A 144,179-nucleotide genomic window follows, 5' to 3' on the forward strand; every position below is an offset into this window, starting at 1 on the left:
CTCAATAAATTTTTTAAAAGAATTGAAATCATACAAAATATGTTCTCTAATCACAGTGAAATAAAATCAAAAACAGAAGAAAATTCACAAATACATGGAAAGTAAACAATACATTCCTGAATAATCAATGAGCTAAAGAAGACAAGGGAAATTAGAAAATACTTTGAGATACATATAAAACACAATGTACTAAACTTATGCGATGCAGCTAAATCAGGGCTTAGAGTAACATGTACAGCTGGTAATGTCTATGCGAAAAAAAAAGAATAAGCTCAAATCAATAACCTAAACTTCCACTTTAAGAAACTAGTAAAGAAGAGCAAACTAAACTCAAAATAAGCAGAAGAATGGGAATAAATGAAATACAAAATAGAAAATAAAGTGAATGAAACAAAAAGTGATTCTTTTAAAAAATCAACCAAATTGACAAAACTTTTGCTAGACTGGCAAAGAAAAAAGAGAAAAAACCCAAATTAGTAAAATTTAAGAAAGAAAGAGGGGCATCATTACTAACCTTACATAAATAAAACAAATTATAAGTTAATATTAAGAACAATCGTATGCCGCCAAAATAGATAACCTAGATTAAATGGGCAAATGCCTAGAAAGACAGAAACTACTGAAAATGCCTCTAGAAGAAATAGAAAATCAGAATAGACCTATAACAAATAAAGAAATTGAACAGATAATCAAAAAAAAAAAAAAAAAAACCACAAAGAAAGTCTGGGACCAGATTGCTTCATGAGTAAATTCTAGCAAATGCTTAAATAATTACTGCCAATTCTTCATAAACTCTTCAAATAAACAGGAGGAAATACTTCCCAATTCATCCTATGAGGCTAACATTATCCTGATAACAAAACCTGATGAGGCATCACAAGTAAACTACAGACCAATATCCCTTATGAATAAAAACACAAAAATCTTCAACAAATACTAGTAAACTGAATTCACTAACATATAAAAATGATTACACACCATGGATGTTAAAATTTTACTTATTCCAGGATTGCAAATGTATTTTAACATCTGAAAATTCACCTATTCGATACCATTTTAATAGAAAAAAGGGCAAAATCCACACATTCATCTCAATAGACGCAGCAAAAGCAGTTTATGAAACCTAACACCTTTTTGTGATTAAAACCACTCAAAAAACTAGGAATACAGGGGAATTTCCTCAAACTGCTAGAGTCATCTATGGAAAAATCTATATAGCTGACATCATACTTGATGTGAAAACCGAAAGGTTTCTTCCTAAGATCAGGAAGAAGATGAGATGTCTGCTCTCACTACTTCTATTTAACATTGTACTTAAGGTTCTAGCTAGGGCAATTAGACACAAAAAAGAAATAAAAAGCATCCAGATTGGAAATAAAGAAGTAAATTATTGCATATCTTGTATAAAGCAAATCCTCAGGAATCCACGTACTCATGCACAAAAACTATTAGAGCTAATAAACAAGTACAGCATGGTTGCTGAATATAAAATCAGCATACAAAATCAGTTTATTTCTATACACCAGCAATGAATAGTTCAAAAATGAAATGCAGAAAGCAATTCCATTTATAGTAGCATCAAGAAAAATAAAATATTTAGGGAAAATTTTAAGAAAAGAAGTGCAAGACTTGTACACTGAAAATCACAAAACATCATTGACAGCAATTTAAAAAAAAAACCTAAATAAATGAAAAGATATTCCATGTTCATGGAATGGAAGATGTACTATTGTTAGGATAGCAATACTCCCCAAATTGATCTACAGATCTGATACAATTCCTATCAAAATTACAGCTACCTTTTTTTTTGTGTGTGTGCAGAAATCAACAAGATCCTAAAATTCATATGGAATTGCATGAGGCCTAGGAAAGCAAAAAAGATCTTGAAACAGAACAAAGTAGGACTTACACTTTCCGATTTCAAAACTTACTACAAAGCTACAGTAATTAAGACCGTGTGGTACTCTTATATGTTAGGTGCCATCAAGTCAGCTCCAACTCACAGTGGCCTCATATGTAACAGAACGTAACATTGCCTGGTCCGTCCTACACCATCCTCATAACCTCTAAAATGGGCCTGAGCCTACTGTAGGAATCGGCATGTAGAAAAATGGGTAAACTCATATAACTATGGTCAGTTGATTTTTGACAAGGGTGCCGAGACAATTCAGTGGGAATGAGTAGTCTTTTCAACAAATGACGCTGGTATAACTGGATAGCCATAAGCAAAAGAAAGAATTTGGATCTCTACCTCACATTAAAATTATCTAAAAATGGATCAATGACCTAAATGAAGAGCTAAAACTATAAAACTCTTAGAGGGAGACATAGGTACAAATCTTTGTGACCTTGGATTACACAATTATTTTATTTTGTATGCACAAGCAACCAAAAGCACACAGAACCAAAGATAAAATAAACTGGATTTCATCAAAATTAAAATCCTTTGGACACTACTAATAACATAGGAAGACAATTTATAGAATGGGAGAAAATATTTACAAATCATATATCTGTAAAAGTCTAGTATCCAGAATAGATTAAAAAAAAAAAAACTCTCACAACAACAAAAAGATAAACAATCCAATTCAAAAATGGGCAAATGACTTGAATAGATATTTCTAAAAAAAAAAAAAGATATACAAATGGCCAATAAGTACATAAAGATGTTCAACATCATTAGACATTAAAACCAAAAAAACAAACCCAGTGCCACGGAGTTGATTTCGACTCATAGTGACCCTACAGGACAGAGTAGAACTGCCCCATATTTCCAAGGAGCGCTTGGCGGATTCAAACTGCCGACCTCTTGGTTAGCAGCCGTAGCACTTAACCACTACACCACCAGGGTTTCCCCATTAGACATTATAAAAATGAAAATCAAAACCACAATGAGATACCACTTCACACCCACTAGAATGGCCATAATCAAAAGAAGGGAAAACAAGTGTTGGCAAAGATGTAGAGAAATTGGAACCCTTATATGTTGCTGGTGGGAATGTAAAACGGTAAAGCAGCTGTGCAAATCAGTTTGGTGGATCTTTAAAAGTTAAACATAGAATTACCATATGAGCTAGCAGTTTCATTCCTAGGTATATACCCCAGAGACTTAAAAACATATACATTCAAACAAAAACTTGTACATAAATGTTTCTATCAGCATTATTCATAATAGCTAAAAAGTAGAAATAAGCCAAATGTCCAATAGCTGGTAAATGGATAGATAAATATGGTATATCCATACAATGAAATATTATTTAGCCATAAAAAGGAATGAAGTTCTGATACATGCTACAACATGGATGAACCTTAAATAACATTATCCTAAATTAAAGATACCAGAATAGGCAAATCCATAGAGACAGAAAGCAGATGTGTAATTGCTAGGGGCTGAGAAGGGAGGAATAGAAAGGGAATAATTAATTGGTATGGGGTTTCTTTTGGGAGTAATAAAAATGACACTGAAATTAGCAGGAGTGAGTGTACAACATCATACATGTTAAAATGGTGAATTTTATGTTATGTGAACTTTGCCTTAAAGAAAAAAATATAATAGAATTAAAAACAGAAAGAGAAGACTACTCATTACTAAAAAGCCAAATCAAACATGTGCAGGACAAACTTGAGAAACCTCCTTTAATACAAAGGAAAGGACAAACATTAAAATGATGAGAAGATGATGGATATGAAGATTAGAAAATGGAGACTCAACATATACAAAATTAGTGCATTTCAAGAAGAGATCAGAGCAAGTAGAGCAGAATCAATAATTACATAAATAGAAAACCTCTTTTCTGAGGTGAAAATAGACCTGAATACACAGATTGAGGGACTCACGTGTTCAATACAACATAAATGAAGAGACAATATTAGACATATCCAGAAAATCTTAAAACATTTAAATGATAATCAAAGAATTCTATAAACACCCAGGCTAGAGAAAAATAAATAACCAATAAAGGAACAAAACTTGGCCTGGCTTCAGACACCTCCATAGTAATAAGTGACAGACTACAATAACGCAAGTTGACAAAGTTTTTGGGGAAAAGGTTTTTATTCACGTGTGAAAAAAAAGACAGCAAAAATAATCTCAGATATATGAATTTAGAAAGCATATAACTACATAAAATACATACACACCCTAAATAATTTACTCAAATTCACACTGCATCCAACCGAGAGGTGAATCAAAACAAATTTATGGATGGAAGTCATGATATAAAAGAAGAGGAGGAGAGTATTGAAATAATTTAAATGCTGATTAAATCTAATTTTTTAAACCCCTGATGCCGTAGTGGTTAAGAGTTACAGCTTCTAACCAAAAGGTCATCAGTTTGAATCCCCCAGGTGCTTCTTGCAAACTGTATGGGGCAGTTCTACTCTGTCCTATAGGGTCACTGTGAGTCGGCATCAGCTTGATGGCAACAGGTTAATGGGTATATATATAATATTGTGTATGTGTACGCACATACATATACAAAACATTTGCCAAATATGTGCATGTAATATCAGACAATGCAAGAAAAGGGTATGAAAAGCACTGTGCTAAATAAAGGCATACTAGTTTATTTGCTTTCATATGCCATTTGTTTTTCTATTTTAATCTTTTTTTAATAATAGTTTTATTTTGTTGTTGTTGAGGATATACACAGCAAAACATACACCAATTCAACTGTTTCTACATGTACAATTCACTGACATTGATTACATTCTTCAAGTTGTGCAACCATTCTCACCCTCCTTTTCTAAGGTGTTCCTCCCCCATTAACATAAACTGCCCTGCAAGGTTAGTATCTAATCCTTCAAGTCAATATTGTCAGTTTGATCCTGTGTAGATAGTTCTTAATAGAGCATAATGCTCAAGACAGGCCTTTTCACTAGTTCAGTTAAACTACTGTTCAGTTTTAAGATTTGAAGGGATATATTTGATTTAAGGCTTAAAGATTATCTCAGGGTAAGTTTCAGGGGTTCACCCACCCTCCATGGCTCCAGAAAGTCTGGAGTCCATGAGAGTTTCAAATTCTATTTTGCATTTCCCCCCCTTTTGATCAGGATTCTTCTACAGAATCTCTGAGCAAAATGTTCAGTAATGGTAGCCGGGCACCATCCAGTTCTTCTGGTCTCATGGCAAAGGAGGCAGTTGTTCATAGAGGCAATTAGCCACGCATTCCATAGCCTCTCCTAGTCTTGACTCTCCTTTTTCCTCTGTTGCTCCAGGTGAATAGAGACAAATTGCTGTCCCTTGGATGGCCACTTGTAAGCTTTTAAGGCCCCAGGCACTACACAATGAACTAGGAGAACAAAAAAAAAAAAAAAAAAAAACCGGATTCCAACTCATAGTGACCCTATAGGAAAGAGGAGAACTGCCCCACAGGGTTTCCAAGGAGTGGCTGGTGGATTCGAACTGCCAGACTTTTGATTAGCAGCCAAGCTATTAACCACTGTGCCACCAAGACATAGAACAAAAGCACTAAACACATTATTAGGCCAATTCACTGGGATGTCCCATGAAACTATGACCCTAAATCTCCAAACCCATGAGGTATTCGGTTGTACATAAGCAGCCTCAGCAGCTACTTTTTTGTCATTGTTGTAAACATATCTATCACACAACTTTGCCAATTCAACTTTTTACAGGTGTACAACTCATTGACAGCAATTACAATAATCAGCTAGGCAACCCTACTCTTAATCTGTGTGGTTTCCCCATCACCATTAACCACCCTTTTCCCCACTAACAAACTTTGGCCTCTGCACATTTGCCTTTTCTTGTCTTTTTATATAAGTGAGGTCATATAATATTTGCTCTTTTGTGATTGGCTTATTTCGCTCAGCATAATGTCTTCAAGCTCCACCCATACTGTAGCATATATCGAGACTTCATTGCTCCTACTGGCTGTGTAATATTCCATTGTATGCATGAAATACATTCGTTTATCCATTCACCTGCTGATGGACGTTTAGGTTGTTTCCACCTTCTTACTATTGTGAATAGTACAGCAATGAACATTGGTGTCCAAGTCTCTTTTTGAGTCTTTGCTTCCAAGTCTTTTGGGTATATACCTAGGAGTGGAATTGCTGGGTCATATGGTAGTTCTATTTTCAGTTTTTTGAGGAAACACGACAGTGTTTTCCACAATGGTTGTACCATTTTATATTCCCACCAGCAATGGATAATAAGGGCTTCTAATTTCCCCACATCCTCACCAACATTTGCTATTTTCTGTTTTTTTTTTTTTATCTTAGCCATGCTAGTGGGAGTTGAAATGGTATCTCATTGAGGGTTCGATGTGCATTTTTCTGATGATTAATGACACCGAGCATCTTTTTATGTGTCTGGTGGCCATCCGAATGTCCTCTTTGGTGAAATGTCTATTCAAGTCCTTTGCCCATTTTATGATTGGGTTATTTGTCTTTTTATTTTATTCTTAATGCTGGTAAAGAGAGCTTCAAATATTTTTATTTTTAACATAACAGTAACTACTAATAGAACTAAAAACAGAATGTATACCTCTAAAATAACTACAGAAAAAGAAACTACAAAGAAAACACTAGTTTAACACAAAATAGACTATTAAAATAGACTCCAAGATGAGACAAAGTGATTTCAGTTTTGTGCTGTCTACAGGGACATTATGAAGATGGAACAGTTAAGCAAGAATCCTTATGTAATTATTAACATTCATATAAAACATAAACTGCTAGAAATATAAAAAGAAGTTGGAAAAAACACTACGGCAGTAGGAGGTTTTAACACACTTGTATTGATAGATCAAGTAGACAAAAATGAAATGGAGACATGGATAACCTTACCAAGTGCTCATTTAAAAAAAAAAAAACAGAAAAATCATGGCAGAGAGAATCTTAAACATTGTAAAAAGATACTGTACTGACTATATCCTTTGACCACAGTGAAAAACAATAAAAAATAATAAATAATGATGATAAATTTTTCCAGCTACTTGGCAATTTAAAAGAATAATTAAAACAAAACAAAGACACTTTAGATGGTCTAATTAAGACAAAATAAGAAAATAACAATACACAAAATAAGAATGAGAAAGATGTGGTCACAGATATGGAGAGATTACTCTGCAAAACCCTAGGGCAACCAATTTAAAATTTGAATAAAGTGGAAAATGCATTAGAAAAATATAAACTAGGAAAATGGACTTAAAAGAAGAACATTTGAAGGGAAACCACTATAAAAGAAATGACAAATTGTTAAAGTATTGCCTCTTTAGAAGATGCGGGGCTGTTTACTGGTGAGCTCCTACGGACTTCAGGGAATCAGTTTCCATACATTTGTAATAGAATACCAGCCATATGTTTGTTATAGAGTACCAGAGAAAATACTCATAAGCTCACAGGCCAGATTTTACAAGTGAGAACATTTGTCATCAACCATTTTTTAAAAACATAATGGACAAGATATTACTCAGAAGTTGAAATCTCTTTAGTGCCTCTCCCAAGCCCCATTCCCTTCCATCCACCTCCTTCTTCTGCATAAACAACCAAAACCATGTATGAGCTCTGGATCCTTACAGGTCCTGAGGGAAAGGTGGTATTTTTCATCAGTGGGGGAAGCATGGATGGTTGAGCAAATGGTGGAAGCGAAAATAGTCAGCCATTCAGCAAAAAAAAAAAAAAATAATAATAAAGCCAGGCCCCTATATCCCTCCATACACCAAAATCAATTTCAAGTGACTTAAGGAGATAAATAGAAAAGTACATCATCAACAGAACCAGAAGAAAAAGGAGATGAACATTTATCTGAACTTGTATGAGGAACATACACTGAAGACACTGAAAACTTGAACGAAATAAAAATTTAAAACTTCCAAAGTAGGAAACATAAATTCACAACATAGAATGGCAGAGGACCTGAAGAGGCAAGCCACAGAAGAAGGAATACAAATAATTAATAAACATAAAAACGATGACATCTCTCAGTTACCAAAGGCATGCAAATTAAGTCCCAACAATGAGGTGCTTACCCTACCCCTATAACTTGATACTTTGGCAAAAATCAGAAAAAGATAATGGTGTTCAGGAGACTGAGAGGAATCTGGCCCTCATATACTAATAATAACAATGTAAACTGATATGATAATTTTTACCCAGATTTTCTAAACCATGCCCATTTACCCAATGAGTCTGCATCTGAAAATATGTCTGAAGTAAACACAGGAAGTACACCAAATATCTGAACATCTTATTTCTAATAGGAAAAATTGGACAAGCTAAATATCTAACATTCAGATATTGACTAAATTATAACCTATCCATATGACAGAAGACTTTGCAGTCTCTAAAAGTAATTTACTAAGAGAATATTTAATAACAGAAAAATGTTAATGACAGATCGATAAACAGGAATAACATTACCATATATGGAAAAAAGGTGAGGAATGGGTGTCTCTGGGTAGCAGGATTGCATCTGCTTTTTATTTTCCATTTCAGCCTTTTCTGCATGGTCCATCATTTTTACAATTAACACACTATTACTTTTATAATCAGAAAAAATAACTAATATACAAACAATAAAACTCAATATTTAGAGCAGATGATGTCAAAATTGCTAAGGGAAAGTAATACAAAGTGGAAAGGAAAGAGGGCAAAGGGCAGAATCCATGGGAACAATTAGATATAACTAAGTCTGTATATATATATATATATAAACCCTGGTGGCATAGTGGTTAAATGCTATGGCTGCTAACCAAAATGTCAGCAGTTCAAATTCACCAGGCGCTCCTTGGAAACTCTATGGAGGCAGTTCTACTCTGTACTATAGGGTTGCTGTGAGTCAGAATCAACTCAACAGCAACAGGTTTGGTTTGGGTTTTGGTTTTGGTATATATGTATATAAAGCTAAAACAAACAAAAAAAACCAAACCTTTTGCCATTGAGTCAATTCCAACTCATAGCGACCCTTTAGGACAGAATAGAACCGCCCCATGGGGTTTCCAAGGAGTGGCTAGTGGATTCAAACTACTGACCTTCTGGTTAGTAGCTGAGCTCTTAACCACTGCACCACCAGGGCTCCATATATATATATACACACACACACATACATACATATATACAAAATATATGTATATATGTTATCAGACTTGGTTATATCTAGTTGTTCACATGGGTTCTCTATCCTTTGTCCTCTTACATAACCTGCAACTGAATTTTCTTCTTGTTCATCCACCAAAGCCTCCCTGGGTTTTCACAACTGGAACATAGAGGACACTACACTCTGGCCAGATCACCTTCTTTTCTTGAGTATAGATTTAGAGCCAAAACGGAAACATCAGGGATCATTCTTTCTCCCTTAAGGCCCAGAGGATGGTGCAGCCCGCACTGGTCTTCCTCTCCTCAGTTCTCAAACAGCGTTCTAGAAAACACACACGTGTGCACATACGCAGGCACACACACACAACCTCCCCAGTTACTTCTTTCCCACACTTACCCCTCCAACCTGGTTCCAAAAGAAAAAGAGTAAAGATCTGCTGTCTAGGGCTGGAGGAAACAGTCTCTTATATTCCTTGCATTCCTCCCACCAGAGGCTACAGTCTCCTCCCCATCCCAGGAATTCCTCGGAAAAATGGGAGTGAAAGCCTGCTTTTCCCCAGGGGGAAGACAGCAGAAAGGCATTCCTGTAGGAGGAAATGGCATTCAAGAAAGGTCTTCACGGACAAGGAAGAGGAAAATGGTTACAGAATCATGATTTCTTCAGTTGTATTTTTAGCTAGCAAATGAGGTGGATCAGGTGAAAATGTTTTCCTGAAACATTCCATATCGATTTCATTTTTGAAAATGCACGGCACCATGAGGGTCACATTTCTTTTTATGCATGTATTTCATCTTTGTTTTAAAATCTTTGGGGGTTCCTACTTTATTGAAGTCCTACTATATGGTAGGTGGAATTTAACCTACATATCATTTAACCATCATCACACCAGACTGACAATAATGGTGGTATTATTAACTTTTCACTTTATAGCTGAGGAAAATGAGAATGAGAAACAAGTCTCCCTGATTCTAAAACCATTATTTAAGCTGTATTCATTAGGATTTCTGAGGGAACTTAAAATGTCTTTTGGAGAGGTTTCAAACCTAAAAGTTATTAAGCATCAAGTGAAGAAGTTTAATGAGGAAGGAGAAAAACCGGTGGCAGCTCGGGAATCCTGGTTATCCGTTCTGGGCTTTGAAATGTAACTGATCTGACAAGACCATGTAAGGAAATACTTACACGTCCCCTTTGCTGATAGCAGAGAGCTTCCTCTCCTTAAATAAAAGGTTTCAGCCAGTGATGTAATTAAAAGAGAATCCCTGGGTGATGCACTCAGTAAAAGCGCTTAGCTGGTAACTGAAAGGCTGGATGTTTGAGTTCACCCCGAGGTGCCTGGAAAGAAAGGCCTGGTGATCTACATTTAAAAAATAAGCTACAGAAAACCCTATGAGGCACAGTTCTACTCTGACACACATGGAGTTGCCATGAGTCAGGATCGATTTGACAGCAACTGGTACTGGTTATAATGAAAAGACTTAAGAGGGGTAGCTGAGAAGTTATGTGACCTAGACTTCCTTGAAACCGATAGCAGAAATCTCAGCCTGAGAAGTCACTTCTCAAGAAATTCTTCCTTGAAAAAAAACCAAAAATCCATTTCTGTTGCTAGCCAGTTTCCCAAATATGGAGACCAAATGTTCTTTGTAATTGCACCAAGGCCTTTTTACCTGTGCAGTACTTAACCCCCATTTCCTGCTCAGGTCACAGACTCTGGGAAGACTCACAGCTTGAGAAGAAACCTGTCTCACTGATCTTTGACAACTCCGGGTCTATTACAATGCCTGATACACAGTAGGCTCTCAGTGAATTTTTCTTGAATGAACTTGATGGAATGACAGATTAATAGTACCCCCTAACATGAACATGGAGCCATGGTGGCACAGTAGTTAAGCACTTGGCTGCTAACCAAAATGTCGGCAGCTCAAATCCACCAGCCGCTCCTTGGAAACCCTACGGAGCAGTTCTACTCTGTCCTATAGGGTCTCTATGAGTTGGAATTGACTCAAAGGCAAAAGGTTGGGTAAAGTGCATAATGAGAGTAACTTCAAAGGGCACCCCAAAAATATGGCAAAGAATTTTGCCATCTTCTTTATAAGATTATGATGAGATTCAGCCCACTAAAGTGGTGTCTGAATCTTGACAACCTTCCCAAGCAATCCATATTCCAGACTGACAAATGTATTCCTCCATTGACTTAATTCTGGAGAAAAAAAAAAAAAATCTCAATAATACTAAAAAAAAAGGTAGGATCTCCAAGGAATTTATTAGAATTTTTCTTAAAATGGTCTGCATCCAGAAGGTGCCTAATCAAAATGTCTGAGCCTTAACTTTGTAAGGATTCCACCAGCATCTGTTCTTCTCAATTTGCTTTTTTTGTCCTGAAAGCCGAGAAACCTTGGTGGTGTAGCGGTTAAGAGCTGAGGCTGCTAACCAAAAGGTCTAGTAGTTCTAATCTACCAGGTGCTCCTTGGAAACCCTATGGGGCAGTTCTACTTTGTCCTATAGGGTCACTAAGAGTTGGAATCGTCTTGACGGCAACAGGTTTCCCCCCTGAAAACCAGGGAAAAGTTGGAGCAATTTCTTTGTCTTTGAGAAAGAAATATCCTCTTTTCTCTTGAATTAACTATCCTTCACAGGAGGCAGTTCAGAGCGGGTAATTAAATGCATGGGCCTTGGCCAAAGACAAAACGGGATTTAGACCAGCACGGCCACTTACTAGCTGTGATCTTGAGAAAGTTACTTCATATCTCTAACCTTCATTGTTTTCATCAGCAACGCAGGGATTATTAACCCTTACCTAACAGAGCTGTTGTGTGAATTATATGCCAAAACATATGGAATGTACTTAACATGGTAACATGGTGCCTGGTACTCAATGCATGGTAGTTATAATCACCATCATCTTCAGATAGAACCCATAGTAGAATACAAAAAAACCAAACCAAACCCAATGCCGTCCAGTCGCTTCCGACTCATAGCGACCCTACAGGATAGAGTAGAACTGCCCCATAGAGTTTCCAAGGGGCGCCTGGCGGATTTGAACTGCCAACCCTTTGGTTAGCAGCCGTAGCACTTAACCACTACGCTACCAGGGTTTCCAATAAGACCTGGTTAAAACTCAAAAGGGCATTGGTTGTTCAGTAGTACAATACTCACCTTCCATGTAAGAGACCCAGGTTCGACTCCCAGCTAATGCAACTCATGTGCAGCCACCATCTGTCTGTCAGTGGAGGCTGAGTGGTTTCAGTGGAGCTTCCAGACTAAGACGAACTAAAGAGAGAGGCCTGATTTCCAAAAACCAGCCGCTGAAAATCCTACTGATTACAACAGTCTGATCCACAACCAATCATGGGGCTGGCACAGGACTAGGCAGCCTTTTGTTCCTTTGTGCATGAAGTCACCACGGGTCAGGGGTGACTGAAAGACACCTGACAACAAAATTCAAGAACCACTGAAGAATCAGGGCAGTATAGGATAGTCTCTTAAGACGTGACCTGTGAAGTCCAATGGCCTGGGCTTGAAGCTAGGTTTGCCAAGTGTTAGTTGTGTGATTTGGGCAATTAACTGAATCTGAGCCTGTTTTCTCTTCCATACAATGAAACCAACAATATAAATTTCATCATTTTCTTCTGAGGATTAGATGTGTCACCTGTTGCCATCGAGTCAGTTCTTACTCATAGCGACCCTATAGGATAGAGTAGGACTGCCCCATAGGGTTTCCAAGGAGCCTATGGTGGATTCGAACTGCCGACCTTTTGGTTAGCAGCCAAGCTCTTATCCCCTGCACAACCAGGGATCCGAGATACATAAAATTCTTAGAACAATGCTCAGCAAAGTTTAGCACTTTTAATCCAGCACCTAAATGGACCTGAAACATAGGAGTTCCTTGAAAATTTAATGAATAAATGTGATTTTCACCTATAGTGAAATAATCTCTTGAATTCTAGAAACTAGTTGAAGAAATCTTTTATCTTTCATGTACTTTTCCCAAATTATAAACTTGAAACTATCTGGGGTGGTTTCAAAGGCTGAGGAGGAAACTGAAAGACACACAAAGCCTATGCTGTCATTCCATTTCTCATTTGGCATCACTAAGGATATTAATCATTCAATTTCTCTGCTTAATTCACTCTAATACATTGTTCCACATGAGCAAAATAACATTAACTTTGTTCTCCGATGTTATGGATTGAACTGTGTTCCCTCTCCCCTGTCAAAATATTTACATATATGTTGAATTCCTGGTCCTTGTACCAGTGAGTGGAGCCCTGGTAGTGCAGCAGTTAAGAGCTCAGCTGCTAACCAAAAGGTTGGCAGTTCAAAACCACCAGCTGCTCCTAGGAAACCCAATGGAGCAGTTCTACTCTCTCCTACAGGGTTGCTATGAGTTAGAATTGACTGATGGCAACAAGTGTGTGTGTGTGTGTGCGCGCGCATGCACGCGTGGCTGTGGATAGGATCCTGATTGGAAATAGGGTTTTTCTTGATATGTTAATGAGGCCATACCAGTATAGACTGGATCCTAGACCTAATCACTTCTGAGTTATAAAAAGGGCAGAATAGACATAGTCACACACGCACACACACATAGGCGATGACAAACGACATGTGAGGAACTGTCTACAAGTAAAGGAACACCAAGAATCGCTGACAGACATCAGAAGTTTAGGAAAGAAGCCCACAGAAGGAACTGACATGGCTGAGACCCTGATTTGGATTTCAGCCTCCAAAACTGTCAGAAAATAAATTTCTGTTCTTTAAAGTCCCCCACTTGTGGAATTTGTGTTACAGCAGCACTATGAAACTAAGTCATTGGATTTTTTTCCTCAGAATTCTCTGGTGCTGCCCCAGGCCTTCAGCCTTATATTCATGCTTCTCCCCTTTATCAGTGGAATCCTTATCAAGCCTTGTCCCTCCGCTGATAAACTGGGGAGATCATAAGTGTTTCACTGTAAAAAGTCTTCTACATATACAAACGCTACCTGTTTGCTATGGTATTGGTGACTCAGTAACTACGGAATTCTATAGTCCAACTGCACCTAAGGACATTTTCTGGTCTTAAAGATGTTTTGGAACCTAAACCAAAACCAATCACTTTGCTGTGGAATCGATTCCAACTCATAGCCACCCTATAGGATAGAGTAGGACTGCCACATACGGTTTCCAAGGACTAAAAGGTGGATTTGCCCTGCCAACCTTTCAGTTAGCAGCCAAGCTCTTAACCACTGCACCAACAGGGCTCCAAGGCATATAAAATTCTTGGAACAATGCTAATACATGTTAGCTCTTTTAATCCAGCACCTAAATAGGACCTGAAACATAGGAGTTCCTTGAAGACTTGATGAATAAATAAACGTGATTTTCACCTATAGTGAAATAATCTCTTGAATACTAGCAACTAGTTGAAGAAATCTTTTATCTTTTACGTACATTTCCCAAATTATAAACTTCTTTTTGTTTTAATTGTGCTTTAGGTGAGTTTACACCTCAAGTCAATTTCTCATACAAACATTTATATACATATTGCTACATGACACTAGATGCAATCCCCACAATGTGACAGCACGCTCCCCCTTTCCACCCCAGGTTTCCCATGTCCCTCCAACCAGCTCCTGTCCTTTCTTACCTTTTAGTCTTGCCTCCAGACAGGAGCTGCCCCTTTGGCTTCGTGTATTCGCTTAAACCAAGAAGCGCACTCTTCACGAGTATTGTTTTATAGTTGTCTAATCTTTGGCAATGGTTTTAGTTCTCGGTTAACAGTCTGGGGGCCATGGCTTCAGGGGTTCCTCCAGTCTCAGTGAGACCATTAAGCCTGGTCTTTTTAGATGAATTTGAATATTGCGCCACACTTTTCTCCTGCTCCATCAGGGACTCTGTTGCATTCCCTGTCGGGGTTGTCATTGGTGGTAGCTGGGCACCATCTAGTTCTTCTGGTCTCAGGCTGATGGAGTCTCTCTGGTTTATGTGGCCCTTTTGTCTCTTGGGCTAATATTTTCCTTATGTCTCTGGTGTTCTTCATTCTTCTTTGCTCCAAGTGGTTTGGGACCAATTGGTACATTTCAGATGGCCGCCCACAAACTTCTAAGACCCAGATGCCACGATGCAGAACATTTTAATAAACTTTGTTATGCAATTGACTTAGATGTCCCCTGAAACCATGGTTCCCAGACCCCCGCGCCTGCTACTCTGTCCCTTGAAGCATTTGGTTTAGTCCAGTTGTGCTGACTTCCCCCGTAGTGTGTTGTCCTTCCCTTCCAAGATGATTGCCTACTAGCTAGTGAATTCCCGTCTCCCTCTCTCCCCACCCTAGTAACCGTCAACAAATGTTTTCTTCTGTGTTTAAACCTTTTCTTGGGTTCTTATAATAGTGGTCCCATACATATTTGTCCTTTTGATACTAATTTCACTCAGCATGCCTTCCAGATTCATTCATGTTGTGAGATATTTCCCAGATTCATCATCGTTGCGTAGTATTCCATTATATGAACCATAATTTGTTTATCCATTCATCTGTTGATGGGCACCTACATTGTTTCCATTTTTTGCTATTGTGAACAGTGCTGCAATGCACATGGGTGTGCATATATCTATTTGTGAGACAGCTCTTATTTCTCCAGGATATATCCCAAGGACTAGGATTGCTGGATCATACGGCACTTCTATTTCTAGCTTTTGAAGGAAGTGCCAAATCAATTTCCAAAGTGGTTGTACCAAATTATAAACTTAAAGCTATCTAGGGTGGTTTGAAAGGCTGGAAAGGAAACTGAAAGACATACAAAGCCTATGCTCTTGTTCCATTTCTTATTCGGACGTCACTAAGCTTCTTAATGATTCAATTTCTCTGCTTAATTCACTCTAATACGTTGTTCCACATGACCAAAACAGAACTTTGTGTTTTGATGTTATGAATTGTGTCCTCTCCCCTGTGCCCTCCCCTCCAAAAAAAATATGTATGTGTTGAATTCCTAGTCTTTGTACCTGTGGATAGAGCCCTGGTGGCTTAGTGGTTATGAGCTAGGCGGCTAACCAAAAGGTCAGCAGTTCAAATTCACCAGCTGCTCCTTGGAAACCCTTTGGGGCAGTTCTACTCTGGCCTATATAGTCGCTGAGTCGGAATTGACTGAATGGCAACAGGTGTGTGTATGTGTAACTGTGGATAGGATCCTGTTTGGAAATAGGGTTTTTATTTGACATGTTAATGAGGCCACACCAATATAGGGTGGATCCTAAACCTAATCACTTCTGAGTTATAAAAACAGAATTCAAACACACACACACTCACACACAGAGGCACACAGACTCAAGGGATGACAAATAACACATGAGAAACTGCCTACAACCAAAGGAACACCAAGGATTGCTTACAGACACCAGAAACTGGAAGCCCACAGCTCAGGCCCTGATTTTAGCCTCCAGAACTCTGAGAAAATAAATTTCTGGTTCTTTAAAACCCCCCACTTGTGTATTTGTGTTACAGCAGCACTAGGAAACTAAGACATTGGATTTTTTTTGCCTCAGAATTCTCTGGTGCTGCCCCAGGCCTTCAACCTTATGTTCATGCTTCTCCCCTTTATTAGCAGAAACCTTATCAAGCCTTGCCCCTCTCCTGATGGGCTGATAGGAAAATTAACTTTTTTCACTCTAAAAAAAGTCTTCTATGCTATGTATTTGCTATGATATTGGTGGCTCAGTAACTATGGAATTCTATGGATGGAGAAAATAAATAAAACCAACTTTTCCTTTATTCTCATTTTTTTCATTCATTTATTCCTTTGACAAAGCAATTTTTGGTCAAAGGTGCCCTGTATTTTAATCAACATATAAGACTCAGCTTCTGAGTTACTGGGCAGATACAAAAATCTATACATTAATCTAATATTCTAGTATGAATGATTTTTTTTTTTTTCACCCTTAATGTGCTGATCCCTCAAATGCCTGGAATCAAACTGACAGCTTTCCTGGATGTTTTATATATTAAGTTTCCATAGGTAAATTTTAAGAGACCTGAATGTCACATTGATGGTTATGCCAAAAATTCTTCATAAAAATATTTTCTTAGGGTAGACTGCCTCTCTGTGGGTGCAGGGAGATTTAAAAAAAAAAAAAAAGTAATCAAATTAACTCAGTTTATAATTCAGAAGGCTGAATGCAACTTTGGCAATAAGTTTATAAGTACATGAACAAGATTATTCAATAATCCTTCTTTACTTACTTCTATTCTCAAGGCAGACATCTTAGATCTTATTAAAAGGAACATATTCTAACCCTAACCCTAACCTCATACAAAATGACAAGATTAAGCAATGAGAAGGTTCAGGTGGAATGAGGGCCTCTCTAGTGACCTAGAAGTAGCTTTCCAAAGTGAAATAATCCACTGACTTCTTCTCAAACTGATTTTGGGGAGGAGCATCCCTTTTTTAAAGTACATAACTACAGATAGACCAGATAAACCAACCTTGACTGCCTGGTGTCTGGACATTGACTCATTAGAAATTTAATGAATGCCTACTGTGTCCCAGACATCATGCTAGTTCTTAAGGCCACTAAGATGAATAACACACAGCTTGCTCTGGAGTTCAGTGTAGCAATAGAGCTGACATGGAATTGTGGCAGAAGGCTACAACACATGGGGTCCAGGGCTATAGTATGGAATGTACTAGGAAACAAGACATGGAACCTATTTTCACAGATCTATTTTTTTTTTTTTTTATGGTTTAAAAGGAAGACACCATTATTATGAAACTACACAACAAGTACTATATGGAAAAGTACAGGATGCTTGAAGAGCACATAACAGAGAGAGGCTGAGGTAGCACTACAGGAGATAAACGAAAGACATCAATAATTTTAATAAGACAACTTCTGGAACATGGGGAAAAAGATAATCATTATTAAGATACAGCAACGAATTAAACTCAGATACAAAGACCTGTTAGGCTCAAATTCTTTTGTAAGCAGTTTATTCTTTCAAACAATAAGTGACAATATGTCTCTGTGGGAGACTGCAGACTTAGCCAACTAGGTCAACAAGATCACTGGTAAATGCAGATTTGGGGCTGTTACCCATGGTCTGGCTTTTCCAAGTGATGACTAAGTTATCCACTTCAATTTACAATATACTCTAATGCCTCCACCAGATCCAGTCCACTTAGGATCCTTTAACGGCACACTTTAAGATACCTGTGGTAGGTATATGTGACAACAGAAGCAAAGTATGGAGTGACGAGGCCAGGAACCAAGGAATTGCCTCTAGAAGCTGGAAGAGGCATGAAATAAATGCTCCACCAAAGCCACCAGAAAGAACCAGCCCTGTTGACATTTTCATTTTAGCCCCTTAAGACTCATTTTGGAGTCTGACCTCCAGAACTCTAAGAGAATAAATTTCTGTTGTCCAAAGCCACTCGTTTATGTTAATCTGTTGTAGCAGCAACTGGAAACTAAATCCATTGTTGTCGAGTTGATTCCAACTCATAGTGACCCTATAGGACACAGCAGAGCTGCCCCATAGGGTTTTCAAGGCTGTAATCTTTAAGGAAGCAGACTGCCAAATCCTTCTCCTGTAGAGCAGCTGGTGGGTTTGAAACACCAACCTTTCAGTTAGCAGGTGAGCATTTAACTGCTACACCACCAGGGTCCCTTTGGAAACTAACACAGCACCCTATTACTCATGTAAACTAAAAAGTTGGTCATGAAATCGATTAGGTGGGCCACAAACAGCATTTCTGAAAAATAAAACAGAATAGAAGTTATCACTGTGCCTAGCAAGAAGAGTAAGTATTGTTTCATTAAAGTTATGTATACGTGGGTGGGGAAAAAGGGGGAGGACGGTGAGAGGGGTAGAGAAAGAGAGAATAAAAATATATGGAAAGTGTTTCCTACTATAGTAATGATCAAAAAAGTATGAAGGCCAAGGTGCCTGGAGGGTGAATAGATGCTGCGAGCCAGTCCACCATACCTACTACAACACCTCTGCTAAGGAAGGTGTCTTTTATTCCTAATCTGCTAATACTTTTAATTTTTGAATGGGCATTGAATTTTGTCAAATAATCTTTATGCATCCATTGAGATAATCATAAGGTCTTTTTCTTTTAATGGCAGATTTTTTCAACAATGTATCATCTTTGCATTTTTCTTTTTCTAAAAATATTTTTATAATTATCTTTCATGCCTATGACTCCCCAACTTTGCTAAAGTGTCTGTCACACACATTGCCTATAATTTCTAGCAGGTTCTCTATTGCCCAATTTGCCAAAGATACTGCTATATATCCTGACACACTCTGTAAGAACAAAAGGCCTATGTTTTGTGATCCTTTATTAAACTCACAAGAAGCCAAAATAACTGTATTTTATTTAGTTAAAAAAAAAAAAAAATCTAACCTTTTATAAACACCTTTTCAATTTAAGAACCAATAATCAAATAGGAACTTGTAATAGAGGAGTGAGTTCTAATGGAAAGCCATATTTTAATTTTTCTATGTATTTGTTAAGAATATAAATCTACTTCATCAATTTCACTTCCATAAAAAAACCTCTCCAGATTACAGTGCCCCACAATTTTCATCTGATTGTTTTATTTGTTTTTTAATACTAAAGAATGTCTATAGTACTTGAAAGCAGTCAAACTGACAAGTATTAGATTTCCCACTGGGCAGTGGTTTTAAGTCATATAATCAGGAAACTGCAACACAGCTTCTTCCAACGTACTGGTGTGGTTCCAAGGTTCTGGACATGCTGTTAATAAGACCTTTGACCCTGGAAACCTTGGAGTTTATGTGTCTTACATTTTTCCTGCTGCTTTTTAGGAGAAAAGAAATATAGTTTGGGGCACAGCAAAAAAAAAAGGGAACTTTTTACAAATCATCTCCACAAAAAAAAAAAAGGTACCTATCAATGTTCTGAATAATTTAATCAACGCAGATATACACACATGCATTCCCTACAGTCAATATTCTTCAACAGTTACTATGAAACAGTAGAAAGAAAAAACAGTTAATTATTAAAGTTTGCTAAAATCCAAACCCAACCTACTGCCATTGAGTCGATTCCAACTCATAGTGACCCTATAGGACAGAAGAGCACTGCCCTATAGGGTTTCCAAGACTGTAATCTTTTATGGAAGCCGGCTGCCACATCTTTCTCCCACAGGACGGCTGGTGGGTTCAAACTGCCAACCTGTTAGCAGCCAAGTGCTTAACCACTGTGCCACCAGGGCTCCTTAAGTTTACTAAAGGACTGACCACCTAAAATGAGACAAAATTTAGTGATATTTCTGACATGAGCAGTTGATAGCCCAGCCTATCCCTCCCTCCCATTCTCCATCCCATAGCTAGGAAAGGAGACCCAGGAACACAATTGATAGGCACTTCATTTATACAGCCAGAGGCACAGGCAACCCTGATGCCAATAGAGAGATGGACTCCCAATTGATCTTCAAATGGAACACATCCGTAACACTGGTCGTGTCTGGGTGTTGAGCCTACGGGTGATGGTTTTTCTCCTTCTGTTTTCTATAATGGGATGTATTGCTCTTATAATGAGGATAAAGTTCTAACCAAAAATTTATATATAGTTTTATTTTTAATACCCAACCACTGAAGAGGAGCTCCTAAGTGTCCTTCTCAGTTTTTCCTCTCTTCCTCTCCTAATGGTGGGTGGTGGGTTTCCATTTTCAAAGAAAGGCCAGGCAGGACTCTACCATTTAGGGGTTTGGGTCAGATTTACCAACAGTGGAAGTTGGTAAGAATGCTATTGGGGGGGCGGTTCCCATGACCTCCGTGAAGGCTAGAAACAGTAATATTGATCAGGTCCTTACTGTGTCTAGGAGTCCCCGGGTGGCACAAATGGTCAAATGCTCAACTACCAACCGAAAGGTTGGTGGTTTGAACGCATCCAGAGGTGCTTTGGAGGACAGGCTGGTGATCTGTTTCCAAAAGGTCTCAGCTATGAAAACCCTTTGGAGCGCAATTCTACCCTGCCAACGACTCGATGCAACTGGTTTACTGTGTCTACGGCAGTGTGCTGGGAACAGCAGGGAGAAATAAATAGTAGTAGATAGAAATGGCTCCTGTTTGTGAAGAGCCTAATACCAATACATAAACAAGTGCATACAGACCACCATTAAAAGACATAAAAATACTTTAACAAATACAAAGGTACCCATTGACATAGTGCAAACCAAAAAGTTAATGTGGAAGAGAACAGGAGTGTATTCGGAGCCAATTGGGGGTGATGACTCCCAGGTTTCCAGAAACAGTCACGGTAACATCTTCTCTACCTCTAATGCATTTTTTCCTCTAAGACATTACCAGAAATGACAATTCTGAAAACAAAGACATTTTCCTAGCTGGGAAAGTGACTAAAGCAATGCTGCCCAAGTTGGTTGGTTCCACGTTAATATTCCTATTTGAGATATCATTCAAGTTTCCTGGGGAAACTGACGTTTTCAGCACATGGTTTTAGGAAATTACGTACAATTCTGATTTACATGAAAGTTGGCTATTGTTGTTAGGTGTCATTGAGTTGGTTCGGAATCACAGCAACCCTGTGTACCACAGAATGAAACGTTGCCTTATCCTTCGCCATGCCCACAACCATTGTTATGCTTGGGCCGATTGTTGCAGCCACTGTGTCAATCCACCTTTTTGAGGGTCTTCCTCTTTTCTGCTGACCCTGTACTTTACTAAGCATGATGTCCCTCTCCAGGGACTGATCCCTCCTGACAGCATGTCCAATGTAAGAAGCGGTCTTGCCATCCTTGTTTCTAAGGAACACTCTGGTTGTACTTCTTCCAAGACAGATTTGTTCATTCTTTTGGCAGTCCATGGTATATCCAATATTCTTCACCAACACCACAATTCAAAGGCATCAACTCTTCTTAGGTCTTCCTTATTCATTGTTCAGTTTTCCCACCCCTGTGATGTGACTGAGAATACCACGGCTTGGGTCAGGCGCATGTTAGTTTTCAAGGTGATCTCTTTGCTTTTCAACACTTGCAGCAGGTTTGTCCAACGCAATGTGTCTTTTGATTTCTTTACTGCTGCTTCCATGGGTGTTGGTTGTGGATCCAAGTAAAATGAAATCCTTGACAATGCAGAAAGTTGGTCGTACTTAATAAAAAACCTCCATTTCCTATGAAATTATTGTGCCTTCTATTCTAACTAAAGGCAGGGGCTGATTGCAGACAAGAAGAGTTAGAGTTCTTAAATGTTATCCAAGTCTCTAATTACACAACACTGAAAGCAAAACAACCCCAAAATTCATGAAAGACAATTTTCTTTCTTATTAAAAACTGGATCTTTTCATTGCTTTAGAGGCAAATGATCAACATGCCACTTTTTAACTGCCTTCCATCTTTATAAAGCTTTATCATTTACTGTGTATGCTTTTGAGCTTATTGCTGGTGGCGGAATCTCAGATGGAAATTTTTCTGGAGGTATGTACAAGTGGGAACTAAAGAGATTACACAATCTGAGCATCGAAGGGAGCTAGCAGGGCTGTGAGTCAGAAGAAAATTGCTTTGGTACATTTGGCTTGTACTCGTCAATCATCTGTGGGACCAAAAGGCACAGGTACTCAAGACAACCACGAGGCTGGGAAGCAAGCTGAAAACTCAAACGTCATCAGTTCCGGTAAAGCTGGAGGGCCTCGGGCCACACAAACACCTCTCAGTGCTTTTCCTCCAAAACAGAGCTGAAATCCTAATACCAATCAGCCTCTGAAGATTCCTGGTGAAGTACAACTGGTAGAGATAGGTATCAAAAATCGTATAAAGATTCAATCTTAAGAATGTCTTATCCTACTGAAAGGGTGAAAAATTGTACGTATCTGCCTTTAGGTCATGATGAAGGAAAAGCAGCGTGATCAAACTTCTAGAAATGATTCTGCCTACCATTCTGGAATGTGTGTTTGAGTTACTGGGCCGGAGGTCATGATCCCAACTTAAACCTGAATTTTTGGACAAATTTTGGACAAATTGAAGGAAATTGTTCCTTCAATGCAGTGAGTTCTCTCTCATGAAATCTCTTCTCCGGCTCTTCCTGTGCCTCAAAAAATCATGCCACACTGAGGACCACCTACATAAGTTCACGTCTGTCTGTCTACAGTTCTCTAAGATGTCAAGGGAGAACCTGCCTTAGCCAGAGGCGTAAAAGATGATCCAATGCTTCTGAGGAGATATCTGGGGCTCTTCACTTAAGCATCTGAGTCTCTTCGTCCGCATCATAAAACTCCTCTTCCTCACTCTCGTTCTCTAACATGCTGTCTTTGTCTGTAGACTGAAACAGGAAAAGAGGAAAGGGCAGTAAAATGATGTCACCTTTCTAAAATGAAAATTACCATCTACCTATTCAATGGACAAATGTATTTCTATGACATCTATTCTCCTACGAATTAGCCCCTACAAGTACTCCGATAATGTTAATAAACCACACCTATTGTCTTTATTTCTCTTAAAGTGAGCAGCTATTGCATTCTACACCTTTGTTTTCCAGCAGTTTTACGCAGTTCTATTCAATCTGACCACAGCATTCTTGTTTTCAAAAGCTGTACCTTATTCAAGTGCTGGATATGAATGAATGGTTAAAAAAAAAACAACAACAAAAAAACCCCATCATACCTGTGGGGGATCCAAAGTCTGTAATGACAGAGCTTCCTCTCCCAACCTCCGATAGGAATACACCTGAAGGTCAGAGAAGGTCTCTAGCAATGGGCTATTAAGGGTTTCAGGCAATAATAAACTCAGGAGGCCTGAGGCTAGGCCGGTGGCTCCAAAGACAATGAAGGGTAAAGACCACTGCACGTATTTCTGTGGGGACAGGAGTAGGAAGAACGCAAACAAAAAGTCAGTGTTGGTTTCCCTAGCAGAGGTCATCAGCAGTCTCATGACTAAAAAACTAACATTATTTACTATCCCATTTAATCTTCCCACAAGCAGCCCTGGTGGCAGTGGTTAAGCGGCTAACGGAAAGGTCGGTGGTTTGAACCCACTAGCTGCTCCTAGGGAGAAAGATGTGGCAATCTGCTTTCATAAAGATTTACAGCCTTGGAAACCCTATGGGGCAGTTCTACTCTGTTCTACAGGGTTGCTATGAGTCAGAATCAACTTGACGGCAATGGGTTTTTTGGTTTTGGCAATCTTCCCACTGGAATTCACTACAGATCAATTCTCTTTCCTCACAGAGAACTGCCCTGGGAAATGACCCAATGACTCATCAGGCACAGAGAGATGGGAGTGAGTAAATGAAAAAGTAGCACTGGTACGTGAATTGGAAGCAGCAGACTGTCTTACGCACGCACGGGGTGGCTACTGTGGGAGATGGGGGCATGGGCTGTGTGTCGGCAGAGCAGGCCTACAGGGTCTGAGATCGCAAGAAACCTGGTGCTTAGCATCGATTCCACGTAATAACTTATAATACAGTGATTTGCATATGCTCATCACATAGGCGACACCCCCAAAATATTTGCTAATGACAAACTTTAAAGTTCTCAACCTGGAATCAGCCAAATAATCTCAATCCTACATACCCTCCCTCATTGATTCACTCAACACTATAGCTTAGAGGCACAGAGATTAAAGGAATAAAAACTCTGCGCAGAGACAGGGAAACTAGGGTACAAGAAATGGAACAACCAGAGCTTAATTAAAGAGAACGCTGACACCTTGTGAAAAATGTGATCAATGGCACTGAACAATTTGTGTAGAAATTGTCAAATGGGAACCTAATTTGCCATGTGAACTTATACCAAAAACAATAATATACTACTTATAAAAAAAAAAAGATACTCTGAGCAGAAGAAAAAAACCCACCACACACACAGAGCTTGTAAACTGCTTGAAATAAATATGGTAAGCAACCATACTATAAACAATTGCTTCAGAGATCAAAAAATATAATCTTAGGAATATCTTCTTTAAATACAATTAGATTCAACGCTAACACAGAGAACACTCCTTGTGGGATGTTGCTTTGGGGCCTTTCTGAGAACTGATTAACATTCCTGAGTCCAGCACAGATGCAGCTCTGCTTTAAGCCCTGGTATGGGCTTCCAGTGTCCACATGGGTGGGACCATGTTAATTCTGTGGGTGGGACCACTGCTAGTTTAGGACTGCCCTTCAGATAAATTCTTCCTGATTTTTCAGAACTGAAGAGAAAAAGGAGGAGGAGGAAGGGTGAGAGAAGAGAAGGCAGAGGGGAGAGGAAGAGAGAGAGGAGGGAAAAGGACCTTTCCGTTAGCAGCCGAGCACTGACCCACTGTGCCACCAGGGCTCCCTCCACAAGGCCACACTGGGTATTATATTGTTCCGGGATCGTCATCCAAAGTGGGATATCTTAGCAATAAACCCCTAATGTTGGACACACTCACAGAATGAAATATGGAATTGAATAAGACTCCTTATCCTGCATAAGAAGGAGTCTTAAATATGAAACACGGAGGGGATATATGCAGAAAAAGGAAGCGCACTGCAACTCAAAGCATGAAAAGGGTGTAGTGGCCTTTCAGAGACATCCCCGTACTATGCAGCTGGGTGAGTTAGAGCTGCTACAGAGTAGGTTCACAGGCCCCACAACAAGAGGAAATAGACCTGGGGAAGAGGGTCTAGTCACCCTGTGGGTAAATCTTGGCTGAGAAGCAGTTACAGATCAGACAATGGACTAACATGCCAAGGAACCCCATGGGGTCTTCCACAGAATCTGAGAATTTGAAGACTGGAAGGTTTTTAGGTCCATTTCCCTTCCTTTTAACTATGACATTTAGAAAATGTCCAAAAACATTAATAGTCCTACCACCAAGTATATTACTCCTCTGTTCTTTTCCAAGTGGTGTGTGTTTGGGAAAGTATTTACCTTTTTTCTGCTGCATTTTTCATATTTAATACAGAGGTAACAACAATGCCTACCTCATATAGTTGTTACGAAGATTACATGAGATAATATATACAGTGCTTAGCACAGAGCCCAGCACACAGCAGATCAATAAATACTTGACGATTGACTAACTTGTGAATGGTGACAGGAAGGAGGAAGCTGCTACTAGCAGGCCCTCCAAGGTCTACAGGCTTGAGCAAAAATCAGACCCATCAGGGGTAAAACCATCCTTGGAAAGAGTCCATCTGCCACTGGATTCTTAGTCTAAAAGGCACAAGGTTCTCATTGGTGCTGTAATCTTATATGGCATCTGTTCATTACCTCTTTCTACTCAAAGCACAAACATTTCCAAAGCAGAGAATCAAGAAAAACTAGGAGGTACAAACCAACCAGTGAGGGGACGAAGGGAGCAAGAATCCCACCAACTCGGGAGAACATGGAACAAGTTCCAAGCCCTACATTCCTGGAAGGCAAGAGTAGGAAAAAAAAAAAAAAAAAATCAGTAAGTTCCAGGGGGGCAGTTTAAAAAATCTGAAGAGTAACATATATCCCAAAGCAGAAGTTCAGATCCTACACAGCAGTGCTGTCTAACAGAACTTTCTGTGATGATAGTAATGTTCTCTAATTGCACTGTCCAATATGGTAGCCACTAGAGACATGTGGCCACTGAGCACTTCAACTGTGGCAGTGACACTGAGGAACTGAATTTTTAACTTAATTTAAATTTAAACAGCCACGTGAGACTGGAAGCTACCTTACTGGGCACAATGTTGCAGATTTAAACATCTGAATATTTTTTGCCAAGCATTTTTGTGGCTTTTTGCCTCTTAGGTTTCCTATCAGTTACTATAGCCATAGAGAGCCAGGGCTTTATGATCTAAGTCTGTCCAGTTAATTAAACTCAACTAATTGACTATGAAAAGGTCAGGGATATAAAAAGGAGTTGACTGAGCATGTATTCTCAGGAAACCAAGAACATTACCTTTCTGGGGAGTGTGGGTTTGAAAGAGGTGGGACAGAGTGGGAAAGAACAGTATCAGTCATGGAGTGACCTTGTTATCCGAGCCTGATTATCAATAACGCCCGTACTATGTCCCAGTTTGGACGAAACTATCCCAGTATGGACAAAATGGTCACCCTCGTTTTATAGCCAGTAACCAAAAGAAAGGTTGCAGGAGCAAGTAGGAAATGACCAGCCAGTCACAGACAATCTGATTTCGGTACTGGGAAAAATGATTTTAAATTAACAGGCAGAAAGAACCACTAGGTTTCTTGCAGGGGTAAAAGAAAAACAAGGATTCATTCAGAAGGATCCTTAAAAAGACTGAACAGGCTGACTGAGGGAATAAGGGCCTGGCCCACAGAGGTGGTTTTATAAAGCTAGCAGAACCCTCACCCTTCAAATTTGGGTTTTTTTGTTTATTGTCAGACTTATTCTAAGAGGGAAAATTCAGGATGGAATATACTCTTTCTGACTAAGCATGTTCTACTCACTAAAAACCACATTTAACATCTGATATTTACATCTAACATTCACGTATTACCACATGGAATTATCTTTTTAATAATTTTGCATACTTGTTCGTTCATCCTCCCTGCTAAAGTGTAGGCTCTGCAAGAATAGGGACCTTGTCCCCCTGTCTGTCATGTGCCTGACAAAGGACAGGTGATCACATCAATGAAATTCACAGAAATGAAAGCATCAGAGCACTATCTGGGTGATGGGCTACATTTAGCATAGAGTTTTTATACTTTACACACGGACATTCAGACAAAGCTACGTTTTCCTCAGCCAAGCAGGCAAGAGCAGTCTACAGAGACAGCTGCGTGCTTACAACTGATGGCTGAGTTGCTGTGGACTAGGCTCCAGATGAAATGAGAACCATACCGTGTCTTGAGGGAAGCATCTACAACAAAATGCAGTGTGGCACATACCTGATAACTGTAGGGTAAAGCTCGGAGGTGTAGATATAAACAATGTTAAAGGCAGCACTGATGGTCAGCTTTCCCAGCAAGGACAAGGAACGGCTGTTGACCACTGCAAACACACCTGTGCCTGAGGAGGCAAGTGCACACCTGTGATGTCTTCGGCTGAGAAAAATTCTTTCAGAGGGCACATTAAGTGTTGACTGAGTGGGAGTCATTAATGCTGATCTCAAACAACAAAGAGATAGTGTTACTGAACACACATTCAGAAGGTTTAGTAATTCCACACACTCACACACATATTTTCTCATTGTTTTGGTTATACCCATGAAATCTTGCATGTGATTAAGCTTGCACTCGCTCCAGGATGAAAGACCATCCTGAAAACTTCTGTATTGTAGCAAAGTAAGAAACTCTGGTAGTGGTTAGGAGCTACGACTGCTAACTAAAAGGTCGGCAGTTCAAATCCACCAGGCGCTCCTTGGAAACCCTATGGGGCAGTTCTACTCTGTCCTATAAGGTCGTTTGGAGTTGGAAACGACTCCACAGCGAAGGGTTTGGTTTTTATTTTTGGTAGCAAAGTTAGCTTAATGATATCCTAAGTGTTATCTACTATGGGCTGATACATTCCTTTCTTCCCAATCTTGTTTACTAATCAATGTAAATTGGTGGCACATGAGCGGAAAAAGCCAGATTGCTGTAAGAGGCAAAGGCAGGTCTAGAAAACTCCTACCTTTAATTTGCACTCCTTAGAAGATAAGGAACAACAAAACCAAACCAAGCCTTTGCTGTAGGGCTAATTCCAACTCAGGCCAACCCCATGGATTACAGACTAGAACTGCTTTTTGGAAGCAGATTGCCAGGCCTTTTTTCTATGGCACCACTGGGTAGAATCATCAACCTTTTAGTTAAAAAATAAATCTGTTGCTCAAGAGTTGATTCCAACTTATAGCGACCCTATAGGGCAGAGTAAAACTGCCCCCATAGGGCTTCCAAGGAGCAGCGGGTGGATCTGAACTGCCCACTTTTCAGTTAGCAGCCAAGCTCTCTCTCTTTTATTTTGGTGTATAACTTTTTTTTTTTTTATTGTACTTTAGATGAAGGTTTACAAAACAAACTAGTTTCTCATTAAACAGTTAGTACACAAACTGTTTTATGACACTGGTTAATGACATGTCAATACTCTCTCTTCTCGGCCTTGGGTTCCCTATTACCAGCTTTCAGTCCCCTCCTGCCTTCCAGTTCTTGCCCCTGGGCTGCTGTTCCCCTTTAATCTCATTTTGTTTTATGGGCCTATCTAACCTTTTGCTGAAGGGTGAACCTCAGGAGTGACTTCATTCCTGAGCTAAAAGGGTGTCTGGGGGCCGTACCCTCGGGGTTTCTCCAGTCTCTGTCAGGCCAGTAAGCCTGGTCTTTTTCTGTGAGTTAGAATTTTGTTCTACATTTTTCTCCATGTGTCTGGGACCCTCTATTGTGATCCCTGTCAGAGCAGTCAGTGGTGGTAGCCAGGCACCGTCTAGCTGTACTGGACTGAGCCTGGTGAAGGCTGTGGTAGATCTGGTATGTTAGTCCTTTGGACTAATCTTTCCCTTGCATGTTTGTTTTCTTAATTCTTCTTTGCTCCCGAAGAGGTGAGACCTGTGGGGTATCTTGGATGGCTGCTGCTCACAGGCTTTTAAGACCCCAGATGCTACTCACCAAAGTAGAATGTAGAACATTTTCTTTATAAAGGATGTTATGCAGCTAAGCTCTTAACCACATAGTTGAGCCCAAACCATCTGTGCCACCTAGGGACCTTAGATAAGGAATGTTGTTGTTAGATGCCATTGAGTCAATTCTGAACAGCTCCACGGGGTTTTCAAGGCTGTGACCTTTCAGGAGCAGACTGCCAAGCCTATCTTCTGAGGTGCTTCTGGGTGGGTTGGAACCACCAAACCTTTCACTGCACCATCTGTACCACTCAGGGACACCTACACAAGGAATAATCCCTTTAAATTACCACCAGCAGATATAAGACATCAATGTTCTTTAAAGAATGCGACTCTAAGCATAGAAGTAGCTTCAATTTTTCTTCCTGACTTCTCACTTGCGTAACTAAGGGTAAGTAATATCTGAGTTTCTTCATGTAATATTTTTGCATAAAGTGCAAAAATTATGTTTTATGTCAGTTCATTTCCTTATCAAAAATACTATTGATTATTCTGTGGTTCTTTCCTTTATTAACATTATCCTCTCCATGACCCTACAATTTAATTATTGTCTTTCAAACATGTTTAACCTTCCCCTTTCAGTAACTTATTTGCCTCTACCTTCAACATAATTTTGTCCTCCCAAGGAAAAAAAAAATCCCAGTGACTCTGTTGTAACTTCCCCCTTGACTATTGAACATCTCCAGTGAGTGACCACCACTACATTTTGTCCTCCCAAGGAAAAAAAAATCCCAGTGACTCTGTTGTAACTTCCCCCTTGACTATTAAACATCTCCAGTGAGTGACCACCACTACATTTTGTCCTCCCAAGGAAAAAAAAAATCCCAGTGACTCTGTTGTAACTTCCCCCTTGACTATTGAACATCTCCAGTGAGTGACCACCACTACATTTCCTTAAATGCACCTGCCCCATAACTGCTACAATCAGCTTCTGGTATCGCTCTCTCCGGAAACCCCTGCTCTTGAAGGTTAACAGTGATGTCCTAATGATCAAGTGTAACTGCTCCTCATTCTCCTTGGCATTTCTGCCAGATAGAACAGTCCTGTCCTCTTCTTTGGGACTCCACTGTGCATATAAACCACTCTTCCCCTGAATAACTCAAATGAAACATCCTCTCCTTCCTCTGACCTCCGCTGCCCTTATTTTCCAATCCATTCACCTAACCTGCTTCAGACACTCCGTCATAGTTACTTTTCTATCTTATCTGCCCAAAATATATTTTGAGTTCCTTTGGCCTAGGGCTATTATCTTGTTTGCATTCCTCACAGCACATCTCACTGTACTATGCACATTGGTGTTGACTAAATATTTGGATGGGCTATGACAGAAACTGAAAACCCTGGTGGGGTAGTAGTTAAGAGTTCGGCTGCTAACCAAAAGGTCGGCAGTTCGAATCCACCAGGTGCTCCTTGAAACCCCATGGCACAGTTCTACTCTGTCCTTTAGTGTAGCTATGAGTCAGAATCGACTCCACAGCAACAGGTTTGGTTTTTGGTTATGAAATAAACTAATTTAGTGGAAAAAAAAAATCTGTGTTCATGCTCTCTCAACCTCTAATGAGGGAGGCACACAATACACCTCATTCCAAAAAACAAGTGCCATCTTCCCTGCTCAACTGTGAAATAAATCTTCATCTATTTTAAGGACGGTGTCCTGAACACAGCAGCTGAGGCACTGCCCAACCTGACCACCTGGGGCTGCTCTCTCCTCTTCTGCCAGCCTATTTGGAACAAGATGCTAGCTCTTCTAAATCCTGACCGTATTTTTAAGCCATAAGGCGCTTCTGGGAAGAAAAAAAAAAGAGAGAATCACACCCTTCTGAATTTACCCTGAGATATGCGTCCAGGCTTTTGAGATTTAATAAGTTCTTCACTTAAACCAAAAATGAGGGCAAATTAAATTCATCAATTATTTTCCAGAACACTGAGTGAGTCAGGAAATTGTACTGGGTGGCAATGAAGCAAACAGAAATGTATACATTTGCTTAACTGCAAATGGTCTCTGGTACTGTTTTCAACCCAAGATGGCATCCTTCAGAACAGCTGAAGTGTGGAGGCATTCTACAAAATCTTCAACAGTATGTTAGGGGGCTGCCATCCTGGGATTCCACTGGTGCTTCACAGAAAGACGATGATCTAAATTTCCACAACAAGATCCAAGGCTAGGAGGAGTCTCATGTGAGGCTCAGGACACAGCCAGCTGTGGCACATCTGGGGATCCTGCCTCCAGCCACACGCTCAGGAAGTGTTCACATCAGTCTAACACCTCACTGGATGCTTGAAACTTCTCTCCTATATTCCTGTCAACTAAGTCTTCAGTTGCCCATGTCAATTTTAGGCAGCTATTTATTTATTTATTCTTAAGCTCTTTGGGATTCCTGCCTCTGAAGCTGCTGGACTTGGTCAACCTGAGCTAATGGTGTGGAAGGCTTGGCAGCCACTGGATTCCTATTATGGTTCTTTAATGACAAATGAAATCAGGTATTATTGGTTATTACCAATGAGCGTTCAAAGTGACTGTTTAGTAAAAGAATGATTTAAAAGGAAAAATTATCTGGGAAAAAAAAGACTCAAAATAGTTGTATCTTTCAAAGTAATGAATTTAAGAGGTTGGTTGTAAGTCTATTCCAATGATGCAGCTATTGAAGAACATCATTTTTGGAATGAGTTTTCGGGAAGGTTTCTCGGGTAACTTTGTGGGCTCCTAGGCTAAGTTGGGGTGTTCCCTTCACTTTTATTTTCTCGAAGAGTTTGTATAGAGTTGGTACTATTTCTTCCTTAAATATTTAATAGAATCTACCAGTGACTCCATCTGGGCTAGGAGTTCTCCGTGGGAATGTTTATAACTACAAATTAAATTTCTTTACATATTGTTATTCAGGTTACCTATTTCTTAAGTAAGCTTTGGAAGTCTATATCTTTCGAGGAATTTGTCCATTTCACGTAAGTTGTCAAGTTTATTGGCATAAAAACGTTCATATTTTTATTAATGTCTATAGGTTCTATAGTATGTGCCCTCTTTCATTTCTGATATTAGTAATTTACGTAATTTTTTTTTCTTCCTGATTAGATCGGCTAGGGGCCTATTGATTTTATTGATCTAAAATAATCTGCTGGTGATTTTACTGATATTCTCTGTACTGTTTTCATTTCATTGACTTCTGATCTTATAGTTATTATTTCCTTCCTTCTGCTTGCTTTGTACATTTGTCCTTATTTTTCTACTTCCTTAAAGTCGAAGGTTAGATCATGAACTTGAACTTTTTTTCTAATGTAAGTTTTAATGATATACATTTCCCTCTAAGTACTTTTGCTGCAGCTTACAAACTTCGATGTTACACTTTAATTCTCATTCAATTAAAAATATTTTCTATTTCCTTTGTGACTTCTTTGGCCCACTGGTTTTTAGAAGGATGTTGTTTAATAATCAAATACTTCAGCATTTTCCAGATACCTGTTATTGATTTCTAGCTTAATTCTGTTTTCGTCAAAGAACATATATGATTTCAATCCTTGTGAATTTATTGAAAATTATTTTATGGCCTATGATATCACCTATCTTGGTAAATATTCTATGTGCACTTCAAAAAGAATGTATATCCTGCTCTTGTTGGCTTGAGTGCTCCACAAATGTCCGTTATATCATGCTGGTTCTTCAAGACTTCATATCCTTAGTTATTTTCTGTCTGCTTTTTCTATCATCAAGAGAGATGTACTGAAACATCCAACTATAATTTTAGATTTGTCTATTTCTTCCTTCAGTTCTACCCGTTTCTGCTTCATGTAATTTGACGTTCTGTACTAGATGCATACACATTTAAGACTGTTATATCCTCTTGATGAATGGATCCATTTCTTATTATGTTTATAATTTTCCTTAAATTTGGAAAATACCTGGCTATTATTTTTGCAAATGTATTTTCTTTACCCACACCTTCTGACACTCCAATTACACATATGTTAGGTCACTTGATATTGTCCCACAACTCACTCATGCTTTGTTAATTCTTTATTCAATCTTTTTTCTCTCTGTTTCATTTTGGATAATTTTGGTATGTCTTCAAATTCATAGATCTTTTCTTCTGCAGTGTCTAATCTGCTGTTAATGTCATATATTTTCCCCCATATACTGAATGTTTCATCTCTACATGTCACGTTTGTGTCTTTTGTATTAGCTTCCATTTCTCTACTCATTATGATCTTGCTTTCCTCTACTTTCTCGGCCATATAAAATCATTTAAGATTAGGTGTTTTAACATTCTTGTCTACTAATTCTATCACTTATGGTGTCTCTGGTTTTGTTTCTATTGATATTTCTCTTGGTTGTGGGTCCTATTTTCCTGCTTTGTAATTTTTGAGTGAATGCTATATTGTGAATGTTACACTATTATATTCTGAATTTTACTGTATTCTTTTAAATATTATCGGTCTTTGTTTCAGGATGCAGTTAAGTTACTTGGAATCATTTCAGTCTCTTGAGGTTTCTTTTTCCATAATTTTTTTGAGGGGGTAAATTCAGAACAGTCTTTACTCTAGGGCTAATGTGACCAGAAGTTCTCTACTCAAAGCACAGAATCTGGCCAATGAGAATATTAAGTATTTATGGCCCTGTGTTCCAATAATTATTCTGCCTGCTCCTTTCCCTAGCTTCAGTAGTTTCCTTAGCTGCATGCACAGATCAGAAAGTAGCCAAAGACCTGGAGTTCCCTTCTGCAGATCCCTGGAGCTCTTCCTGGGTGCAGCTTACTCATCTCCAGTATTTTACCCAGCAATTTCTAGCCACCTTGGCCTCCCAAGCTTCCAATTCTATCTTCTCAATTCAGCAAGAATACCAGGCTTTGCCAGGCTCCCCCTCTCTGTACTGTGGCCTGAAAACTCTGAGCTGGGGTTCTTCTAGGGCTCACTTTGTTTCTCTCAGGACGATTGTTTTGTATAGACTGTTGTCCGATGTCTGAAAACAACACTGTTTATATTTGTCTGGTTTTGAACTTGTTTAAAGCAAGAGGACAGCTGGTCCCCATTACTATCATGGCCATAAATGAAAGTCTTCATAGTATTTTGTTGTCAATTCTCATATGGGGTCTATCTTAGTCATCTAGTGCTGCTATAACAGAAATATGACAAGTGGATAGCTTTAACAAAGAGAAATTTATTTTCTCACAGTGTAGGAGGCTGGAAGCCCGAATTCAGGGTGCCAGATCCAGGGGAAGGCTTTCTCTCTCTGTCAGCTCTGGGGGAAGCTCCTTGTCATCAATCTTCCCTGGTCGAGGAGCTTCTCAGCATAGGAACCCTGGGTACAAAGGACACACTACTCTCCTGGCTCTTGTTTCTTGGTGACATGAGGTCCCCCTGTCTCTCTGCTCACTCCTCTCTTTAATATCTCAAGGGAGACTGAGTTAAGACACAGCCTAGTCTTGTAAATTGAGTCCTGGCTCACTAACATAACTGCCACTAATCCTACCTCATTAACATCATAGAGATAGGATTTACAACACATAGGAAAACCACATCAGATGACAAAATGGTAGAAATCACACAATATTTGGAATCGCATACTAGCCAAGTTGACACATTTTTTTTTTTTTTGGGGGGGGACATAATTCAATCCATAACAGTATCTTCTTTTATCGTTATATTTAAATCACTCATTTCCCTCAGTAGACTGTAAGCTCTTTAAGGCCAGGAACTGGGTCTGGTTTATGAATAGTATTTCATATACAGCAGGCAGTAGAGAAGTCAAATGGATAAAGAATGGGCTAGTCAAGGTTGAGAAAAGAAATGAGGTATAAAGGTTCCAGTAAGACACTTCCTTCAACTATGAAACTTCCTTATGTAGTCATGTGCCCTGACTTCCTAGTATTCAGGTTCTGGCAGGACCACAACTCTTGTCAACAAGAACCCAGAGGCAGTCTGACAATCCAGATTCTTGGACCCTGGCCAATTCCCATCACACCTGCCCACTGAAAAATAAAAACCGGGCCTCATCAGGCAGCATGGATCTCCTAAGACTACAGCTTCACCATCTGCAATGAATACTTTGGTTCTAAGGGGCCCTGGTAGCACAAACGGTTAAGCACTCAGCTGCTAACCAAAAGGTTGGTGGTTTGAGCCCACCCAGCGGCTCTGTGGGAAAAAGAACTGGTGATATGCTTCCGTGAAGATTACAGCCAAGAAAACCCTATGGAGCATGCTTCTACTCTGTCACATGGGGTTTCTGTGAGCTAAAGTCAACTCAGTGGCACCCAAGAACAACAACACTTTTGTTCTAAAACTGTGGGACAGAAAAACTGCATTCCCAAAAAGGCACTGACTTTACAGTCAGAAAGAATGAAATCTGAATTCCAGGTATGCTACTTACTTGCTGTGTAAACTTAAAATGGGGATAATATCTAGTACTTTTTGCATATGAAGAGAATCTAGCATACAGTCAACATTTAATGGATGGTCACCAGTATTGTAAGCTTAATTATGATCCCCGAAGCAAGGACAGGCATCAGATGAAATTTATGATGACCAACCTGTGGAATAAATTACAGGCAGTCCCCAACTTATGACAGAGTTCCGTTCTGACAGCTCTTTTGCAAGTTGGTTCTGACATTAGTTGACTACCTCATTTTTTTTTTTTTTAGTTTTCATTATTATTGCCTTTTATTATCAGTACCTTTACAAATCTGATCTTTTATTTTTCTTTCAGGGTTGGCACGAGAATGGTAACATCTCTGTTATCATTAAACTGTTGTTCAATATATGTGCTGCAACAATGTATTAGTACATATTACTAACAATAAGAAGTACAAAAAAAGGAATATGGACAATTGTAAATGGGGTTCATCATTACTCAAATACATCGTAAGTTGGGGACTACCTGTAATAGCCGCCTGGTAACATTTTCCCTGGAGGAGAATACTTATTTGGAAGCCACCCAGCATGCAAATATGTACTGGGCAGGGCGCCTCTGCTGAATAATTACGAACCACAGGCTGAAGAATGGCAAGCGATCTATTTTCTAGCTCACTGGCTGTCTTTCCTAGAGGTATACTGTCATAGTTAAAGATACAGACAACTACAATCATATATAGATACTACAAATAGTTGGTGAATGGAGGGGCGCATGAATTGGCATAAAGGAGAGAATGAATCCTTGTTTAGTGGGAAAAGTGAGGGCAAATGAGCACAAAAAGCAGTGTGAAAATGAGTGGTCTCCAATGAACGCGAGATGCTAGTAAAACTTTTCAAACGTCTAGGTATTTCTCTTAACATGTATTTAGCAGTACTCTGACAACATGGGAAACCCTGGTGGCATAGTGGTTAAGTGCTACGGCTGCTAACCAAGAGGTCGGCAGTTTGAATCTGCCAGGTGTTCCTTGGAAACTCTATGGAGCAGTTCTACTCTGTCCGATAGGGTCGCCATGAGTTGGAAGCAACTCGACAGCAGTGGGTTTTAGTTTCTGACAACATGCAGTTTAGAGCTCAGAACTTTGAAAGCAAAAAAAAAAAAAAAAAAACTCAAGAGATTTAAAATATAGCCATTGAAATAGAGTAAATTTTAGAGATTCAAAAAAAAAAATCAAATTACACATATTTTAAAGGTCAAAGAAGATAAGGTTCAAGACTGGTTACAAGATGCTCCCACAAGTACAGAACCTGACCAACCAAACCTATTGCCACTGAGTCGATTCTGACTCATGGCGACCCTACAGGACAGAGAAGAACTACCCCATAGGGTGTCCAAGGAGTGGCTGGCGGATCTGAACTGCTGACCTTTTGATTAGCAGCCAAGGTCTTAATCACTGCATCACCAGGGCTCTGCAAGTACAGAGAGAATTACGCAAAACGGGGGCGGGGGGTGACCATCTGTTTTTTATCTCTATTAATGAATAAAATGAAAGGAAATGGATGCAACTGTAGTAGGAGAGGACCACAGTAATGGTTATTAAAAATAGAAATAATTTACTAAGGGTCATTATGGAACGTCTTCCCCTGGAAATCTTTAAAAATAGACTAGATGTCTATTCCAATAGTGAAAAACCAAATCCATTGCCATCAAGTCAATTCCAAATCATAGCGACCCTACAGGACAGAGCAGAGCTGCCCCATAGGGTTTCCAAGGAGTGGCTGGTGGATTTGAACTGCCGACCTTATGGTTAGCAGCTGAGCTCTTAACTGCTGTCTAAGAGACCATCATATTCCTCAGGCACATTCGTGGAGTGTGCAAAGTACTCGGTTATGCTGTTTCTCACCCAGTGTCCACCCAGGAGGAGCACCATCATAAAAGGGTTCACACTGTTCTCTTAAAACCGACTGGAAGGGAGGGGGGAGGTGACTGGTCTAGATGAGAGACCACAAATCTGCACTCACTTTCGGTTTTTACTTTGCTCTTTATAGTAAGAAATGATTTCAGGAAACAATCATGTGCAGTCTTAGAGGTGAGTTGGCTGGCACGTGCAAACGCGCAGAAGGGAGGAAAGACATAAACTGGCCTGGTTTACAGAGCCCTGCTGGTGCAATGGTTGAATTGGCTGCTAACCAAAAGGTCAGCAGTTCGGATCCACCAGCCGCTCCATGGAAACCCTCCAGGGCAGTTCTACTTTGTCCTATAGGTTCACTATGAGTCAGGATCAACTCAAAGGCATTGAGTTTTTTTTTTTTTTTAATGGAGATATGATAAGTTACAGGTGTGTTCACAGTAACACTGAAAAGTTTTTCTACACAAAGTGGTAAACAGAACCACGGATTGTTAGGTGTGGGAAACACCTGAATTCCTAAGAGGCCCATGAAGTACAAAATCTGCTGAACATAAAGCCACAGTGATTCGAAGCCTCTTATTGTCTTGCCCCAGACAAGAACTGGGCACTGAGCTCTTCCGGGCCATGACATGCCTCAGGTGTGCTGGCACAGAAACGAGGCTGAGAACCGGCAGCATCTACGCAGTTTCCACAGAGGAGCAGCAATCAGCTTAGACAAAGGTGCCAAAGGGACCTTTTCTGAAGCTGCATTTGCATAGCAAAGCTATAAATAAGTAAAAACAGCAAGCTTTTCTGAAGATGTTGTAGTCACACTTTATATAAGACTGAGAGAATACTGATTGTCACCAACAGTAAATATTCTTATTGTTGTTGATATTGGGGTGGTTTGGGGGTACTGAAGGAGATGCTGAGGGGTGCCAAGGCCACCATTTAGAACCAGTGATCTCTGATCCTGCAATTGGCTGGGAGGTATGATCTGAAGTCCTGGACAGAGCTGCATTCTGTGCAGAACTAACTGGTCCACATCATCAGCAATTAACAAGTCTACCCTCACTATACTGCATCCCAGCCACCCCAGATGGTAGCTTAATAGCCTGCAAGAATGAATAGTGCACCTCTAAGCACATTATTCACCCAGAGAATAGTTCAGGCAATGGAAAGAATCTGGCTCATTATACGCTGCACAATTGCTAAATAATATGCAATCATAGAAATGAAGCAGGGCATATGGTGATCTCTCTACTATATTGAGATTCATTGTGATAAAACTGCTGTTCAAAACTCTTGTAGAAATGTGAAAGGCATACCTTTCTTTTCTGGAAGGAACATTACAATGAGACAGGCCAGTCCTCCTAGGCACAGAAACGCCGCTAATGTCCGCTTCCGACCAAACCTGAGTAATCCAAAGAAATGACACATTTCTATTAGGAATCACATAAATTCATCTGCTTCCGTCTAAGTTGCCTTTTTAAATGTTCTTAGTCTCATTATATATCTTTTTTAAAAGAGTGGTTGACAAATGTGACTGACCAGGAGACTGACAAGGATATAAAATAACCATCCTAAGACAAAGGAAAACTGGCGTGATGGCAGGATAAAACGATGCGTGAGGGTAAGAATATCAAGAAATACTATCTATTTCCTTGAGTGTTTACTACATTTCAGGCTGTTTCAAATGCTTTCCATCTATTATCCTATTTAATCTACTAACAAACCTGTAAGGCACATACTGTTATATTCTTTATTTTCTAGAAAATGAAACTGAAGTATGGATTCTTCTAGTTCATTACATTTTCTGGTTGCCTGAAGCTTAAACAGCTACATTTCAAACACTATTAAAACAAGCCTCTCTCTCTTAAAAGTACAAGCAGAAAAAACTTTCCTGTTAATAGGTCAGAACTAAGTGGAATTTATTGTACACTTTACTAAGAGAAGTAATTTTCAAATAAGTGCTTTAGCTTTGAAGAAAGACATTAACATTTAATAAGCCACCCTTAACGGAAGGCCTGTTAGAAACTTCAATACTTTAATTTTTATAACAATTTTGCCGGATAGATTTTAAAATCCCTAGCTTATGGATGAGTACCCTTGAGACTTACCTGTATTTTCACGCAAATAACTAGAGACTTCTGTGTTTGTGTGTCAGCATGCCTTCCACCCTGCGAGTTATTTTTGTAAGCATGCTAACTTTTTTTTACAGCAACGTGTGGAAGAGGGTTGGCAAGGCAGCACTTGTGAGGGTGCCTCTGCGGTGGGGGGGTAGGGAGTGGCCGGCATATACAGGGCAAGTGTTATTTGTGTAAAAATAAGGTAGTCAGACTCATACAGGGGTAAGACCAGATATGAATTCAGGTCTCCCTGACTCCAAAGCCAGAGTTCCTTCTCACTGTTTTAAGTTTTAATCCCAACTCTGGTGGTGTCTTAGTTATCTAGTACTGCTATAACAGAAATACCACAGTGGATGGCTTTAACAAAGAGAAATTTATTCTCTCACAGTTTAGAGGCTAAAAGTACAAATTCAGGGTGTCAGCTCCAGGGAAAGCCTTTCTCTCTCTGTTAGCTCTGGAGGATGGTCCTTGTCATCAGTTATTCCCTGGTCAAGGAGCTTCTCAGTGCAGGGACCTCGGGCCCAAAGACATTTTATTCTCCGGGCTCTTGTTTCTTGGTGTAGAGGTTTCCCTCTTTCTCTGCCCACTTCTCTTTTATATCTCAAAAGAGACTGACTGAAAACAGAACCTAATCTTGTATATTGGGTCCTGTCTCATTAACATAACTGCCACTAATCCCATCGCATTAACATCATAGAGGTAGGATTTACAACACACAGGAAAACCACATCAGATGATAAAATGGTGAACAATCACACAATAATGGGAATCCTGGCCTAGCCAAGTTGACACACAAATTTTTGGGGAACACAATTCAATCCATAACAGGAAGTAACTGCTAGGAGACACTGAAGGTCTTGAGTCTCCTTTTCCACGTCATTTTGCTTAATTTGACAGTCACGATCAAATGTCTCTCAAATGTCAGGTACCATGCTAGGCAGGCACTAGTGATGCAAAGATATATTAAGATACCCACATTCACAGCGTCTTCATAACACTTGAAGTGACTGTCAGAAGCATGCACAGGAACTATAGCATTGGAAAGGAAGGGCATTTGGTACAAATTGGGATGTTGGGAGAAGATTTCTTAACATGAAGTCTGAGCCAGCTCTTGGGACATGACGAGAAAAGTTGCAGTCACTAACAGAGGGGTCAGCAGAGGCAACTGGGAATTCTCCCTGGTAGAAATGCCTTCAATTTAACAGAATCCAAACCAGCTCTTCAAAATGCTCTAAACTAAATATCCATGACAACAGCACCAAGTACCAATGCTAAACAAAGCTTGTCTTGGGTTAAAATGATGATTTCTGGAGAATGAGAAATGGTACAGTCCAATTGATTGCTAGCTCACATAGGCTGGGATTTTTAGCTGCCCTGGGAAGCTATCTGAGAAAAGTGAGGAAAGGGGCTCTGTAAAATAACTTTTTAAAAGTATTTTAAAACCATGCCCACTGACATCGAGTAGCAAAAGCAGGATATGTTCCTTCCCTTGACAAAATAAACTAGATCTTGGGAGGTAAGAAAAGTCTAAGTCCTCAGTCTTTTGTCTTCCTGTAAGAACTTCTAAATAATATTAACCAGGTTGATGGATTTCTAGCTGCATATAACTACTAATTCTATTACGACTAACAAATTACTTAAAAACCATTAAATGGTAATCTCTGCCAATACTTGATTAAATATATACACATATATATATATATATATAAAGTAATAAACATGAAACCCAAGAAATACTGAACTAAAAACTGAATTCCAACCGCAATTGGCCTTAAAGCAACTCTAATCAGCACGGAGCAACTAGCAGATACTCCATGCGGACACAGACAATAATATTTAGGTATGCATGTACTTAACAGTGAGCGGGTAAAAGAGACAGACAGAATTCTGTATGGTGCACTGTACAGTCATCTATACTTACCATTTTTGGTTAATCAAGTAGATGCAGATAGGGTAAGACGGAATCTCTATGAGGCCAGACAGGGCCAGGTTGGCATAAATATTTCCACCTAGATCACCTGCACTCAGAGTTAGGCCATAATACACCAAGCTGCACACAAACCTGTAATGAAAAGTCAAAGAACAAGAAGGACAACTGAAAAAACACATAAGAATTTGCCAGAGAAGATAGAAATACTGGTTTGATATAAGGTGATCTGTCTCAAGCAATAAGCTTGACTCTTCTACTAACCTTTTTATCTCAGTCTAAATTCCTACACTAGCGAAAAACAAAAAAATAAAAGGAGGCCTTGGAAATGCTTTGTGCAACGTCTATATGCAACATAAAGCAAATGGCGGACCAGCCCCTGAAAGAGCAAGGCCATTGTTTGAATGAGCTTTAGTAAAGCATTTCTGCATTTAATAGAAGACAATGACTCGCTTCTTAGTTTATTTAGCAATTTATGGAGCACCTGCCTTAGACAGTTGCTGTGATATTATCAGAACGATTCTAGAACAAAGCTCCCAAAGCAAGGCCAACAGAGGGTAGTGTTGAGAAGTACGCTGAGAGGGGACTGGGCCATCAGAGGGTCACCTGTAGGCCAGGAACAGCTGGCACTCCAACCCACTGACGATCCAGTCACTTGCAGGTCACATTCCCAACCCCATCCAGCCTTCAGCAGGTGCATGTGCTGTAGACATCCAGAACAGGAAACAAAAGACTAGGCTCATGGCAGAGGCAGGATCCCACAGGCTCAAGCCAAAGTGGCTTCCCTGAGAGGTAATGTCTAGGAGGTACAGAGGAGACCTGTAGGGGCCGAACGGGGAGAAGCCCACTGAAAAAGCCGTTCATTTGCTTAAGCATATCTTTCATAAAGCAAACACTCAGGGAGCAGCTCCTGTGAGGCCAGCTTCGGGACAGGCACTGGCCCTGGCGCTGGAGAAGGCAGGCACTGAACCTCTCCTGGAGTCTGGGAACTAAGCGGCTGTGGAGCTAAGTCAACGAGCCAACCTAGAGCTCCAAGTTGGGGCTTCCTCAGAGTGAAGAGAGCGATAGGAACGTCTGTGCCTAAACGGCATTATTAGAAACAAAACCCTGAAGCTCGGCATTACTAGTATATGAATACATTTTGGAAAACATAAACTCCCATACAGAGTAAACACCTGGACTTTATACGTTCACCAGTTTTTATGCTTTTGTAAATTCAGTTTGACAAGTTGTATATAAAGGGGAGGTTCTCAATTGCTTCCTTGTAGTTTTTTTCTTTGAAAAAGTCCAGAGTTGTAGCTATGATGGGATCAAACCAGAAAGGGAAACTTTTATTTCCATCTCTGACAAAATGGTAAAGTGGGCCAAATGCCTAGAAGATTAGAGATTCAAGTTCACCCAGAGGTGCTCTGGAAGAAAGACCTGGCGATTGATCTCCTTTAGAAAAGTCAGCCACTAAAAACCCTATGACGTACACTTCCGTGCTGCCACACACTTCCGTGCTGCCACACACTTCCGTGCTGCCACACACTTCCGTGCTGCCACACACTTCTACGCTGACACACACTTCCGTGCTGCCACACACTTCCGTGCTGCCACACACTTCCGTGCTGCCACACACTTCCGTGCTGCCACACACTTCCGTGCTGCCACACACTTCTATGCTGACACACACTTCCGTGCTGCCACACACTTCCGTGCTGCCACACACTTCCGTGCTGCCACACGTGGGCTCACCCCCGGTCGGCATCGGCAGCTGAGCAGGGCTGTGGTGATGTCTGGAGAGGGACACGGTGAGGAAAGAAGACACCCCAGGGGCTGCGCTGGTTAGTGGTTCACCCTTCTCTAGCAAACGCTTCAGAGGCAGCATACTGCCCATCACTTCTAATGGGGTGGAGCCATCACTTGTCTAAGGACAATGAGCAGTGCTGTAGCCAGGACATCGTGTGCACGGATGCAAGGTGACACTGAGTTATATGTGTGCCCTGTCCCTCGGCACCTTGCATGTAAGCAGCAGACTAAACAAATTTAAAACCACAGTTTTCTAACATATTTTTAAAATCTTTGCTTTTTAAGGTAGAGACTCTCCTCTTAACATAATGCTGTCTCCTAATGTGTTGTACATACTAGTACTAGTCTACTTTTTTTTTTTTTTACTCTACCTTTAAGGAGACCTGGCAGTGTAACCGGGCAACCCTGGTGGCGTAGCGGTTCGGTGCTATGGCTGCCAACCAAGAAGTCAGCAGTTTGAATCCGCCAGGCGCTCCTTGGAAACTCTATGGGGCAGTTCTACTCTGTCCTATAGGGTTGCTAGGGGTCGGAATTGACTCGAGGGCAGTGGGTTTGGCTTTTTTGGTTTTGGCGGTGTAACCGGAAACCCTGCTGTTACAGTGGTTAAGAGCTACGGTTGCTAACCAAAACGTCGGTAGTTTGAATCCACCAGGTGCTCCTTGGAAATCCTATGGGGGCAGTTCTACTCTGTCCTATAGGGTCGCTATGAGTTGGAGTCGACTCACGGCAAGGGGTTACACCACCAAACAAACAAGGAGCGGCTGGTGGATTCAAACCTTTTGTTTAGCAGCCAAACATTTAACCACTGGTGCCACCACCAGGCACTCCTTGGAAACCCCACAGGGCAGTTCTACTCTGTCCTATAGGGTCACCATGAGTCAGAATTGACTCAAAGGCAATGGGTTTGGTTTGGTTTTTTGGTGGTGTAACAGTTAAACACTGAGCTGCTACCCAAAAGGTTGGCAGTTCAAACACACCCAGCAGCTCCAAAGGAGAGGGACCTAGCGATCTGCTCCGGTAAAGATTAAAGCCTAGAAAACCCTATGAGGCAGTTCTACTCTGTCACATGTGGTCACTATAAGTTGAAAAGTGGTCACTATAGTTCAAATAAGTTGAAACAATAATAACAACTCTATTTAAAACAGATTTCCAGTGAATTAATTCCGGCCATGAAAATGCACATAGTTATTTAAGCCAAGTTGTGATAGTCTAAGTCAGGCAAGAATGCACAAAGTCAGTTCAGGACAAATAAAGGAGCTAAGTTACCAGCTGCTAAGGGAGAACCGGCAGAGCACGGGGCAAGGTGGCCCTATTCTGGGCCTCTACTCTGAAAATCTCCTTGGTGGCAGTTAGTCATTGGGACCCGTAATTACAGCCATTAAAGGCATTTCAATCCTCTTTATGTGCCCCCAACAAAATGTAAAATGCTTGCATAATACTTAACAGTACAGTTAAGGCGTGAAAGCACTATTTAAGGAGGCACGATTGTGGAAAACAACCGAAGGAACAGATGTTAAACACAGAGGTGTAATTTTATTCCCCAGTTAAGGCTTTTTCTTCAATGACAGATGCACAGGAAAGGTTTTAGGATTTTATAGCCTCTTCAAAAGGAATAGCGCAATGTGGAAGGACACTGTCTCCACCATCATTCTGAGCCCAGAGGGGAGGAAGTTTGTTTGAGAAGAGCTCCTTTGGTTGCCTGAGTGATAAGATAAACAGGAGCTATCTCCCCGGCTCTAAATCTAGTTTTGTTTGTTTTAATCCCATGAAGGCCAGAACCCCAAAGTTATTATGCCTAGAAAAAATGAAATAAAAAAGAGTAAATAATCTTCAACAAGCAGGTCTTTCTCCAAAGCAGAGGGTTTGACCGAATGTCCTCATGATATGCAAATGCAGAGTTTTATGGAGCCCTAAGCACCCGAAACCCTGGCGACATAGTAGTTAAGAGCTCAGCTGCTAACCAAAAGGTCAGCAGTTCGAATCCACCACCAAGCACTCCTTGGAAACCTTATGGGGCATTTCTATTCTGTCCTATAGGGTCACTGTGAGTTTGGAATTGACTCGAAGGCAACGGGTTAAGTACCTGAACATACTTTGTAAATATTTGCTTTTGGATAGATAGAACCTCAGAATAGTAGCTCCTACGCTGTGCTAGGAAACCCTGGTGGCGTAGTGGTTAAGTGCTACAGCTGCTACCTAAAGGTCAGTAGTTCAAATCTACCAGGCGCTCCTTAAAACTCAATGGGGCAGTTCTACTGTTTTATAGGGTTGCTATGAGTCGGAGTCGACATAATGGCTATGGATTTTGGGTTATGCTGTATTATCGGAGCCCTGGGGGTGCAATGGTTAAGTCGGAATCGACATAATGGCAACGGATTTTGGGTTATGCTGTATTATCGGAGCCCTGGTGGTGCAATGGTTAAGAGCTCAGCTGCTAACCAAAAGGTCAGCAGTTCGCATCTACCACCAAGCACTCCTTGGAAACCCTATGGAGTGGTTTTACTCTGTCCTATAAGGTTGCTATTAGTCGGAATCCACTCAATGGCAATGGGTTTGGTTTTTTTTCTTTTTGCTGTGTTATCAGGTTTGGCTTTCATAAACAAAAAAACCAAATCCACTGCTGTCGAATTGATTCCAACTCGTAACGACCCTGTAGGTCATAAAGGTGCCCCATAAGGTTCCCAATGCTGTAAATCTTTATGAAAGCAGACTGCCACATCTTTTCTCCTGCAGAGCAACTGGTGGGTTCAAACCGCCGACCTTGCACTTAGCAGCGGAGCGCTTAACTGCTGTGCCACCAAGCCTTTCACAGGCTCTGTTAATCTCCATGCTTCCAAGCTTCCATCCTTTATTCAACATTTATTATGCATCTGTGATATTCCCAGTCCTGTGTTGGTTCTGTGAGGAAAGCATGAGTCGTATGACATGGTTCTGACCACACAGGTGGCAGCCAGAGCCGGGTAAGAAAAGACAGTCATGATATAGGAAAATATCTTTGCAGCTCCTGATTCTCCACCTACTGTCCTCTTTAACTTTATACGTAAGATCGCTTTCATGTAAAATCACTTTCCTTTATTCCCACATGAAAATGTAGGTTTCCATCAGCCTTTATGGCAAATCTATATAAACCACAGCACAACAGGCTTTCAGGCCAGTAGCTATGATGGGCGTGCTCAATACTGGACCAAATAACACTGACTGCACTGTAGCAGAACATCTGATATTGAAACACACGAGAACTCCATAAATTATACACATACTGCCCATCCATTTCCCCTGTTTTTGCAACTTCATTTGTTAAGTAGAGCCAACTTGAACCATTCAACGCAATGTACATTAATGCTGAGAATATTGGGAAAGGCAGGTTGGAATAAGCTAAACAACTAGAAAATCAGGTTCTGAAAGTGCTCATCAGTTGGTTCGCTGATTTGTGTAAGTGGCTTTGAGTCCATCACTTCTGACTCCCAGATCCCGCCTATACAAAGGACAACATATAGCCATCCCGGTGAATTAGTGAGTGGGAACACCACATAAAATGCACCACAGAGCACTGCCATTAGAACGTACTATCAGACTGCTTAGTGCCAAAACCAAAGGTACGTATCTCTGAAGTCCTATTTAAAAACTCCTCTGTTTCTTGTATGCTTCTTGTCTTCTTTTTTGGCTTAAATATATACGTGCAAATATGTGCTTCCAAAGTCTACTGACATCAGGAAACCTACTGAACAGGGACCATCAACTCTGGCCTCAGGCACGCACAACACCAGGTACTAAAGGAGGGCTTTGTTTCTGGGAAAACCACCTCATGATCACAAAAGAGGTAAATTTTCCCGTAACTCTGACGAAGGAACAGGCCATCAATACCTCTAGCAACCTGGGCTGTTGAAGATCAGTAAAGTACCCCGTATACATAATTACCAGGTGAACATCAGGATCAGAGTGTGCCCCAAGAGGATACGATAACGAAACAGGTCCAGGAAACTTCCAGTCTCCTTGTAGCTCCTGTCAGCCGGGTGTGTTAAGGAGAAGGTGCACTTGAGCTTGCGGTTCCTCCTGGCAATGAGGTACAGAGCCTCTTCAGCCTCACTCAGTCGACCCTGGGAGTATAACCAACGAGGTGATTCAGGAATGAATCTGAAAGAGATGTCATTAAAGGCTGTATATTCAGAGGAAGGAGAAAAAAACACCTACTCAGTATGAGGATTCTCTCACCACAAGTGGATCCCAGTTAGGCTGCAGCTTGACTTTCTCAATGATGTGTGTCAGACAGAGAGGGCTACTTTCAACCATGTGTCAACATTAAACAGTGGCCAGCTTTATGCATAAAAAACCAAGAATATGTTTTCAATAGTGGCCAAAAAAAAAATTTATTTCTTGAAGTTTAAAGTTTAAAAATTTGGTATCTGAATGGCAAGTTACTAAGTCTATAATACTGAGTAAATGAGTTCCTCATAAATTCACAGGTTAAAGATATGGCTGTAAATCCTAGCTGAGTGTCGTCAGAATCACACCTTAAACACACTGGTTTTAAGTTCCAAAAAAGTCTCACAAAGAAAATACAAATCTTCATTATCATAAAAAATAAATTTTAAAAAATAGTGGTGATTCAGGAGGTAGGGATTATATAGGCGCTCTGGTGGCACAGTAGTTAAAGTGCTTGGCTCTAACCGAAAAGTTGGCGGTTCAAACCCACCAGCTGCTCTGTGGGAAGAAGATTTGACAGTTTGCTTCCATAAAGATTTACAGCGTTGGAATCTCTATGGGGCAGTTCTACTCTGTCCTGTAGGGCTGCTATGAGTCAGAATTGACTCAGCAACACACAACAACAACAGGGAGTATATCAAGATTACACAAAAAAATTAAACAGCGTTTATCACATCTTGGGTACTTTTGAGTGTTACCACGTTCTTAGGTGCCATCAAGTTGGCCCCGACTCATGGTGACCCCACATACAACAGGACTGGACTGTTGTGGCTGATTTTCACAAGCAGATTGCCAGGCCTTTACTCCTCGTCTGCCATAGTCTGGAAGCTCCACTGAAACCTGTTTAGCATCACAGCAACAAGCAAGCCTCTGCGGACAGACAAGTGGTGGCTGTTTTGAGTTGCACTGGCTGGGAACTGAACCCAGGTCCCCCACATGGAAGGCGATAATTCTACCACTGAATCATCACTTTTGAATGTTTACTTCTGAGTATCAAAATACTCAAATCACCTTGACATACCAGCTTTATTATACTCTGAGGATACTTCCCAATCCCCAAAGACCGTGAAGAATAAAAGGTATTGTTATGCATTGAACTATGCCCCCCACTCCCCCCCCAAAAAATATGTATTATAAATCCTAACCCCCATACCAGTGATGGAGCCCTGGTAGCCCAATGGTTAAGAGCTCAGCAGTTCGAATCCACCAGCTGATCCTTAGAAACCCTATGGGGCAGCTCTACTGTCCTACAGGGTTGCTACAAGTCAGAGTTGACTCAACAGCAATGGGTTTGTTTGCTTGTTTGTTTTGGTTTATACCAGTGGTTATAATTCCATTTGGGAATGGATTTTATTATGAAAATTAGACAGTAATAGCATACGGTGTGTCTTAAGTCAATCTCTTTTCAGATATAAAAGAGCAGATTAGGCATAGAGAAGCAGGCAGAGATAGGGGAAGACAGGTGCCAAGCCACATGAGGATCACCCAGGAAGAGGGACCTTCCCCCAGAGCCGACACAGGGAAAAAGCCTTCCCCTGGAGCCAGCACCCTGAATTCGGACTTCTAGCCTCCCAACTGTGAGAAAATAAATTTCTGTTGTATTGTGGTATTTCTGTTATAGCAGCAGTAGATAACTAAGACAGGTATCTTCTGGTTAACTTCTAGTTACAATAAAGGTTATTTTCTAATATAACTACAAAGTGTCAAGCATTTATATTGCCACTGCTATCTTCAAAGCGTCAAGACTTAGATGTTATCTATCCTTTCATTTCTTCACAGTTCTGCATGCAGTTTTAGAGGGCTTTTGAAGACAAACTATGACAGGAACATGGAAACTTTATTTACTAAACACATGAAGTATCTTTTGATCTAGTATGACCTCATCTGCATAAAACTTCCCAAAAAATCCAAACCCACTGAGGTTGAGTCGATTCTAACTCATAGCGACCCCTATAGGACAGAGCAGAACTGCCCCCATAGGGTTTCCAAAGCTGAAAATCTTTACAGAAGCAGACTGATACATCCTTCTCCTGAAAAGCTGCCGGTGGGTTTGAACCACTGACCTTTCTGTTAGCAACCCAGCACTTAACCGCTGTGCCACCAGGGCTCTTAAATCAAAACCTGGATAAATAATATTGGCTATTTAACATGTCTTTTAGAATTCGCTGTGCCTTTAAGTAGCATACTGAAATGGCAATAAACTCTATACAATTTGGAACCTTAATGTACAGCCAGTCCACCAATGACCACTTACAGAGCGCTTATACATTTTGTACAAAGCACTGTGATAGCCGAGTGGGAAGACAATGGAAACAAAAAGGCAGGATTTTTCCCAGGAGTTTTGCTAGTAAGGAGGAAATACTCATGCACATTTGTTCGACAACAAACCCAGGAACAAAGGCCATCTATGACATCCTGAAAAATCCCTTTATTACTCTTGATTGTCATCTGATGACCATTACTGCCACTGAAGGGAAGAATCAAGTAAAAGAGTTATCGTGTTGAAAGTTAGGTCTGCCCATTGTCAATTGGATCAAGAGGCTCAAATCACTGTGGGTCACAGGAGGACTATGTAAAATTATCTGATTAAGTCTAAATACAAATTTGAAAAAAAAAAATTAAAAGAAGACTACCGGTGATGAATATATATACAATTTATTTTTATTTTTTTATTTCAAGGATATTCACTGAAGAGATACTTTACAAAAATGAAGGAGTATAAAGTAACCAGGGTCTAACAATACAAAAAAAATGACTTTTAGTAAGAAAGTATATTACATTAATACAACAAAAAACAAAACCCATTGCCATTGAGTTGATTATGATTCATGGTAACCCTACAGGACAGGGTAGAACTGTCCCATAGGGTTTCCAAGGAGCGCCTGGTGGATTCGAACTGCCGATCTTTTAGTTAGAAGCCATAGCTCTTGACCACTATGCCACCAGTGTTTCCATTAATACAATAGGCAGCTATACTGTTGTTGCTGTTAGTTGCTGACTCGTGGCAACTAAAGATACACTTTGGACAGAAAAATAAGTGAAGAAAACACTCTAGAAAGTATATGACCATAAAAATTAAAACTGAGGAGGATTAGGAGCAGTAGAAGACAGCCAAGAAGAAAATATACCGAGATATCAACAGTCAGTATTTTTGGGTAATGTCAGCCATTTCCCCTCCTTTTAAGCTACCCTGTGTTTTCAAAACTATAAGTGACCAAAATTACCTTAAAATTTTTGAGGTAAATTTTTTTAAAGGTGATATTTGAGAGCTATCCAGGTTTTGGAAATGTGGCTCTGATGAGTTGATAAAACGATTTCCACTTGGGAAAGAGCTGTCTTGATTGTGCAAACTTTGAACTTCATATTTCTCCTCATTTTGACAAGGCCAATAAGCCTACTGATACAAAGGCTCACCTGCCTGCCAACGGACCGATTTGGTGCTACAAGTTCTAGCCTGTGCTTATTATGCAAACAAAACACATTTTTAAAGGAAAAAGCAGGCCTCTGAACTTTCTAAGACATGCCGCCCTCCATAAAACTCCACGGTCACCTTCAGAAGCCACAAGGCTCACTTAACAATCTGCCCTGCTTAAAAATGGTCTCTGAATATCTTTAATGTGGTAAATCTTTGTCAGTTAAGGAGGTACCGAATTTTAGAAAATAAAACTACTCAAATCAAGTAAGGTGAAAATGAAGAATTTTACAGCTATGAAAGAATATTCCTGGTAGGAAAAAACAAGGGTTGACTCTAAAATCATGTGACTTTTTCTTGTGTTACTGATAGGCTTATTCTAACGGTATTTCAAAATGTTTTGGGGCCAACATTCATCCAGTGGGCACAAAGCATCTACTGTGGAAGACCCTGGGCTTTGGTGTTAGGGGAAGTGTCACAAAGGGAAAACACAGCCTGCTGCGGCAGAGTTCTCTGTTTAGAAAGAGAGATGGCTTCAGTCTGAGGCAGAAATAGGAGCACCACTCGAAGGGTCTGGGTTAAGTGCTATGGAATTTCAGGAAAGAAAGAGAATAATCTGTAGCTGGCGGTATGATCAGGAAAGGCTTTATGGAGGGGGCAGCATTGAGCTAACTGAGAAGGCTGAGTACTAACTAAGAGGAAATGGGGAAAAGGGTGTTAAAAGGGCAGACACAGCATGAGGAGGGGGCCTGGAAGCAGAAAAGCATAAGGTGCCCACTGTGAACAACAAGCAGCTTAGTTTGCCTAGAACACAGGGTAAGTAAAAGGGGGCAGTAGAAAATCAGGAAAGATAAAATGGGGAGCCTTTCACTAATGGAATTATGGAGTATGTACCTATTTAACATTTATGGTGTCTTTTCCATTTTCTGTTTTTCATGGCATTTCCTAGCACTGAGCTGTAATAAACTCAGACTACAATTTGGAAAGAGAAAAGCAGAATGGCTTGGATTATCCACTAAAACCACACTGCTACTGAAGGAGAAATGAGATTCAGATGGCATTGAGAAGCATGAGATGTACTAAATACTTGAAAATTCATTTATTCAACAGCTACTTAAAGGAATGCTCATTAACTCAAAGTAGTATACTAAAAAAATAAAATACTAGGTACCCATATATTACTTCCAAATATTTATAATACATAAACTAACAAAATATTGTCAGTTGTCCTTTCTAATAAAACTACCTCACTCCAATTCATATACCTATAGGCATTTAATAAATTTTTTTTAATACAGGTTAACTATTTCTGCTATATTCACTTTCTCACCTAGCAATGCCCTTGCTTTCAAAGACAGCATGAAAACAAACTTCAGTTCAGCCCACCACCAAATCTCAATGAGCAGAATCTGAACTAAAGAGCTAATAAATTTAAGAATTATCTGAATCAAAGCACTACTACAGGTATCCCTCACTATACAGCAGAGTAAAAAAGTAGACACCATTGGCTGAACATTTTCTTTATCCCAAAGATTTTAATGATTAAAATAAGAGGTCTGATACCTCAGAGGAGAAAAACCCTTCATGAGCCACGTTAAAAACGTCTGGTGAGATGGGCCTAGGTTGGTGGCTCACGTTGTAACCCTGGGTGTTTTATAGCCCCACGGTGGAACATCTTAGGTGAGCCCTCTGTAGAGCCCTGCTCTGACCAGGGATTCGTCCTGTTGTAACTCTGAGTCTAATCTCTACTAGGACTTCCCCCACATCTGAGAATCTTCCTGTGCCTACCTTTAGAGTTCCAGAAATGATACTTTTCTACAGGATGAATAACTGCCACACATCGAATATGAATATATTGTTCTATTAATATCACGCCTAGCGTGTGACCTGATGCAGCCTAAAGCTCTTTAAGCTTGAGGATTTGGGTTAAAAAAGAAATTAGTCCCCTACACCAACAATCTGGAGGTTAAAATGCAGTCTACTGAGAGGTTACTTTAAACAAGGGATACCTGCATTTTGAATTAATTAAGCATCTCCTCTTCCCAGGAGCTGCCAAGCATTGGAGCACTTGCAGAATTTAGTTCTTCACCAAAGTCAGTTCAGGCAAGCTCCTGAAAGGGAATAACGCTGCTCATTGACCTACATCCTCTTAAGACATTCCTTCCACTTAGTACATGAAAAAACTCTAAAAGGAAAAGCTACTTACAAAGACAAGAGGAAGACCACTGTTCCCTGCAGGTTAACCAGAACGGCAAGGGTCCTCCAGGAGCGGATGAAGTATCCTAACAGGGCATACTGGGCAATGCCAACTGCAAAGAACAGGCCACCAATGGATCCTAATTCAAGAAAAAAGAGACCTGTTACTGGGGAAAGCACCATCTGTAGCACCATTTCCGACCCAAGTCATAGAGCCAATTCCTTCCTTGTAAGATGTCAGCCCTACCCTGGCAAGTGTAAGGGGCAGAGCAGAAAAGAAAGATCTACACAAATATCACACAGCAGATGATAAAACTAGAAGACAGTCAGCAAATGAGTCAAAAATAGAGGAACAACAGATGAAAAATGGAAATCACGTGTGGACACAATGAATTTTAAGGGCCCACTCAAATGCTTTCTGCATTGGACATTGTACAAATATCTGCCTGAACCTCTGGCCGAGTCTTGGAAGTTTTTTTTGCCATATGTGGGGGACAGGGTTGTTGGGTCATGAGGTTATTGCAATACAAGGAGTTTATCACAGAGGTTGTCCCTAAAATCTCTATTTTTAATCACAGTTCACTCAGCAGTTCTCCCTATCGTCATTCTCTATTTATCACCATCAGACATATATTTATAAGCACTTGTTTCTTGTCTGTCTTTCTCAAATAGAATACAAGCTCCATGAAGTACAGATTTTTGTCAGCACACTGATGGGAAAAATATCAATCTTGGGATTGCAAAAAAAAATCCTGTATTTTTTTAAATAAAAACTTAGATGTGTACTAAACTCCACTGGCTTGTCCAATGTATCTGCAAATTCTATACCTCTGAAGTTCTTTCTATAACTGCTACTATCGCCACTAGCAGTAATAATAAAACCGCTTGCTGTCGAGTTGATTCTGACCCACGGAGACCCCATGTGTGTCAGAGTGGAACTGTGCTCCGTAGGGTTTTCAATGGCTGGTTTTTTGGAAGTAGATCAACTGGGCTTTCTTCCAAGGTATCCCTTAGTGGGCTAGAATCTCCAACCTTTTGGTTAGCAGCCAAGCACATCAACCACCTGTACCACCCAGGAATAACAGCTACTGTTTAGTGAGCATTAAGTGTTTTACATCGTCCCTGAAAGCATGTGCTGTTATCAGCCTTACACCGAAGTGAGGAAATAGCTCAGGGAGGCGAAGTGAAGCTAAGGATAGAGGGGTGCCTACAGCAGGGCCGAGACTTGGCCCTAGGTCTGACTGATTGGAAAGCCAGCATCCTGTACCGTTTCTCTGTCACATCTTTCTTCTATGGAAGAACCATTGTTGTGGGTCTCCCACAGCAATAGGACTTTGTTCATTTTTTAACAAAAACTGTCTATAACAAGCAATCCTGTAAAACAAATGTTTTGATTCCTGTCCATAGATTATCACTAACAAAAAATGAGGACTTGCATACTGCTGGCCCTAGCAAGGAAAAGGGGGAACCAAAAAGGAGAGCTGAAGTGACAGCTTCAGGGACCCTCTTTTCAGAACTCCAAATCAGAACACGTGGTTTGATAAGTAAGGGAATGGGGACAGTGGGGTTTTCCTGCAAATCTAAGATAATCAATGCTATCATGGTTGCATTAAACAAAACCAAGCCAAACCCATTACCGATGAGTCAATTCCGACTCATTGCAACCCTATAGGACAGAGCAGAACTGCCCCATTGAGTTTCCAAACAGCACCTGGTGGACTCAAACTGCCGACCTTTTGGTTAGCAGCCATAGCACTTAACCACTATGCCACGAGGGTGTCCATGGATGCATTACTGTGCATCAAATACACCTGGCCTCTAAGATTAGGGCTTCTTGTCATTGTTGATCCTTTACTAAGTCATGGTCCCATTAAATTCCAGCTCCAGTGCACCCTCTTTCCTCTCTCTCTACTGATTTCTACCTTGTGTAAGCCACCATCAGGTTTCATGTGGCCAACCACAACAGTCTCCAGAATGATCCCTCTATTTCTATACTCACTCCTCTATAATCTGTTCTCTGTTCACCTACCAGGGTCTGTATATAAGATCACATCACACCTCTATTTAATACTCCCCTCTGGCTCCCCATTGCACTTGGAATAAACCAATCCTTCACTTGGCCCATCATCGGCCCTATCATTTCTCAATCTTCTCAAGAACTGCATACATAATAAAATTAATGAACTACATACGCAGTTCTCGACAACACTACAGGATAGCTAAAAATAATATAAAATATGGGTTCAACTTGGGAATGTAAGAACCAGTAAAGAAATGCTACAAAAATACTATCTCCTGTCGTAAAGAAAACTATAAAAAACCAGAAAGGGCAATGAAACAAGGATTTAATAAAATATAATAAGAAGGCTACAAAAAAGGAGTTTCTCCTTATTTCCTATACCAGGACTCTCTTTCAGGTTAAGGTAAAAGGCAGTCAATGCCCTCCTGGGAAAATCATTCTCCACAATTATCTACAGGCAACCCCTGAGGTCATAAGCCCACCATCTCTGAGGTAGACACCAGGGGAGACTTTTAACAGAAGAGTGTGAATAACATGACTCATTCACAGTCATATAAAACAAACTCAGAAAAACAAGTCTAACTGTTGCATAGAGCCACTCGGATCCAAATGCATTTTCAGACTCTAGGGTTAAAAAGGCTCCCTACGAGGTTTTCTGAAGCTGCTCACCATCTCCAGATCTGCGTGGATTTACGAATGCAGTACCTGCCAGTGCCCAGTAGGCGGTGCCCACACACTCGTTTAGCAAGACAAAAGCCACCAGCGACATTCCTCCATTCATCACGCCCACCAGAAAGCGAGTTATTGCGAAGAATTCGTATGATGGGGAAAATCCATTTGCAATAGCAAATAAGATGTCAAGAGCAAAACCTAGCAAGAAAAGAACAGTATTCATTATCCAGAGGCAAAACAGCATTTGATGAAAGTAATAAATAATATTCATTACTTTGGAAAGATGAACCTTTGCAAATTTAAATTTTCTGAGCTAGTTTTTTATTTTAAAGTTTCTCTTAAAAACTATAAAGAAAAATTGAGATGTTCTTTCTTTGTTACAAGTCGATTTCCGCCCATCACCGTTTTCAGTTATTCATTATAATGCCAGAACTTGAAAAATCCTAGCTCACACTTAGCTTGTTGAGAAAACTATGCCGAGCCCTGCAGAGCTCATTTGCAATGAATCCACACAGAGGGATATAAGGAAATGGATCTAGTAGACTGTCTCTATCTTTGACTTTTCTCCTTAGAAACAAGACATAAATTGGAGTTTGGAGGTTGCAGGAAGCACCACCATTTATGAAAAGTATACAATGCAAATATCTGGCCTTGACCAGGTGTGCTGGCCACTAACATATGCTTGGCCAGGAGGAACTCTGTTGCAGTTTGGGCTCTTCTCAATGTGATAAAAATCAGCTCTGTGTCCAAGTGGCAATTTCCTGAGAACCTTAAACAAATACCAAAAAAAAACCCAAAAAACCCATTGCTGTCGATTCTGACTCACTGTGACCCTCTAGGACAAAGAAGAACTGTCCCACAGGATTTCTAAGGAGGAGCTGGTAGATTTGAACTGCTGACCTTTTGGTTAGCAAACGAGCTCTTAACCACTAAGCCAGTAGCTGTGAAGTCGACTCCAGCTCACGGTGACCTCATGGTTGTCAGAGTAGAGCTAAGAGTCCTCCTTATTTAGTTCCCTGAGAACCTTAAGGAAGTAAGGCCTCTTACTCAGTTCATGAACACTATAGGAGATTACCTGCAAGATAGACTTTTTTCCTTCCGAAGCGATCTGAAAGTTGACCAAACGAGATAACGCCAACAAATACACCACTGAAGAAAAATGAGCTCGCTGCACTGACTTTGTAAGATCTGTTGGCAATTAGAAACCACTAGAGGAAGAAAAAATAGGAGACATTTAGGTCACAGAAAAGATGGATGTATTGACATAGCTTTTAAAAAACCAAATGTACAACAAAAGCTTGTACACAGGAACTTCTTTACCTCATGACCCACTAATGACCAAAATTCAGTGTAGCATCCACCTTGGGCAACATCCACGGAGATTTTCTCTTCAGAAGCATGAGAAATCATTATTACAATGTACTTCCTTAGTATCCTACACATATTTTTTAACAGTCCTGGAAACAGTATATAATAGCTAATTGTTTACAAATCTGTTGACTATAGCCTTCATCCTAAGCCCCTGTGTTTCTTGAGAGGAGGGGTCGTTTCCCATCCATTTCCATTTCCCTGACATATGAGGCAATGAATTAATGGGTTTAAAATCTTTGAGTGTAATTATCTTCTACTTTAGGGCAACTTATTAACTTAAAAGGAAAGCAATAATCCTCTGCTTAAAACACCATTATCTAAAATCTTGTCTGGAAATGTATTAAGGTGATCTTACAGAAGTAACCTCGCAGACCAAGAGAACACTCATCTTCACCCTTCCCAGCCCCTTTCCCTAGAGCCAGTGAAGACACATTTATCAGGAGCCACTTTTCATCGAGAACTTGCAAGAAGGTACCCTTCTCAGTTGCCCCTTCTCTACCTTTCAGACCACTCCTTCTCCCATATTTTGACAACCAGTCATTGTTGGTTAAAGATCATCCAACTTCTCTTCTTCCCTTGTATTTCCTGCAAGACTAGATTGATAAAGACCTGGGCAAGACAGCTACTGGACATCTCTTAGCAAAGAAAAGACTCAGAGATCAGGAGGTGGCAAGCACAATGCCCCCTTGCTAATGTTGTGCTTTACTTCTGAATTCTCCCATTCTTCACATGCAATTCTTTAACAAGGCTAGTTAACAGGTTTTCCTAGCCCCTCATGGATTAGAAGTAGTAAACTAGAAAGTTACTGCTCTTAGAAATAGTAATCAGGAAGTCATTACTCTTGGTGGCAGTCATAATTACAACGAGATAACAATGGAAATGATATGACAAAAAACTAAACTAGGTTCCAAACATTTTTTATTCAGGCAGTCAACAACTATTTGTTTTGTTTCTACTAGAGGTTGTTAACTATTCTAAGCACTGGGACTACAGAGATGAGCAAGGTAGACGTGGTCCCTGCTCTCATGGAGTATATTAGTTCCAGTGGAATAGGGCAGACAACAGACAAGTAAACACACAGGGAGATAGGAGGGAACTACATTAAAGCAAGCATCTCTGGGGAGGTGACATGTGCAACCTGGGTGATGAGAAGTAACCAATGATGAAATGCTGTCCAGGGAACAGGAGAATAAGTGCAAAGGTCCCAAGTGAAGACACGCAGTGTGTCTCTAGCAGGGGGTACAAAATAAGGTCAGAGAGGCGGGCAGGCATCAGATCACATACCTGGGCCATGGTAAGGAGTTGGGATTTCATTCTAGTGCGAAGGGAAGGCACTGAATTACTAGATTTATATTTTTAAAGACTACTCTGCCACTCCTAGAGATTGAATTATGACAAGAAAAAGTGGGAGTAGGGAGGTTACTGCAATAGTGCAGGTGGGAGATAATGGTGGCTTGGGCAAGGATGGAAGCAGTGGTGATGGAGAGAATTATGTGGGCTTGGGATGTACTTTGGAGGCAGGACTGAACGACTTGCTGATTGGATGTGGTGGAAGGAAGAGGGAAAAGGAGAACCAAGGACTTCACTTAGGTTTTTAACTTCAGCAACTTAGTGGATGGTGGTGATATTTACTGAGATGAAGAAGGCTGCGAGGGATGTCAGGCATGCGGTGGGAAACCAATAGTTCTGTTTTGGGAATGTGGAGGTAGGTTGAGATGCCTATAAAACATCCATGAGGAGATGCCAAGTTATGTATATCAGTCCGGGTAGACTTAGATCACCACTCCTGACACCAGACTGTGTGGCAGATAACAAATCCCATTCCACATGCCGACTGAGTCCTATGGAAATCTCGGCTTCCCTTCCCTGTTCAGTTCAGACCCCAGTTGCCCACACGCAGTCCCTTGCTCTGACCCTAGCTACCTGGGGCTAGATCAGCAGATACCAACCACAAACTTGGGAGTCCACATGACTCCCTCCACTTCAGACCGGTCAGTACTAAATTTGAGGTTTTTCTCTACCCCCCTCAGGGTACCAGCCACAAGCTCAGGAGTCCATATGACTCCCCCCACTTCACACTAGCCAGCCCCTGCTATTCCTTTGGGTCCTATAATTAGCTGGAATGGCTTAGAGTTCAAGGGAAATACCATACCTGCAAAAATTGCTTTAATATATATTAAAAAAGAATACAAAGAAATATGTAGGGTGAGGTCTGGGAGGGGTCACAGTACAGAGGGTTCCATGTCCCAAAAAAGGATGTGCTACCCTCTCCTATGCATGGTCACTAACCAGGAAGCTCCTCTGAGCCTCCATGTTCAGGGCTCTTATCAGCTGCACCACTGATAGATTACATCATACCTCATGAGGCTTAGTTAGCACTCGGCACCCAGGTGGTCTCTCTCGGTCTGGCTAGCCCCCACTCATTAGCCTCAAGTATATTCTTAACTTCTCTGTATTTTCCCTTCTTGCCCTGATACGTGGTTGTCCCCCAAAGAAATCACTCAGTGAACTGCATCCTTCTCAACTGGAGGCTGCTTCCCCTTTTCCACCCATGGACCTGAGAAGCTGGTGTGGAAGAGATACCTTTCTTGTTCCCCACTAGCACTTTCAATCTTCAAAACCACCAGCTTCTCCAAAGGTCGTATTATCAGACTATATAACCCACTACCCTTCTGTGGTAGAGAAGCTAGCTTGTTTTAAAATATCCCTTCTTCCATAATAATAGAATTTTAGCTGGGCATACGACTATGCAGAATGAAGACTAAATATCCCAATCTCCCTTACAGCCAGGTTCTGGGCAATGGGATGTAAGCAGAAGTATCATGTGGCAGCTTCCAGGAACTTACTACAAGAGACAGCTGATTTGCCCTTTGTTCCTTCTTCCTTTCCACTATGCCACTGCTTAGAATGTCAATGTAAATGATGGAGCTCCATTTTGGACCATAACGAAGAGGGCCACAAATGAGGGATGGTGAAGTCAAAAGCTGTAAGGATCCTACATCTCTGAGAATACTGGGGTAGGGCCCAGGCATTGGTATATTGTTAAGTTCTCCAGTGATTCTCTTAGGTACCCAGGTTGAGAGCCTCTATCCTAGACCTTGTTGTCCTCAATAAATGTATCACCTCTAAAACCTCAATTATGAGCATCCCACTTACTCAGATCAGCACTCCTTAGTCTTTTACCTCACTTCCTCTAGTATTACCTCCTCCAAACATTATTCAACCTCTTCAAGGCCTTCAATTACCAAACCCTATTATAAAGTATGGCCTGTGTCATCAAAGAAGATTAAATCATGCTAAGTTCTCCACAGGAAAGCAAAGAGTATATTTTAAAGTTTCACATAAAAGATATTAAATGTTCTGGTATTCAAAGGACAAATTTTTGTTTTGTAAAAAATTAATTTATTTTGAATACATGGATAGTTCTGTGGTGGAATTTCACACTCATAAGGAATGCCTGTGGCGACACTTTTCCAGATACAAAAATAAATTAAATATCTGAGATCAAGTTTTTCCTAGAAAAGATGGGGATGTATTTGCCACAGAGATATTATTCCTTCTCTACAACGGCCAATAAACAAGGCCAACTGTACTCGTTTTTGATGCTTTGAAGTTCAAACTTTTTTTGTTTTTTATGTTCTTAGTGTTTGCTTTGGGGTTTTCATGCTTTAAAATATGGCCTGCAACTTTGGCCTTGATTATCCTGCACCTCAATTTCTGCTAGTTTGCTTATATGGTCAAGACGTTTAGCTTTATACTGATACGTCTGGTGCTTAATCATTAAAAAAGGGCTAATCCTGGTGTGATGGTTAAGGTTGTATGTCAACTTGGCTGGGTCATGATTCTCAGTGGTTTGGCAGTTACGATGAAGTCTGGCAGTCATATGATGTTGTGATCACTTCCATGATGAGATTTGATATAATGTGATCGCCTCCACGATGGGCTCTGAACTGAGTAGCCAATCAGTTGAAAGGGAGCTTCCTTTGGCATGTGGCCTGCATCAAAAATAAGGGACGTTCTGGCAAGGCTCGTGTGCTTCTGGTTGCTCTGGATCCTGCAGCTGGCTCCCGTTAGTCTGACCTCTGGTTTTGGGAATTGAGCTAGCAGCTTACCTGCGGTCTTGCCTGCCAATCTTGGCATTCATTGATCTTTGAAGCCTGTAAGCAAGAGCCCTACTCTCTGACCTGCCAATCTTGGGTTTGCAGCAGCTATGTAAATCAGGAGAAGCCTCTATTCTGACCCATGAACTTGGGACATTCCAGCCTCTAAAACCACGTGAGCCATTTCCTTGATATAAACCTCTCTATATATACATTTATACGTTTTACTGATTTTGCTTCTTTACTGATTTTGCTTCTCTAGAGAACACAGTCTAAGACACATGGCTACTGTATAACCAACTACCCTATTGACCACATTTACAGAACTTCTCAAATCCACCAAAAAGGCTCTAACACTGTCCTTCCAACAACTGTGTATCTGTTAATGTCAGTGGTAGTTTTAGGAAGAAGTAGCCCAAGAGATGTCTGAGCAGCAAACTTCAAATTCTGATCCTTAGGCTGCCAGTTCTAAGTGCCAAAGTAATTTCTAGTTATTTTTCTTCATGTCAAGCTAATGCATCTATTTTTCCTGAAATATATTCAAGAACTGGTTTGAAAAAGTAGAAAGGTATTGCCAGATTTTAAAATGGCAATCAGAGAATGTGAAGCTGGAACCAGGATATCTCTCCGCTACATCCAGGAAAACTGCTGTTGACCAACTCAGGAGTGCCAACTCAAGGACTTAGAACAGTGTGTTCACAATTGGCTTTCCACACACTCCCTCCCCCAGCAGGTGAGATTTTAGTTGAAACATTCTGTTTTATGTTCAATTTTAAAAACTTTTCAAATATACTTTAAATATTTATCACTATCTACTATGTGATCTAAAGAGTTATACTTTGTCAAGGTATACCACAACAGTGATCCCTACAGTATTTGAGAAACATATTGGTTAAGTTTTTTAAAGTTTTGGAAAGAGGTCACCCATTAGACTAGACTCAATTGCTAGCTTATTTTTTTAACCCTTTCATCAATATTTTTTATCAATATTTAGTACCAACCAGGATATCACTGGGACATCAGAAATTAAACTATAATAAACTTAAATACGATGAACATGGCATTCTCAAGAAATGTGTTTCTATGAAGTTTTAAAGAAAAAAAACATAAGAAGCCCTGGTGGTGCAGTGGTTAAGTGCTCAGCTGCTAATCAAAAGGTCACTGGTTCAAACCCACCACCCTTTCTGGAGAAGAAAGATGTGGCAATCTGCTTCTGTAAAGATTACTGCCTTGAAAACCCTATGAGACAGTTCTACTCTGTCCTATACGGTTGCTATGAATCAGAATCAACTCAACGGCAATGGGAAAGAAAAAAAATAAAAAATTTCTAAGTCACCCAAGCATTTCATTGGCTAGAGATTATTAATCAATCTCCAATTATTTTTTTAAATGACAAGCCAAATTCTAAAGATAGAGAATGAATATTCTTTTTATACTAATTGGTTTCAAATTGAAAAATCACTTGCAAGTGGCCACTCCAGGAAATCCACTCTTCTTCTCCCATACATTAACGGAAAAGGAAGATTCTAAGCCAAAATATTTTCAGTCTCTCAAGTTGACCTATCTAGGTCTGTTTTTGTTTTATAACCAACATCTGTATTTTGGCTGATAAGCTTCATTGCAATTATCAGGTTGAGTTCATAAGCTGGGCATTTATTTATACTCCATTTTCAAAAGGAATCTGAGGGGCCTAACAGTAAGAACCCTGGTACAATCATTCACTCATCTAAAGAAAGCAGACCAAAGAGAAAATCAAACAAAAATGAGGGCAGACACCAACAGCAGGTTCCTCTAACATAAAAGATGAAAGGAACATAAATGTGCCAAACACCAGTGTGAGCCCAAGCCAGGTGCCACACAGAGCCTTCCAGCTCTTAGAGAGGGAAAAATGTAGGCAAACAGAAAGGAAGAGAGTTGAGACAGAGTTACTACTGACAATTTAATGGCATATTTGAGGTTTTCGCTTAATAGTCTGGATTCATATTGCTTAGTGGCAGAGAGTAAACAGCATGTACCACAAAAGGTAAAATACTGGTGTATGTCAAAAAAGTTCCTCTACCTGCGATGCAGAGAGTGTGGGTAGAAGACCTGCCAGAGACCATTACAGTGACGCAGGCTGGTGCCGGACAAGGTGGGGCTTCAGAGAAGAGAATGGATTCAAGCTGGACAGAGACCTGAAGTTCAGAGGTGAAGTCTGGGCTGAGTCATCCATGAATACCAAAAAAAGACCCCACTGCAGTCAAGTTGGTTCTGACTCATAGTGACCCTATAGGACAGGGTAGAACTGCCCCATAGAGTTTCCAAGGAGCACCTGGCAGATCTGAACTGCCGACCTTTTGGTTAGCAGCTGTAGCACTTAACCACTATGCCACCAGGGTTTCCCACCCATGAATGGGTACTATTTAAACCCACTGGGACTGACAGATCAACCATAGATTGACTGAAACTTCAAGATAAATTTTAAGGGAAATAACAAAATGTCTTTAGTATTTACCTTGAAATGATCAAAATTTAAGCTTTATAGAAATGGCACAAATCAAATGAATGTTTATGACACTGCAGAAATACAATAATCTAAAAAAAAAATTACCTCTTGTTTAAAGTGGACTAGATGCATATATAACCCTAAAGACAAAACTAACATTGAGTGATGAAAAAAGATAGATGTCAATCAACTTTCACATAATACTCTCCTCTAATCCCAACGACCATCTTTTAGAATAGGTATTTGCTATCATTATTCCCATTTTATAGATCATGTAGCTGGAGCTCAGGTACCTCCCCACCATCACACTAGAGTAAGCAGCGAGCCTGGATCTGACGCTAAGCCACCTGTCCCAAAATCTCATTCTTTGAGTACTTCATGCTCAAATTAGTTAAGTCTTATAATTCTGGAGTAAAATAGTGATTTAACATTATTAGCTCAGTGTGTTAAGCTAAAAGCACATAAATGACAATATACTGGCTAAAGAACTGCTATTCTTTAACTCTCAGCATGTGCTCCACTTAGGAAGCTACGAAAAGAATTAGCTGAATATTAGAAGGAATACAAGTAAGTCTTTCGAACTTAGAGTATTAGAACCAGGGACTGGTAAGAAGAGGGGAAAAAGGAGGAAAGAAATGTGAAATGTGAGGTTAAGGTTACATGGCCTCGGGAAATAGGGAGAAAGCAAGGAGTAAGGGAGAAGAGAATAAGGTATTTTAAACTCACCTTCCAAAGTATTTTTTGTTGGTTTCTTTTCCATATTTAGCTGGTAACCTCTGCCTTGGGGTTTATCTCATTTCACAGTGCGTGTTTTAAAGACAAATACCTAATAAATTTGCTACGTATTTTTAACTGAACTGTTATAATTTATGTACTGTCTATTTGACATTGTGGTGCACCTACCTGATACCCCAGGTTTCTTTCTTTTCCTTCCTCTGCAGCATGGCATTGTGCTGCCTGTCCTTCCTGATTATACTAACACACAGATTATAAAAGATGTTTAAGTTGGTTGTGAATAGTGCCAGTACTAATTAGGAAGACTAAAGAGAAAGAAGGAACTCTCTAGAACTAACTCCAAGAACTTAGATACATATCCAGCCTCTACTCTGAGCTACTTCTGATTGGCTTTGTTCATGTAACAAAGGAAACCCTGGTGGCGTAGTGGTTAAGAGTTCAGCTGCTAACCAAAAGGTCGGCAGTTCAAATCCACCAAGTGCTCCTTGGAAACTCTATGGGGCAGTTCTCCTCTGTCCTATATGGTCGCTATGAGGCAGAATCAACTCAACAGCAATGGGTAATGTCACAAATCCATCAGTTTCCCTGTGACGTAACTGCCCATTCTTTTCTTTTTCTTGTAATTTATGGTGACATTTCATGGAATAACAGTTGAGCGGTATAATCACACACCAAGCTAACGGAGGGGGCAGTGCATGGTAAGTAAAAAATCATTACACTAGGCTTGTGCAGGCACTGGGTGGCTGGCTCTGCCACATGAGTAATACAGGGTAACTGCCTTGCAACAGGCCAGGTGAGGGCATGATTACCCAAAGGACAGCAAACAGATTGTTCATTCCACTTTTGCCACGAAGCCTAACACCTTACAGGAATTGACTACTGTTTGTACATGCTGTGCCCTTGTTTTCCCCCCACGCTCCCAGCCCCATATCATCCCCTGGTGAACTCCTATTCATCCTTCATCAACGTCCCTTAAGCACCTTCTCCCACATGAAGTCTTCCCTGATTCACTCAAGCAGAGCTGACCACTTTCTCCTTTCATCTCTCCCTGTTCTTGCCTCTAACACGATGTATGGTGAATTATGTGTTTACCTGTCTCTCTCATACTGTGCTATGACCTTCCAAAAGGCATCTCTGTATCCCAAGTTTATATCCCAAGCTTACCTTATAGTGTCTGCCAGCACTAATTAAATATTTGCTGAATTATTTCTACAAGAGTGAATGTTATTGTTTTATGCATATCTTCATATACATTATCTTAATGTCACTATGTCAAACATCAAGTGCTGTGTTCATGGGCACGCAGGTTGCTGCCTAACTGATCATCTTTTCCTTGGAACCCACTAAACGGCATTCTCGCGAAAAGGGGTATGAGGAAGATTTGGGATGTGAGGAGTTTTCATTCTTCCTACAGCCAATCTGACATATAGAGTACTTTGGTTTTATATTGAGCCCATACACCGAGAAAAAAGACAAGGCTAAAAAGAAAGAAATCAATGGCAGTTTTCTGGAACCCTGGCTGAAAAAGCTATACGGTCAAAATCTGTGCCCTGAACATACACTTCCTGAAGCCTGAGTAACTGAAGCAGCATGGCCACTGAAAGCCTTTTAACTGGTACACAAATATCCCTACTGAGAGAAGCACATAGGATTTTGTGGGGAGCAGGAATCTGCTATGGGCAATACACAGTACATCAGTGAGCCCACAAGCCAGGCAGGGGCTCTGGCAGGTTGGAGAGTGGCATCTAAGACCCCCACCTGGCTGCTGGGTCTCTTCTAAAAGGTGGACTTGTTCACGAGTCCAGTGTAGATTGCTAGCTCTTCAGGGGACACAGTCCACTGAATGGCCAAGAAAAGGGAAGACAAGGGGTAGCCTCTCCTGGCTGTCCACGTGGAGACTGGGCACGTGCCTACTGGTCATCACATCAGAACCCTTGCTCCACAAGATCCTGCTTTGATGGAAACCAAGCCCTATGGCAACAGCCATTGCCTCACTCTGACGCCAGCTCGTCGGTGTTGCGAGGCTACAGTGCTGGGATGAGCAGCTGCGTCCCTAGCCTAACACGGCGCACACACCCTTGGGGGTGCTGCACAACCAGTGAGCCAGTAGCTATCCTGCTGTGCAAAATTCTGAATACTTTCAAGTACAATTCCAGCCAAACTTTGGCCTGCCCCTCTCCCGTAGATCCCATAATAATATTTACAGGTTTCTATAGGAAAATCTCACTCTGGGAGAAAACCAGGTAATCAGAGGCCTCCTGTGACCAGGGAGTACTTGGACAGGGTATTTCAGGAACAGTTTCATGGTGATTAACTAACTTGCTTCATTTCAATGTAGTTGTCACTCTGAATTACCACTTAATGGGTGAAGTGTGCAAGCTATAACAATCAGTAGTACAGGCGTAAGGAAGCAAGACATTAAAAAAAAAAAAATTAGCCCCTAAAGCAATTATTGCAGTTAATTTTTCAAATAGTTTTAATACTCTGTCTTTTGACCCCAGGGTCTGGCTTGGGGAAGAATATATTAATCTCAAGATAATAATCAGTCAATTTCAGTTCTTCAATATCCACAATGATATTAAAGATTCCAACCTTCCTCTTTTTGGTTGCAAACATTAATTAAGCATGATAATTGTGCGTCTCCGTGATATTTGGTGCTTTCTGAACGCGTCAGAGCTCAGGGAATAATCTGAATACAGCAGACAGCAATTTGCTACATAAATTCACCCCAGTGGCTATTACTTCACTGCAGAATAGTCAAGATTAAAGGTTTTTTTTTTTTCTTTTCCATTAAATATCAAGTTAATCACATATACATAACCTTTTATTCACCCTTCCCAAAATCCTCCATAAAAAACTTATTTAAGGCCTGGCCTGAGTGCAGTAAGGTGCAGGGCGAGATTTATTTTTTAAATGTGTATTTGAACATAATCCCCTTAAACTACAGAGTCCTACAGACTCTACCTCGATATTTAGTTCCAGGGCTTTCACATGAGAGGTCAACAGGACTTCATACTTGTTTTTTAACTTTGATCTTACAGCAAATAATTTCAGTAAGAGTCACTGTGAACCAAATATCTATTTTCCATAGATTATATATTAAGGATATTCACCAACCTATTGAAAAGCTCAGGTTCCAGTTTCAATATTCCCACTTTGGAGATTTTGAGGAGCAACAGAGAAACTGGAGAGGCAATCAAAATTGAATTTATGCTAAGAAATTAAACGGAGGGTTTGGTTTGGGACTGCGCTCCGCCTTAATACAGACTAGCTCAGTTCACAGTGCGGAGCCTAGCTGCCCCTGAAAGACACTAGCTGAAGGGTGGCGGATGTCGCCATCTTGTTTGGAGCTGCTGGTCCTGGCTGCTACTTGATTACCACTCTCATTATTAAATTCCCTCGGCTGCAGTTCCTCTGTTGATGCTTATCATTTTGGTAGCAGCAGCAGCAGGAAACTTGGAAGTCACCCTTACAATCCGCTCCAAACCACCCAGGTCTTGGAACACCACCCAACAGGCCTCCAATGGCCAAGACAGAAGTAGACTATATGAACTCACATATAACTCACCAGCTCTGAAAGGTGAGACTGGCACGTGGGGTAGACACTTTATTTGCACCTCGAAATAAAAAAAGAGGACTTTGGGAAAAACAAGAGATTCTGAACTAAAAAGTGAAGCAGAGCCAGCCCCTTATTAGGTCTACCCAAATACATTCTGAGAGGAAAAATGTGGGTGACGCCATGGCCACTGAGGGCGGGTGGCTGCTGGGGCTCTGAGCACACAAGCGAAGAACACAGGAGTTGTTGGTGTTAGAAAGAAACAGACATACAGACAGACAAAAACAGCTGGAGATAAAAAGTCTAGATTTACTGGACTGGTTGAGACCAGAGGACTCCCCAAGACCACTGCCCTGAGATACACTTCAAACCGTAAACCAAAATTATCCCTTGAGGTCATCTGTTAGCTAAATAACAGATTGGATTATAAAATAAAGAATATCGCCCATGAGTAAAGAGCTTCTTTTTAAAAAAAAAAAAAAATCAACTATAGGAGACCAAATGGTCAAAAATTACTCTAAAGCAAAGAGGAGAAGGTAAGCGGGCAGGGAAACTAGAGTACTGGAAATGGTACAACCAGAATGGAATGAATGAGAATGATGACACACTGTGAAAAAGGTAACCAATATCACTGAATAATTTGTGTAGAAATTGTTAAACTGGAAGCTATGGGGGGGGGCGGGGACAGGCAAAGAGAGAGGCAGTGACACAGATACGGTTCAGAGGGATAAGATACCAGCAGTAAGATGAGCAATGTGTGGCTATAATCTGCAGGTAAGGTGAGGGCCATCTTAGCCCTTTATCATTTTTTTCTTAGAGCTGATTTAAGATCTCCTGCATTTGCCAGGAAAGCGGTTTAATTCTATTTCTCCTGCATCTACCAACTCTTTAAGTAGAAGCTCTCTGGCCCTTTGGCCAATCCTTCCTTCTTTCATTTTCAGCTTTAGCCAAACATTATTTAGTGTGAGCCCCTATGAATCAGCAGAGGAGATGCTGTGGTGACCAGGGCATCACAGTCCCTAAGTTCCTGGAGCACATGGTCTCACAGCACTCACTCTCTTTTTATCAAGGTCTTCCCCAGCATCAAGGAGCCCTGGCGGTGCAGTGGTTAAGCGCTTGGCCCCTAATCCAAAGGTCAGCAGTTCGAACTCACCTGCTGCTCTGCAGGAGAAAGATGAGGTAGTCTGATTCCATATAGATTACAGTCTTGGAAACCCTATGGGGCAGTTCTACCCTGTTCTATAGGGTCACTATGGGTTGGAATTGACTCGACAGCAGTGAGTTTGGTTTGGTTTTGGTCTCTAGCATCAGGCAAGTAGCAGCTGCTCAATGAACATTTGTTAGTAATGGGTGTAGCTATGATAATATCTAAAAGAGCTATAATTATAGCTTGCATTAGTATTAATTCAATTCCATTATCCCAGTGCCTGCTGTGCTGAAGCAGTGTTGCTAGAGTGTCTAATTAACTTATTAAGCACATACAGTGGGATACTGAGCATAAATGTTACTTGGGTCAAGCTTTCATCATGGTGCTACAAACACTGCTCAGGTTGCATTGTCCAGTGGTAGTCAGCCGGCCTTCTCTTTGGAAAGCCCATTCTCTGGCAGAAATGATTATAAGGGCTTCTTTAGTCAGTATGCCTATCAACAACGGGTGTGTTGTTTAATCTTAATTAAAATAGTGGCTTACTGACCAGCAGTGATGAATATCAGGGATAAGATTCTTAGGCTGAAGTCTCTCCCTAGTCCTGAGCCAATCATGGATTCTAGAAGATTCTACCTGCCTGATGGTGGCTGGGGAGTCCCTATTTTTTACATGATTCCCTAGAAAAATCTCAACAAATCTTCAAAAAAAAAAAAAAAACAACAAAGCAACCCTAGAATTAATAGGTGAGTTCAGCAAAGTCACAGGGTATAAGAAAAATACACAAAAAGTAGTTGTATTTCTATATACTAGCAATGAAAAACACATGGACAATGAGATTAAAAAAATAATACCATTTATAATTGCTTCAAATTATGAAAAACTTAAATGTAAATCTAACAAAATATGTACAGGATTTGTATAGTAAATGCCACAAAACACTAATGAAAAAAATCAAAGAAGATCTAAATAACACATATAACGTTCACGTATTAGAAGATTTAATACAGCAAAGATGTCAACTTTCCTCAAATTGATATACAGGTTAAACATAACTCCTATCAAAATCCCAAAAAGATTTTTTTGTGGATATAGACAAAATTATTCTAAAATTTATATAGAAAAGCGAAGGAACTAGAATAGCTAAAACAATTTTGAAAAGAAGAATAAAGTGGGAGGAATCAGTCTGTTATTAACTATAGTAATCAAGACTGTGGTATTGGTAAGAGTGGGATAGACATTAGATCAACGATCACAACACGGAGTCCAGAAATAGACCCACACAGATATACCCAACTGATTTTGGACAAAGGTTCCAAAGTCACTCAATGGAGGAAGGATAGCCTTTTCAACAAATACGCTAGAGCAACACTGAAAAAAAAAATTAAAAATCAACTGAAAACTGGATCCCAGACTTAAATGTAAAATGAAACACTATAAAATATTTAGGAGAAAATATTTGGGGCTAAGGGCTAGGCAAAGAGTTCTTAGTCTTCATACCAAAAGCATGATCTTCAAAAGTAAAAAAAAAAAAAAATGATAAGCTGAATTTCATTAAACCTAAAACCTTTTGTTCTGTGAAAGATCCTGTTAAGTGGATGAAAAGACAAGCTACAGAATGAGGGAAATATCTGCAGATCACATTACCTGACGATGGACTAATATTCAAAATATATAAACAACTCTCAAAACTCAACAATAACAACAAAAAATAAATGAATTAAAAGATCAGCAGGAGACATTAAGAGACATTTCAGCAAAGAGGATATACAGATGGTAAATAGCACATGAAAAAAACATTCAACATCATTAGCCAATAGGAAATGCAAATTAAAACCACAGTTAGATATCACTATACACCTGTTAACACTAAACCAAACCAAACCAAACCCACTGCCGTCAAGTAGATTCTCACTCATAGCGACCCTGTAAGACAGGGTAGAGCTGCCCCACAGGGTTTCCAAGGAGCAGTTGGTAGATTTGAACCGCCAGCTTTTTGGTTAGCAACCAGGCTCTCAACCACTGCACCACCAGGGCTCCACATTAAAATAAAAAATACTCAAAGATTCTATAGATGAATCCTAATCAAAAGGGGCGAAGGAGGGAATATAGAACAGAATTCCAATTCTCATGGAATCCAGACTTTCTAGAGTCACTGAGGCTGGATGAGTCCCCCCCGCCCACCCCAATCATGAAGATGGCACAGAAACGGACATTTTGTTCTGTTATACATAAGGTTGCCATGAGTCAGAGCTGACTCAATGGTAAGTAACAACAGATGGGATCTAACACAAGAGGGGAAAAAATAATACTATTAAGGACATGATTGGGTCAAGTGATAAAACTGGGTATGGACCATAGATTAAGCTATGGTATCAATGTTAAATTTCTTGACGTTGGTAACATATTATGCAAGAGAAATATCTTCACTTTTAGGAAATACACACTGACGTATTTGGGTATAAAGGAACACTGATACATGCAACCTTCAAATGGCTTAGAAAAAACAGAGAGAATGTGCAAATGATAATGCCAAAGAGGCAAAACATTAACAATATGGAACCTAAAGGCTATAACAGTATTCCTTACACTACTCTTTAAGCTTTTGTCAGTTTGAAATTATTTCCAAATTAAAAATTAAAAAATGATTCTTTGGCTATTGTCACCAAGAACCTAAGAAATATGCATACCAGTTAGGATTGGATCAGCTCTTCAAAAGTGAAACAATTTCAAAAAACTCCGCCCAAAAAAAGCCCTGGTCCTGATGGCTTCACTGCAGAATTCTACCAAACTTTCAGAGAAGACTTAACACCACTACTACTAAAGGTATTTCAAAGTACAGAAAAGGACAGAATGCTCCCTAACTCATTCTATGAAGCCAGCATATCCCTGATACCAAAACCAGGTAAAGACAACAAAAAAAAGGAAATTTCCAGACCCATATACCTCATGAACATAGACGTAAAAATCCTCAACAAAATTCTAGCCAATAGAATTCAACAACATATTAAAAAAATAATCCACCATGATCAAGTGGGATTTATACCAGGTATGCAAGAATGCAAGAATGGTTCAATATTAGAAAAACAATTAATGTAATATACCATATAAATAAAAGACAAGAAACACATGATTTTATCAATTGATGCAGAAAAGGCATTTGACAAAGTCCAAAACCCATTCATGATAAAAACTCCCAACAAAATAGGAATAGAAGGAAAATTCTTCAACATAATAAAGGGCTTTTATACAAAACCAACAGCCGACATCATCCTTAATGGAGAGATTCTAAAAACATTCCTCTTCAGAACAGAAACCAGACAAGGATGCCCCTTATCACCACTCTTATTCAACATTGTGCTGGAGGTCCTAGCCAGAGCAATTAGGCTGGATAAAGAAATAAAGGGCACCCAGATTGGTAAGGAAGAAGTAAAAGTATCTGTTTGCAGATGACATGATCTTATACACAGAAAACCCTAAAGAATCCTCAAAAAAACTACTGAAACTAATAGAAGAGGAGTTCAGCAGAGTATCCTCAGGTTACACGATAAACATACAAAAATCAGTTGGATTCCTGTACACCAACAAAAAGAACGTCGAAGAGGAAATCACCAAATCAATACCATTCACAGTAGCCCGGAAGAAGATATTTAGGAATAAATCTAACCAGAGATGTTAAAGACCTATACACAGAAGACTACAAGGTACTACTGCAAGAAACCAAAAGGGACCTACATAAGTGGAAAAACATAACCTTGCTCATGGCTAGGAAGACTTAACGTTGTAAAAATGTCTGTTCTATCAAAAGCCACCTATATATACAACGCAATTCCGATCCAAATCCCAAAGACATTCTTTAATGATATGGAGAAACAAATCACCAACTTCATATGGAAGGGAAAGAAGCCCCAGATAAGTAAAGCATTACTGAAAAAGAAGAACAAAGTGGGAGGCCTCACTCTTCCTGATTTTAGAACCTATTATATCGCCACAGTAGTTAAAACAGCCTGGTACTGGTACAACAACAGACATATAGACCAATGGAACAGAATTGAGAATCCAGATATAAACCCATCTACATATGAGCAGCTGATATTTGACAAAGGCCCAGTGTCAGCTAATTGGGGAAAAGATAGTCTCTTTAACAAATGGTGCTGGTGTAACTGGACATCCATCTGCAAAAAAAATGAAACAGGACCCATACCTCACACCATGCACAAAAACTAACTCCAAATGGATCGAAGACCTAAACATAAAGTCTAAAACGATAAAGATCATGGAAGAAAAAATACGGACAACATTAGAAGCTCTAATACATAGCATAAACACAATACAAAACATTATTAAAAATGCCAAAGAGAAACAGATAACTGGGAGCTAATAAAAAACACCTATGCTCATCTAAAGACTTCACCAAAAGAGTAAGAAGATCACCTACAGACTGGGAAAAAATTTTCAGCTACGACATCTCCAGCCAGTGCCTGATCTCAAAAATCTACATGATGCTGCTAAAACTCAACCACAAAAAGACAAACAACCCAATTAAAAAATGGGCAAGGGATATGAAGACACTTCACTAAAGAAGACATTCAGGTAGCTAACAGAAACATGAGGAAATGCTCTTGATCATTAACCATTACAGAAATACAAATCAAAACTACAATGAGATTCCATCTCACTCCAACGAGGCTGGCATTAATCCAAAAAACACAAGATGATAAATGTTGGAGAGACTGTGGAGAGATTGGAACACTTAAACACTGCTGGTGGGAATGTCAAACGGTACAACCACTTTGGAAATCGATTTGGCGCTTCCTTAAAAAGCTAGAAATAAACTACCATACGACCCAGCAATCACACTCCTTGGAATATATCCAAGAGAAATAAGGGCCTTTACACGAACAGATATATGCACACACATGTTCACTGCAGCACTGTTTACAATACCAAAAACATGGAAGCAACCAAGGTGCCCATCAATGGATGAATGAATAAATAAATTATGGTATATTCACACAATGGAATACAATGCATCGATAAAGAACAGTGAGGAACCTGTGAAACATTTTGTAACATGGAGGAACCTGGAAGACATTATGCTGAGTGAAATTAGTCAGTTGCAAAAGGACAAATATTGCATAAGACCACTATTACAAGGTCTTGAGAAATAGTTTAAACTGAGAAGAATGCATTCTTTTGTGGTTATGAGAGGGGGGAGGGAAGGAGGGTGGGAGAGGGATATTTACTAATTAGATAGTAGATAAGAACTACTTCAGGTGAAGGGAAGGGCAACACTCAATACAGGGGAGGTCAGCACAACTGGACTAAACCAAAAGCAAAGGAGTTTCCTCAATAAACCGAATGCTTCGAAGGTTAGCGAAGCAGGGGCAGGGGTTTGGGGACCATGGTTTCAGGGGACATCTAAGTCAATTGGCATAATAAAATCTATGAAGAAAACATTCTGGATCCCACTTTGAAGACTGGCATCTGCAGTCTTAAATGCTAGCAAGCGGCCATCGAAGATACATCAATAAGTCTCAACCCAGCTGGGTCAAAGGAAAATGAAGGACACAAGGTAATAAAGAGGCCAAAAGACAAAAAGAGCTACATGAACCAGAGACTACATTATCCTGAGAGCAGAAGATGTAGATGGTGCCCGGCTATAACCGATGACTGCCCTGACAGGGAACAATGCAGAGGACCCCTGAGGGAGCAGGGGAACAGTAGGATGTAGACCCCAAATTCTCATAAAAAGACCAGACTTAATGGTCTGACTGGGACTAGAAGGACCCCGGTGGTCATGGCCCCCACACCTTCTGTTGGCCCAGGACAGGAACCATTCCAGAAGCCAGCTCATTGGACACGGATTAGACTGGACAATGAGTGGTAGAGGGATGCTGGTGAGGAGTGAGCTGCTTGGATCCGGTGGACACTTGAGACTATGTTGGCACCTCCTGCCTTGAGGGGAGATGGGAGGGTAGAGGGGCTTAGAAGCTGGCAATATGGACACGAAAAGAGAGAGTGGAAGGAGGAAGCAGGCTGTCTCATTGGGGGGAGAGTAATCGGGAGTATGTAGCAAGGTATACGTAAGTTTTTATGTGAGAGACTGACTTGATTTGTAAACTTTCACTTAAAGCACAATAAAAATTATTAAAAAAAAAAGTTTAACAATTAAGAAAAGCACAGGCTTCTAAGTTAAGACACATTTGGGTTCAAATCTCACCTCTGGCCTCATTAGCTGGCTCTGACCTCATGGATTCTCAATCTCTTCATCTGTAAAATGACAAAACAATGCCTACCTCATAGTTGTTTTAAGGATTCAATGAGATAGAGTCTGTAAAACATCACACTGGCATACTGCATTCAAAAATAATACTTGTTATTTCAGTAGTTAAGTAGAAGTGGTGGGGGTACCCATTGCTATTGAGTGGATTCCAACTCACAGCCACCCTACAGGACACAGTAGAATTGCCTCCGTACGGTTTCCAAGGCTTTAATCTTTACGGAAGCAGACTGCTACGTCTTTCTCCCATGGAGCAGCTGATAGATTCGAACTATCAACCTTTCAGCTAGCAGCCAAGCACTTTAATCGCTACGCTACCAGGCCTCCTTAGTGGTGGTGGTGGTAGTTATCGTTGTTGTTACTACTAGACCTTGGAGACATGAAGATGACCAAAATATAGTTTTCAACCTCAAAGGATGTGATATTAATGTTATGTGGCACCAGGCCTAAGACAAAAGACTTCTGAACAATAGAGTTGAACCACAAACAGGCTGTAACGAGTGCAAATACAATGTTACTAGAAGAGAAACAAAAGTATATTTCTTCTGCGGAGTGGGCTGAGGAAGATTTCAGAGGGAAGGTGACATTCAATGTGAGCCTGATGGGGTAGGTGGGATTTCACCAGGTAGATCTGAGTGAGTGGTGAAGGCAATCCTGACCCAGGTAACAGGTTGAGCCCAAGAGCTCAGGGCACATCTGGGAAACAGCAAACACTGTTGTGCATTTGGGGGGAGGTAAAGTATACCTGAGACCAAGCTGTGAAGTATGAAGGGCCCTGAATGGAGCACCTAGGACTTCTACTGTATTCTGGCGGGGGGGGGGGGGAGCACTGAAAGTTTTTGAGTAGGGGATACACACCTAGATTGTTGTCAGAGAAATGCCACCTTGGCAGCAGCTCAAGAAGATAATCTAGTCATTATCCCTTCAAATGGGGAACTCCTAAGGAAAGGCCAAATAAATACCACCTTAGGTATGTCTCTTTCGTTTTTTGGTATGCCCCACCCAAATGGTGATGATCAAAATATCCGACAATGGAGAACGGTGGCTGCTGCCATGGTACGTATGTACACACACACAAAGGAGCGCAGTTTCCAGGCCTCAACTAGAGATGCAAGCAGGGAATCCGGCGGGCACATTCATGTTCCCGCAGGGAAGTTGACAAAGAGTCTTTGGGGAAGCTAACTGGCACAGCAATCAGAACTAAGAACTGAAACAGAGTCCTGGAGGCCCTCTGCTGCACTAGGCATTGACTCTGTATTTGCTGGGTCATAGGGCCAGGGGCAGGGGCAGGGCCAGGGCAGCTGGGGGCACATGGGTAGCTTGGGGTGAGTGGACAAAGGACACAGAAGTATTTTAACAACCAGTACAGGTGCTTTCTGGCCAAGTGTGAGCCTTGCCCCTCACACCCATGACTTCTCTTCACCAGACTGTCTATCCTCAGCTTATTTACCTCGGGCTAATCTCATTTTTTTTTTTTTTTTTTAATCTCATAAAGTGCTGTCCTTGCCAGAACCTTCTCCTTGGCCAGCAAAGCTTCCTGATCACACCAGGTGGTACCATTTGTATTTTATATTGTACAGTCAAGGTTCCCTTTGTGGTCTACACCTACACATGAACTTTGGATGTTATGAGTTATTCCATTTCTCTCTCTTTAATTTTTGTGTACATAATAAAGAGAGATGAAAGTTCTGACTCATTTTTTAAAAGGATACTATGCTGGTGGTGCAACCGTTAATTGCTCAGCTGCCAACCTAAAGGTTGGTGGTTTGAACCCACCAGCCACTCAGTGGGAGCAAAGATCTGGCAGTCTGGCTCTGTGAAGATTTCAGCTTAGGAAACCCTCCTGGGTTCTACTCTGTCATATCAGGTTGCTGTAAGTCAGAATGGATTTGATGGCACACGACAACAACATGGTCAAAACGCAACTCTTTTGATGCTTGTATCTTATTTCACGGAACTAGTTTGATAAGATTCATGCTTTCCTTTCTCCCGTTTACAGTTAAAAGGGAAAAGAATGTGTTTTCGTAGGATATTTTCTTTTGATACGTTAAAACCTTTAACTCTCAAATTTACTAGAAAGTTCTTTGAAGATGTGGCTGCAATCTAAATCGACAAGATGAAACACAATGGTTCAACCTAGACAAGGAAAAATACTCATTCAGTGATCAGAATGACCTGCTTTTCATTTCATTTTTCATCATTCCTAATGTTAGTTACCTCGGAGGCGATGGAGGTGAAGCTGCTACTGAAATGCACGTGCTTATGGATCTCGCTGCCATTGGCTGTCAAGAGCCAATTCCCAAAGGCTCGGTCTTCACCGGCTGACTGGTTGCTGTGGCTCTGGTTCAGCAGGCGCTCTGCCAGGTCCCAGTGGTACGATGGCGTGGCCCCAATCAGTGCAATGAGGATCGCCTCCGTGGCCACGTAGAGCTGAAAGAGCAAACCACAAAGCCAAGCACTGCAGTCATTCCTTATCTGTGTTGAAAGCTTACTCAGCTGGCTTGCAAATCTTGAATGATCAGTTTCTTATTTTCACATTTCTATGAACTTCAAAAATTAGAACATTCCAACAAAGAAGAAGAACGTCAAAAGGAAGTTTCAGGATCTACTGCTAACACAAAAAAAAAAAACAAAAAATTCCCCTTGCAAAGCCCTTTATACTTTTTCAAAGGGTTTTCTTCTACATTTGAGATCTGTCTGATACCGAGGGCTTTGCATGTAGATGGTGCAATGCTGGGGGTCACAATGACTCTGATTAAGAGACTCACATTCCAGCTCACTTGGAGCAAAGGAGAATGAGAAACACCAAAGACACAAGGAAAATATTAGCCTAAGAGACAAAAGGCCCACATAAACCAGAGACTCCATCAGCTTGAGACTAGAAGAACTAGATGGTGCCCACCTACCACCAATGACTGCCCTGACAGGGAACACAAAAGGGAATCCCTGACAGAGCAGGAGAAAATTGGGATGCAGACCTCAAATTCTAGTAAAAAGACCAGACTTAATGGTCTGACTGAGACTGGTGGAACCCCAGAGGTCATGGCCCCCAGACTCTCTGTTAGCCCAAAAATAAAACCATTCCCAAAGCTAACTCTTCAGAGAAAGATCAGACTGGACTATAAGACATAAAATGATACTAGTGAGGAATGTGCTTCTTAGCTCAAGTAGACACAAGAGACGATGTGGGTAGCTCCCGTCTGGAGGCAGGATGAGAATGCAGAGGGGGACAGGAGCTGGTTGAATGGACACGGGAAATATTGCGTGGAGAGAAGGAGTGTGCTGTCACATTGCAGGGAGAGCAAGTAGGGTCACATAACAATATGTGTATAAGTTTTTGTATGAGAAACTGACTTGAATTATACACTTTCACTTAAAGCACAAAAATACATACATACATACATAAGATGGAGGAATGTACAGAGTCACTGTATCAAAAAGAATTCATCAAAATTCAGCCACTTTGGGAGACAGCACGTGATCAAGAACCAATGGTACCGAAGGAAGAAGTCCCAGATGCACTGAAGGCAATGGTGAAAAACAAGGCCCCAGGAACTAACAGAGTACCAACTGAGATGTTTCAACAAACAGGTGCAATGCTGGAAGTGCTCACTCTATGCCAACTGACTGGAAGAGATACATATACAAAAAAAGGTGATCCATAGAAATGCGGAAATTATTGAACAATATCATTAATACCACACGCAGTAAAATTTTGCTGAAGATAATTCAAAAACGGTTGCAGCAGTGTATGAACAGGCAAGTGCCAAAAATTCAAGCTGGATTTAGAAGAGGACATAGAACCAGCAACATCATTACTGATGTCAGATCAACCTTAACTGAAAGCACAGAATACCAGAAAGATGTTTACCTATGTTTTATGGACTGTGCAAAGGCATTCAACTGTGTTGGTCTTAAATTACAGATAACATCACGAAGAATGGGAATTCCAGAATACTTAATTGTGCTCATGTAGAACCTGTACATAGACCAAGAGGCAGCTGTTTGAAAAGAACAAAAGGATACGGCATGGTTTAAAACCAGAAAAAGTATGTAGCAGGGTTGTATTCTTTCATCATACTTTGAATAATCTGTATACTGAGCAAATAATCTAAGAAGCTGGACGATGTGAAGAACATGGCATCAGGACTGGAGGAAGACTCATTAACAACCTGCGTTATACAGATGACACAACCTTGCTTGCTGAAAATGGAGAGGTCTTGAAGCACTTACTGATGAGGATCAGATTACAGCCTTCAGTATGGATTATACCTCAACATAAAGAAAACAAAAACCCTCATAACAGGACCAATATGCAACATCATGATAAATGGAGAAAAGATTGAAGTTGCCAAGGATTTCATTTTACCTGGATCCCTAATCAACACCCATTGAAGCAGCAGTCAAGAAATCAAACAACACATTACATTGGGCAAATCTGCTGCAAAAGATCTCTTTAAAGTGATAAAAAGCAATTAAATGTCACCTTGAGGACTAAGGTGCACCTGACCTAAGCCATGGTGTTTTTAATCGTCTTATATGCATGCGAAAGCTAGACAATGAATAAGGAAGACTGAAGAGGAATCGATGCATCTGAATTGCAGTGTTGGTGAAGAATAATGAATATACCCCGGACTGCCAGAAGAATAAACAAACCTGTCTTGGAAGAAGAACAGCCAGAATGCTCCTCATAAGTGAGAATGGCGAGACTTCATCTCATGTACTTTGGAGATGTTATCAGGAGGAATGAGTCCCTAGAGAAGGACATCATACTTGGTAAAGTAGAGGGTCAGTGAAAAAGAGGAAGACCCTCAACGAGGTGGGCCGACACAGTGGCTGCAACAATGGGCTCAAACACAGCAACGACTGTGAGGACAGCGCGGGGCTGGGCAGCACTTCCTTCTGGCGTACATAAGATCGCTGGGTTGCAGCTGACTCAATGGCACCTAACACCAGCACAATTACAAAGCCCCTTTCACCTGTTTTAGTGACTGCCCCTCCAGATTACAACCCGCTGAGATTTAATTGATGGATATAAAGATATGAACGGGGCAAAGGAACTCAGAAGGAGATGGTTCAAATCACATGTGCTAATGACTGCAGAGCCTTCGATCCAGGTAAAATGAATTAGTCATGTTTTCTCTCTAAATGAGAAGAGCTAGCTGGCTGTGGGTTTCTGACCCTTCCAGTGACATAAAGCTGTGACCTCATGTGTTCAGGACATCTGTTCAGTTGAGCACCTGGGAGGTCCTGACTCCTCTGACACCCATGACCAGCCTTACTAACCAGTAAGGGAGACAAAGTAGACAGGCAGGTATGGTGCTGCATGACAACTGCTGAAAGGGGAATTCACACCAGGCCATGGGGAAGAACCTAACCCACCGTGAGAGATTAGAGATGAGAGGTCATGCCTAACCTGCATATGCATTAATATTCAGTTCTCTTTAACCACAGCACATTTATACAGGTCACACAGTCATATGAAATGGTTAAGCATTCAGCTGCTAACCAAAAGGTTGGTGGTTTGACTCTACCAGCAGCTCTGTAGGATAAAGACCTGGCAATCCGATTCTACAGATTATTGCCGAGAAAACACTATAGGGCAGTTCTCTCTGTAACATGGGGTAGCTATGAGTTGGAATTGACTTGACAGCACTCATCAACAACACGGTCATATGAAGTGACAAGATGGTTGCCACCTACACATGAAATATTGGAGTGGTTTTCCTCTATTTACCATCTTTGTGACAATTTCCCATATTTTTTTTTTCACATCCCACCCCTTTTCCACAGTGGGTACAAATATCCTCTTGTTCTTCTAGTGTTATTCTATAACTACCATGCACACACTCACCCACGTATTTTTGTCTAATGAAATCACACTCATCAGCAGATGGGCCTTAAAGCCACAACAAGAAACCACCATCCATTCTCCCCTGGAGGAGGACTAACAACATCTCAAATAAATCATTATCTTCTCTAGCTCTACCCCAGGGGGGAAGAAGAATAAGTGCCACAGATGGCTGAATTATTTTCCCCCTTTCAAAGTAATTACAATTAGAAAAATGACTAAAATTCACTAGAGGATTAAAACACAAAGTTTCCAAAAGTAAGGGTTTTTGAACTAATTTTATATTAACACCATTATGCGCTTTTATAATACTTCTCAGGAAGCCAAGAAAGTCTCCCATAAATTATCTCATCACAATACCGTGGGCTGTGAAGTCATGGCCAGTATAATGTTTACTCTGCGTGGGCTGTGAAGTCATGGCCAGTATTATGTTTACTCTGCAAACAGGAAGAACGAGACAGCAATTAAAGTGAATTGTGGTAGGTTACGTATAACGTTAATAGCAAAACTAGGATGAGAGTGGAAGCCACCTAACTTTGGTGCCAGAGCTTTTTTCAGAGGACAAAGATGATTTTATTGTTGTCATTACTATTAGTCTCTTATGTGTTAGCGCTCAGTTATCTAACTCAGTCCAAAGTACTACACGGGCAAGCCAGAATCATGAACGCAAGGATTACATGCCTAGGCTCAGCACAAAGTGGGTATTTGAAGGGTATTTTTTGGGTGGCTTTTTACTGATATTACCTATTTTTTGTGTTTAAAATTTGGGACACACTTATCTACCCTGAGTAAGTGAGGTCTCTAAGTCCGGTTTCTTCCCTACTCAAGTTCATTCACACCATACTACCAGGTCAGTCTCCATGAGACACTTGTCATGAAACTCTTCTGATCAAAACATATTAACAGATAAATTATAAATTTCCTAGCATTCCAGCTCCCCTACCACATAGCCCAATTGCTAACTAATTTGCAACTCAAACCTTCTGTGCTAGGCTATTCATATCCCCAAACACGACTTACTCATTTGTTAAGGAGACAATTTATGTGGTGTGAAAAGCATATGATATCTGTACACCTGTGTGTGAACCTCAGCTCTAGTTAACAATGGGCAAATCAAACCCTCTCTAAATTTCATGTTTTCTCTAGAAAGACTGGATGCTAGTAGTACATCTTAACCTATCTAGCTTATAGAGTTGTTCTGATGGTCAAATGTAAGGTTTTTATAGCCAACAGCAAATTATAAAGCACTACGCAAATAGTATACATCAGTGTTTCCCAAACTGTAATGTACAGAGTGTGTCTCAGCAAGACTAGAGAGAGGCCTGAGATCCTGCATTTCTAGGAAGCTCCCCATTAAAGCCAATGCTGCTGGTCCAGGCCACATGTGATAGCAAGAATACATGCTACTCCCTTTTACACTTTTTCCAATTTCATGTTTTTCCACCTGACATGACCTCCCCATTTTTCCCTAAATCTAAGCTTCAAAGTTCAGTTCAAACCCAGCCCTCCTTCTGAACACTTCAACCAACAGTCTAGACCACACTGATTGCTCTCTTTCCTAAATTTCCAAAGTATTCACTGGCTGTGTTGTTTACTGGGGAAAATACCGCTTTGTATCATTATTTAACTGTGTAGATACAACTATAATTTTCTAACAGTGTTTCATCTCTTATAGAAAAGAAAACTTATCTTATGCTTCTATATCCCTCTTTGATAGTTAAGGTTGTATGTCAACTTAGCTGGGCCATGATTCTCAGTGGTTTGGCAGTTATGATGTAATCAACTCCACCATGAGACCTGCTATGAGCAGCCAATCAGTTGAAAGTGAATTTCCTTAGAGGTGTGGCCTACTTCCAGTATATAAATGCACGTTCCAGCAAGGCTCTCATTCTGGATTCTGCATCAGGCTCGTCATCATCTGACCTCCAGTTCCTGAGACTTGAGCTAGCAGCTCACTTGCCGATCTTGGGATTCGCTGGCCTCCACAGCCTGTGAGCCAGTGGCCTGCCATCTGACCTGCCAAACATGAGTTCATCAACACTTGCAGCTACATAAGCCCAGCCTGATGCCTGTCCCACAAACTTGGAACTTGCCAGTTTCCACTACTGTGTGAGTCATTTCCTTGAGATCTCCCTCTCTATATATATTTATGTATATTTATACACAGACGCTTCACTGGTTTTGCTTCTCTAGAGAACCCAACCTCCATGAAACCCAATCCACCACTGTGTACATAAGAGCCTATCATACACTTTGTTAACTAACTACTTGGAGAGTGGTGTAGCAAAAATAATTTTTAATTAATTTCAAGTAATTTTGGGACTTACCCTTTGTTCCAACCACTAATTAAGACTTTGGACAAATTATTACCCTACATTTGTTTCTGTTTTTTTCTCACTCTCTTTCTCTCATAAATTGGTAATACCAACATCTAACCACTCTTCCTTCTGTGATTTCAACTCATTTTAATTTTTAAAATAATACAAATGTATAAGAAACAGTCCTTTCCTTCAAGGCACTTACGTTCATGTGAGGACAACAAATATATCTCAAGCTATAAACACAAGGCAGATTGTGACCAGAGCTACATTAGCTATAGCAGAAATGAAGTTCCTGGGAGCACAAGGAAAGCAGATGGGAATTCCAATTAGAGGTATCAGGAAAAAGTTGTGGAGGGCGTGACACTTGACAGCAAATATTGAGAAGTTGCTAGAGGTTTAATTTTTTAAAAATCAGGGGAAGGAATTTTTAGGTAAAAAGAAATAGCCCAATCAGAATCATGCAAGTGAAGATTTTTTTAGGATTCTAGCACAGCTTTCCCCAAACTTCAGTCATCTGAACAGCCCTTTCAAGAGTTTTCCATACCTATTTTCTGTCTGCTATTTAAGTCTTCTGTTAAATCAATTCAAATTTTTTAATTACAGACAAGTAAAATTTTATATCAGTAAGTTTATCACTCACCAGATGGAATGATAAAAATAAACACAATGTGACAATACCAGGTGTTAGCTAGTATGTTTTTAAGATGGGCAAGATTTGGGGGCCGGGGTAGGGGCAAAAGTGAAGGAACAGCCTTTTTTTATTTTATGCCTGGAAGGTTGGGGCAGGTGCTTTAGCACCTTAAATATGTTGTCATTTACTTGCTGGTTCACCTCACTGGTGTGGCACAGCAGCTGGGCCCACAACTGCTCTACCTTCCCCAAGGTCCGCCTTCGGCTTCTCTGACCCCTCAGCCAGGTGTATGTTCGGTGTCATGATGAAGGGCACCTGCTTCGTCAAGGCTGAAGGCAGTGAAAACTGACACAGATTCCAGGCAATTCTGATGGGTCCAGCTTGTATGTTCCCTTCCCGGCTGCCTGGCCTGCAGACTTCAAGATCCGGCATCAGACTGGGACTTCTGAACCGGCTCCCACAATTTCATATGGTCAAATCTTCATAATAAATCATTCATTACTTACATACATACTTAAATACAGGCATATACACACGGTTTGTGTGTACATATGCATACATGCATATATACATGCATACAGCTCCATCCTGTCTGTTCTGTTTCCTGCTTCTCTGGCTGAACTATGACAGATAGAATCTTAAACAAATGTGGCAAAACACAAGCATTTTTTGCGATGGAATATGGAAGAAGGATGTATGTGTGATATTATTCTCTGTACTTTTCTGTTTGAAATGCTTCATAATTTAAATAAGTTTTGCAAGAAAATGACTAATAAATACAATGAAAATATTTTCTGCCAAAGTCTGAACCTACTTTAATTTTAGCTCATTCCCTTTGCTAAAACAGAAACATTTACAAATGTTTTGAGAAGTGCTGGCACCAAATGAAATTTTCTCCTTAGATAAATTGAAGGGTTAAAAAAGAATTGAAAAAGAATACCCTCTCTATGAGTTAATGCTATCTACCATGCAGGACATTCTTTGGGCTGTCAGAACACACAAAAAGATAAGATTAGAAATAACTGATAGAATAATATTGAATCAAGAACAAAGGTGACAGGAGATCCTCAGAAAGAGGGGAGCATGATGTCTTCCTCTTGGACGCTATGGGGAAATATACTGACAGGTGAGAATAAAAATAAACTCTCAAGGAAAAGAAAAGGATGTTCAAGAAGTTTACACCTAGTAACCTCTATTTTATCCACAGTGTTTGGATAAAGAACACCTGGAGAAAGCGAGAGGAGTGGCGTCAGAAGTCTGAGTTTGAGAAAAGTGACAATCAACCAAGGAGAAGTGAAGGCCAGAGCAAAAGAATGCCCCAATAGCATGGGCCGTGAAGGCTTTGGGACAGTGAAAAAGAGGAAACAAACTACATTGCCAACAAAAGAGAACTGAATAAGCAAATTATGATCTAGTTACACGATGGAATACATGAGATAGCCATTAAAGATACGTATTCATTTATGAGCACAGCAAGGCATTCACAATACTGGTGAGAGACAAAATCAGGTTATGAAAGACATCCATGCAAAAAATATAAACGTACATGTTTGCATAATATAAAGTCTGAACAGTTACACTCCAAAATGTGACCGTGTTTTATTTCTGGATGGTAGACATTCTCATGTGTTTTTTTCCCCTGTATTTTCTGTTTTTCTATGATTACTTACTACGTACTATTGGATGAGCCCTATAAGGGTCCCGTGAATGCAGATGTTAGTTTTTGTTTAAGCATTTTGTTCAAAGAAATCAGAGATTCCTGTGCTGTGTGTGTCTCTGGATTTGATGGCCTCTTCCTTCTAAGGCACCCTGTAACTACAGTGATGAGCACTGCCAGTGTTCTGAAAACCTCAGGGTCAACACTGACACAATACCAATTAATTGCTGGGCACTGGGCAACTTTAAGAAATCATGAACTTGCAAAAGAAAGCAATTACAGCTTTCACGATCCAGTCATTTCCAAAAAGGAGGGTAAGGACAAAGGGGTCATTTGCATAAGGTCCCTTAGCCATCGCGCAGAAGAGGTGCAGGGCACTCAAGTGCAGTGTTTTTCTGCCATATTCATATCGCCTGACTTCATATTTTTAATGACTTCATTAGTGCTGTCCTGGAAGCTAATACATTCTCTGTCACTGCACATGTCCAGCAGCAGTGGGTGGTCCTTTGTTAGGCATACTGCTGGGGATTAGTGTGCTGCATTGGCATAAGGCTAGCTGCTTTCCAATTCGCAAGATGGTCCAAGCCTAAAAGCGCTCCTGGCACTTTCCAGAGACCTCTGTAATTCCACAACCTCCCTGGATGGAAATCTAAATTTCTGATAGATTTGCATCTTCATCTGCTTTAAGCCAGGTGGCAGTATCTGTCTATGGACAAAACCAGCTCTTCTAGGGCATCCTAGGGGCAATATGGTGTTGGTCTCTTCCACATGTGTTACCCCACCCACCTAAACTGGTACAAGGAATACTGGGCAGTGGTTTCCCTCAGATCATCAAAAACCTCTCAGGAGATCCAAGTTCTAGACCTCAGTGAGAAGGCAGAGCTAATGTGAGGGTAGGGGCAGCCCTAAAGCTTGCTCTAACCATCAGAGATCGTCATGGCAGATGGTCATGTTTTAGAGATGTGGTACTGCAGCTCTTCCTAATGCCATAGGTTCTCGGCATCACTGAGCCCCTGGTGGTGATGAGAATCCCCTGGTGGTGAGAACCCCTTGGTGGTGTAAGAATTCTCTCGTGGTGGATGAGAACCCCTTGGTGGTGGTAGTGAGAATCCCCGGTAGAGGTGGGAACCCTTTGGCAGTGATGAGAATTCCCGGGTGGTGGTAAGAACCCCCTGGTGGTGAGTACCTCTTGGTGGTGGTGAGAATTCCCTGGGAGAGACTGCAACCCCTTCGCAGTGATGAGAATTCTCTGATGGTGATGAGAACCCCCTGGGGGTGGTGAGAATTCCTGGTGGAGATGGGAACCCCCTGGTGGTGGTGAGAATTCCCTGGTGGTGGTGAGCATCCCCTGGTGCATAAGCATTGTTAATACTGACTGTAGTACTGTAAGGTCTACACTAACATTGATGGGGTGAAATGAACTTCAAATTTTGCTTATGACAGAGATTACATTAGCCTGAGACCAAAAGAACTAGATGGTGCCTGCTACAACCGAAGACTGCCTTGACAAGGAACACAACAGAGAAGCCCTGAGGGAATGGGAAGGCAGTGGGATGCAGACCCCAAAGTCTCATAAAAAACCAGACTTAATGGTCTGACTGAGACTAGATGGACCCCGGAGGTCATGGTCCCCAGAGCTTCTGTTAGCCTAAGACAGGAACCATTTCCAAAAGCAACTCTTCAGACAAGGATTGGACTGGATTATGGGATAGAAAATGATACTGGGGAAGAATGAGCTTCTTGGATCAAATAGACACATGAGACTACGTTGGCATCTCCTGTCTGAAGGGGAGATGAGAGGGTAGAAGGAGTCAGAAGCTGGCCAAGTAGACATGAAAAGAGAGAGTAGAGGGAAGGAGTGTGCTGTCTCATTAGGGGGAGAGCAATTAGGAGTATATAGCAAAGTGTTCATAAATTTTTGTATGAGAGTCCAACTTGATTTGTCAACTTTCACTTAAAGCACAACAGAAAAAAAATTTTTTTTTAATTTGCTTATGATAGAAAGGATAAGAGAGCCAGCTATCACTCCTGTGATAGATACCTCATCAAAAGGTAGTCTTCCTATGAAGGAGCAGGGCAGGGTGACAAATACAAGCAGGTAGGCGAGGTAAGCTGTGACAGCTTAGAATTCTCTACAAAGTTGTATACGGCACCCCGAACAAAACTCACTCCACTCCACCCTCCTAAGTATTAAGTGACTACAATTCACGACCATAATCAATGAAAGGAGCATCAATTTAAAAAGAATGAGTCATTATTTTCAAACAGTAAACTGCAGCATTCTTTCCTAGGTGAGCAAACCGTTTCTTTACTGTTTTTTTCTTTTTTTTTTAATAAAAAAAATTTAACACAGAAGAGCAAAAACAAGATAAAATACATGAGCCAACCATCAAAATTTATAAATGGGTACTCACTTAGGCAGCACATACACTAAAAGTGGAACAATACAGAGATTAGCATGGCCCCTGAGCAAGGATGAAAAATAACAAATGGTGACATCTTGTCTATTTGCTTCAGATTTTTAAAATACAGTGTTACAAACAGAAACAAAATCCACTGTGCACCTATCCCCAAACCCACTTCCTCTTCCTTCCCAAGGGGCAGGCAATCTCATTTACTGGGTGTGGATCTTCCCTTTTCCATGTTATACTTCTACTACATTTTTCCTCTACATTCAAAAACCAAACATGTATCGCTCCATGTGTTTTTAAAATGTGTATTACATATGTGCCACACTGTATGTATCACTGGTTTTCTTTTTAACATTGACTTTACAGATTTACCAATGTGCATATATACAGATCTAGTTCATTCATTTTAACTGTTATATACTCCTGAATTTATACCTCAATTTAATTATCCGGTCCCCTTTTCAGTCATTCAGGTGATTTATAATTTTGTTATTATTATGAACAACGCTACAATAAACTTCCTCTACATGTTTTCTTATCCACAGGTGTGAGAGATGCTGTAGATGTATATGCAGGAGTCTAATGCCAGGTTTTAATTTTACTAGATGGTGCCAAATTGCTCTCTAAATGGGGTAGTTCTTTTTTCTCCTCATTTTTAATGACACTTGTACTGTTAGACTTTTTAATGTTTGCTAATCTAACAAGTGTGAAATGGTATTTCATAGTCATTTTAATATGCTTGTCCCAGATGACCGCTGAAGTTAAACATCTTTTCATGTGTTGACTATTAGAGCTTCCTTTTCTGCAAAGTACCTGTTCAATCATTCCACTTTCTAAAACACTGTGAAAAGATATTGATTGCATGCATGATAGGAATGCACTGGTGGCTCCAGGTCTAAAAAATAACGTTGGAGTTATTAAGAGTTTACATAAAAATAATGTCTCCCAGAACACCGGACTACCGCACTCAAGCTGAGGTTGACAGCAGTATCACAATTTTATTGGTGAAACTAATGCTTGTTACAGGTTACAAGCTTCTGTTGATTAATGGATTTTTTAAATCCGGTGCAAATAATACTCCAACCTACAACTCACGATCTTGGGGAAAATGAAGGAGATGGAGCCTCTGGGCTTAGAACAAAGAAGTAGGGTCCATTTTCATTTGATGTCTAACAAAACAAAGAACTGTGTTCTAATCTTTCTCTTCCAGACAGCCTGAAAAACAATCACACGCACACACAAACACAAAATAGCGGTGATGGTACCAACTCTGAATCACCACTGGCAACCAGAAACAGCACTAAGGTAAACGGGATCATCTGCATTTAAATACCATGAAGAACTTTTACCCTACAGAGGGCATGTGTATTTTACGGTAGGAATTTTTCTAACCGTAAAATTATAAATTTTATTGCTTGTTTGGGTCTTTGGGTGACACAAAAGGATAAGCAGTCGGATGCTAATCAAAAGGTAGGTGGTTCTAGTCCGCCCAGAGGTGCCTTGAAAGAAAGGCCTGGCAATCTACTTACTTATGAAAAATCAGCCACTGAAAACCCTGTTGAGCACAGTTTTACCCTGGCACACATGGGGTCATCTAATGTTGGAATCAACTGAGCAACAACTAGTTTTTTATTTTTATTTTGTTGCGGTACTGCTTATTTTTAAGACAATCACTTTTATACAGACAAGGCTTTTTCTTTGGCTTCTTGCTTGTGTACTTTAAAACCACGTATCAGTATCACCAAGGTGTTTGCATCTTATCATGGTGAATACTGAAGGGATGTCTACAAAAATCTGCACGTATTTGTCACGTATCTGAAAGGTGGCTGCTACGGCAGATCCCACAGATGGTGTTTGCAATGAATGTGAAGGTAAGTCTCCTAGCCAAAGGAAACTGGATACTCAGTAACTTTTGATGATCTATATGAAAGTACCAGTAGTTGAAGAAAACAGTTAACCTAAAGACCTTTAGAACTGGCTTTGGAATATGATTCTGTCCTCTCAGTTTGAACAAGATGTATTTGAAGTAAGGAAAATAAAACCATTTTAAACAAAAGACAATAGTCCCAAAAGAGGGAAAATGCAAAAAGATCTCTGAAGTGTCCATCTCTGTCCCTCTAGTTTCGTGTCTCTTAGCTGGGGTTGGTCATTCTCAAATGGCAGATGGAGAAAAGAGTCCTGCTAAAACAGAGACTCCCTCTCTCTGGCAGTGCCTGTGTGCAGTTTGGACTGTGCAATCCTTGGGCAACGGTAGACAAATACTTTGGTTTTAAAAGTAAACATCAAGCTCCTTCCACTTAAGCCTATTGCTCCCCGAGAAGGGTTTCTTACTTTTCCTTCCAACCCCCCAAGAATGATGAAAACATCTGTGATACAGCTGTGCAATGAATGGGATTCCCTAGTACTCCCCCATGTCCCCAGGCCAGCTCTCCTAGCCCAAACCACCTCCAACAACAGACCTGGTAAATTTCTTTGTAGGACTCTGCTCTCATATCCAGGCTAGTTTTGAGCGGCCTACGACCACTTGAATCGTGTATCTCAATGGGGTGGTTGAGTTCTCATACACGTGTGGCAGCTGTGAAGGATTCACTTCTGTTTGGACAGGGGTGCCTCCTTCGTTCATACAGGCACAGCTTCAGAGCACCTCCCCAGCCCACACCTACAAGGTAAACAGTCACTCATTCCTACACTCTCAGACCCGACCCTTCTATGGCAAATACTAGCCGTATGTCAGCCAAAGATTAAGACTCTTCAGCACCAAACTCTAACCAACTAGAGTGACCATAAATGAAAGAAAGGGGGGAATCTTAACGAGTCCTGAACCAAGAACACAGGCCATTTCAGTGCCACACTTCATTCAAGACAAACTTACTCTAAGTCAGTGGATACCTGGCTAGGCTGGTGAGACGATGATAACATAGGGGGTGGAAAGTAGGGAAGGAGAAGTGGAATTGCTCCAACAGTGGATTATGTTCCTGGAATTCCTGGTTAGAAGGAAAAAAAGAATTTTCTCAAGCAGTGTTATAAACGAAGATCAGGCATCATAGTTACAATTCTTTTTTCTCTGTATTGCGGGTATATCATACGGTTAAATACTCTTTTGTGATTTACCACGAAGACTTTTCCCCTTAGGGAATTGCATTTAAAGCTAAAACGGCGAGCTTAAAAGAACTTCAGAATACTGCTGACTGTGAGCTGAGAACTTGTTCTGCTAGAGAAGGAACAGATTCCATGGATCTGTCCATCTATTTGACCAGTTCTTCTGGCCGATAATGAAATCAGCTGAAATTTCAAACATCTCAATGGAAAGAGAATCATGACATTAACCCCACCACCATCACCATCTTCCTGTTGCAGCACTGACTATGCAAGATTTAAGCAATTAGAGGACTGCTGGTTGTATCCATGCCCACTCTGTACTTTCCTCAGAATAACTATCATCTCACGTTAACTGTAACGACTTGTTTAACTATCTGCCTGCCCCACGCCAACTCCACTGGAAAGCAAGCATCATGAGGGCAGGAACTTTGATATGCCCACCATGTCATTCCAGAGCCCAGCATACAGTAATCACTCATTAAATATGTATTGAATGAAAGAATGAGTAAAGAGCTGGCTCACAGTAGGTACTAAAAAAGGATTTGTAATGAAATGCCTTTAGAATACTGGAAATAGTAACTGATGTCAAGCGGGTGGGCTATTCAGAGAAGGAGAGAGAGACTGTGGTAGACTGGGATGTGCAAGTAGGTTCAGAGAATTTTACAGAAAGAAGAAATGATTCCATTTTATAAGCACACATTATAGATGGCACTACTGGGCTTATAAAAGTCTCAGCCTGAGGCTGGCCTTAGAGCAGAATGACCCAGCAGAACTTAAACCGAAGAGAAATAAATCCCACGCATTGGAGCTGCAGGATTTGGAAACGCCCTCACACCCTGGAAAAAGAGGGTAAATATCCAGACCTGAAGGAGGCCGCCCCAGATCCACCTTTTGCCTGGGGGTTGCAGGGCTGCCTCTGCGTCCTAGATTCCAAGGTGACAATATCACCGATGAGGATAACAATTCCCTTTCGTGTACGCAGCGTAGTGCAGGTAACAACGCAATTCTGCACCGCTAATTAACGAGCTCATCGGCTGAAGTACCCTTCTGGATACACTCCTTCCTTCAGCAGGGGCGGGGGAGAGCGAACGCCGGGCCCGGCTTAACCCGACCACAGGGAGGGGATGGGCGGCTTGGGCCGGCAGAAAGCCCGGTCATTCCGCCGACGACCCTGGCATTCCCCCAGCGCAGGCCACAGCGAGGCGCCTCGCCCTCCGCGCGCGGAGTCGGCGCAGGGAAGGCTCGCCACAGCTCGGTGTCTGCAGAGCCTCGGCCTGCGGGGCCCGGCGCCCCGGGAGAGGAGGAGCGGCCGAGGGGCCGAGGGAGCGGAAGCGGGGAGCAGGGGGCACTCACCTGCAGCAGCACGGCCAGCAGGAAGCACAAGTACATCTGGTAGATGCCCATCTCCCCCACCGCCTTGAACGCCTCCTCCATCTCCATGGCGGGCCGCGCTCGATGGCCCCGGGCCCTGCGGGGGACCGGAGCCCGGCCCGGCCCGCGGCGAGCCCCTCGGCGCCCGGGACCGCTCGAACCAGCCGGGGCGGCGGCAGAAGAGCAGGGGGCGACGGGTGTGGTTGCGCGTCTGCGCGGGGTGGGTGGGGCCGGCGGGGAGGGGCGGGGCGGCGCCGGGGCGCGGGCGCGGGGATGGGGCGGGGGTGGGGTCGGGGACGGGGGCGGGCGGGGAGGGCGTTAGAGGTAAGGGGCTGGCTGCCCAGCGCCCGGCCTCTGGGTTTCCTGCTTAATAAAACGTTGTAGGGGGTAGGGGGAAGTTGGTTGGTGGCTGCGGCGCTGAAAGTGAGAGGAAAGAGGAAGTGGGCTCGGGCGTGAGGTATCCCTTCCTTTGGAGAAATACAGGAACAATTTCCGCGTGTAATCCATAATCCGTGACCCCTGCGTTATGTGACGCGCGGAAATTATTGGGTGGCCTGTTGGTTTCTCAGCACTATTTGTCCTTTTGTACCAATCAGTTTAAAGCGCCCGGGGATTGGGGAGGGGCGTCTAGACCCTTCTGTTCAATGTTTTTTTTTTTTCCAGTCCTTTTCTGGGCCAGCGATGTGTTAAGTCCACAAATAGGTAAATTATTGCAAAACAGTGAGACACATATACTTACAGAAGCATGTACGATATATGAAGGAAATACAAAGGAGGAAACGATTAATTTTATGGGGCAGGAGGCGATGGCTGCCAGGGAATTTGAAGGATAAATAAATGGCGGTTTGCCAGGAAGGAAAGGTGAAAAAAAGACGTGGCAGGACCGAGGGACACGCTAGTTGCCTTCCTTAGTCTCCTGATTTCGCCACCTTCTGAGGTGGGTTTTGTTTTGTTTTAACAGCTGCACAGTATTCCATTGTCCAGGCCATGATCCTCAGTACAATATTGAATAGAAGTGGTGACAACTGGTATCTTTGTCTTGTCAGCGCCATTGTTATGCTTCGAAAAACTCATTAATAATTATGATGTCACTTGTAGCCCATAGGTCCTTGGATGGAACAAACTACTACAAATCTAAATATTGGCAGTTCAAACCCACCTATTGGCACCCTAGAAGAAAGGCCCAGCAATCTGCTTCCATAAAGATTACAACCAAGAAAGTCTTCTGCAATAGTTCTACTATGTAACACGTGGGGTTGCCCTGAGTCGGAATAGACTGGACAACAAGGGGGGGTAACCCTTAAAAAAAAAAAAAAAAAAGACCATTGCCATGGGGTGGATTCCCAGTCATGGTAATCCCATGTATTACATGTATTATCTAAGTCCCTGGGTGGTGCTAATGATTAAGCACTGGACTAGCAGCCAAAAAGTTGGTGGTTCAAATCCACCCAGAGGTGCCTCAGAAGACAGGCCTGGTGATCTTCCTAAAGGTCATAGCCCTGAAAACACTATGGAGCAGTTCTATTCTGCACACAGGGGCATCTTCATAAGTCAGAGCTGACTTGATGGCTACTAACAACAACATTTTTTCTAGGAACTTTACATCTATGATTAGTGAGATAGGTCTATAATTTTATTTTTCTTCCTACTGTCCTTGTCTAGATTTAGTCGCAAGATAATAGTGGCGTCTTAAAATGAGTTGGGAGCATTTGGTAAAACTCTTTAAACCATCTGGACATAAGTTTGTTTTGCAGAGGTAAGCCTCTTTATTACAATATTTTAGATTTTTTTTTTTCCGGCTTTGTGTGCCTTCTTGGATCACTTTCATTTTTCTAAAAATGTTTCTATTTTACCTAGTTTTTTAGTTGTTTTTGAAATGAAGTTGTCCATATCGTTCTCTTAGTGTTTTTAAAAATCATGCTTTAGCTGTATTTGTGTCCCATTTTTTATTCTTAATATTTGTATTCATTTATTAGGGCTGCTGTAACAAATCACCACAAACTAGGTAGCTTAAAATAACAGAAATTTATTGTCTCACAGGTCTGGAGGCTAGAAGTCAGAAATCAAAGTAAACACCAGGGCCAAGTTCTCTCTGAAGGCTCTAAGGGGAGAATCTGTTCCATGTCTTTCTCTTAGCATCTGATGTTGCCAGCAATCCTTGGTATTCCTCGGCTTATAGATAGATGTGTTACTCCAGTCTCTGCCTCAGATGTCACATGGTGTTCTCCTTGTGTGTCTCTTTATGTTTCTTTTTCTTATGTGGACACCAGTCAGCTTTGATCAGGGCCCACTCTAAAGACCTCATTTTAACTTGATTACAACTGCAAAGACCTTACGTTATGACCAAACAAGGCCACATTCATAAGTACCAGGGGTTATGACTTCAACATATCTTTTTGTGTGACACAATACAACCCATAACAATATTGTTCATTTTTATCATTCCATAGAGGGTTGTCTATTTTATTATTTTTTAAAAGAACTAGTTTTTTGGGTGTGTGATTTTTTTCTATATTTCTTTGCTTCTGATGTCATGGGTTATGTGGATTCTTTCTTGTAGTTATTTTCAATACTTTGTAATTTTTTTTTTTTTTTACTACCTATGTACCTTGAAAGTATGTACCTTGAAAGTTTAGCTTATTTACTTCAAGTTTCCTTTTTAAAAAATAATCATAGATAAGAAATAGCTAACATCAAATCGACTCTGACTCGTGGCAACCATACGTACAACGGAGTGAAATGTCGCCTGGTTCTGTGTTATCTGTATAATCTCCGGCATGTTCAAGACCATGGTTGTGGCTACTGTGCCAGTCCATCTCACTGAGAGTCCCACTCACCCCCGTTGGCTCTCTATTTCACCAAACACAATGGCCTCCTCTTCTATTGATCCCTCCCGAAGATATGTCAAAGCAAGTGAGTTTGGCAGTGTTTTATTATGATCCATATGGCTTTCTTTGGCCAATTTTTAGAAGTAGATCACTAGGCCTTTCTTCCTAGTCTGTCATAGGTTGGAAGCTCCACTGAAACCTGTCCACAAAGGGTGACCCTGCTGATATTTGAAATACTGATGGCATAGCTTCCAGCATCATACCAACACACGAGTTACCACAGTATGACACAAACTGACAGACAGGTGCTAGAAAAATAATTATAATTAAGGCTATAGGTTTCTTTCTGAATAGCTTAATAGCCTTTCTACTTTGGTCTATTCCACAGGTTTTGTCAGGTGGTACTTCATTATCTTTAGTTTTAACTATTTCATGATATTGTAGTTTCGTCTTTAACCAATGAGCTATTTTTTAGTACTTTTTTTTTTGTTCCCAATTAAATGTTATTGCTATTTTTTTAACCGTCTTTGTATTATTTTTTTTTTGTATTATTAAGTAATTTAAATACTTTGGGTATAGAGAATACAGTCTAAATGATATAAATTTTGGGAATTATTTGAGTTTTCTTGTGACTTAGTACTTGGTTGTTTAAAAAAAAAGTATTGAAAGTAATATGTGTTGAAAATAATATATATTCTCCGTTTTGTTGAGTACCAACCATTAAATCACGTTTGTTAATTTTATTCAAGTTGTCTGTATTACTACTGAATTGTTCTCTGCTTGATATATCATTTTATAATAAACATGTCAAAATCTCCCAAAATGGTTATTGTTTTTGAGTTTTTATCAAGTTCTTTTTATTTCTGTGGGTACTTAAATGTAAGGATTGAATCGTTCCTTTTATTGTGATGAAATAGCTCTCTCTTTTTAATCTATTATTGATTTTTGTCTTATTTTTTATTTTGTTTAATATTAATATTGCTGCATTACCTTTTTTATTCTTGTTGTTGGTTTTTTTCTTGTAATCTTTTTATTTTCATGTCATCTTTGTGTTTTTATTCTTTCAGTTTGGTTCTCATTTAGGGATGTTATGAAAGGAGAATGTTTTTTCCATTCAATTTGATAGTCTCTGTCTTTAATAGGTGACCTAAACCCATTTATATTTAGTAAGTGACATATGAAGAATTATTTCTGTCTCATTTTGTGTTTTTTGTTTATCATCTTTTTCCTTTCTGGACATCTGTTCGATTCTAAAAGTTACTTTTATACTGCTCTTCTCCCATTTTAGGTAACTGCGTGGTGCAGTGGTTAAGAGCTCAGCCACTAACAAAAAGGTTGGCAGTTCTAATCCACCAGCCACTTCTTGGAAACCCTATAGAGCAGTTCTGCTCTGTCCAGTAGGATCGCTGTGAGTCAGAATCAACTCAACAGCAACAGGTTTGGTTTTTGGTTTTGGTTGGTGTAAACCCACCCAGCCACACCATGGAAGAAAGGCCTGACAACCTGCTCCTGTAAAGATTACAGCCAAGAAAACCCTGTGGAGCAGTTCTACTCTGTAACACATGGGGTTGCTATAAGTTGGAATTAACTCAACAGCAGTGAAGTTTCTCCCTTTTTGCTATTTTGGGAAGAAACAAGATTCCATTATTATTTTGGTAGTCACTCCTACAGTTTTAACATCTACATCACTATACACTTTTCTACAGTGTTTATAGTTATTCATTGTAGCTACCTAGTTTTCAAGTATGAGAAGCACCTACACAAGATTCGAAAAGCACTTTATCTCAGAGAACTTAGAAGGACATGAACGTGTTATGTTCTGGGAAGCTAAGTTAGGTGACTTAAGTGGATGCCAGATAAACTGATGTAGGAGATTTATGTGAAGAGCTTTAATTGAAAAAACTTCTGTTGTAAGAAGAAAATATCTAAACTTGGAAATAGTAAATCAAGGGGTTCTTTCAATATAGTAATGAAGCATTATTTAACAGGCCCATCCCAGAATTATTTAATTCTATAGGAGAATTTACCTGTGTTTGGCTTCACTGTTTGTATTAATTAGAGTCCCAACACTGTGAAGTTACATGTCAACTTGTAGATATTTGTCTGGTAGGGATGCCAATAATCGCGCTCAATAGGAAAAAAGCGTGCATGATTATATTGCCTTATAGGAAGTTATCCATCAGGTTTTCACTGGCAATTTTTTTTTTTTTTTAAGAAGTAGATCATCAGGTCCTTCTTCCTAGTCTGTCTTACTCTGAAAGCTCCACTGAAACCTGTTTACCATGGGTGACCCAGCTCGTATGTGAAATACCAGTGGCATAGCTTCCAGCTTCATTTCAACATCTAAGCCACCAAAGTAAGACAAACTGACAGACAAGGGGTGGACATCATTGCTGATGTTAGCTGGATCTTGACTATAAACAGAGAACACCTGAAAGATGTTTCTCTGTGTTTTATTGACTATGCAAAGACATTCGACTGTGTGGATCATAACAAATTATGGATAACACTGTGAAGAATGGGAATTCCAGAATGCTTAATTGTACTAATGCGGAACCTGTACATAGACCAAGAGGCAGTTGTTTCAATAGAACAAGGGGGTATTACGTGGTTTAAAATTGGAAAAGGTGTACACCAGGGTTTTATCCTTCCACCATACTTATTCAATCTGTATGTTGAGCAAACAATACAAGAAGCTGGACTATGTGAAGAAGAACATGACATCAAGATTCAAGGAAGACTCATTAACAACCTGTGATATGCAGATGACACAATCTCGCTTGCTCAAAGTGAAGAGGACTTGAAACATTTACTGATGAAGATCAAAGACCACAGCCTTCAGTATGGATTACACTTCAACATAAAGAAAACAAAAACCCTCACAACTGGGCCAAAAAGCAACATCATGATAAATGGAGAAACTATTGAAGTTGTCGAGGATTTCATCTTACTTGGATCCACAGTCAGCTCCCATGAAAGAAGCAGTCAAGAAATCAAATGACATATTACATTGGGCAAATCTGCTGCAAAAGACCTCTTTAAAGTGTTTAAAAAAAAAAGTAAAGATGTCACTTTGATGACTAAGGTGCACCTGACCCAAGCCATGTTATTTTCAGTTGCCTCATATGCATGCAAAAGCTTGACAATGAATAAGGAAGACCGAAGAAGAATCGATGCGTTTGAACTATGGTGTTACTGACGAATATTGAATATACCATGGACTGCCAGAAAAATGAACAAATCTATCTTGGAAGAAGCACAGCCAGAATGCTCCTTAGAAAGGAGGATGATGATGAGATTTCTTCTCACTTACTTTAGATGCGTTATCGGGAGAGACCAATCCCTGGAGAAGGATATCATCCTTGGTAAAGGAGAAAAAAGGTCAGTGAAAAAGAAGAAGACCCTCAGCGAGATGGATTGACACAATGGCTACAACAATGAGCTATTATATATGGGTTTGTTGTGAGTCGGAACCAATACCAGGGCACCTGACAACAACACAACATAGGACATTAAGTCATTTTGTATCTAATCTTGCAATCCTTTTCTAGCATTTTTTTTCCTGTCAATTGCCAGTTCTTAAAATGTTCTTTGAACCAGCTTTACCGTCTTTCTGCTCCCTTAATCAATTATTCAGTTAAATAAAGTCTTTGACATGGGTTCATTCCATATTGGTAAGAGAATCATGTTTATAACTTTTGAAATTTTTCCTTTGACATAATGATGTGTGAAAGTGAAAAAAATTTATAAATTAATTTTTATATGATACATAGCTCCATTAATAAATATTGAGTAGAAATCAGATTATTTCATCTTACCCCCTAAAAGCTTATATGTTTTAAGTGGACCAAAAACTCTTCTGCATATGCAGTGTTAATTCACCTTATAACAGGACATCTTTGCTAGGAGCTGTTGGTTATTGTGAGAACAGAAAGTGCAACTTGGGGAGAATGAGAATGGAGGTTGGATGGCTTGGTAAAGGCCATGTGTACAGTGCTAAGGAGCTTGAACTTTTTCTACAGGTGATGGGGGACCACTGAAGTGTTTTAAACCCAAACCAAACTGATTGCAGTCAAGTTGATTCCGACTCATAGTGACCTTATAGGACAGGGTAGATCTGCCCCATAGGGTTTCCAAGGAGCGCCTGGTGGATTTGAACTGCCAACCTTATGATTAGCAGCCATAGCTCCTAACCATTGTGCCACCAGGTTGTCCCGAAGTGTTTTAACCTGGAGTGATAACGATTTTTAAAAGGTAATTTGGCAGCAATGGAAGATGTATATAACAGCAGTTGAGAAACTATTGTAATGGCCCAGGCAGGACTCAATAAGAACCTGAGGGTTTGAACCAGGACAATGATAATAAGTATAAGAAAGTGAAGTCAAATTTAAGAACCATTTTAGTAGATAAAATCTGCAAATTTGATAGTGATTGCATTTTGCAAACGCAAAAGAGGGAGAAATCAAGAATGACTCCATGTTTCTGGCTTCAATGACTGGGGGACAGAGGTACTATTAACCGAGATAAGGAGCACAGACGGTGGAGGTTTGTAGTGTAGATCGGCTGAGAGGAATTGTGGAGCCGACAGGCGTTGCTGGTTTAAACGGTCATTGCCCCTTTAAGATCCCGCCCTTCCCGGGTAACCAACCCAGGCCCCTTATGGATTTCCTTGCCCGAATTTAGCCAGGACCAGAGAGCTTCTGAGCATGCTCCAAAGGGAGAGCTGGACTAATTAAAGCTCTGCAGAGGTTCAAGGTATTGCATCTGTGGCTTTCAGCAAAGCGGTCCATGCTGAGAGCATATTTTCCCCCATCTGACCATCTTCTTTCTGCTTGCTTTTCTTCCTTTTCTACCGTAATTTTATAGTACATATATCTTTCTTTTTACATCTTTTTTGAAATAATCAAAAATAAAAATAGTGTTTAGGGTGTCTTTAGAATATACACTTTTTGCAAAAAAGGTTAACTTTTTATTGCAAATTACGTAAATCCTGGGAGCAAATATAATCCATTCCATCATTATCATCTTTTTTTTTTTTTTTTAACCAAACCTGTGAACCTAATCACTGTGTCATGTATTTTGCTTCTTTAGTAATTTGGCATCCTAGGTGGCCACCGAAATTTGGTGTGTGAGATTATAGACTTTGTGTTTCAAACCTATGGAATATAGTGTTGTATACAGATACATTTATGTACCCAAATTAAATGCCTTTTTAAAAAATCTGAAGAATATGTTTTCCTCTGCACCGTCATGCTGAGGTAACACTTTATCATTATTGTGTCACAGAGACGTACTTTAATAAAGACAGCCCACGTGCAGATATCTATATCAGCATTAAACTGATACAAACATAACAAGCATGATGGGAATAAGCAGATCATGAGAGAGCTGGTAGGCTTTGCAGGTAGGTGACTGGGAAGGGGCAAGAAGACAAAGACAGGAGCAGCAAAAAGAAAATGGAATTAGCAGTGAGATGGGCATGTCTCTATCATCTAGCCTCCCAAACTAACAACTGTCATTCAAAAAACGCCGTAGAGTGGATGTTGTTGTCAGTTGCCATTGCCATTGATTCTGATTCTGATTCCTAGCCATCTTGTGTGGACAGAGTAGAACTACTCCACTGGGTTTTTAAGGTTGTGACCTTTTGGAAGCAGATCACCAGGCCTGTCTTTCGCGGCTCATCCAGGTGGGTTCAAGCCACCGACTTTTAGGTTAGTAGCCAAGTGCTTAACCATTTGGTTAAGTGGGTGAAAAAAATGATATTAAAATACATCTAAATTCAATATGCAGAAATTTTCTATTTTTATGTCTCAGATTTAGGAAAAGAACAAAGGAGTCTGAATAGAAACCCAAAACGAAACCTGTGGCGGTCAAATCGATTCCAACTCGTAGTGACCCTACAGGACAGTGTAGAATTGTCCCATAGGGTTTCCAAGAAGCTGCTGGTGGATTCGAACCACCAACCTCTCGGCCAGCAGCCAAGCTCATAACCACTGCGCCACCAGCGCTCCAGTCTGAATAGAGTTAGGCCAAAAATCCAGGAGGCTGAGGTAGAAATAGGAGGGAGACTAGCCACTATTTTGTTTGAATTTGTATAGAGGACTGTTTGGCTTGCGAAGAGTCCAGTTTTACATGTTGTCCCAAGAGTCACTGAGCTTAGATAGTAGGACATTCGTTTAATTCAGTAAGTTCATTCCCGAGTGCCTATCTTTAATGAAAATGTGTTGTTGCTGCAGCTGCTGCTATTTCATACATGGAAGAGTTACACAACTAGGAATGCAAGACTGAAATGATGAGTCACCTACACTCTGGGGGTCAACCAACTGAGGCTATGATTACATCAGGATGGATGAAAGTTTTCCCCTTACGGGGATAAATGCCTCCAAGTTTCCCAGGATTAGAATCTGGATGATGTTGGTACTGCCTGAATCACGTTAGTTGGTGGACTGTTGCCCAAGGATGATGACAGTCCGCACATCAAGATCTTCAACTCAAACTGGGCTTTATAAATTAGAACCAGCAATTTACATTGCTTTCTGAAAATAGGAAGTCAAAACAGGAGAAGGTCCTGGTGATCTGGCCCCCTAAAGATTAAAAAAAAAAGATTACAGCCTAGAAAACCCTATAAGACAGTTCTACTCTGCCACATGGGCTGGCCATGAGCCGGAATTGACTCAATGGCACCTAACAACAACAAAGTAGGGATCAGTAATCCTACAGCATTGTAAAAACCACAAATACATGAAAATCATACAAATGCTTGCTGAGCACCTACTCTGTACTGGGCACTGTTCTAGGTTCTGAGAACACAGCATTAAACGGAAGTTCCTGCCTTGTGGTGCTTGCATTTCAGTGAATACTTTTTCTTCTTGGCCACAATCCTAGATGGGGTAGGTAAGGTGAGAGCAAGGAGGAGGAGGGAGTTGCCGACTATGGAAATTACACCCTTGCTCTTTCAATCATGAAATCAACCTACAATCAAAACATAACAATGTGAACCAAGTGGATTATAAAGTAGGATGGTGTTCATCAAGTCTTCAGTTCAACGGTTCTTGTTCCTATGTTCATCTCCCTTACGAAGAAAGGAGCCAAATATTTTATCTCCCTAAAGTAAAAGTCACTGAGCAAAAAGTTACATTAAAGCGCAAATCCACAGAATCTGCATGATTTTCAGTATCAAATGAATCCCTAATTTACCGGCATTCAACTATTGGAGCCAAAAGATCACATTGCATTTTAAACAATAGGAACTCAGCTTCTTTATCAGTCTTCATTTGCATGAGAAGAGGGTCTTATTCTCAGCCAAGCAGAGCAAACCAAATCCTCCTGTAAATTATCTGTTCCAGCACAAGGTTTTGAATATTCTGAGTTTCATTTTCCACTGGTGCAGTTAATCCTCAAGGCCGAGATTCTCCACCTTATTTTAGTCCCAGGACCCTTTACAGATCTAATGAAAGTTAGGGCTTTTCTCAGAAAAATGAGGATACAGGAGTGGGTGCATGCATACACACATTTTGATACCATTTTTCTTGCTGTCACTGAGCCCATCCCGCACATTATAAAAATAACAAAATATGGCTATGGAAGGTTAAATAATATGCTTAGATGGTTGAGGCATATCAAAAGTCACACATTAGTCAACAGAGCAGTACGTGCAACCAAGTTCTCAAAAGTTTGTTCTCCCTGCACACCAATGTTTATTGCGGCACTGTTCACAATAGCAAAAAGTGGAAACAACCTGAATGCCCATCAACAGATGAACGGATAAACAAAATATGGTACATACATACAATGGGATACCACTCAGCCTTGGAGAAATGAAGTCCTGATACATGTTACAACACGGATGAACCTTGAAAACATTACACTGAGTGAAATACGTCAATCACGAAAGGACAAATACTGTGTGATCCCACTTACGTGAAATAAGCTAAGGTACAGAGACCAAAAAGAGCCCTGGTTGTGCAGTGGTTAGCACTCAGCTGATAACCATAAGGTTGGTGGTTCGAAAGTAACAGCTGCTCTGCGGGGGGAAAACATGTGACAGTCTGCGCCCATAAAGATTTACTGCCTAGGAAAACCTATGGGGGCTGCTCTACTCTGCCCTATAGGGTTGCTACAAGTCAGAATTGATTTGATGGCACACGATAACATGGACATAAAGACAAAAGCTTATTAGTGGTTACCGTGGGTGTGTGTGGCGTGGGGCTAAGGAGGAGTCATTGCATAGGGGGCACTGAGTTCCTGTTAATGGTGGCGGAATAATTTGGAAAAGGATGGTGGCGATGGTTGTACAACATCATGAACGTACTCAATGTCACTGAATTATATACGCAAAAGTTGTTGCATTGGCATGTGTTTTGTATACACATTTTAAGACAATAATAAAAAAAAAATTGTGTTCTTTTTACTACTCAAGGCCGCTCTGAGGTATAGGCTCCATCTCAGGCCCATTTTTTCTTATCCGGAAATATTAGTATAGAACAACATTATCTTTGTGATGCATTTGTACTGTGATTCCTTTGTAAACAGACTAAATGTGTCCCCAGGTCCACAATGATTTTAGAGATGGAGCTTTAGCTGAGTGAGCCCTTCCCTCTCTGGCTCCCATGTCAGAAACTCCCATTGGGCATATATGATAACTCTGCAGCGTGACTGCATCACAAAGAAAAATGGAAAAAAAAAATGTTTTTTTCTTTGTGTTCACAAACACGTGCAGAAAGAGTCCTCATCTGTAGTGTTTGAAGCCAGAGCAGTGTTGTAGCTTTCCTTTGTGGCTTATTCCTTACTCAACAGCCATTGTGCTTTTGACCTGAAAAAAGGGGCCACAGAGATCCTGCACCATCAGGTATATTTCGTATCGGGCTGTGAAAGTCTAGCGTATGGCTAATTACAACGTACACCTCCATAAGTGTTGTAACAATCCCCTAAAGGCTGTTTTGTCTCTTGGTTTACTGTTGGTAGCACTTTTTGCAGACAAAGCACTAAATTTCTTTGGAGGTACTTTTTAATTTCAAACGATGATGGAAGATGATGACCTGTCTGGGTTGTTAACGATGTATTCTCAGCTTGGTCTGTTAAATGACTGTGTCCTTAATGATGTCTCATTTGCCATGTACAGTGTCCTGGTCATCAGCTTTCCTCTTCCTGTCCATCTTCCTCCCATTCCTTCTTTTTCCATTGAAGGTAAAATGAAGAACTAAGGTAAGTAAAGGAAAAAGAAGGAAGATGAGATTTTAGGAAGGAGATGCCTATGGCATAAAGTGATTTAATACCAATGATGATTAATAAAGATATTGTCGCTGTGAGCTGGAATTGACTCGACAGCAATTTTTTTTTAATTGTTCTTTTCAGCTGCATGTGTTTGGGAGATAAAAAGAAGCTTTGTTACAAGGAGATGGGTGTCTCTTAAAACAGCATATAATGGAGAGATACCGACTCAAAGTTAATTTCATTTTTAATTTGTTGGATATTAAAATGCAAGCTGATAACTAGACATCACTTAAACAGAGAAGTTTTCTATTTAATGAAGTGGCTTGCACAGGGAGTAGACATTCTGATGGAGATGGTCTTTTTGAAGCGGATGTAGAAGGCCAGGATGGATTTGGTCCCAGAGCGCTCTGCTGGCCCTGCCAACAAGTGACCAGCTGGCACCAAATATAAGCATGACAGCTTGGTGCACTCAACTGAGAACCATGTTTCTATTTTCCTTCATCCAGAGAAAAGCAAAAAAAATTATCTCTAACTCTCTTACTGGCATGGGGCACTGTAGAGGTAAATGAGTATAGTTAAAGACTCTAAATAAAAAATATGCCCAGTAATCTAGAATTTTAAAGTTTTAAGCTTGGTAGCAGTGTTTTGTGGAGTCCGTGAGTGGTGCAAACAGTTAAGCTCTGGACTACTACCCAGAAGGCTGGCAGTTCAAACGTACCCAGAGGTGCCTTGGAAGACAGGCCTGGCGATCTGCTCCTGAAAGGTCACAACTTTGAAAACTCTATGGAACAGTTGTACTCTGCACACACGGGGTCACCATGAGTCAGAATTGACTCAATGGCAACTACCACCACCACCAATAGCGTTTTAAGAGCTGAAGTAATCTATGGACTAAAGTAATGTGGACCCCATGAGCGCTCCATCATATGAGCAAACATGGAAAAGCTGATAATATGAGAGATTTCAAATTTGAAAATTCAGCTTTAAGGTCAATGTTTAAGGGATAAAAACCTTTAGGGGAGACCCATACCTCCTTGGTGGGAATACAGAGCTAAATGAGAAGATCCAACCCTGCCTTGAATCCTAAATTGCTTAATTTGACCTTGACCCAACATAAATAGCTGTGATAAAAAAAAAAAAAAGCTCTCCCAAATACTTCAAATGAGCTCTTAGACATTAATGTTTTCATTTTTACTAATATTTTCCCTTTTCATTTTAAGGGTAGTTTTAAAAAATACCCTTAAAGCTCCCAAGGAATGGTTAAAGGGAGGAAAACTATAAGAAAATATGGCCAGCAGTTATGAGAGTTCTGCCCCAATGAGCCTGAAGACTGTGAGACCTCAATTCAGGTTGTCTAATTGGGCAGATAGACCTGAGCGATAAACCTGTTCTGGACAACATGCAACCTGGTGCGTCTCTTCAACCCCAGCCAGCTGCTCTGTGTCAGAGACCGAGAAGTCATATACTTTCTACAAACTAGGTAGATTCACTGCAGACATTCATCTGAAATTCTATCACAATCATACCCAACTCCCCACTTCCCAGCACCTGTCAAAGTCACTTGAAACTTTCTTTAGGATTCTGTGTGGTATGTTCCCCAAGACAATTTTAAAAATACTTTCACACAGAGAGACAAAAGTACAAAGTTAGATGAAACAAAACTTCTCTTACAGAAAAGAGGTCACAGGGCTGGTTACAGCATTTTGTGTGGGGTTTACTGAAAAAGAACTTTGATATGATCGCTTATGTTTTCATTTTTTATAAGCCCCATTTTCCAGTTTCTTCTCATGTATAGTAATTTTTTATTAGATGCTGGAAATTTGGATTTTTTAAAAAATTGAGTGTTGAATTTTGTTGTCTTAGTTAGAGAGTTTTAGACTTTGTTCTAGCAGGCAGTTAAGTTACTTGTAGATCACCTTGATCCTATTGAAGCTTTGTTGGAGTGGGTTTAGAGTAACCTTTATTGTAGGGCTAGTTCTAGTCCTTCTACGAAAGTGTTGAGGTGCAGTGAATTACTTAATATGGCCGTTTTCTAGCCATGCTTGGTCTTGTAACTCCCATTCAGTGATTGAGTGGGACCATGCAAATAAGGTGTGTGTTGGGATTGAATAGTCTGCTAACGCAAATAAGTTGCGTGGAACCCTTGTGGAAGTGGCTAACGGAAATAAAGTACGTGGAACCCTTGTAGTGGATTAGTTAGTTGTGGTCTTGCTGGAGGGGTGGGCGGGACAGCCTTGAAATTGGTAAGGAGCTTGCTATATAACCAGCTTCCCTGACAGAGGTTTTAGAGGGAGACATGGAGAAAGAGAAAGAGTTGTAACACTGAAGACAATGAGAGATGGCACCACAACAGCAGGAGCAATAGTGGCATTAGACGGCAGGCATCAGGGGACTGGCACAAGACGGTTGTGGTGGGGCTTGCCAATCCATGGAGCTAAGAGCTGGAGCTAAGAGCTGTAACACTTGCCTGAGATGGTCCCTAGCAGAGCCCGGTGGCAGAGGGCGGGAAGAAGCTGTCCTGATCAAAAAACTGTATCCTGAGTTGTTGCTGTTACTTCCAAGTTGATCCTGATCTTGAGTTTTATACCCTGTTGCTTCCCTAATAAACCACTTAACTGTAAGTACAGTTCGTGAGTTCTGTGAGACATTGCATCAAATTACCAATCCCAAAGACAGGAGGGAGAGTACTGAATGGAGGCAGAGTAGTTAATGTTAGAGATGATACAGTGGACAGTGGTTTGGAAAAGTTGGACCTTTGGGACATCTTTAACCTCTGCCTCATAGGAACCAGCTTTGTGCTGATCCTTATAAAAGAAATTATTCATTTAGTTGTGAATCTTTTGAAGTTTCTGTTGGACAATACCAATGCCTGTAATTTTCGTTGTACTCTCTTCACTCCAACCTGGCTTTTGCCTCCTCCATTCCCTGAAACTGTTCTTTCTGAGACCACCAATTACCTCCAAATCCAAAGGGTACTTTTCAGTTTTCTTTTGAAGCAGAACATTTTCTATGCACTTGGAAAGTGTTTGACATGGTATAGGGATCAGTGGGCATGAGGAAGTATTAAAATAGGAAAAGAGGGTTCAGTAGAAACCTGAGTAAACCTCTGACCATAAGTCAGATGGGACCAAGGATGTATCAGTGAACGCCAGAATAGACACATGATCAAGGAGACCAGTTGTCTATTCCACCCCCACCTTGTTCAAGACCTCAACACACATTAAAAAAAAAAAGTTTTTTTTTATAGCCTCCCCGAAATCAGGTGTAGTACCAAGGAAGGGATACACAGATCTCAAATTGACTGAAATGAAATTTCCAACTCCTAGAAGAATGGGCGCTTGGAACTGAAATTAAATTCATTTATATATTAAAAAAAAAAAAAATCCTACTACTTACAAAAGAATACAAATCATACCTAATATGTGAACATTCCCATTGCCGTTGAGTCAATTCCAACTCATAGCAACCCTACCACTGATAAATGTTTGATTTTTAACCTGAATTGGGAGCAAGTATAGATGCAAAGTTTAAGCTTCTTCTGCAATTAGGAATCTCCATTGCTGCCATCCTCATCCAAGTTGCCATCATGTCATTCCTGGACACCAATGATTGCCTCCTAAATGCCTCCCACTTTCACTCTTGTTTACCCCCATTGCATTCTCCACACCAAAACGTGAGTGAACTTTTTGAAATGCACACTTGATCCTGTCACACCTCTGCTCATAACCCATTAACAGCTTCTCTTTGCTCTTAGAGTGGAGTCCCAACTCATTTACCAGGGCTTTTTTCAAGGCCCAGCACCATCGGGCCAGTTACACTCCGGTCTTCTCTTCCTCATTCTCACTTTCACTCTGGGTACTGTAGAATGTGCTGGACTTCTTTCAGCTACTCCAGTGTGCCAAGCCCATAAGTCTCCCTCTGTCTCTTCAGTCTCTGTCCACATACACACCAACTGGCCAACTCCTGTTCATCCTTCACTTCTCTGCTTAAGCCTGTGAAAATATTCAGCCTTTAAGTTAATTTTCACTCATTGGGTTGCTATGAGTTGGAATCAACTCGATGGCAATGGGTAAGTTAATTTTGCCAAGTTAAGTCACTGGGGTCCTGCATTAGTTTTCTATTGCTGCCATTAACAAATTGCCACAAACTTAGAAACAAACAGAAATTTATTCTCTTCCAGTTCTGGAGGGCAGAAGTCCAAAATGAGTCCTTTTGGGGTGAAAATCAAGGTATCAGCAGGTCTGGTTCCTTCTGAAGGCTTCAGGGGATAATGTGTTCCTTGTTTCTCCCAGTTTCTGGTAGCTGACGGCATTCCTTAGCTTATGGCCACATCACTCCAATCTCTGCCTCTGTAGTCATATCATCTTCTCCTTTGTAGTCTAAGCTTCCTCTGTCTCCCTCTTATACAGACACCTGTGATTACCTTTAGGGCCTACCCAGATAATACGGGATAATCTCACCATAATCATGATTCTTAATCATATTTGTAAAGTTCCTTTTGCCATGTAAGGTAACATTCACAGGTTCCAGGGATTAGGACCAGAATATCTTTGGATATAAAAAAATATATACTGGTTACTATATTTAGAGGAAAACCCTGGTGATGCAGTGGTTAAGAGTTCAGCTGCTAACCAAAAAGTCAGCAGTTCAAATCTACCAGGTGCACCTTGGAAACACTATGGGGCAGCTCTAATCTGTTGGGGGCTATTATTTAGCTGACTGTGGGTCCATTCCAAATTTAAATTTCTATCATACTGCTGCTTTAAACAAACAGGTGTGTTTGTTTTTTCTCTTTATGGAACTCTAGTAAGTCCTTTATAATTATTTTCCTCTTCAGGGCTGTAGCAATTTTCAATGCTAATCAAACGTCACCTCTAAATATAAAACCAAACCCACTGCCGTCAAGTCGATTCCGACTCATAGCGACCCTATGGGACAGAGTAGAACTGTCCCATACAGTTTCCAAAGAGTGGCTGGTGGATTTGAACTGCCAACCTTTTGTTTAACAGCTATAGCTCTTAACCACTATGCCACCAGAGTTTTCCTCTGAATACAGTAACTCGCATTTCTCTTACGCCCCAAATTTTCTGTTTTTACAGGAGAGGGAAAATTTATTGTAAGCCAAGGAAGTAACTTAACTTTGTGTTTTCTGTCAGGCATCTCTTTAAAAGGTGTTTCCAATGAAACTAAACTTAAAATTTTTTAAATTTGATTAAAGATCTGTTTTAGAGATGTTAGACAATAAAACTTCCAGAGATTTCTGTTTGGCAAAGTGCTGAGCAAAACATGTTTTTCTATGTTTCTGATCTTACCTGATCTAGTCCCTTTTACCTAGAAAAAAAAAAAATTTTTTTTTTTTTTTTAATCTAGAGGAAGTAGAAATTCACTGCAGGTAGTTTTTGTTTTTCTGCTTTAACTTAAGGACAGAACTGGAGCCTGAAAATCAATGTAAAAGGAGCTCAACTTTTATGTTGTTATCCTATAGCCCTGAATACCCACAAAAGTACAGATCCTCAGGGTTAAAGTCAAGTTACTCTTAAGGAAAGGACTTTAACGACCACTCGCTGAAGGTACATAATTTACAAGAGCCTGGCTGGCGTTGAGAATCTAAAAAGCCAGGACCTGGAGCTACTCTTAGAAGGAGATCTGAGTCTGTGACCCTGTAGGCAGGAAGCTATTCCTGGAAAGAACCACCCAGCCTTCTCAGCTCAGTTGCAATGGACCAGTGCAGACCAGAAGAAATAAAATGTGAGCCATATATGTTATTTAATGTTCTAGTAAAACCTAGTTCTAATAGCCACATTAAAAAAAAAAAAGTAAAATTAATTTTGTATGTCTAAAATATTATCACTTCAACATACATTGATAAAATACATTTTATTTATTTATTTTTAATATTAAGTCTTGGAATCCTGGTGTTTTTCACACCTCTGAAACAAAAAATAAAAAACCCATTGCCATCAAGTCAATTCCAGATCTCAGCGACCCTATAGGACAGATTAGAACCGCCCCAGAGGGTTTCCAAGAAGTGGCTGGTGGATTCAAACTACCGACCTTTTGGTTAGCAGCCGATCTCTTAACCACTGCACCACCAGGGCTCCTTCACATCTCTCGTAGATCTCAATTCAGATGAGCCACATTTCAATTGCCTGGTAGCTATCTCTGGCTACTAACTACCATATTGGACAATGCAGTTATAGCCTTTTTAGGTTACTAACAAAACTTTACTTGATCAATAGCGATTCTTTTGTCCTTGTAAATGTATTCTTTTACCACTTTATATACTTCTTGGCTTTGTTACATGTTTTGCTTATTAGACTTTGTTTATTAACATTTTATTTAGCTGTTAATCTTTGTTTTTATTTTCTTCAATGGATAACACTTTCTCTTAAGTGGTACCAATAGGAGGATAACCCATGTACTAAAAACAAGATAAAATAATTTTTATCCCCCTGGCTATCTACACAGATGTTTCTGAACCCTTCCAAAAATATTCTTTAAGTCCTTGGGCATGACATTGGCCTGACACACTGCCTGCAGAGAAGGGTGACAGAACCACACCACAGTGTAAAACCTACATGCCTCCCAAGATGGCAATCATAATACCTTCCAATACAACGTCTGGGCAGCTTCTGGAACAGGCTTGCTTTTTTTATATCTAAGACTCCTCAGACTCTACCAGGGAACTGGTCCTGAACTGGAATTGGGGAAACTTAACTTTCTTAGCTCATTGGGAGACCTTGTGTAACTTACATAAACTCTCTGAGCCTCACAGCACTCCTTGGAAAAACGATGAAGTCAGAAGAAATCGGTGCTTTTCTTACACTAAGCAGCAAACGCCATGGTCCAACAAATTTTTACAGAGAATTCCTATACACAAAACATACCCAAGTGGAGCTACTCTGGTAGCACTAGGGGCAGAGAGTCGTAGGAATGAGGGCATAAGCAGGAGCTGACTCCCACTGCTGCCACCTTCCTTTGTGTCTCTGAGACACAGTTTGAAAACCTGGGTAGATGATCTCTGCTGCAGCTTTTAGCATTAAACAGTCTAATTCTCTGTCACTCGTCAGTCAGCCAAAGCTCCGAATTAACTCAAGCTGTGAACTGAGAACAAAATAAAATTCCTAAGGAAATTTAAAGTTGGCTTGAGACTTTCATAGGCTCTAAGAATTTCCCCAGGAGCCCTGGCAGTACAGTGGTTAAACACTTGGCTGATAACAATCAATGGTTCTAACCCATCAGCCAGTCCATGGGAGAAGGATGTGGCAGTCTGCTTCTGTAAAGATTACAGCCTTGAAAATCCTAAAGGGGAAATCCTACTCTGTCCTATAGGGCAACTCAATGGCAGCGGGTTTCGAGTTTAAGCATTTTTTCCTTTGTATGCTACCCTTTCTTCTTGTTAGTTGCCAGAGTTGATTCCAACTCATGGCAACCGCATGAGTTACAAAGTAGAACTGTTCCATGGAGTTTTCTTGGCTCTAATCTTAACAAAAGTAGACTGCCAGGACTTTTTTTCATGGTACAACTGGGTAGGTTAGAACTGTCGACCTTTATTCACCCTTCAGCCAAAGATTGAATAGGCCCATAGAACAGAATAAGACTAAAGGGGTGCCCTGGGGCAGGGACTGGAGGGCAGGAGGGAACAGGGAAGCTGGTGTTGGGGAACCCAGGGTTGAGAAGGGAGAGCATTGACATGCATTGGGGTTGTTGGCCAGTGTCATGGAACAATGTGTGTACCATTTGATAAGAAACTAGTTTGTTCTGTAAGCCTTCATCTGAAGTACAAAAAAAAAAAAAAAAAGAACTGTCAACTTTAAGGTTATGAGCCTAGTGCAAACCATTTGAAACACCTAAGGACCTTGGGACCCTACCTCATGCCAAATCAAACATACAATTTTCTGTTAGTACTTGAAAGACTATTTTTTCAGGTCTGAAACATTTTTGGAAGCCCTTGAAAAGCCTGGAGGCTGTTGGTCCTGTACCTACAGTGACTGCTGGAGAAACAGCTCTGAGATGATATCTCCATGTAAAGTCTCTGTATACCCAGTGATGAAACACGATGGAACAGAACTGACCAATGGGAAAAAATCCTCCATTACCCTCCCCCGTCTCTTCTTTAACCCCAGATAATTTCTGTCTGTGGCTAGAATATAAAAGAGCTAGTCTATGATATCAAAATCATGAGGGAATGACTGAAGGGAAATATGAATTATGTAAAAATTGCAGGGGAACCAAAGCCCCGTAAATATTAAAATATCTGACCTGAACCTGGGTATTTCAGGGTATGTGGCTGTTGACATAATAAATAATGTTTGACTCTGATAGTACTAATGACAGCAAAAAATAATATAATTAATTGTAGAACAAGTAGCATAATCATTGAGTGATGAAGTTTCATTTTTTTGGTTTGTTTTTCTAATCTGAGTGCCTGATAATATTATTATAAATTTTGTAATATATTTCATTTTACAGCACTGAGAATGGGGTATTCTACTTGAATAAAACTCAAATTAACCATTTTCATACAACCACAGAGATCCTCCATTTAACTGAACCCTGTGGTGATTTCATTCTTTTTTTTTTTTAATTTCTTTCACTTTATTTTTTTCTTATTATTTATTTATTTATTTAGTTAATATACTTTAGATGAAAGTTTACAGAACAAACCAGCTTCCCATTAAACAATTAGTACACGTATTATTTTGTGACATTTTTTACCAACCCTATGACATGTCAACACTCTCAGTTCTCAACCTTGGGTTCCCTACTACCAACTTTCCTGTCCTCTCCTGCCTTCTCATCCTTGCTCCTGGGTTGGTGTACCCCTTTTGTCCCATTTTGTTTTATGGCCTGCCTAATCTTTGGCTGAAGGTTGAACCTTAGGAGTGACTTCATTACTGAGCTAAAAGGGTGTTTAGGGGGCCATACTTTTGGGGCTTCTCCAATCTCCGTCAGGCCAGTCAGTCTGCTCTTTTTTTGTGTTAGAATTTTGTACTACATTTTTCTCCAGCCCTATCTGGGGCCCTCTATTTTGATCCCTGTCAGGGTAGTCAGTGGTGGCAGCCTGGCACCATCTAGTTGTATTGGACTTAATCTGGTGGAGGCTGTGGTAGTTGTGTTCCATTAGTCCTTTGGACTAATCTTTCCATTGTGTCTTTGGTTTTCTTCATTCTTAGATGGCTGCTCACAAGCTTTTAAAATCCCAGATGCTGCTCAGCAAAGTAGAGTGTAGAACATTTTCTTTATAAACTATGTCGTGCCAGTTGAGCTAGATGTTCCCCGAGACCATGTTCCCCACAATGCTCGGCCTAGCAATTCAGTCCCTCAGGGAGTTGGATGTGCCTATAGAGTTTCCATGACCTTGCCTTGTACAAGTTGTGCTGACTTCCCCAGTGTTTTGTGTACTGTCTTACCCTTCACCAAAGTTCACCAAAGTTACCACTTATCTATTTTCTGTTTAGTGTTTTTCCATCCCCACCCCTCAAAGAAACCATCAAAGATTGTTTCTTTTTGTGTGTAAATCTTTTCATGGATTTTTATAGTATTGGTCTCATACAATATTTGTCCTTTTGTGATTGACTTATTTCACTCAGTATAATGCCTTCCAGATTCATCCATGTTGTGAGGCGCTTTGCGGATTCGTCATTGTTCTTTATCGTTGCGTAATACTCCATTGTGTTTACGTACCATAGTTTGTCTATCCATTCATCTGTTGATGGACATCTGAGTTGTTTCCATCTTTTTGCTATTGTGAACAATGCTGCAGTGAACATGGGTGTGCATATGTCTATTTGTGATGGCTCTTATTTCTCTAGAATATATTCCTAGGAGTGGGATTGCTAGATCATATGGTATTTCTATTTCTAACTTTCTAAGGAAGCACCATATTGTTTTCCAAAATGGTTGCATCACTTTCATTTTCATTCCCACGAGCAGTGCATAAGAGTTCTAATGGCCCCATAGCATACCAACATTTGTTATTTTATGTTTTTTTGATTCGTGCCGGTAATGACAGGGTGAGACGGTATCTCATCGTGGTTTTGATTTGTATTTCTCTAATGGCACGTGTCTGGCAGTTTGTCATACTGTGGGGGCTTGTGTGTTGCTGTGATGCTGAAGCTATCTCACCGGCGTTCAGATATCAGCAAGGGTCACCCATGAAGGACAGATTTCAGCTGAGCTTCCAGACTAAGACAGGCTAGGAAGAAGGACCCAGCAGCCTACTTCTGAAAAGCATTAGCCAGTGAAAACCTTATGAATAGCGGTGGGACATTGTCTGATACAGTGCTGGAAGATGAGCCCCTCAGGTCGGAAGGCACTCAAAAGATGGGGAAGAGCTGCCTCCTCAAAGCAGAGTCAACCTCAATGATGTGGATGGAGTAAAGCTTTCGGGACCTTCATTTGCTGACGTGGCACGACTCAAAATGAGAAGAAATAGCTGCAAACATCCATTAATAATCAGAGCCTGGAATGTATGAAGTATGAATCTAGGAAAATTGGAAATCATCAAAAATGAAATGGAGTACATAAACATCGATATGCTAGGCATTAGTGAGCTGAAATGGACTGGTATTGGCCATTTCGAATCAGACAATCATATAGTCTACTATGCTGGGAATGACAACATGAAGAGGAATGGTGTTGCATTCATCGTCAAAAAGAACGTTTCAAGATCTATCCTGAAGTACAACGCTGTCAGTGATAGGATAATATCCATACGCCTACAAGGAAGACCAGTTAATATGACTATTATTCAAATTTATGCACCAACCAGTAGGGCCAAAGATGAAGAAATAGAAGATTTTTATCAGCTGCTGCAGTCTGAAATTGATCAAACATGCAATCAAGATGCACTGATAATTGCTGGCAATTGGAATGTGAAAGCTGGAAACAAAGAAGGATAAGTAGTTGGAAAATATGGTCTTGGTGATAGAAACAATGCTGGAGATCAAATGATAGAATTTTGCAAGACCAATGACTTCTTCATTGCAAATACCTTCTTTCACCAACATAAACGGCAACCATACATATGGACCTCACCAGATGGAACGCGCAGAAATCAAACTGACTACACGTATGGAAACAGACGATGGAAAAGCTCAATATCATCAGTCGGAACAAGGCCAGGGGCCAACTGTGGAACAGACCATCAATTGCACATATGCAAGTTCAAGCTGAAACTGAAGACAATCAGAGCAAGTCCACAAGAGCCAAAATATGACCTTAAGTATATTCCACCTGAATTTAGAGACCACCTGAAGAATAGATTCGACATATTAAACACTAGTGACGGAAGGCCAGACAAGTTTTGGAATGACATCAAGGACCTCATCCACGGAGAAAGCAAGAGGTCATTAAAAAGACAGGAAAGAAAGAAAAGACTGAGATGGATGTCAGAGGAGACTCTGAAACTTGCTCTCGGATGTCAAGCAGCTAAAGCAAAAGGAAGAATTGATGAAGTAAAAGAACAACAGAAGGTTTCAAAGGATAGCTCAAGAAGACAAAGTATTATAATGACATGTGCAAAGAGCTGGAGATGGAAAACCAAAAGGGAAGAACACGCTCAGCATTTCTCAAGCTGAAAGGACTGAAGAAAAACTTCAAGCCTCAAGTTCCAAAAGTGAAGGATTCTGTGGGGAAAATATTAAATGACACAGGAGGCATCAAAAGAAGATGGAAGGAACACATAGAGTCATTATACCAAAAAGAATTAGTTGATGTTCAACCATTTCAAGAGATAGCATATGATCAGGAACCGATGGTACTGAAGGAAGAAGTCCAAGCTGCTCTGAAGGGATTGGTGAAAAACAAGACTCCAGGAATTGATGGAATATCAATTGAGATGTTTCAACAAACTGATGCAGCACTGGAGGTGCTCACTCATCTATGCCAAGAAATATGGAAGACAGCTTCCTGGCCAACTGACTGGAAGAGATCCATATTTATGCCTATTCCCAAGAAAGGTGATCCAACCAAATATGGAAATTATAGAACAATATCACTAATATCACACGCAAGCAAAATTCTGCTGAAGCTCATTCAAAAACGGCTGCAGCAGAATATCGACAGGGAACTGCCAGAAATTCAGGCCGGTTTCAGAAGAGGACGTGGAACCAGGGATATCATTGCTGATGTCAGGTGGATCCTGGCTGAAAGCAGAGAATACTAGTGTTTTATTGACTGTGCAAAGGCATTCGACTGTGTGGATCATAACAAATTATGTATAACATTGCGAAGAATGAGAATTCCAGAACACTTTATTGTGCTCATGAGGAACCTTTACATAGATCAAAAGGCAGTTGTTCAGACAGAACAAGGGGATACTGATTGGTTTAAAGTCAGGAAAGGTGTGCATTGGGGTAGTATTCTTTCACCATACCTATTCAATCTGTATGCTGATCAAATAATACAAGAAGCTGCACTATATGAAGAAGAAGGGGGCATTAGGATTGGAGGAAGACTCATTAACAACCTGTGTTATGCAGATGACACAACCTTGCTTGCTGAAAGTGAAGAGGACTTGACGCCCTTACTAGTGAAGATCAAAGACTATAGCCTTCAGTATGGATTGCACCTCAACATAAAGAAAACAAAAATCTTCACAACTGGACCAATGAGCAGCATTATGATAAACAGAGAAAAGATTGAAGTTGTCAAGGATTTCCTTTTACTTGGATTCACAATCAACAGCCATGGAAGCAGCAGTCAGGAAATCAAAAGACACATTGCACTGGGTAAATCTGCTGCAAAGGACCTCTTTAAAGTGTTGAAGAGCAAAGATGTCACTCTGAAGACTAAGGTGCGCCTGACCCAAGCCATGGTATTTTCAATGGCATCATATGCATTTGAAAGCTGGACAATGAATAAGGAACACTGAAGAAGAATTGATGCCTTTGAATTGTGGTGTTGGCGAAGAATATTGAATGTACCACGGACTGCCAAAAGAACAAACAAATCTGTGTTAGAGGAAGTGCAGCCAGAATGCTCCTTAGAAGCAAGAACGGTGAGGCTGTGTCTTACACACTTTGGACATGTTGTCAGGAGGGATCAGTCCCTGGAGAAGGACATCATACTTGGCAGAGTACAGGGTCAGTGGAAAAGAGGAAGACTCTCAACAAGGTGGATTGACACAGTGGCTGCAACAATAAGCTCAAGCATAACAAGGATTGTAAGGATGGCTCAGGACTGGGCAGTGTTTTGTTCTGTTGTGCATGGGGTCGCTATGAGTCGGAACCGACTCGACGGCACCTAACAATGGCTAGTGATCACAAGCATTTACTCATGTGTCACTTGAATGTCTTCTTTGATGAAGTGTCTTTTCATTTCCTTTGCTCATTTTTTAATTGGATGATTTGTCGTTTTATTGTAGAGGTGTTGTATTTTCCTGTAGATTTTAGAGATTAGACCTTTGTCAGATTTGTCATAGCCAAAATTTTTTTCCCAGTCTGTAAGTTCTCTTTTTAATCTTTTGCTGAACTCTTTTGATGAGCGTGTTTAATTTTTAGAAGATTCCAGTTATCTAGCTTATCTGCTGGAGTTATATTTACGGTTGTATCCTGTTAATGCTGTGTATTAGGGCCTCTAGCGTTGATCTTATTTTTTTTTATGATCTTTATAGTTTTTGGTTTTATATTTAAATCTTTGATGCATTTTGATTTAGTTTTTGTGTATGGTGTGAGGTATGGGTTCCGTTTCATTTTTTGCAGATGGACATCCAGTTTGCCAGCACTATTTGTTGAAAAGACTGTCTTTTCCTCATTTGATGAACCTTGGGCCCTTGTCAAAGATCGGTTGACCATAGGTGGACGGATTTACATCTGGCTTCTCAATTCTGTTCCATCGGTCAATGTATTGTTGTTGTACCAGTACCGGGCTGTTTTGACTACCACAGTTGTAGAGTAGTTCCTGAAGTCAGGTAGTGGGGGTCCTCCTACTTTATTCTTTTTCTTCAATAGTGCTTTACTTGTCCAGGGCCTCTTCCCTTTCCATGTAAAACTAATGATTAGTTTTTCCATCTCTTTAAACAATGTGATTGGTATTTGGATCAGGATTGCATTGCGTTTGTAGATTGCTTTGGGTAGAATTGACATTTTCACAGTGTTGATTCTACCTATCCATGAGCATGGTATGTTTTTCCATTTATGTAGATCTCTTTTGGTTTCTTGCAGTAGCATTTTGTAGTTTTCTTTGTATAGGCCTTTTACAACCCTGGTTAGATTTATTCCTAAGGTTTTTTTTTTTTTAGGGGCTATTATAAATAGTATTGTTTTCCTGATTTCCTTTTCATTGTTCTCTTTTTTGGGGTATAGGAATCCAACTGATTTTTGTATGTTTATTTTGTATCCTACTGCTCTGCGTGCTGCTAACCAAAAGGTTGGCAGTTCGAATCCACCAGGCACTCCTTGGAAACTCTATGGGGCAGTTCTACTCTGTCCTATAGGGTCGCTGTGAGTTGGAATCAACTTGATGGCAACGGGTTTGGTTTTTTTGGTTACTGCTCTGCTGAATCTTTCCATTAGTTCCAGTAGTTTTCTTGTAGAGTCTTTGGGTTTTCCATGTATAGTATCATATCACCTAGACATGGGGACAGTTTAAACTCTTCATTATCAATTGGGATGCCTTTTTTTTCTTTTTCTTGCCTTATTGCTGTAGCTAGGACTTCTCAAGGGGAAGGTTTTCAGCCTCTCTCCATTAAAAATGATATTACCTGTTGGTTTTGTATAGATGCCCTTTAGTATGTTGAGGAATTTCCCTTCTATACCTATTTTATTGAGAGTTTTTATCAGCAATGGCTATTATAGTTTGTCAAAAGCCTTTTCTTCATTGATTGAAAAGATCCTGTGATTGTTTTATTTTATTTATGTGATGGATTGCACTGATCGATTTTCTAATGTTGAACCATCCTTGCATACCTGGTGTGAATTCCATTTGGTCATGGCATATTATTTTTGATATGATGCTGAATTCTATTGGCTAGAATTTTTGCATCTATATTCATGAGAGTTATTGGTTTGTAATTTTCTTTTTTTATGGTGTCTTTGCCTGGTTTTGGTATCAGGGTTATGCTGGCTTCATAGAATGAATTTGAAAGTATCCCTTCTTCTTCTATGTTCTGAAATAGTTTGAGCAATACTGGTGTGCGCTCTTCTCTGAATGTTTGATAAAATTCTCCAATAAAGCCATCTGGGCCAGAGCTTTTTTGGGGGGGGGGGAATTTTTTCATTTATTATTACCTTTTCAATCCCTTCTCTCTCTCTCTTTTTTTTATTGTGCTATAGGTGAAAGTTTACAGCTCAAGTTAGTTTCTCATACAAAAATGTGTACACACATTGTTATGTGACCCTAGTTGCTATCCTTATAATGTAACAGCATATTCCTTGGTTCCACCCCAGATTTCCCATGTCCATTCAACCAGCTCCCATCCCTTTTCACCCTCTCATCTCACCTCTGGACAGGAGCTGCCCATTTTGTTTCATGTTACCTACCTGAACTAAGAAGCACACTCTTCATGAGTATTATTTTATGTCTTATAGTCCAGTCTAACCTTTGTCTGAGGAGTTGGCTTTGGGAATGGTTTTAGTTCTGAGTTAACAGAGAGTCCAGAGGTCATGTCTTCTGGGGTTCCTCCAGTCTCAGTCAAACCATTAAGTCTGGTCTTTTTACTAGAATTTAGTTCTGCACCACACTTTTCTCCTGCTCAATCTTTTCTCTTGTTATGTGTCTGTTCAGATTTTCAACATCATTTTCTGTTAGTTTGGGTAGGTAGTGTGTTTCTAGAAATTTGTCCATTTCCTCTACATTTTCAAATTAGTTGGAGTACAGATTTTCATAGTACTCTGTTATGATCCTTTTAATTTCAGTTGTGCCTATTGTAATGTTCCCCATTTCATTTCTTATTTGGGTTGTTTGCATCCTCTCCTGTTTTTCTTTCATCAATTTGACCAGGATTCTTGTCAATTTTGTTGATCTTCTCAAAGACCAACTTTTGGTTTTGTTGATTCTTTCTATCGTTTTTCTATTCTTTATTTCATTTATTTCTGCTCTTATTTTTCTTATTTCCTCTCTTCTGGTGGCTCTGGGCTTCTTTTGTTGTTTTCTTTTTATTCGTTCGAGTTATGTAGCTAATGTTTTGATTTTGTCCCTTTCTTCTTCTTTTATGTGTGCATCTGTTGCTATAAATTGACCTCGGAGTACTACCTTTGCTGTGTCCCAAAGGTTTTGGTATGATGTGTTTTCATTCTTGTTTGATTCTAGAAATTTTTTTATTCCATCTTTGATTTCTTCTATTACTCTGTGGTTTTTAAGCAGAGTATTATTCACTTTCCATGTAATCGATTTTTTTTTTCTTTGCTCTTCCTGTAGTTAATTTCTACTTTGATGGTGTTGTAGTCAGAGAAGATACTTTGTATTATCTTAATGTTTTGGATTTTGTTGAGGGTTGCTTTGTGGCCTAAGATGTGGTCTATTCTGAAGAACATTTCACATGCATTGGAAAAAAATGTGTACTTTGCAGCTGTTGGGTGGAGTGTTCTAAATTTGTCTATAGGTCAAGTTGGCTGATTGTGCCCTTTAGGTCTTCTGTATCTTTGCTGAGTTCTTTCTAGATGTTCTGTCCTTTACCAAGAGTGGTATGTTGAAGTCTCCTACTATTATTGCGGAACTGTCAGTTTGTCTTTTCAGTGCTGTTAGGGGTTGTTTTATAGATTTTGGAGCCTTGTCATTGGGTGCATAGATATTTATTATGGTTATGTCTTCAGGATGGATTGTCCCTTTAATCATTATATAATACCCTTCTTTTTCTTTTATGGTGGATTTTGTTTTATATGAGATTAGTATTGCCACTCCTGCTCTTTTTTGGTAGCTGTTTGCTTGATATATTTTTTCCATCCTTTATCATTTTTAATAAATTTATGTCTTTGTTTCTATGGTATGTCTCTTGTGAATACCATATTGATGGATCCTCTTTTTTTTTTTTTTATCCGTTCTGTCACTCTGTGTCTCTTTATGAGTGCATTTAGGCCATTTACATTCAGTGTAATTATTGATAGGTGTGAGTTGATTGCTCTTATTTTGTAATGCCTTTTTTTGGTAGTGCTGACGATTTCTTTGTTCCTCTTACTCTCCTGTGCTGAATTCTTTTTGCAAGTGGATTTTTTTTCGTTTCTTTTGTTTTTGTAGATTTTGCGTTTACTGAGACTTTATTATTCTTTTTTCTTTATTTTGATGAGTAGGTTTTTTAACTTTCTCTGTGGTTACCGTGAAATTTACCCTTATCTTCCTAAGTTTGAACCAGTTTTTCTTTACTTGGTGCCACCTGGCCTTCCTCTGCATTTGAAAGTCCTATACCTATGCTGTTTTTTCCCTCCTTTATTATTCTGACATTGTTATCATTTACAGATTAACCCCTCTGGTTCTCTGTTGTAAATCTTTTAGTTTTGATACATTTTTTAAAGTTCCTTACCTAGGTTGGTATCTTGCTGGTGCAGTCTTGTGTCCTAGACTCAGGCTGTCATCTGATGTTTGTTCTCAGACTGAAAGACTCTATTTAATAATTCTTGTAAGTTTGGTTTTTATATATTCCCTTAATTTCTGTTTCTCTGGAAATGTCCTAATTTCACCATCATATTTGAGCAAGAGTTTTGCAGGATATAATATTCTTGGTTGGCAGTTTTTTCTTTTAACCTTTTATATATGTCATCCCTTTGTCTTCTTGCCTGCATGGTTTCCATTGAGCAATCAGAGCTTAATCTTATTGTTTTCCCTCTGTATGTGACTTTTACTTTCTCGAGCTGCTCTCAGGATTCTTTCCTTGTCATTGGTTTTGGTGAGTGTGATTATGATATGCCTTGATGATTTTCTTTTGGGATCTATCCTATATGGAGTTTGTTGAGCTTCTCGGATGGTCACCTTTTCATCTTTCATGGTATTAGGGAAGATTTCTGCCAGCAGTTCTTCAATGATCCTCTCTGTGTTTTCCGTTTTCTTCCCCTTTTCTGGAACTCCAATCACGTGCAAATTTTTGCTTTTCTTCGTATCCCACATCATTCTCAGGGCTTCTTCATTTTTCTTCCTTCTTTTTTTCTGATTTTTCCTCAAGCAAGGTGGTATCCAAATTTTTGTCTTCAATTTCACTGATCCTGTCTCCCATTGTTTCAAAGGTACTTCTCAGACCTTCTGTGACACTGTCCATTTCTGAAATCTTGTTGTTTATCTTTTGGATTTCTAATTGTTGTTTTTGTTTGATTTCTAGTTGTGAATTTATTTTGACATTTTGTTCCTGTATTATTTTCCTGAACTCTTCTGTTGTTTTGTCTGTCTTTTCCATGATTTTGTCTGCCTTTTCCATGACTTTGTCTATTTTTTCCTCATTTTTATTTGCTTTTTCAGCTTTTGGATAGCTCTGAATATTAGATATTTGAATTTCCTACCAGGTAGTTCCACTGCCTTTTCTTCTACTGGAAGGTCATCTGGTGTTTTATTTTGGATGCCTACTGGAACTATCCTGTCCTTTTTTTTTTTTAATTTTTTTTTTATATTGTTTGCTGTCTTTGGTACATTCAGTACTTATTTTCTTCATTTATTGATTGTAGATTTGCTTGTTTCATCCTACTTTTTTGTTTTATTTGGTTATGTCTGAGCAGGTGGGCTGGGCATTCTTTGTTGTTTGCTTATCTGTGGGCACGATACTTCTCACCACCTTGTCCAATGAGCAGGGCCAGTGGCTCAGCTATGGTGCAGCAGGGCAGGTCCAATGGAAGGGAAAGTGTTGGGTTGGGTTGTTTTTGGCATATACTGGGGCTGACAGGGCAAGACCAGTGGTCAGTGCAGAACAGGTTCCAGTAGGCCGTGCCTGTGCTGCTTGTGGGTGTGATGTTCAGTGCACAGTGCAGATAGGCAGGAGAGAGGGGAGAGGTTGTGATGTGTGGGGCTATGTGGGTGTGGGAAAGGAGAGAGGAGAGAGAAACAGGAGCCAAACAAAACAAAAAATAAGTTCTGAGGGAGACTGCATTGGAGTGACACAGACCTGGTGAAACAATGTGCCAGTGGCTTTCTAGCCTTGTGGTGAGGCACAGGCTGTCAAGTAGGGATAGGTACAGCATATGTAGCTAGATGAGTGGGAGAAAGGAATGGAAGGAAGGGAAAGAGGTATAAAAAAAAGATTAAAAAAAAAAGGAGAGAGGCACAAGTGGCAAGGTGGTGGAGAAACGAATGGAAGGAATGTAGAGACAGACAAGAAACTGAGGGAAAAAATAAAGATGCCAGGTGGTTGAGAGGAAGGAAAGGAAGGGAGGTAGTGATAGACAAGGAACCAAGAATAAAAAAGAAGAAAGAAAAAAAGTGCTCCAAAAAAGTGCTCCAAGGGTGTCCACCAGAAGTGGGTTCCCAGCTGAGTGGCACAGCACAGCCCTTCAAGAAGAAGCAGAGATGGCACACAGGCCAGGTGCTTAGGAGAAGGTAAGGAAGGAAGATAGAGGGAGGCAAAAAATAGAGAAAAGAAGAAAGGAAAAAAAAAAAAAAAGATGCCCTGAGGGAGCCCACTGGTGTGGTGTTGTGGCCTGGGGATGTGGCTCCCAACCTGCTAGGTACTGCACAGCCCGTCTAGAAGGGGCAGAGATGACACACAGCTCCAGGTATTCAGGAGATAGGAAAAGAAGGAAAGTAGAGAGAGACAAGAACCCAAGAAATAAAGAAAAACAAAAATGAAAAAAAAAAAAATGCCCCCAGGGATCCCACTGGCATGGCAGTGAGGACTGGGGAAGCGGTTCCTCAGCCAAGCGGTGCTTCACAGCCTGTCAAGAAGAAGCAGAGATGGCATATGGAGCCAGGTGTGCGAGAGAAAGGAAAGGAAGGGGGGAAGAGAAAGAAGAAACCAAAAGAAGCCGTAAAAAGCAAAAACAGCAACAAAGAAATGGCATTCGAGGAGCTGGCTGTTATGGGCAGGGTGAATCCAAGCAGCAGGCAGCTGGCACCTCCCTGGCCGAGTGACTGTGGTCCACCAGAAAGCAGCAGAGGCCAAGCAGGGGTAAGGGGGGGTGGGGGGTGGGAAAGTGTGTATTGGTGGTTACCAGGTGCTCTGTATCCTGCTGGGAGCTCCATGGAGCTGCCTTTCCATACTCCCTGTTCACCGATCTCAGTGGCTTAGGAGTCCAAGTTGGCGAATCTGTGCTGCGTTAGCTGATAGGGGACCTCCACTCCATATCTCTGCTCGATCTCTGTTCTCTCTCAGTTTCTTATTCTATTCAGTGCTTAGTTGAATTCTTTATCTCTTCATTTGATACTTAGGGTTCCAGGATTGGTTTTTGTCCCTGTTTTACTTAGTTTTTCAGGTCCTTGCTGTGGAGGGACAGTGTGGTGCTTCTGTCTATAGTACCACATTGGCTCCACCTCCCCTGTGGTGATTTCTTGACATTTCCACTGAAGGCCATTTTCCTCAAAGCCTTCACTGCTTGAAGATCACAGCTGAACCATGGGAGGAGTTTTCCCATTCCTGACAAATGGCAAACTTTACTCATTCCCTCAATCTCAGCCCTATGTATGCCACAGAAGTGAAAAAGAAGTTGATGAACTTGCCAAGTTATTAAAACAAACAAAAACCAAAAGAAAAAAAAAAAGCTAAACATAAGCAAAGATTAATAATTTAGGGAAACACCAGAATAAAAATAGTATGTATAACTTTCTACTGAACAGTCCTAAAAATTGACTCTCCTTTATGATTTTCAGTTCTCTACTGAAATGCCCCATACTTCTTGTTTTTTGCCACTAGATCCTTTAATCATAGGTAGTCATATTAATCACTGTTATTCAAAGCCCCTTTCTGATAGTTCAAATATCTGGGTCATCTCTGAATCAGGATCTTTGACTGTTTAAAGTTTTTCTCTCTTGATTTTTTGTTTCCTAATTTTTACTGAATGATAGACATTGTTTTTAGCAGAACAGTAGATGCCAGGATAAATAGCATTTCTATCTAGAAACAGACATGCTTTTTGTTCTGTCAGCCCATTGATGCAGAAGATTGAGCCAAGCTAGTCAGGAGTTGAGCTGGGTTTGGTGTCTTCAGTGCACCACCAAATTTCTGTTCAAATAAGAAACTCTAAACAAAGATCCTAGTTGCAGTCAAATCAATTCTGATTCATGGCAATCCTATGTGTGTCAGAGTAGAACTTGTGATCCATAGGGTTTTCAATGACTGATTTTGTGGAAGTGGATTGCCAGGCCTTTCTGCCGAGTTACCTCTGGGTGGACTTGAACCACCAACCTTTCAGTTAGCACCCAAGCACATTAACTGTTTGCACCACCTGGAGACTCTCAAACAAAGGTGATAGATAATGTGATAAACTGAGAGATGATATTTTCCATTATCTGACACTAGCAAGTGCTACATATTTGAAAAATGCACAGAGGAAATTCGAGTCAACAACAGACAGGAAATCCAGTTAAAAATGGGCAAAATATGTGTACAGGCAATTATCTTATTAGAATACCTAACAAGCATATGAAGAGATGCTGCATCTTGCTGTCAACAGAAATACAAATTAAAACAAGATACCATGTCACACCCACCAGACTGACAAAAATTAAATTAAAAACTCAGATAATACTCAGTGTTGACAAAGATGTGGGGAAACCAGAGCCCTCATGTGCTGTTGGAGCATGGGTAAACTTGTGAGCAGATTGGCTAACATTTGGTGAAATTAGGTAAGAAATGCCACTCCTGGGTATGTGCCTCTGGGAAACTTTCACAGGACCAAAAAGAAACATTACTCAGTATGTAGTAGGTACTCAATAAATTCTTACTAAGTGAAGGTGTTCATGACAGTATAGTTTGTGGTGCAGGGAGTTGAGGGCAACCCAATTATTCATTACTGGGAGATAAGGAAAGTAAGGTACGTGAGGGATACATTTGACAATAGCTAACATTTGTGAAATTTTTCCAATGTGCTAGGTAGTCTTCTAAGGCCCTCACAGGTATTAACACAATTATCCTCACAACAACTCTATAGGTAGGTACTTCCATTATTTCTTGTGTTACACAGGAGAGATTAAGTTAGATTAAACTGGAGGTCATGTAACAGTAAGAGGTAGAGCTAGGTTTGAACCTGGGCATCTGGCTCCAGAAGTCAAGCACTGAGCCACCTGTGATAAGGTGCTGCCTACCCTCTGTACTATGCTTTCTCTACCAGGGGCCTGCCCTGTGGTCTAACCACTCCCACTTCCCAAGCAATTCTTTGCGTGACAGGCCTCCTTCTCCTCTTCAAGGGGAAACAGTTTTAACTTGACCTCTCCTGCCAGTAAAAGACATCTCAAATGATTCTTTCCTCCTCTAGTTAGTGAAGGACCCTGGTGGCACAGTGTTTAAGAGCTTGGCTGCTAACCAAAAGTGCAGCAGTTTGAATCCACCACCTGCTTCTTGGAAACCCTGTGGGGCAGTTCTCGTCTGTCTTGTAGGGTCACTACGTGTCAGAATTGACTCGACAGGAACGGGTTGGTTTACAGTTAGTGAAAGGGTATTTTCCCAGGCCCTCAAACATTTAAGGCCCTGCAGTGAGGAGCTGGGACCTCAAGCACCTCTCTCTTTCCTATTGTTTTGAGGTTCGCTCTCAAACCTCTAATAACTCCTCCAAGTCCCGTTCCCCTGAATTGTAGACACTCAGCCCTACCAAGACCTTTTGGAGATACTGTGCCTCTTTAAACTACAGGAATGCCAGTCTTTGCACTGAGCTGTGATGTCATGAGGCCCTCAGATACTTATGTCTATAGGGCTAAGTTTTCCTACAATAAGTGCCCAAGACTACTAAACTTTTGGAATTGTTTTGTCTGTTTTTTATAAAATTTTCTTTCTTCTCCTTCTGTGTATCTGTTATCTCTTTTAGCACTCACCAGCATATCTTCCCCCTTACAACTTTCTTGAACTTCCCACCACCCCAGTTGGTTGTGGCCATGAAATCATAGAGTCCAGCTTGGTAGAATTGTACCTAAGGAAGAAGTCGTGGGGTCCTAAGCCAAATGCTGAAGGACTCCGTGTATGAACCTGGCGAAAACCATTTTCAAATTCAGATTCAAACACTTGTTGAGAAGTGCTTAAGTGCCACACTATGCCCTCCACTGTCCTGTGTTACCTGCATTGTCAGGACCACCCTATGAAGTAGGTGTAAGTGTTTCCATTTTGCAGACACCAAAGCTCAGGAAGGGTAGGGACCTTGGCAAAGGTGACACAGTTAAAAGGTTGCAGAACTGGGATCTGTTCAGGTCTTGGGAACAACTACTTCAAAGCCATCAATTCTGTACTTAGACTATTCAGCTGTCTAATAGAGATTAATTAGCAAAGGGAAATTTCCTACAGGGAAAAAAAATCACTTTATAACAAGAAACACAATTCGCTTCTTCCAGAAGAAAGCTCTTTTTCCACCAGCCTGGCAGTTCTCAGGGAGGAAAAGTCTCTCCTACTTGGAGTAGGTTTGTTCATTGATTTAGCAAACACATGGTGCACTAAGTACTAGACGCTATGCTAGATCCTTTGCAAATATTAACTCACTTTGTCCTACAGGTAGGAACTAATAATATCATCCCCATTTTACAGATGAGGAAACTGATGTTCAGAGATATCAATCTATTTGTAAGAGGCAGAAGCAAGATTTGAACCCCTGAAACTTGCCTCTGGAGTCCAAGGGCTTGAGTACTCCACCACAGTGCTGTCTTTGCTAACCCATGTTTTGTGATATACTAGGCAGAATAATCTGTCACTATTGCAACTCGAGATTTGAATTTTTTCTTCAGTTCTTTCAGCTTGAGAAATATCGAGCATGTTCTTCCTTTTTTTTTCTAACTTTCTTTCGTTTTTTTTTCTTTGCACATTTTTTATAATACCCTACTTTGTCTTCTCGAGCTGCCCTTTGAAGTCTTCCGTCAGCTCTTTTACTTCATCATTTCTTCCGTTCACTTTAGCTACTCAATGTTCAACAGCAAGTTTCAGAGACTCTTCTGACATGCACTTTGGTCTTTTCTTTATTTCCTGTCTATTTAATGACCTCTTTCTTCATGTCCTTGATGTCATTCCACAACTTGTCTGGCCTTCGGTCATTAGTGTTCAGTGCCTCATTCTTGAGATGGTCTCTAAACTCAGATGGGATATGCTCAAGGTTGTACTTTAGCTCTCATGGACTTGTTCTAATTTTCTTCAGTTTCAGCTTGAACTTGCATGCGAGCAATTGATGGTCTGCTTCACTGTCGGCCCCTGGCCTTGTTCTGACTGATGGTATTGAGCTTCTCCATTGTCTCTTTCCACAGACGCAGTCGATTTGATTCTCATGTATTCCATCTGGTGAGGTCCACTTGTATAAAAAAAAAAAAAAAAAAGTCACCATTAATGTTGTTAAAAAAGGTGTTTGCAATGAAGAAGTTATTGGTCTTGCGAAATTGTATCATGTGATCTCCGGTATCATTTCTATCACCAAGGGCATATTTTCCAACTACTGATCCTTTTTCTTTGTTTCCAACTTTTGCTTTCCAATCACCAGTAATTAGCAATGCATCCTGATTGCATGTTCAGTCAATTTCAGATGGCAGAAGTTGGTACAAATTTTCAATTTCTTCACCTTCAGCTTTAGTGGTTGGTGTGTAAATTTGAATAATAATCAGATTAACTGGTTTTCCCTGTAAGCTTATGGACATTGTCTGTCGGATTGAACTGTGTCCCCCCAAAATATCTGTCGAACTGGCTAGGTCATGATTCCCAGTATTGTGTGATTGTCCACCATTTTGTCAACTCATGTGATTTTCCTATGTGTTGTAAATCTGCTCTACCATGTTAATGAGCTGTGATTATCAGCAGTTTTGTAAACTCAATCTACAGGATTAATCTACAATTTAAGCCAATCTCTTTTGAGATTTAAAGCACAGAAGTGAGCAGAGAGACAGGAGAACCTCAAACTACCCAGAAAGTAGTGCCAGGAGAACAGCACATCCTTTGGACCCAGGGTCCCTGCATTGAGAAGCTCCTTAACCAGAGAAAGATTAAGGATGAGGATCTTCCTCCACAGCCAGCAGAGAGAGAGAAAGCCTTCCCCTGGAACTGATGTCCTGATTTGGGACTTCTAGCCTCCTAGGCTGTGAGAGGAAACCCTGGTGGCGTAGTGGTTAAGTGCTAAGGCTGCTAACCAAAGGGTCGGCAGTTCAAATCTGCCAGGCACTCCTTGGAAACTCTATGGGGAAGTTCTACTCCATCCTGTAGGGTCGCTATGAGTCGGAATCAACTCGACACACTGGGTAGGCTGTGAGAAAATAAATTTCTCTTTGTTAAAGCCATTCACTTGTGGTATTTCTGTTACAGCAACACTAGATAACAAAGACATTACCCTATCACTGATAGGGCTGTACTTCAGGATAGATCTTGAAATGTTCTTTCTGTCAACACACGCAATGCCATTCCTCTTCAATTTGTCATTCCAGCATAGTAGATCATATGATTGTCTGATTCAAAATGGCCAATACCAGTCTACTTCAGCTTACTAATGCCTAGGATATCAAGGTTTATGCGTTCCATTTCATTTTTGATGATTTCCAATTTTCCTAGATTCATACTTCATACATTCCATGTTCCTATTATTAATGGATGTTTACAGCTGTTTCTTCTCATTTTGAATCATGCCACATCAGCAAACGAAGGTCCCAAAAGCTTTACTCCATCCACATCATTAAGGCTGACTCTACCTTGAGGAGACAGCTCTTCCCCAGTCCTCTTTTGAGTGCCTTCAACTTGAGGGGCTCATCTTCTGGCACTATATCAGACAATGTTCAGCTGCTATTCATAAGGTTTTCACTGGCTAATTTTTTCCAGAAGTAGACCACCAGGTCCTTCTCCTAGTCTGTCCTGCCCTGGAAGCTCAGCTGAAGCCTGTCCACCACGGGTAACCCTGCTGGTATTGGAATACCAGCGGCATAGCTTCCAGCATCACAGCAACACACAAGCCCCCACAGTATGACAAACTGACAGACGTGTGGGCAAAATACCAAATACTGTAGAAAGCATCAAAAGAAGATGGAAGGAATACATAGGGCCACTGTACCAAAAATAATTGGTCAGTGTTCAATCATTTCAGGGGGTAGCATGTGATCAAGAACCAACGCTACTGAAGGAAGAAGTCCAGGCTGCACTGAAGACATTGGTGAAAACGACGCTCCAGGAATTGAGGGAATACCAATTGAGGCGTTTCAACAAATGGATGCAGCACTGGAAACGCTCACTCATATATGCCAAGAGATTTGGAAGACAACTACCTGGCCAGGTGACTGGAAGAGACCCATATTTACACCTATTTTAAAGAAAAGTAATTCAACCAAATGTGGAAATTATCTAACAATATCATTAATATCACACACAAGTAAAATTTTGCTGAAGATCATTCAAAAGCAGTTGGAGCAGTATATTGACAGGGAACTGCCAGAAAGTCAAGCCAGATTCAGAAGAGGACATGGTGCATGAGATATTATTGCTGATGTCGGATGGGTCCTGGCTGAAAGCAGAGAACATCAGAAAGGTGTTTACCTGTATTTTCTTGACTATGCAAAGACATTCGACTGTGTGGATCATAACAAATTATGGATAACACTGTGAAGAATTGAAATTGTACTCATGTGGAACCTGTATATGTGGATTAAAATCAGGAAAGGCGTGCATTCTTTCACCATACTTATTCAATCTGTATGCTGAGCAAATAATCTGAGAAGCTGGACTACATGAAGAACAGGGCAACCCATTAACATCTGCGATATGCACATGATACAACCTTCCTTGCTGAAAGTGAAGGGGACTTGAAGCGCTTACTGATAAAGATCAAAGACTACAGCCTTCAGTATGGATTAACCCACTAAAAAACCCACTGCTTATGGATTACACCTCATCAAAAAGAAAACAAAAATCCTCACAGCTGGACCAATAAGAAACATCAGGGTAAATGGAGCAACTACTGACGTTGTCAAGGATTGCATTTTACTTGGATCCACAATCAACACCCATGGAAGCAGGAGTCAAGAAATCAAATCACACATTGCATTGGGCAAATCTGAGCAAAAGACCTCTTTAAAAAGCAAAGATGTCACTTTAAGGACTAAGGTGCACCTGACCAAAACCATAGTGTTTTCAATTGCCTCACATGCATGTGAAAGCTGGGCAATGAATAAGGAAGACCAAAAAAGAATTGATGCCTTTGAATAATGGTGTTTGCAAAGAATATTGAATATACTGGGGAGCGCTAAAAGAACGAACAAATCTGTCTTGGAACAAATACAGCCAGAGTGCTCCTTAGAAGCGAGGATGGTGAAACTTCATCTCACATACTTTGGACAAGTTATCAGGAGGGACCAGTCCCTGGAGAAGGGCATCATGCATGGTAAAGTAGAGGGTCACTGAAAAAGAGGAAGCCCCTCAATGAGATGGATTGACACAGTGGCTGCAACAGTGGGCTTAAGTGTAACAACCATCCATGAAGATGACGCAGGACTGGGCAGTGTTTGGTTCTGTTGTGCATAGGGCCACTATGAGTCAGAACCAACTCGAAGGCACCTAACTACAACAACAGACAGAATAAAGGACTATTCCAAATCAAACCAAAATAACCAAAACAGTTGCCATCGAGTCGATTCCAACTCACAGCGATCACATGTGTTTACAGAGTAGAACAACACCCCGTGTAGTTTTCCATGACTGTGACCCTTCTTCCCAGGCACCTCTGGGTGGGTTGGAACTATCAGTCTTTTGATTAGTAGCCCAGCTGCTTAACTGTGCCATCTAGGGATTCCCAATTGCATACAACGGAGGATAAAAACGGTGAGGAGCTGAGGAGACCATTCTCTGCAGGTAAAAGGAATTTTGAAAGCCAAGCAGCCTACAAAGAACCTATCCTCAGTGCCTGTTAACTGGAGCTGTTATAGGAGATCATTATCGAGGGGTCAGGAAGGGAGAGAGGCCCTCCATCTTTGTCAGCAGGGACTGTTTTGGTCTGAAACAGACTCTTGTGGAGGAGGAATGCATGTGTTAGACTTTCGATAACCTGCAACACAATGACTGCTTGCTCTGGCTTTTCCACTCAAACCACCTGCTGGCATTTTAGAGGTAGGATCCAGGTGTGTGTGTTTAGAATACCTTAGTAGGTTTTTGAGTCAGAAAAAAAAAAAATTATAAGGAAGTGCACAGGTATGCTTAGTTCGTCATCCTGAAATGGGAAGACAGTAAAGAATTGCATTTTGCTTCTGTTTTTAGAGTTTATGGAATGAAAAATACTCTCAATTCTGCCTTTATCCACAGAGGGGAGCAGGGGGGTTATAAATGCCCAGGTCTGAGCACAATACAATCAGGTTCTACCTTTCAGAGTCCGGTTTTTATGTTTGTAGCTTATCCAGACTTCCTGCTTTCTACTTCATTTTTCTCTTGGTTCCAGCCTTGGGATGAGTTAGGTCACAGGAAGAAGAATGGGGGAAAACACAAAAGAAGAAAGATTAGTTCACAGGTTCCCTTTCTAAAGGTTGATAAGAAAGTTTCACACAGGTTGGTGTGGTTGCAAGGATCAGACATTCACCCAAAGTTTCTGGGAAATTCAGGAAATACAGCACATTCCAGGGCTGGATCTCTCTCTTAGCATCTCTCCTTCCCTTCTCTCCTCCTCTTTCCTCTCTCTTTTAGAGCATTCCTATTTCTCTCTGACCACCTGCTCCAGCTGCCTCTCTCCACCAACTTCCTTCCGCATCCTCTGTTTTATAGAACACACAATTTACCTCTTCATAACATTAGCTTTCATGTGGTTTTTGAGTCAGTTTGATATCTCTTTCAGCTGTACTGCTAACCCACTCAGCCTCTTAGTTCCCCAATTCTTAATGGTGCAGTGGCTAAGAGCTCAGCTGCTAACCAAAAGGTCAGCAGTTTGAATCCACCAGCTGCTCCTTGGAAACCCTATGGAGCAGTTCTACTCTATCCTATAGGGTGGTTGTGAGTTGGAGCCGACTCGATGGAACACAACAACAATTTCTGGAAGAATTGTCTGAATGGCCCACCTTTTCAAGACAGGCTGCATAGACCACAGACTTGTCTGTAAATTGGCACCTTTTGGACAAGTTGTCCACTGCTTGTCAGCTGTGGCAATTAGTACAGAAAGGGTCTGCTTCAGCAACAGGGACTGGAGGTGAGAAGCTTTCTTTGAAGAGGGCGTGGGTGGATAAGCACCATAAACAAGTCAAGGAAGATGAAGATCAGTTAAAATGAGTACATTGCCTGGAGCCGTACTTTAAAGGTAACCTCAGGGTTTGTACCACTGATCTTACTCTATATTAAAAAGTGATAAATATCTTTATGGTCCTTCTGGAACAAAATTCTTTGGATGGGCTCCAAGATAGATGTTTTTGTTATTAAATTCAACTTTGGCTGAGGAGTAGCATAGAGACTTTGCAGTGCACAATCTATTGCTTTTGGACTGTAAAATAGATGATTTTGATATCAAATTCAAGTTTGCCTGGATATTAATAGGGAGACTTTGTAGGCTACAGTCTATTGATTTAATTCCTGATACCACAAGGAAATGAAAATAATGACTAGGTATACTGGAAATCCTCAGTGGGGTGGATTAAAGCAATAACTGAAACAATGGACTCAAACATACTAAAGAACTAGAAGACCAGGCAGTGTTTCTTCTGTCATGCATAATGTTGCCATGAGTCAGAGGTGACTCCTTAGCAACTAACGGCAATGACGTACTGGGAAGATGACAGGTCTTTGCAGTCTGGCAGAGCTGAGTCATATCCCATTGGCACTATGTGTGACCTAGCCCCGAACCAGCCGTAAAACGTAGATAATAGAGTAATATCTACTTCACGAGGCTATTGTGAGAATTGAATCCATATGTAAAGTACTTCTCACAGCACCTGGCACATATCAAGGCCCAATAAATGATATTTGTGAGTAGCTATAACCTTCTTCCTGGGGCATCCTTCAGGACTTGTGTGACCTGAATTTTACTGAGAGGAGGCCATTAAAATAACTATGTGGAGACTTGGTAAAAATAATCTACATTCTAGTAAAGATATTTTTTACTCTTTGCCCATCTATTGAAATCACCAAAAAGAGCAAAAAAAGAAAAAGAGAAACTTCATTTTCAGTGAAACAATCAAACAGCCATGTTATCAGATTTGTTAGTTACAAATATCAGAAAACAATTCTGGCCTATTTAAGTAGAAATGTGATATACTGAAGAGATAATGGGTAGCTCATTGACTCCCTGGGAAAGCTCGAGAATCAGGGTCAGAGAATCACCAGGAACTAAAGAGGTGAGTGAGGGCCACAAGCAAATCACACCAATGGGACTGTCTGGCAAGAAAGTTGCCACTGTAGAATCTAGACCTACTGGACTTATCAAGACTAAAAGAACCCCAGAATATATTGCTCCGAGAAAATCTTAAAACTTTGGACCAAATTTATCTCCTGAAGTCATCTTTAAACTAGACAAATGTTAAGTTAAATTAGTAAAGAATGTTCGAATTAGCATTGCATTCTTTTAAGAATTAGCCATGTGAGATCCCTAGAGAAGGACATCGTGCTTGGTAAAGCACAGGCTTGGCGGAAAAGAGGAAGACCCTCAACGAGATGGATTGACACAGTGGCTCCAACAATGGGCTCAAGCATAACAACGATTGTGAGGATAGTGTAGGACTGAGCAGCTTTTCATTCTGTTGTACATAGTGTTGCTATGAGTCAGAGCTGACTCGATGGCACCTAATGACAACATATGACATCAGATTGTCAGCAATAACGCTAAAGCACAGGTGAGAAGCTTAGAGGGTACTGAGTCTTAGTTAATGGTGGTAAAATAATAACAGTAGAGATAGGGAGAATGGTGATACAACATGAAAAATGTAACCAATGTTATTGAATTGTACATGTAGAAACTGATGAATGGGTTTATATTCTGCTGTGTATGTTTTTAGCAAAAAAAGAAAGAAAAAGAAAACTTCTGCTTACAGCTGAATGGTGGACATCCAGGGCAGCACCAGCCCCAGCACCACTATCACCACTACTACCAGCAGCACTGGACACTCTATGAAGCATTACTGGGCCTGGAAACTGCTGGTACTGGCCACAGAAATAGGTTCTTTGCTGTCTCTGATTCTTTGCATCACTCCCTCGCTCCCTCCCTTGCTCCCTCCCTTGCTCCGTCCCTCCCTCCCTCCCTTCCTCCAAGCTCTGTGGCAGCCATCCTGTCACCATGAGGAAAGACATTGCCAAGCAGCTGAAGAAGGAGGAGTTGGAAGCTGGACAGAGCCTGATTCTTTGATGGAATTGTTGAGACTCTTAATCCACCCTTGGGCTGTCTTCCTCCAGACTGTCCATGATTATAAAAAAAAGACTATAAAAAAAAATAGTCACTTTTAAATGGCTTGTATTACTTAAAGCCAAATGCACCCTGCATTAGTTATCTAGTGCCGCTGTAACAAAAATACCACAAGTGAATGGCTTTAACAAAGAGAAATTTATTCTCTCACAGTCTAGGAGGCTAGAAGTCTAAATTCAAGGCTCCAGCTCCAGTAGAAGCCTTTCTCTCTCTATTGGCTTTTGGGGAAAGTCCTTGTCATCAATCTTTCCCTGGTAGAGGAGCTTCTCAGCTCAGGGACCCCTGGTGCTTCTTTCTTGGTGGTAGGATGTCCCTTCTCCTCTCTGCTTGCTTCTCTCTTGTATGTCTAAAAAGAAATTGACTCGAGATAAAATCTAATCCTGTAGGTTGAGTTCTCCCTAATTAACATCATACACCTTCCAACTCATAGTGACCCCACAGGACAGAGTAGAACTGCCCCATACAGTTTCCAAGGAGCTCCTGATGGATTCGATCTGCTGACCTTTTGATTAGCAGCTGTAGCTCTTAACCACTATGCAACCAGGGTTTCTATCATAGAGGTTAGGATTTACAACACACAGGATAATCACATCAGATCACAAAATGGTGGACAACTACACAATACTGAGAATCATGGCCTATCCAAGTTGACACATATTTTGGGAGGGACACAATTTAATGCATAACATTCCACACTTCGGCCACCCAAAATTCATGTCCTTGCCCATGTAAAACGCATTTACCCGGCCAAATCATAGTAAAAGTCCTAAATCAACTCCAAGTTGAATTTCATCCTGGGACAAAATTCCTCTTTATTTGTGAAATCTAGAATAAAACTCATCTGCTTCTAAAGTAAAATGCTGGAACAGGCACAAGGTAGACGTTTCCATTACAAATGAGAGAAATTGGAGGAAAAGAAGGGATAACAAGCACCAGGCAAGTCAGCAGAACACATTACATTAGTTCTCAAGTTTTGAAAATAAACTTCTGTTCTCTGAGACCATTTAGGCAATTGCCTACCCTCCAGATTCTGGGTGCTGGCCACACTCTCCAGATTCCGGGTGGAGGCCCCTTGGCCCAGGGCTTCAGTTCTGCCTCCCAGATCCACTGGGATGACAACACTGCTCTCTTGGATTTCGGCTATTTGAGTGATGACCCTACCCCCTCGGTCCCGGCAGTCTCCATTCTTCTACCCCTTGGGCATGGCAGCCATGCCCCCTCAGCTTTGGGCAGAGGATCTGGCCTCATCCTGCTGTTACTTGTGAAAGGCAGACCCACACTCCTGGATCTAGCTGGTGAAGATCTATCTCTTTGAAACTTACAAAGCCGTAGGCCCACCCTTTGAGACCCAGCAAACTGTAGCTCCTCCCTTTGAGATCCCAGAGGTTGTGGCCCTATTCCTTGAGACCAAGGCAGCTCTTTTTCTTGTGCTTCTTGTCTCTTCAGCTTCTGCTTCCTGGTTCCTCAGCCCCTTGTATCTCTTGGGCCAGCCCAGCGTCTGCCCTTCTCTGGCAAGTGCTCCAAAGCTCTTTACCTCTACAGGTAAGTGCCTGGAGGCACCCAACTCTACCAGTAGAACTCTGCTAGGAGGCACTCAGCTCTCTTGCTCTGTGGGTCGGCAAGCCTAGCTACACCAATGAGTGACCAGAGGCACCACACTCCACCAGGAAGCCTCCAGCCCAATGGCACTCAGCTTTCTTTCTCTGTGGGTCATCTGCCGTGCTGTCTCTCATGTCTCCTGGTTCTGCTGCTGCAGTTTTTTGCTGTTGCTGCTCACCATTTCTATAGTCTTTGGTGTTACAGCTCTTCTCGCTTCCTTCTGAGCCCTTACCAAAATCATCTTTGAGGTCCATAATTCCGCCAACAGTCTATTCAAGGCAATCTAAGCTTTTCTTTTAGGCATTTTAAAACTCTTCCAGCCTCTATCCATGACTCAATCCCACAACCACTTCTGTATTGTAGGGATCTGCTACAGTAGCACCCTACTCTTCTGATACCAAATTCTGTCTTAGCTATCTAGTGCTACTTTAACAAACAGAAATTTATTCTCTCACAGCCTAGGAGGCTAGAAGTCTAAATTCAGGGTGCCAGCTCCAGGAGAAGGCTTTCTCTCTCTGTTGGCTCTGGGGAAAGGTCCTTGTCATCAATCTTCCCCTGGTCTAGGAACTTCTCAGCATAGGGACCCTGAGTCCAAAGGATGTGCTCTGCTCTTGATGCTTCTTTCTTGGTGGTCTGAAGTCCCTTCTCTCTTTTGTATCTCAAAAGAAACTGACCCAAGATATAATCTGATCCTATAGATTAAGTCCTGCCTCATTAACATCACAGAGGTTAGTATTTACAACACACAGAATAATCACATTATATCACAAAATGGTAGACAACTACACAAACTGGGTTTCATGGCCTAGCCAAGTTGACACATATTTTGGTACACAATTCAATCCATAATATACAGTAACTGAAATATTTCCCTTAAGTAGTTGGGCTCAAGCACCCCAACCTATACCAGAGCTCCCCTTTTTCCCTGTTCATCATTGGCATGATGAGCCTAAAATGGCCAGGTGGCAGCCTCTGCTTCCAATTGCCTTATCCCCCTGAAATACGCCCCTTCAGATTCTAAACCATCTGTATCAGTGGAGCTGTAAGTTACAGGGAACAGAGGCAACATTTTACAAGTGGACCAATAGGTGTAATAGTGACCAGCTTCTACCCTCTTAAGTCCCAGATGATATTTTCTTACTAAGGAAGAAATGGAACCATATATTGATCACTGGTTCAGAGTATAACGTTTGCCCTCTAGGAGTGCATGGTAACCTCGCCTGGTTTTGCTTCTCATGAGCCTCTGTAATTGAGCCTTCAATGGACCATTCCACTCTTCTGTTGTAGACAGTATACAGTAGTTGTCACAATCATGGGCTCTGGAGCTAGATGGATGGGATTCAAGTCCCAGTCCTCCTCTTACTTACTGAGTGACCAAAGACAGTTTACTAACCATTCTATCCTCACTTTCCTCTCCTTGGAAATTGGTATAATTATGGTAATTATCTTAAAAGGCTGTGATGGTTACCATTGTGTGTCAACTTGGCTGAGCCTTAATTTCAGTGTTTTGGCAGTCATATAATGTTGTGATCACTTCCCTGCTGAGATTTGATGTGTGATCACCCTCATGATAGACTCTGCTGTGAGTAGCCAATCAGTTGAAAGGGAGTTGCCTTGGCCTTGTGGCCTGAATTGAACATAAGTGGACATTCTTGCAAGGCTCAGGGGCATTTTGCTCATGCTGGATCCTGCAGCTGGCTCCTGTTCATCTGACTTCTGGCTCTTGGGACTTCAGCTATCTGCTTACCTGTGGTCTTATCTGCCAGTCTTGGGATTCATCGATCTTTGCAGCCTGTGAACAAGAGCCCTACTCTCTGAACTGTTGATCTTTCGTTCGGCAGCCTCTGCAGCTACATGAATCAGGATAAGCCTCTATCCTGACCCATGGGCTTGGGATGTTCCAGCCTCTACAACTGTGTGAGCCATTTCCTTGGTATAAATCTCTCTCTCTATCTATATATACTTATTCATTTTACTGGTTTTGCTTCTCTAGAGAATCCACCTAAGACAAAGGCTATTCTAAGTGTTAAATGAGTTGACACATATGAGTGCTTAGAATAGTGCTTGGTGTGTAAACATTAGTTGTCATTACTATTCTAAAAGGATGTTAGTTGTCATTACTATTCTATAAGGCCTGCTGCATCTGGGTGCTGGGGAATAAGTCCCATGAATTCTATTGCCCCTTTCAGAGAACGGTGACTTCCTTGGTTGGAACTAATACTATGTGGGATACTATGGTAGTGTGTTAGACATCTGTTACTTCTACAGATGATGAGGGGGCAGGAGGATGCTGGGCAGGGAAAGCAATTCTGAATCCAGAACATAGGTCTATTCCAGGGAGGACAAATTTCTGCCTTCCTGCTTGAAGGCAGGAGTCCGATATTACTGGGTGCTTGCTGGGACCCCAGGGATATTGTACCATATTGGGATCCTCAGCGTAGTTAACACTGAGAGCAAGTTGGGTATTCAGAAATGGTAATAGCCAGGACCAATTGCCCCTTTTCCCCAAGGACAAAAGAAAATCCATGACGCTGAGCCTATGAACACTTCTGTCTCTACATCACGACCAGTGATGGTTGCTCATAAGCCTATTTATTGAACAAGCCCTTGGATATCTGGGGAAGGAGGACAACTAGAAGCCGCAGAGCAGGCAATCTTGTCCACCTGGTTATTAAAATCCTTCTCTTCCAAGGAGGCTTTATGGTAAACATTGGCAAAGATGCAGGTAGTCTCACATTCCTGGACCACTTTCAAGGATCCACCGTTTACTTCTCCTCCAAATCTTCTTTCTATCAATCCTTCCATCTTGCATCTTTGTAGTCCCTGATCATCCAACCAAACCATAGACCAGTGCTTATGAAGCACGGTAAATCGTGACCTCGGGCCACCTCTCTGTATAAGAAAAGAACCCTGGTGTTCTCTCAAAGTTCTGCCCTCTGGGGTGATTGTCTTTCCCCACTGTCCTTCAGGGCCAGTCTGACTGGGGCTGTAATGTTACAGCCATCCACTTCCACTGGTGTCACCAAATTGTGCAAAGCCATCCCCAAACAAGGCTTGCTTTGTTTTCTCCCTCAGTCTAGTCTATAAAGGTGGGTTGTGGAAGATTGGGAAGTGGAGAAAAATCTGCTCATGAGATTTATTATATCTTTATGGTCTGTTCAGTCTGCTGTACAGTTTTACACCACTTCTACCTGATGACATGGAGCTGCTGGGCATGCCCAACTTTATGCCTAAGAGAGGGTCATCTCTCACCCTTCCAGAATAGGCAGGTTCCTTGGTGAAACCCATGTAAATAAAAGTCTATCCATTTGATAGAAGAATAATAATGCATTAAGTTATGCAGGGCAAGGGTTGGCCAACTTTTCTGTAAAGGGCCAGTTAATAAATATTTTGGGCTTTGCAGACCGTGCTCAACTTTGACACTGTAGTGTGAAAGCAGCTGTAGACAACACATAGACAAATCAACATGGCTGTGTTCCAATAAAACTTTGCTTATGGACACTGAAATTTGAATTTCATATAATATTCACATGACATGAAATATTATACTTCTTTTCAACCATTAAAAAATATAAAAACCACTCTTAGCTATGATCCATTCCTAGTTTGTGGGCCATACAGGCAGTAACTGTGCTTAGCTGTGGGCCAGTGTTTGCCAACCCCTGGTGTAGAATATTATATTTTACAAAATGTTTCATATACTCAAGTGTGCCTCACTTGTTTCTGACATCAACCCACTGAGGTAGGTAGGGCAGGAATTATTAACCCCATTTTGCAAAGAAGGAAAAAAATCTCAGAAGCATTAAGCAACTTACTAAGGGTCATAGTTAATAGGAAGTAGAGGTTAGATCTCATCCTAGTCTCCAGAATTCTGCCACTTTTTTACTATATCATGCTCCCAGAGAGACACTCACCTTTACAACAGATTTTAGAAAAGCTATCAGTTCTTGACTATACATGCCCATGGGAGGTGGTGCTTCCACTAGTAAAGCAAGCACTCTTCTAACCAGGGATTTATTAGCATTTTCACTAGCTTTACCAGACACTCAGGAGTGTTTTGGATTTACTGTGAGGAGGGCTGTGATAGTGAGAAACCAACTCTGAAACTCCTGGAAAGGCCCTGGCACCAGAAAGTGAACTTTAGGAAACAGGCCCTGTCTTAGTTGTCTAGCGCTACTGTAACAGAAATACCACAAGTGGATGGCTTTAACAAAGAGAAATTTATTCTCTCACAGTTGAGAGGTTAGAAGTCCGATTTCAGGGTGCCAGCTCCAGGCGAAGACTTTTTCTCTCTGTTGGCTCTGGAGGAAGGTCCTTCTCATCCCTGGTCTAGGAGTTTCTCAGTGCAGGGACCCTGGGTCCAAGGAGCAAGCTTCCCTCCTGGTTCCTTGTTCTTGGTGGCATGAGGTCCCCATGTCTCTCTGCTTACTTCTCTTTTCCATATCTCAAAAGAGATTGACTTAAGATACAACCTAATCTTGTAGATTGAGTCTTGCCTCATTAACATAAAAAAAAAAAACCAAACCAGTTCGGACTAATAGTGACCCTATGAGCCACCTCATTAACATAACTGCCACTAATCCCATCTCATTAACATCATAGAGGTAGGATTTACAACACATAGGAAAATCACATCAGATGACAGAATGGTGGACGATCACACAATACTGGAAATCATGGACTAGCCATGGTGACACACATTTCTGGGGGGACACAGTTCAATCCATAACAGGCCCCCAGGGCTTTGAATCTCTCTGAAGGCCCTTATTAGGTCAGCTCCATCATGCATCCAGCACAACCCAGATCCTGGCCACCTGGCCTTTCTTTACTTTTCTATCTATTATGTGTCCCAAAGCCCCATTACAAAGAATAAAGAAAAAAGACAGAGCAAGAGAAAATGAACTGCAAAGTGTGGGTTTGTGCCTCATCTATGTTGTAGAATCCTGAACTTCTCTCAAGGTCTGATGCCGACAGGGTGGGTAACACGGCACAGCATTGATGATGGGGTCTGGGTTATGACCCCATGATTTGAACACCAACTTCTCAGATGTAGTCTGCCAAATCATAGAAAATAGTATAATTTTTCATACAATTAGAAGTTATTTTCCATTTAAAGTTAATTTATTGAAAAGTAATATTTATATATAAATTTATATATAATGTATAATCTATATAAAACCCGTTAACCAAACCTGTTGCCATCGAGTTGATTCTGACTTAGAGCTACCTTATAGGACAAAGAACTGCCCTATAGGATTTCTGAGGCTGTAATCTTTATGGAAGCAGACTGCCACATCTTTCTCCTGTGGAGTGGCTAGTGGGTTTGAACCACCAACCTTTTAGTTAGCAACCAAGTGCTTAACCACTGCACCACCAGGGCTCCTTTTATAATCTATATAAAACCAAAATCAAACCCATTGTCATCAAGTTGATTCCAACTCACAGTGATCTTAAAGGACAGAGTAGAACTGCCCCCATGGGGTTTCCAAGGAGCGGCTGGTGAATTCAAACTGTGGAGACCTGAGCTCATACTCACTGTGCCACCAAGGCCCCATAATCTACATACTACTGTACAGTTACATATGTATCCAGGTTTAACAAGATTTAAATACATATAAAGACTTGGGTGGAGTCCCTCTATGGTGCAAAGAGTTAACACACTTGGCTGCTAACCGAAAGGCTGGAGGCTGTAGTCCATTCGGGTGACTTGGAAGAAGGTCTGGTGATCTACTTTCGAAAAAGCCAGCCATTGAAAATCCTACGAAGCACCGCTCTACTCTGATACACATGGGGTTGTCATGAGCCGGGGTCAACTGGATGGCAACTGGTGGCTTAAGGACTTGGATACAGGCACTATTTACAAATACCAAATTTTCTCTTTTCTCAAACTTGAAAAAAAAAAAAAAAAAGCCATCCATTCATTAATTCATTAGCTGGTTAATTTATATTTTTGAGCACGTACTATGTACCAGACCTTTGCTAATTTAGGGATTTGCTCATTTAAAACTCACAGAG

At 40.7% G+C, this 144,179-nt stretch overlaps 1 protein-coding gene and 1 non-coding gene across 4 annotated transcripts; one reads left to right on the forward strand and one right to left on the reverse strand.

The window, feature by feature from the left end:
* Positions 1–6,219: 6,219 nt before the first annotated feature.
* SLC22A15 (solute carrier family 22 member 15) lies at positions 6,220–93,290 on the reverse strand. Of its 3 annotated transcripts, none has more exons than XM_064282376.1 (12): positions 93,137–93,288; positions 78,031–78,243; positions 57,215–57,347; positions 56,137–56,337; positions 53,458–53,587; positions 47,555–47,770; positions 41,840–41,980; positions 39,118–39,203; positions 27,865–27,985; positions 26,320–26,392; positions 23,678–23,866; positions 6,220–23,336 (listed from the first exon to the last, which is right to left on the reverse strand). In XM_064282376.1, exons 1-12 carry the CDS (start codon positions 93,221–93,223, stop codon positions 23,250–23,252), a joined length of 1,677 nt encoding a protein of 558 aa, XP_064138446.1. In that variant the 5' UTR covers positions 93,224–93,288; the 3' UTR covers positions 6,220–23,249. The 3 variants fall into 3 exon arrangements, with proteins under 3 accessions (XP_064138446.1, XP_023403270.2, XP_064138447.1); XM_023547502.2 differs by having other exon boundaries at positions 23,225–23,336; positions 56,173–56,337; XM_064282377.1 differs by lacking the exon at positions 6,220–23,336 and having other exon boundaries at positions 23,684–23,866; positions 26,316–26,392; positions 93,137–93,290.
* On the forward strand, positions 88,680–88,783 carry LOC111750539 (U6 spliceosomal RNA). The gene has a single exon (XR_002785646.1). It is a non-coding gene; the product is annotated as a U6 spliceosomal RNA (small nuclear RNA).
* Positions 93,291–144,179: the final 50,889 nt, after the last annotated feature.

The sequence above is a fragment of the Loxodonta africana genome, chromosome 3, assembly GCF_030014295.1.
Source record: "Loxodonta africana isolate mLoxAfr1 chromosome 3, mLoxAfr1.hap2, whole genome shotgun sequence".
NCBI classification, from domain to species: Eukaryota; Metazoa; Chordata; class Mammalia; order Proboscidea; family Elephantidae; genus Loxodonta; species Loxodonta africana.

What these genes read in the sequence shown, in the direction of transcription:
- SLC22A15 (XM_064282376.1), bottom strand. Translation starts at nt 93,223, where the DNA reads ATGGAGATGGAGGAGGCGTTCAAGGCGGTGGGGGAGATGGGCATCTAC. An exon ending in GAAAAAAGTCTATCTTGCAG is followed by an intron (nt 56,338 to 57,214) that starts GTAATCTCCTAT and finishes TTTTCTTGCTAG; the next exon opens with GTTTTGCTCTTGACATCTTA. An exon ending in CTTTACCCTACAGTTATCAG is followed by an intron (nt 26,393 to 27,864) that starts GTATGTGCCACA and finishes CTTGCCTTCCAG; the next exon opens with GAATGTAGGGCTTGGAACTT.